Source organism: Macrotis lagotis, chromosome 2 (genome assembly GCF_037893015.1).
Source record: "Macrotis lagotis isolate mMagLag1 chromosome 2, bilby.v1.9.chrom.fasta, whole genome shotgun sequence".
NCBI classification, from domain to species: Eukaryota; Metazoa; Chordata; class Mammalia; order Peramelemorphia; family Peramelidae; genus Macrotis; species Macrotis lagotis.
In genome coordinates, this window is record NC_133659.1 from 104530905 (window position 1) to 104675083 (window position 144179).

Here is a 144179-nt window from a genome sequence, read left to right on the forward strand (position 1 = left end):
TATAGGTTTGACTCAGGGCTTTGGACCTCCTTTTTTCCTTAAAGAAGTGCAAGCACCAATAAATTTCCCCACTCTGGGGCAACTTCCCCAACTTCTTGTAATGCTCTCATTACCTTACTATAGTTCTGCTCTTATTCACTAATTACTGTCTTGGAATTCCAGGCCTACCGACGTTCCTAACCAGTCCTCATTCCTTAATGACCCCCCCCCCCTCCATCCAGTTTGTCTGCTGCTATTTCAGAACTGCTGAATATCAAAGGGAAAAAGTCAAGAAAAGTCAGCTATGAAACTGTGCTCACTACTGATTCATAGTATATAACCTCCATTGGACCCTTGATGACAACTGACAATCCTTCTCTGCCTTTATCAGCTTGCTATCTCATTGCTTACATCAACTGTTCCAAACTTTTTTATTCATCCTTTCAGCACTTGCTATCTTCCTATCCGTTATACTTGAAGCTGAAGTCCTGGTCTCCTAGCTCACAGATGGTCTGAGACCATCCTATAGGACATCTTTTAGCTCTCCTTCCCCACCATATCATACAGTTACAGAAGTTTTATCCCTCATCCTCACTGTGTCTAATCCCCCATCCTTTGTCCTCCATCCTTTACCCCTTAGTGTACAGAGACCAGCTCTCCACTTGCAAGCATGAAGTTCACAATTTTACAGTGAAAAATTCAATTAAATGGAGGAAAATGAAATATAAATCATAGAATGAACAACCAAAGCTCTGTGTAAAGGTCAGAATAACTCCTAATCCCAAGTATGAGGATTCTTCCCAGGTCCATATACTATATATTCAAATTTTCTGCTTGAAGGCTAAGATCTTTAATCTAACTCTAATTTTAATCTCAACAAATCTCCTAATCCCTCAGTTCCATCAATCAAATACAAGATGAAAATTTACAAAGAAATAAACAATTTACACTCATGCCTCCCAATCCCTCCCCCACCCCTAACCTCTATTTTCTCCTCAGGTGTCCCCCCTTCTCTCTCAATTCTGGAGTTTCTTCTCTATTCACCTGTTCAGTCTCACTCCTAGTTGCCAGCCCTGTTTATTAACATGCATAAATGACCCTTGAGGGAGATGGGGAGATATTTTATTTTCCCCAGTTATTCAAATGTCAAAGAATAGGAAAGAGGCTTAGGATCTCATCACAAGATCACAGTATTCAGTTATTTTTGTTTGTGTCACATTTCTTACTAAATTGGAAGCTTTATGAGAGATCTTTTTTTATCTGAATTTTCTTTCTTCCCTAGTGTTTACTATAGGGGTCTGCTCATGATAAATGCTTAATTAATATTTGTTGAATGAATGAATGAGTAAACAGATATTGCCAGGATGACTGATGAGAAAATGTGAATGTGGAGACATGGACAAGAAACCTTGAACTCACATCCTAGAGATGGGAATTCTGGTCCTGGATCAGTCCTCGACTTGGTATGTGAAGGGGAGAAGGTCACTTTGCTATTGCCTTAGACCTTAGTGCCTCCATCTATAACTTGAGGAGACCATTGAATGTCTCATCTCATTGTTCCTGGACATTGTGGGGAGAAAGGAAATAAAAGATGTACAAATTTTGTGGAAATAAAAGTGCTCTAGGAAAACAGTCTCTTATTAGTTGTAATAGGGAGAGGATGGCAATAACATTTCTTTCCTGCTTCCAGATGTCCCAAGCTAGCACGAAGGTGTCCTCTGTCAGTGGGCCTGTCCTTTCTGGATGGATCCTTCTCTCCCTTCCTCTCCATCCCAGAACAATCATTCTTCCTTTCAGAAAATCCTCAGACCAAGGAACTGCTGTTTATCAACCAGGAAAAAAGATGCTGTTGGGGAGATTTTTGTCTTGCTAAGTCATTCCGTGGGGAATGGCCAATTAGAGTCCAACTCACTGAGATGCATCACTGTCAGCCTTTCTAGGCCTACCTGGTTCCCCATCAAGCTTGCCTGTCTGCTTCATAGGGAAGTCTTCCTTTCCAGAATTAAACTAGTCTCCAGGAGAAGGGGAAAGTGGGAGGAGGTAAATGGAAAAGGTATGAAATGACCTTCAGGAAATGCATCTGTATTGAGGAATTTGGAGGGGAAAGGTAGAGAAGAAGGCCATTCTGGGTGAGCCCTAGGAACTCCTTATTATCTAGGGTCATGGGAACTGGGGATGTGGAACCTTGGTCATTGAAATCTACAAATCTAATATAATTTTTCTGTTAGTTAAAAAGAAGCAATTTAAGATTTTCCCTTTATTTTTTTTCTTTTCCTTGGATTCTACCACTTACTAATTGGGTTGTAGTAAGAACTGGATAGGTCACTTAATCTCCATGACTCTGTGTTCATATGTAAAATCGGGCTAATACTCAAATACTCACATGTGTGACACTTGGTAAGTCACTTAACCTATTTCAATGATGATAATTGCATCATACTCATAGGGTTGTTGTGAGGATATATGTACACATATTTATCTTTCTTTGTAAACCTTAAAATTCTATATAAACATTAGTTATTATCATTATCATTATTATTATTATATTATTATTTACCTGAGATTCCATTAGATGTATTTGGTGATTCCCCTCAATAACAGCACTAACAGTCCATCCATGGCATCTCTCAAAGGGGTGTCTACCCATTGCATTGTGTTTTTTTGATGTAGGAAAGACATCTCTCTCATTCAAGAATTGTCTATTTTCTTTTTTTTAATTAAACGTTTTCTTAATGACTTCCTTTACACTAGTTCTTCTTTTCTAATTTCCTACTTTCAATGAGGGATGTGTTAAATAGGGATGATGATATTCATAATACCCAGGGAGGCAAGTACTTGGTGGCACAAAGCAATGACTCTACGGTCAGTGAACATGGGTTAAAAATCCCACCTGTCCTTACACCTAGCATGTGGTTACAGGCTGGCCTTGAACATTTCACTTATCACCCTGGGTCTCCATTTCCTCAACTATAAAATGAGAGGTTTGGATTGTAGTGGATAGCATCTGAGGCTTCTTCTAGCCCTTTATCTATAATACCTCCTTGAGTTGTTGAGAAGAGATAAATTTGTAACGTTGAAAGCATTATACAAATATTGTTACAATAATACAAATTACTATCATCATCATCATCCTTTCTCTGGGAGATGCTATTGGAACCAATATCTCACACTTCTACATTGCTTTAAGATTTACAAGTTATTTTCTTATAACATTCTATAAAGTAGGTCAGTATTAAATTCTTGTTTTATAGATGAAGAGATAGAGGATCAGAGAAGTTAAGTTCCTTGTCCAGTGGTACATAGCTTTCAAGTCTCTGAGACTGATCTTTCTTCTGCCTCCAAGCCAGAGATTATTGTGCTATACCATGCTGCTGGACAGGAAAGTAACCATAAGTTTGATTAAAACCAAGATGCTTTGGATAACTGTACCAAGTATCCATCAGCTGCAGGCTACTAGAGAACTGTGACTTTTGAGGAGGTGATCAGGACCCCCAATAGGCCTACTTGCTGGCCCAAACATCTAGAAGGACAAGACTTCTTGATGGTGAATGCCAGTAAAACCTAAATCTCTCAGGAGGGTGAGTCTGCCTTCCCTATAGGTCAGTGGGTGTTTTCCTCCCTGACTCTCTCATCTTTCATCAGGGTTACTTAGTTATGAGTACTGGTGACCTCCTCCTCTTTGTAGGTAGAGGGTCTTGTGTAGGATTCTATCTTTTTCTTCCTTCTCTTCTCTGTGTGCCTCCCCTCCCCCTTTCTGCAAGCTGCTGATGACATCTATTTTTCCAGCAGCAGGAGCTATAATTTGGGGGCGGCCCTCCCCTGGCGTTTGTTTTACTCACTTCCTTGAAAACCCTAATTTTCACTGTTACCACCCAGGCCATCTGGAGGGCATGACTCATCCGGAGGTTGAATAAGTTCAAATTAGAAATGTAGACCTTGAGAAGGAAGCATCTGGGAGAAGAGAGACATAGGATCCTCTTAGTTGGGCTGGAAGTAGGTTCCATGTTGACCATTCCTCTGATGTCTTGGAGAAAGCTCTCATCCAAAAGGGGAACACTATTCACCCAATACTTTTTTTGGGGGAATTAGGGGATGGGAACAAACCAATTAGAGGGGCTCCCCCCCCCCACTTAGAGTATAGGAAATCATATCCCGTTCTTTGAGGATTGCTTTCCTACTGCCTTTCTATTCCCATCCCCTTGCTGGTGTATAGAAAGGCATCTTACCACATAAGTAGGGCCAGTCCAGAAGGAAGTAGATGGTGATCCAACTAAAAGCCTTAAGGCTCATACATGTGAGATGAATTTTAAATTCCCATTATCACAGGATAAAGTATGTGGATCTGATTCTCTCCTCCATCTTGGCTATATATTTTGTGCCATTTTCCTTCCAAGCCTTTGCCTTGATGTTCATCTTAACTTAGTTGCTTTTGAATTAAAATGCTGAAGAAGATCACAGTAAAATTTGTCTGGGCCTCATGCTCTGACCTGTCTTCCCTTACCCTAATACCACTGTTTTCCTCCCCCCAACTGAACCTCCCATCTAAAATCCATTCTGTTCATGGGAACTGTTGATAATCCCTGGGAAGTGGTGGGTCCTCGAGCCTCCTTCCCATTCTCCCATGTCAGTATATTATATATATGTATATATATATATATATATATATATATATATATATATATATATAATTTACTCACCTGTGAATTCATTTTCCCCTAGAATAGCATAAGCTTCTTGAGGACAGGGACTTATCTCATATTTGCATTTGCACCTTTGCCTAGCATAGTGTGTGACACAGAGTAGTCATCTAATAAATGATTGTTGTTGAATGTTCTTTTAATAGGAGATCTAATAGAAAAGATGACTCTTGCAGAAATTTCTCCATCCCACTCCTTCCTTTGTCCCTTATAATAACAATTGACTTTACATTGATCTTTGAAGATTGCCAAGCATTTTGGTATAATGGGATCCTTATCATGATGCTATGAAGGAAAAAAAAAAAACTGCATTTGAGGAAACAAAATCTAGAGGAGTTAAGTGACTTCTCCATGGTCACTAGAGAATGGATTTGAATGCAGGAATCATAGCAGCCTATCTATTAGTCCAATCAGCTTACTAATGAAGGGAGGAATCAATGAAGACTCTTCTCTCTAGGCAATAAGGGAAAAGGTCCCTTGCATTTTTCATTGCCCATGTGCACTTTATTTCTACACATATAGATTTCTCTCTCCTGACTACTCAGCTTCTCTCCAGACTGGGAAGCTGGGTTCTCTGGATCTGTGGTCCTGGAGTTCATGGGAAAGGAAGTCTTCTGAATCTCCTTAGACCTCCTGTAGCACTTTGTTTTCCCTAATTTTGATACTTATGAGGGATCATAGGACCATAGATCGAGAGCAATCCAAGAGACCATTTAGTCCAACCCTCTCATTTTATAATTGAGGAAACTGAGGTCCAGGGAGGTTAACCTACTAAACTTGTAAATAATAGGCCTCTGATTCAACACTAAGTCTTCTGATGTCAAACACAAGTGTTCTTTCTACTGTGCCATACCTATAGTTATCTATGTGTCCATGAAGTCAGGTACTAGGTTGTATCTATGCTCCTCCAGGAATAAAAAACAATTCCAATCTTAAAACTGTCCAAGACAATTTATAGGCTAATCAGATTAATATAGTAGAATGAGAACTCCTTAAATGTAGAAACTTTTATGTGGCTCTGTCCCCTCAGGGCTTAGTACTGTGCTTTGCAGAAAATAGCCACTGAAAAATTGTCATTTAAATTGAACTGAGTTTTTCTTCCTAGTATGATCTAGTCCGTGGGTGCTGAAGGAAATAAGTTCTCTGTCTTCAGAAGTTTTGAAGCAGATTTTGGAGGAACCGCTACTTGCCAGGGATTATACAGAAAGGAATCTTAAACAGGGTGGGAAGGGAACTTGAGTGGTAAGTGCTAACCTTTTTTCCCTTCCCCTGAGGTCAAGGACAATGTCTTATTCATTTTTCTGTTCTCCATACCACTTAGTACAGTATCTTGTACATAGAAGAAACCTAATAAATATTTATTGGATAAAGGGGGGGGGAGGAATGCTAAACACTTTGCATATATGATCTCATTTGGTGAGGGAGGTAGGTGTTATTATCATTTCCATCTTACAGTGGAGGAACCTAAGGAAAGCACAGATTAAGTGGCCTGCCCAAGATCCTACAGCTAGTGTCTTCCTGACTCTAGGTCCAGTGCTCCTCTTGTCCTAGCTCCTATATCACATAGTAGGAGTTCAATAAATGTTTTCTGGCTATGATTTCATTAAATCCTTCAATAAGCATTTAAAACACCTATGTCTCAGGCATTGAAAAAATAAAGATGGAATAGTTCCTGATTTTAAGGAACTTGTATTCTATTGATTAATGATATAATGTAGTTACATTGATGGATAGATGGCTATTAGAGATGAAATATCTTTTTTCTCTAATTGTGAGTTTTTGCTTATAACTTGATGCGTCTTCTCAAGTTCGTAAGAGTAATACATTTTAGTAAACCTTGCAAACTTCCGTTAGTCTTATACCAATAGCTCTGACATCATTGTATAGAGATGATCTTAGATTTTCTAAATAGTTTCAGTAGAGTTTAGGCTCTGATAAGTCCTATAAAGATAAAAAGGCTTTGAATATGGCATAAGGATAGAGGATAGCTCTGTTTGTTACCTAAGGATTAACCTAGTGAACCATTATCTGGAGTCATCTCTGGATGTGCACAAAGTTGCCTTTTCTACTTCTGGCTGACTCAACATGGAGGGGGCTTGGCGATTTGACAACTGGTCAATGAATGGGAAGAGTTGATGACTCAGTGAATATATAAAGGGAAGTAACCTTATCTTCCATGCTCTCTTCTCTTCTGATTTCATACCATGTCAGTATTTGGGGGAGGGGTGTGAGGCAATGGGGTTAAGTGACTTGCCACACAGTGACTTGTCACACAGCTAGTAAGTATCAAATGTCTGAGGCTAAATTTGAACTCAGATCCTCCTGACTGCAGGGTCAGTATTCTATCTACTATACTATCTAGCTGCCCCTCAAGTCAACATTCTTTCACATACTTTTCCATGGGCTAGGGAAGGATGGCTGGACCTACTCCTTCACTCTGGCTCCCATGAGTCTGAGAATATATGAAATCTAAAGCAAATGTCCTGCTTAGGCAAGTCTGAACCTGGATACTAGGTTGCCTCTTTTGAGTTTGTTCTTTCCTGATCTTAAGTAAACAAGTATCTATTTTAAGGTGAATTTATCTAGCCTTGGGATTGACCTTGTAAACGCAAGATATCTGGAGCCTTTTGGTTGAAGCTGACTGGTAGCAAAGTCCTGAGAAACTACTTCAGTGCTCTTGGAGAAGACTACCCACAAGAGGACTGGTTCAAGACTGGCCCATTTTGCCAAATGACCTAGCCAAGAGTTGTTTCACCAGTGAACAGCCAGGGTGAAATGTGGAATGTCTAATCAATAGGTCCACAAACTAATTTATGTCTTAATAAGTTTTTGATGAGATCAGGTAATTATAAGTTGTCACTGATTCCTGTTATATGCTGTTCTTTCAGTGTTTACCTCGAATTTTTTGTGCCTTTTAGCATTTCTTTTGTGTGTGGGGGGAAAAACTATCTTTCCCATAACAAAAATAGAGGATCTTTCTACTCCTCATTTTGGGGAGATCCTAGACATGAGCTACAAAACCATAACTTTAAATAATTTGCCTCTGGGCAACTGGGGTAGGAGTTTAACAAGTCAAATAGAATGAAAAAAGAGCCTTTTTCATTAAAGTTCACACTACTCCAAGATTGAACTCTGTTGGGTTGAATGCCTGTGTCTAAAGCAGAGGAGTCCATTAATGGAGAAAATGTGAGTGCAATGGTTAAGCAGAGGTTCTTATTGTTAAATACAATCACCAGGTTAATTATTAGCTGATTTTTTTTTTAGGGCAAGAAACTCATAAAAAAATTCTACAAAGTATAAAGGCATTGTCATTTTCCCTAGAGAGGGAAAATCAAGAAACTTTGTAGTATTACAGAATTTTAAAAAATTAGTATTGAAGCCCTGAATTAGGTTTTTGCAAGGCAAATGGGGTTAAGTGGCTTGCCCAAGGCCACACAGCTAGGTAATTATTAAGTGTTTAAGACCAGATTTGAACCCAGGTACTCCTGACTTCAGGGTCAGTGCTTTATCCACTGCACCACCTAGCCGCCCCGAAGCCCTGAATTAGGAAACAAAATAATGGGTTAACATTTTTCTAACTCATAGTTTTGTCCATGAGTGATTGAACTTGGTTAAGTCTGGATTTTGGATAGAAAGAGGAGAAAATGGAAGCCTTGGGATGAGAGGGTCTTGGAAGCTCTGGGAATGAACACCAGGTCTGTGTTTTCTGCCCTTTTATACATTTGATGATGTTATCCACAGCCAGAGTCAGAAGTTCAGGTCAAAGACTTATCTTTCTCTCTTCTTTTTTGGACTAGAGGGTATTTCCATCTTGGGCCCCAGTTGCTCTTGCCCTAAGGGGAATAAAGGGTGGCACACCCCAGGATTCATTCCCAAACAGTTTTATTAGGTGCTTAAAATAGATTCTGGCAGATGGTGTTTGGGAACTAAAGACCTTGAGGAAAAGATGAAGATGTCATTCACAATGCTGTGCACATGGCAAAGGGGGAGAGAAGTAACTGAAGATTCATCTCCTAGCAGCACACTCCCTGCAGTCGGACCAATAATCCACTAAAAACCAAAGATAGGATAGACAAGGAGTCTTCAAAAAATTCAGAGATCATGAGTTAAATTTCTTTTTTTTTCTGTTTATCTCTCTCTCTTTAGTTGAATATTATTTTAAGTACTCATCTTTCTATATACAATAAAGGAAAGTTGAACTATTTCTTTAATGCTTTTTTTTAAGTCAAAGATTTGCAAATGTGAAAAGGTCCACTAGAAACAGATAGGAACCCAACACCTAAGTAAAATTTATCAGGAAGTTTCATAAGAAAAAGACTTTTCAACTTCTTCTCTTTGTAATTCTTCTCTTTTGCAATTAGTCCAAGGTTGTGCACCAGTTGGTACTTGATATCAACTGGTTGAGTAGACTCTTATGTGGTCAGTGAGGGGTGTTGAGAAGGGAACCAATCAGGGTGGGGATTGGAAGAGACTAATGGGAAAATATTTTTAGGACTGACTAGGCATTAATATTGCAGATGAAAACTCTGAGATTGTTTTATTCCTCCTATCCTACCCCCTAGCTTTGGAAAAATTCTCTTTTAGATCCATCTCCAATATATCATTGTGGCATTGAAAGAACATTCAGATTCTCAGAAGCATTGCCAGCAAACTCAAGGATGTCCTTTCAAATTGGAAAGGTCTGAGGCTCACACTAGCTAAGTTCAAAGGATTCATTATTACAAGGCTGACCAATAGGTGATCAACATTTTGGCCATGGTAACTGATGATTAGTTACTAAAACATGGAGGGCTGCCATCTTCATTGGTAGAGGAATTATTTATAATTATTTTCTAAAAAGAGGCAGCTTGGCACAATGAAAAACATGCTGGTTTTGAAATCAGAGTACCTAGTTTGGTTTTGTTTCTTATTTGTGTGTCTTTTTTTTTTTTTGATTGATGTAACCTTTCTGGGCTTATTTCCTCATCTATAAGATGGAGGTTGGACAACTTAGATCCCATCCCACTCCAATCAAGTATTGGAAAAAAATGTATTGAATCTAGAGGCAATCAAAGATAGTGGTCCTTCATTAATCAATTCACTAATTTCAGAATGCCCAGGGCTTCAAAGAGATGTTGTTCTCTGAAGAGTCTTTGGTGCCTCCTGTCACCACAAATCAGTCAGAACTACTATTCTTTCCAAAATGCAGAGATGGGAACTGTGGTGTCCCCTTGATCTGGAAAATCTGTGTAAAAATTTTTAGCTCTTGCTTTACCATAGAAGAAGTCTGAATTTTTTTCTTTTATCGGATATTTATAGTATCTTATTGTAAAATGTAATTATATTGATGGCATTAAATGATAAAATATGTTGACATTATGCAATACTATACATGTGTTTTATGCATTTCTGAGCTTTTAAACTTTTTTTTTGTACTGCTTACTGGTCTTTGTGTGTGGTCTGCAACTTCCACAAAAGTCTCCCCAAACTCCATTTAATTTTTTTTTTTAGGTTTTTGCAAGGCAAATGGGGTTAAGTGGCTTGCCCAAGGCCACACAGCTAGGTAATTATTAAGTGTCTGAGACAGAATTTGAACCCAGGTACTCCTGACTCCAAGGCTGGTGCTTTATCCATTATGCCCCTCCCATTTAATGTCTTAAGCCAACCCATGCTATATTTAAGCTGTGATGGGGAAAGTTGTAATGTGGAAGGGTTCTTTGACCTGTTCTCTTGACTGGAGCCAGTCTACTGGGATGTCCTGCTTTTCCTTAATCCTAATTTCCTAATCCTAAATTGCCTCTCAATGATTCAAGGCCAAGATCTGAGAACTGGGAATGCCATTTAATCCAACACCTAACACATAGTAGGCACTCTAGAAATGCAGCCTTCCTTTCCTTTCCTCTCTTTCCCCTCTGCTTGTCTTGGTGTTTACTCCCTCATTCTTGAGGTCCTTTGTTGTTCCAAGCTCCATGATGATATTAAATGTTGAAACTCCATTTGGGGGTCTCTCTCCCTAGGTTCAAGTTGTCTCTTTCCTCCTCTCAAGTTTCTACTTATCTCTGACCCAGATGTGGTTAAGATCATTCTATGGCTGTGACCTCGGGGTTGGTGCTTCTCATTTCAGATTATGATAGACCAGATAACAGTCTCAAAACTGTGTGCTGGGAAGTGAAGCTTCAGTTCTTAGAAAACCATCCATTCTGAAGTGTAGTAGTTCTAATACACTGAAGACCAGGGAAGTCAGTGAGGAACTTCTGAGAATTGAAGTAAATAACTCCCTAGGATTCAGAAGCTCTAATCCTTCTACACATTTAATGTTCCCTTCAATAACTCATCCAGATGCTGAGATGGAAAAAAATGGCAAAGAGCATTAAAGAGTCAAAAGTCCTGATCTTGACCTTAATTGTGTGATTTTTGGTTACATCATTTAGCCTTAGTTTCTTCATCTGTAAAACAGGACTAATGTTAGTACTACCCACTTCACAATATTATTACAGAGATTTTGGCAGTGATGAGGTGAGAGGGGTTTCAAATGGGTCTGAAAATCTATAATGGGGCTGGAAGGTAGGGTTAGAAGGGGGTGATGGAGATGGAAAAGTAAGGAAACCTTTATCTGAACAGTACCCTTTCCCATCCCTCTCTAACTTCTAATCACAGTGAAGGGCTTTAACCAGAACTGCAGCATCATTTGAATTGTAAATCCCTGAGGGATGTGCTTTCTGTTCCTCCTTAGACCTCTAGCATGGATCTAGAGTGAGATTGGGCATTTTCCTTTCTTCTTATTGGTTGGTGGTTTCTCACTCTTTGGTTCCTGAGGACAGAGTGGCTAATAGGATAGCGGTAGTGAATTGAACCCAAAACTCCAATTAATGACCACTCCCCTAATGAGGAGGCAGCAGCCATTTTTGGAAAGATGCTTCTTCCAGAGCTCAAGCCTTTATATCAAATTAGGCTAAGATAGAGGGACGCCTCCAGTTCCTTTGGTTGGTGATAGAATAAAATGGAACCAAGAATCCTGGTTCTCAGTTCTACTGCTTCAGGAAGTTGGAAAGCAGGTGGAGGCAAGTTGATAAAATGAAAACAGTCAATAAGGCCTTAGCATATCCTCTTCAGGACCCTGAATATCCCACCCCTTCTCCCATAAACAAACAAAAAAGCCCCCCAGTATCCCAGCCCAAACTTTCCTTGCTGAACACTTTGGGAAAGTCAGCCTGTGGAAAAGGTTATTCCATCAATCATTCAAAGAACGAGGCAGACTATGAACAATGGGGCAAACCAATCTGGCTTTCACCCCTCTTTCCCAAATGGATGTGGCACCTTGGTTGGTGTTCTGAATTCTCATCTTACTATAAAAGATACACAGGATCTCCAGCCATAGTTACAACCACCTCAGCTCCCTTCTCCAAAGTAGAGGTTTATACATGGGCAATGGTTGAGAGAATGGTTGAATCACTTATAACTCTGTTTTGGGGGTGGATGGGTAATTTTAGAATGTTTATTTTTTAATATATTTTTTTAAATTTTTAGGGCTTTTTGTAAGGCAATGGGATTAAGTGGCTTGCCCAAGGTCACACAGCTAGGTAATTATTAAGTGTCTGAGGCTGGATTTGAGCTCAGATACTCCTGACTCCTTGGTTGGTGCTCTATCCACTGTGCACCTAGTCGCCCCTAGAATGTTTGTTAACCACATTTTCCCCTTTCCTCCCCCCTCCCCCCCCAAGTAGCAGGATGGAGGGAAAAAAGCCAGGGTCCTTAGGGACTAGAATGCCTCCATCTCCTATGATTAGATTCCCAGATCCTTTTCTTCAGTTGTTTATTGCTTTTCTTAGAATTCTTTTATCTGTATGTAGGTTTTAGACCTCAGGAAGGGGAGAATGGAGAGAAAACAGCAATGGAAGAAGTCAATGCTGGTTTGGGGAATCTTGCACTTCATGACCTTGTTCTAATGCTTGGTTCCCTGGTTCAACCAATGAGCAGACTAGTCTCATAAATCTTAGGTTCTCCAATTTGTAACTGATTGGCTTCTTCACCAATCCTAAACAGGAGAAGTGGTTTGGGGTTAGTGTTGGGGCTGTATGAATGGGTTTTAAGGACTCCATAGCTTCTTTCAGGGCATTTAAGACTCCTTTTCCCAGATTAATGGCTTATGGATTCTTCATACCATTTAATAATCATTTGGTTGGGAGAAAAGGGGGATGATGAAGCCTCTGGTTCTATCTCCTCATGTTGTGAGGAAATCTCTACTTTGTTCTTCTTCCTTCCCCCTCCTAGAAACAGGTGATTAGGCCTGATTCAATCTTCTCCCTAGCCCTAGATAGCTTTTGATTTCAGGATACATGCCTTTCTCTTCCGTGGAAAGTTTGCATGTGAAAAAAAATTTTTAAAAGAAAGGCTGATGTCTCAAGGAAGCAAGAAAGTTAATGCTCTGTGCACCTGGGCAAGGGTACAGGGACAGCCCCTCAAGTTCAGAGGGGTACCTTAAATATGTCAGTGCCTACTTGTCCCCAATTTTTCTCCTCTGCATTGATGGTCTTCAGCCTGCCAGTAGCAGAGATCACCAGGAGGGAAGAGAGAAGAGGACTCCTCCAGAGAAGTTTCAAGCTCAAAACATGAGTCTAGGGCTAAGGTAGGAGGAAAGGATAGTGGGAGGCCTAGGTTCCCATACAGGAGATTCAGTTTCAGTATATTTTCCTTTTAGGCTCAAGAATACCAGGGCTTCCCTTATCCCATCTGGAGAGAGAAGCCATTTTCACAACCACTTCCCACCCTGAGATGATCTTTTCACTGGGATCCACAGCTGCCCCCTTCCCCTGCTTTATTGGCACTGCTATTATAACAGTGGGTTATCAACAAATGTTCCTGTTTACATTTGGTCCTAAGAAGTCAATCAGATAAATAAAAATACCAAAAAGCAAGTTGGGCTCATTACAAACAATACAGAAACTGAACAGGGAGATAATTGCAGCAATTTCCTCATCCCACATCCTTCCCCTGGCCCAACCTTCCATCACATCAGCTACCCTTCTGCCCCTCCCAGAGTCAAACTGCTGTTTTATGGTTTGCAAGTCTCTTCTAGGTTCTCAGGTTGGTTTAAATAGAAACAGACTGGGAAGTGCTTCCCATGCAGTTGTTTGTGGCGCAATTTGTAATGTTACTTGCTTGTCAGAGAAGAAGGGGTGACAATATTAAATGATGGAAATTTCCTGTCTCCCTCTCTGTCTCATACCCCACCTCTGCATCTCAGCTTTGTTTTCTCTCCCCCTCTCTTCTTGGGTCATGCTCCCCCTCTCCCTGTACTATTCCTCAGGAACTAAAAGCATTTTGAACATTTTCAGGGATCCAGGGAGGTTTACTGATAGGTGAGAGGAGGTGTTCGGAGTATCAAATTTGGGAAAGTGAAATGAAAAACCAATCCTATCTCCAGGCCTTCCTCCCTGTCTTATCTCAGCCTTCTTTTTTTCTGGTTTTAAAGAGGTGATTTCTGAACAGGGAATTATCTAGCTATACACTGCAATACAAAGGATTTTCTCTCCCCTTTCTCCTACTCCCTCTCCTTTCTTTTTTCTTTTTTTCCCTCTCTTCTTTCTTCCTTTCTTTTCTCTTTTCTTTCTATTTTCCTTCCCTCCTATTCCTTCCTTCCTTCTTTCCTTCTTTCCTTCCTTTCCTTCCCTTTTCTTTACCTCTCTCCTTCCTTCCTTCCCCTTTCCAAATAAGGAGAAGAGAGTGAACTGGAGAAATGGGAGAAAGCGTCATATTTCTCCACAAAGATACAAAACTGTTTGTGAAGTCAGCTCCAAAGTGACCTAGTCCTGTGGGCATCTGGGTGAATAGGGTCCCCCATAGTGCAGGGGGTAGCTCCTTCCTCTCCATGTTCCCCAGATGCAAGGTATGCCTTTCTCCTTCAGAAAGAGCTCTTTTGGGGGGGGTAGAAGGAGATACTAGCCCTAGCTAGGGCTAGGAGGGGTAAGAGCAGGCAAGTGAAACTGTACAGAGGAGAAAAGAAAGGCTAGGATCCCTGTGGGATGTGGGGTAGGGCCAAGGGCCCAAGATCCAAGCTGAGTCAAAAGGGGCTCCCAGAGGGGCAGGGAACAGGCTAGGATGGGAATGGAGGGGCGAGGGTTAATAGCCAGAGCACTTCCTGCTCCTGGGAAGTGTCTTCATGAAGGCAGCAGGGAGGTCCCACAGAGGACCGGTGGCAGTGTTTGGAGGGGCAGGAGACTGAGGGGATCCAGGCCGTCCGTGTCCAGCTGCCGTGCCAAAAGGGTGTGGGCCTGTGTCACCTTTACAGTGGGATATCTGATCTGGCCCTCTTCCCTTTTGTAAAAAATAGTCTTAGTTATTCCCTTTACCCCCAAGAATAAGATGAGCTTCAGGAATCAAGGAGTATTCCTGGTGAAACCATCTCCCCTTCTGCAATTTTTGTGGGCTTCCTCCCTGGATTCCAATACTTGACAAAGGGGGGTGATACTACTCTGCAGGAAGGGGTGCTCCGACCCCAAGGAACCCAGGAGGGAAGCAGAGGTTTCTCTCCCACCCGCCCACGTGGTTTAGCAGGGCAAAGGCCACAGTGAATGGCCAGTCCAGCAGCTAGCAATAGGCCGGTGAGCCCCAAGGCAGCAAGAACCCCTAGATGGCTCCCCAGGGCCCCATGGTGGGGGCTGGCTTCCTTAGTCCTAGCCCAGATGCAGGCCACCTGGGAGTGGGCATCAGCAAAGGCCAACTGCAGGCAGGCCCAGTACTCGGTGGCTTGGAGGAGGCGGGTGATATTGTAACTGTGGGTTCCTCCAGGCAGGCGGGCAAGGGCGGTGGTTCCTGGCCCTCGTAGGGAAGAGGAGCTAGACCAGGTGAGGTTGGTGGAGACAGTATTGGGGAGGGGGTCCCAGTGCAGCAGGATGTGATATGGGTAGACTTCCTGAACTCTCAGTTCCAGTTCTCGGTCCTGGTTATTGCCTTCAGTGAGGGAGCTGCCAACAGCCAGGCTAACTGACTTGGTGTCAGCCCCCACCAGGTTTTGGGCCACACAGGTATAGAGCCCAGCCTCCCCTTCGGTCACTTCTCGGATCTCTAATGTTCCCTCTGGGTATACCCGGTACCTTCCGCCTGCCCTGGCAGCAGTCAGCCGGACCCCCGCTGGAGTCACCCAGTAGATCTCAGGTTCGGGCTCAGCCAGAGCCCGGCAGTGTAGGGCCAGGTCCCTTCCACTGGCCACCTGAAGGCTTGGGGGAAAGCTCCTGGGAGAGATGAGGGGCAGGCAATGGTTGGTCATCTCCCGGAAGGCCACATCCCGGACAGGGTAGTGCTGGAGGTCGGGTGGCTCGGCACACAGTGTGGATTGTGGTTCAATGAAGCGGACGTGAGTGGCCGTGGCGTTGGCCCAGCGGATGACACAGTCACAGCGGATGGGGTTGCCGTGGAGCCCGATTTCCTGTAGGTTGGGCAGCGACTCCACCGTCTGTTGGTGCAAGGCACTGAGGGCATTGTTGTTGAGCATGAGGGTCTCCATCTGGGGCAGGTGGCGGAAGGCGCGGGGGTGGACAAAGGAAAGCCGGGGATTGTTGGTGATGTCCAGCTTGGTCAGCTCTGGAAGGTTGACCAGGGCAAACTTGTCTATGGAGACCAGCTCCTCCATGTTGTTCAAGCCCAGCTCTTTGAGGTGCAACATGTTGGTGAAGTCCCCAGGCCCCACCCTCTGCAGCGGGTTCTTGTTCAGGTCCAGGAACTTGAGCCCGGGCACATGCTCCAGGGCCCTTTTAGGCACCCGGGCCAGTTTGTTGTCATAAAAAGAGAGGCTCTCTAGGCTCCGTAGACCCTCCAGAGCATAGTCGGAGATCTCCTGCAGGTTCATGCCTGCCAGCACCAGGCTGCGCAGGTTGGCCAGAGGCCGAAAATTCATGTCCAAGATAGCATCCACCTTGTTGCCCCCTATCATGAGGACCTCTAGGCTTGGAAGAACCTGGAACCATCGACTGTCCACAGCCTGTAGCAGGTTGGAGTTAAGGTGCAGCCGGAGGAGGTTGCCCAGGCCAGTGAAGGCCCCTGGGGAGATTCTGCGAAGCTGGTTGTGGTTGAGATAGAGCTCTTGAAGGTTTGCTAGCCCCACAAAGCTGTTGTCCTCTAGCTGGGTCAACTGGTTCTCCTCCAGGTGAAGGCTCAGTAGCTGGGGCAGGGCCCGAAGGCCAAAGTCATGGGCATCGGAGAAGCTGTTTTGGGACAAGTCAAGCTCCGTCAGGTTGGCCAGGTAGTCCAGTTCACTCTGCTCCACCCGAGCAATGTTGTTACTCTGTAGAAGTAGGGTCTGGGTGCCACTAGGGAGTCCTGGGGGCACAGAGGACAAGAACAGGTCATTGCAATCCACTGTGGTAGCCTCCCGGTACACCGAGCGGGGTGTGTACCAGGGTCGGATCTGGCAGGCGCACTGCGGAGGGCATGGTACCCTCCAGGGAACCACAGGCACAGCAGCAGCAGCCCCTGCCACCCAGGCCAGTAACAGGTAAACCAGAAGGAGCCACATGTTGGGACTTCAGTGAGGAAGCTTGCTTGGCTGCTACACGGATGCCCTTCCTCTTCTGTTTTCTGAGGGTCCCTAATGGCCTGATCAGCCAGGGGACTTTCCTCTAGGGGAGGTCATGCTATTCAGGAATAGGCAGTGTGGGTGGGATAGGAGTCTCGTCCTTCACCAAGAGGTTCCTTGTCTTCCTCTGACCCAGCTGTAGTTCATTCATCACTGCCCCCTGTCAAGGGGCCACCTGTGGCCATCCCTGAAAGAGAAGAACAGCATCATTAGAGAGGGGCCTGGAAGCAGGAGTTACTTGTTGTCACTATCGTTCTCCCCACTGGCCCAGGGCCCGAGCAGGGCTTGGAGGTTGGACTCCTAGCTGTGAATGCCCAGCTCACCAGGGCCCTGTGCCGGCTTTCCTTTCTTCTAGGGCTCTGGGCAGGATGGAAGCTGGAGGCTGAGTTTGTGAATTCTTTGAACTCCTCTGAGAGAAGTGATGAGGGGGAAGATGATGGGCTGTTGTTACTACTGCCGCTGTCATGATAATCATCTCCACGTTCCTGGAGAGCAGGAAAATGAAGACAAGTGGTTTCTCTCCCTCTCCTTCCTGCTAGACTTTTCTTGTCACACATCGAATTGTGTGGAGACCCTTGTGGTCTCAGTTCTCCAACTCGGAGAGCTCTACCCTCTTGGGGAGGGGCTGAATATCACACCGGTATAGGATCATGGAGATAGCTGGAAGGGACCTTTGAGATAATCCAGTTACCAGATCATAGATCTAGATGGAAAACAGTTCATCTAGGTCACATAGACAGAACCCCTTCATTTTGCTTAATAACAACGATAATCATTATAATTTATATTACACTTTAAGGCTTGTGGAATCTGTTACAAATATCTCATTTGATTCTCACAATAACCCTGGGAGGTAGGTCCTGTTATTATCCCCATTCCACAGATGAGGAAATTGAAGCAGACAATGATAAAGCGACCTGTCCAGGGTCACAAAGCTATTAAGTATCTAAGGTGAGACTTGAACTCCTCCATTATCTAGGCCTAATTATTTCCTGAGGACCATGCTGCTTCTAGTTTAACCTCTTCATTTTTACAGATGGAAAAAACTGAAGCCCTGGGCAATTAAAAACTAAACTCAAGATCATACAAGCAACAAGTTGCAAAGCCAGAATTCAAACCCTGACCCCAACTGCTTTTCATTGATACTTTAGAAGGACAGTCTCCTCCAGTGACCTCCAAGCCCATTCCATCCTTCCACAGGGAAGACCCCTGCCTAGGGGAGAGAGAGGAGATGCCCATTGAATGAGTCACTGTGCTCTGTCTATCCCTGTATTCATCATTTAAAGATTCATGGAACATTAGATCTGGAATCTTTTTAAAGCACAAATCTAACCATGTTACTACCTTACTTAAGAAATGCCCTTGTCTCCCTATTGCCCTTAGGGTAAAATCCAAATTCTTTAGCTGAACCCCCTACGTGATCTGGCTATGGATCATGGACCTATTGCCCAACATTCCCCTCCACATTCACATCTGTGGAATGAAACTGTTAGTGCTGACTCCTAATTAGAACCTGGTTGATGCCATTTGTATGAAAGTGTTAGCATGGAATGAGATTGGAGTGAGTCCAGCTTAGAGAAAGTAGGACTTCTAGCTTGAGATTCATAACTCTTTAATCATTTTGTACAGGCTAGCAAACTTTTCTCTTCCCTTGTAAATATTATTGCAAACTCACAGTTTTTGCTATGATTTGAGATGGGAGGAGTGATGGATAGGTGGAGATAACAGGCATCCATGATGGTAGTCATGATTTAGAAGACAGAAGTAGAGGGTGGTTATTTATCAGGACTTTAGGCCTTTCACAGGCAGGATCTATCAAACTGGGAGGATTTGGACACATTCCCAAGGTTGGGCTCTGAAAGTGGATCCAAGTGTTTTTAAAGTGGATTCAATAGGACCCCATATTCTTCCTCCAAAGTTCTCAGGTTGCAGAAGCAAGCATCCTTTGGGGGGATAGGGAGGGTGTCCCTTCTCCCTGAAGGAAACTCTGGGTCTTCTTTCTTTCTTTTTTTTTGCAAGGCAGTTGGGGTTAAGTGCCTTGCCCAAGGCCACACAGCCAGGTAATTATTAAGTGTCTGAGACCGGATTTGAACCCAGGTACTCCTGACTCCAGGGCCGGTGCTTTATCCACTGTGCCACCTAGCCGCCCCAACTCTGGGTGTTCTTGAGAAATTCTGAATCCATCTGTGAGTTCTAAGGCTATGCCCAAGATATGGCACTGCCCCTCCCTGTCCCCCCGCCCCACTGGAGCAGGTTGGACATATTCCCAGGAAGGGAAGTGCCTCAAGGACTTAGGTTACTCTACCCTGGCTTAGAGAAGTTGAAACAGTAGAGGTTTCCCCATGGTTCCCTAGACAGTGCCTTGTCCTCGGGGTGGGGAGCTGGGGGGAGGCTGGTTTGGAGCCAAGATTGAGCATGATCTCTGCTTCCCTGCTTGGGGTTTGGTCTGACAGCCTCATGACATGAATAAATTAGAGCAGACCCAGGCAAATAATCTTCATGTGTACCAAAGTTCTGATTTGCTTTGAAATCTTCCTTTGAGGATAGTATAATGGGGTTGAAAAAAGACTGGGTTTTGAGTCAGATGATATGAGTACATGGGTAAGTCAAGGCCCTCACTTCCTAATCAGTAAAATCTAAATATTTAAGGGCTTACTAAGTACTAAATGCTGAGGATTTTCAAGAAAAAGGAAAAACTGAGGCACCCTAATAACATGTACATAAAAAGCAAATATAGGGACAGCTAGGTGGTGCAGTGGATAGAGCACAGAACCTGGAGTCAGGAGGACTCGAGTTCAAATCCGGCCTCAGACACTTGGGTAAGTCACTTAACCCCATTGCCTTAAAAAAAAAAATTAAAAAGCAAAAAAAAAAAAAATATATATATATCTCACATGTAACATATATGATATAAAATATATACTATATAGTATACATGTGATATAAAAAGCACATATAACACAAATATAAAGCTGGAAGAGATCTTAGAAATCTTCTAGTTTAACTTATCTTCAGAAGAAGAAACTGAGATTCAAAGAGGGGAAATAACTTGCCCAAGGTCACAAAAGTTCTCAAGAGCCAATCTGGGTTTGGGGGGGTATTTTTCCTTGACATCATCTCCTTCCATTCTAGATTCAATTCTCTTGAGGGAGAGAGGGGCTGGTGACAGTCCTAAGGATCCAGGGTACAGGAAGAAGTGATTTGAACACCAAACACTGACGTAGGAGGAGGACCCAGATTCTAGTCTAGCTTGAGCTTCTTACTGAATCTGTGATCTTGGGCAAACTAGAAAATATTCTTCGGCTCTAGTTTCCTCCCCTTTAAAAGAACAGTTTCTTTTCAGCCCTTTCATACCAAGGACCTCATTTGTTGCTTACACAATCCCAAAGTACATTTTTTACAGGAAGACATTAGAAGATTAGATGAGATTCATTTACCAGCTGCATGAACCCAGACAGACCATTTGATCCTGTTTGCCTCAGTTTCCTCATCTGTAAAATGAGCTGGAGAAGGAGATGCTAAAATCACTCCAGTATCTTTGCCAAGAAAACCTCAAATGGGGTCCCCAAGAGTCAAACACAACAAATCAATTTCACAACAACAAAATTATAACAAACAATAAAGACAGAAAGATGAGAACAGTAAATTAAAATGACTCAACAGTAACAGATGAAGAAGCTTAGAGACCCTGCTTGTGCCTTCATCAATCTAGGGAACTCCTAATAAACAACTCCTTGCACCAATGGAGAACAGCAACTGTTCCATATCTCAAAGTCTTAAAGTTACTGGAATGAGAGGGGAAGTGACTCTCCCACTGTCACATCATCAATCAATCATTCAATCAAGTTTTACTAAGTGCCTTCTATATACTAGATATCAAGAATGATTCTTGTTCAAGAATCCCCTTCATACTTGCAAAAAGCTCCCATTACAAGTACATATATAAATATAGATGGCATAAATATGAAGTCAATAAATACAAATCTATACAAAACAGTTATATCAAGATGTTTGGGAGGGGGGCATTGGTCAGTATGTGTCAGAGGCAGAGCCAGTTCCCTATCCACAAACATCATCTTATTGCTTCTTTTCAGAGACTTTTCTTTGTTCTTCATTCTTGAAGAAGACTGTGACATCAGAGAGATGATGTCACAACTTGCACGTGAAATGGATTTGAATGGGGTGGGGTTGTGCTAAGGCCCAGCCTCACCTTCTCTTCTAGAGCCAACTGGGCCCAGTGGCCAGAAAGGTTCAGGAGGACTAGAAGTAGTCTTGGATGCAAGGCAATCAGGGTTAAGTGACTTGGTCAAGGTCACTCAGCTAATAAGTATCAAGTGTCTGACCTGAGGTCATATTTGAATTCCAGTCCTTGTGATTACAGGATCAATGCTCTATCTACTGTGTCAGCCAGCTGCTCTATCTGCTCTGCTAGCCTCACAAGTCCAGGCCCAATACCATTCCTCCTTCTGCCTACCCCCTGACTATCTAGAGACTTTAACTCTGATTCCTTCTGTCTTTCCTATCCCACTGCTCTCTAGTAAATCTAAATTCTAGGACCTGAGAGATCACATGCTACAATATGAGGTGATTTGGTTCCTATAGAGACATGTGGGCCACCTACCATCAAGATCCCATTGGAGGTAGGGAGTGCCCATCTTATAGCCTAGAACCCTCAGGAAGTCAACCCACCAGCCAGGCTGGTATCAGAGGTGGCTTTAGCAAGGAGGTGACTGCTTACTTTCATCACTATCATCATAGATATGGGGTATATTTTCTCAGGGTGACACCCTTCCCTCATTGCAACCTTCCACCTCCTTCTGCAGCTATTTCTGTAGGTGAGGAAAAAAACACAACCTCAACTTAAAATGAGCAAAGGTATTATGTGGGCTGGTGTATGCACACATTTGGGATGATAAACGTGAACCTGCATCCAGGCATTTCAGGAAATAGAGACTCTGGCACCTTCAATATCTTCCAGACTTAGAAGCTGAAGGGGGTATCTTTTCATAGAGGCAAAAATGTTGAATTTAGAATCAGAGGTTCTGAGTTTGAATCTTAATTCTGCAACCTCACTGGATCACACATGTAGAACTGAGAAGGACCCTGTTGACCTTGGTCTAAATCTTCAATTATGAAGATTAAGAAATGGACTGTAGGAGAATCTGAATGAACACTATGTTCATTTTTTAAAAAAAAAACTTTCTTTTCTGTTTTTCCTTTCTATCTCATGGTTTTCTTTCTTTTCCCTTTATCCTAATTCTTCATACAGAAAATTACTAACATGTAAACATGTTAAACACAAATATACATGTACAATGTTCACTAGGCTGTTCACCACTGGGGGGGTGGTAGGAAAGATGGGTGGAAGAAAATTGTGTAAGAAGACAATTGTGTGACTTATAGATATGCATGTGGATGAATGTTAAGAATTTTCATAATATGTAATTGGAAAAACAAAATAAAATGTCATTTAAAAAATGAAATGGGCTGTAGGAGGATAGTGATTTATCCAAGGCCACATAGTCTATATAGAGGCAGGATTTGAATCCAAGCTTTCTACCTCCAAATCTAGTGCTCCAGCTACTATGTCATATTGCTTCTGTACGGACTTGTGTCCATCCCTTGGAGGGGATCTGATTGGATTATATTTAAGGTTGTCTCCAGGTTGAAGTTCATTCTTAAATCTCACCATGAGTCACTGATTCTGTTTATCAATGAGAAACGGGGAAATTGGATAATATTTAAGGGTCCCCATGGACTGCATGTTGACTTAGAAAACCATATATTCTCATTATTCTGGGTTTTATTGTATTTTTATTTATTTTGTTAAATATTTCCCAATTCTATTTTAATCTGATTTGGTAGCACTTAGGAGAATAGTGGATTGCACATTTGATACTTCTGTTCTGATGTTTCTTCCAGCTCAAACAGCCTTGAATTTGTTTCTGTTAGGGAGAAGGTAAGGGGAATGCCAAAGCTTCCTGACAGGAAGGTTTTCAGATACCAGGACAGAGCTTCTGAAATGAGGAGAAGATGATGATGTTTGTCCTCTGTTCTTGAAGAAGACCATGACTTCAGGGAGGTGATGCCATGGCATTCAATGTGAACTGGATTTGAGTGAGGAAATGCTGTGCTAAGTCACTAGCCTCATTTTCTCCTCCAGAGTCCAGTGGCCAGATATGAATCAGGATGATGAGATGACCCTGAGTGTGAAGCAATTAGGGTTAAGTGACTTGCCCAAGGTCATATATCTGGTGCCAAGAGTCTGAGGCTGGATCCGAACTATTGTCCTCCATTCCAAAGTCAGTGGTCTATCCACTCTGTCACCTTGCTACTCCTTGGGGAGAAAACTTAAAAAAAAAACTAGAGGGGCAGCTAGGTGGCGCAGTGGATAAAGCACCGGCCCTGGAGTCAGGAGGACCTGAGTTCAAATCTGGTCTCAGACACTTAATAATTACATAGCTGTGTGGCCTTGGGCAAGCCACTTAACCCTCATTTGCCTTGCAAAAAACCCCAAAAAACCAAAAATGACTAGAGGTATAGATTATTGTATGATTTATAGAGGTTAAGGTTTACACATGTTTCCCAAATATTATCTCACTTGAAGGTGAGTAATACAGACTAAAGTAGCAAGAGAAGGTGGCAGCTAGACTTCGGTTTTGAATGCTAGATTAAGTTATTTGTATTTTATCCTTAGAGGTAATAGGGAGCCATCGAAGATTCTTGCTTCTAGCTCTAACATTCAGTGCTGTCCTCAAGGACAGCTTTAAGCAGTATGTAGAACCTGAGAAGAGAGATGAGAGATGAGGGGGAAAGCATTCCAGGCAAGAATCACTTCCACAGTGGCTTATAACATCCTACAGATAGCATTTCAGGTAGTAGGATGCTTCTCCTTGCATCCCTTCTCCACTCTTACCCAAGTCTGCTGGCTAAATGAAAAACGTGCTCCCCAACTCCGTGTAGCAGGAGGCTTCAGGGGCCCTGCAGACTTGCCATTGTGTCTGGACTTGAGAGACCATTGCTTTAAAGCTGATGACTCAGAATGTACATTGTTGTTTCCAGGCTGTGGGCTTGCAGCTGGCTTGTTGTACCAGGCTTATCTTGGTGTTAATGGGATGAGAAATGCAAAGTCCCCTAATGAGTATAGGAAGGGTAAGAATTAAGGGAGCTTGAGAGGAGAGGGCCAAGATTGGAACCAGGAACTGAACCAACCAAATAGAAGGCATCATGTGCTGTGTGTGTGTGTGTGTGTGTGTGTGTGTGTGTGTGCACGTGCGATACTCTTATATTTGTTCTGAATTCAAATTCCATTTTGAGTTACTAGGATAGGTCTACATTCCTCAAGAGGTCTGTGAACTTAAACAGGAAAAAATTACATCATTATTTTTGTTAACCTCTAATTGATATCTCCTTCGAGCAGGCAAAATATATAGGGGGCCCTGGATGTTATCATACAGCCAAAAAGAAATGACATAAAAACATTAAGAAACTTTGATCTACATGAACAAGGGTAAAAACATCACTTGCACAAAAATATTCATGGCAGCCCTGTTTGTGGTAGCAAAGAATTAGAAATTGAGTGAATGTCCTTCAATTGGGGAATGGCTGAACAAATTCTTGTATATGTACGTTATGAAATACTATTATTCTATTAGAAACCAGGAGGGATGGGAATTCAGAGAAGCCTGGAGGGATTTGCATGAACTCATGCTGAGCGAGATGAGTAGAACCAGAAGACCATTGCACACTATAACAACACTGGGTGATGATCAACCCTGATGGACTTGCTCATTCCATCAGTGCAACAATCAGGCACAATCTTGGGGTATCTGCAATGGAGAATACCATCTGTATCCAAAGAAAGAATTGTGTAGTTTAAACAAGGTAGCTTATGTAGTTTTGCTATCTCTTATAGTTTATTTTTTCCTTAACGATATGATTTCTTTCTCAACACATTCAATTTTGATCAATGGATAGCATGGAAACAATGTAAAGACAATCAGACTGCCTTCTGTGTGTGGGGGGTGAGATTGGGGGGAAATTGTAAAATTCAAAAAACAATTAAAAAAGAGAAACCTTGATTTAGCTAGATGAGGCCGTCAGTGGCCAGAGCACTGGACTTCAGATGCTGTCTCAGATGTTTACTAGCTATGTGATGCTGGGCAAGTCCCTTAACCTTTTTCAGCCTCAGTTTCTTCTCTTGTTAAATTGGAATATTGAAAGTAATTACCTAACAGGATTATGAGGACCAAATGAGATAATATTTATAAATATTACCAGCATTTTGTGGTATATAAAGATTAGCTATTATTATTTTTATTAATGATCTTACCTTAGGTCTTCTGGGTTCTCTGGGAAGTAAAAAAACAAAACAAAATGGAATTTTGTAGAGAAATTGGACCTTAGCCTATCCACCTGGATGAATTTGGATAATCAAACTATGGCAGCAGTGTGCTCAAAAACCCTGGTCTTAGGCTCTGTGTGCAGATACTCTGTGATCTTATATGTTATACCACCGCTTATCAAAGGGTTAAACATTATTGCCAAAAGAAGAGATGGCTTTCTGACCCTTAGCTTTGAATCTTTGAGCATAGCAACAATTCCCATTAATATTTAAATTTTATGATTAAAAAGCTTTATCCTTAGTATCTCATTGGATCCTCAATCGATCCATTATCCAAAAAGCATTAAGTATCTATGTACTTTGCTGGGTCCTGGGGATCAAAAGTCAAACTAGTCCCTGCCCTCAAGAAGTTTACATTCTAATTTACTGTTGCTTAATGATCTGATTTTTTCATGACCCCATTTGGAGGTTTTTCTTGGCAGATACTGGAGTGATTTACCATTTCCTTCTCCATCTCATGATAAGGAAACTGAGATCAACAGAATTAAATACTTTCTTAAGATCATGTACAGTTAGTAAGTGTCTAAGGTCAGATTTAATCTCAGGTCTTCCTGACTTCAGGCCTGGTGCTCTACCTACTGCCCCCACATATCAGCCCTTAAAGTCTATTGATTCTAACAACCAGCTGGTGAGGTAGTAGAATTTTGGCTCCTATTTTCATAGAATTGTGGAGTTGGAAAGACACTTAAACATCATCCATCTGACTCATGCCTGAAACCATGCATCCCTTAGTCTATAGCATGCTGGAGTAGTGGTCATCCAATATTTACTTAAAGTCTTCAAGATCAAGAGCCTCCCAAGTCATCCCATTCAATTTCAAAGCTTATTAGATGCCTTTCTGATTCTAGACCTCACAGGTCATCGAGTCCAAGGCCATCATTTTATAGATGAGGGGCCCTGGGAATGAAGTGACTTGCCCCAGATTATGTAGTTCACTCAAGAGTTGTCAAGTCTCATAAAATGGTCTTTCTCCCCAGCCTATTCCTCTGAGTCAGAGTGTTGTTTGGGTATCTAGAGGAAGCCTCTACCTTTCACAATATCTTATTGCCTATAGTTAACTAGATTTCCTAGACCCAGTAATAAACCTACAAAGTTTTGGACTGTATATAATTATCTTCTGTTCCTTTCTATGGGGCGGGGGGGAATAAAAGCTAGAAATCTGTCCTTAGAAAGGATCCAAGAGCCCAGGGTAGTAGACAGATTTTAGGAATAACAATGATTTTTATCTATTTAATGTCTGAAATGATAAGGCCTTTTTCATATGTCACATATATTCTTTGACCTTACAATAAGCTCAGGAAGTAGCTAGTACAGGCTTTATTTTATATTTACAGATTAAAGCAGCAAGGGTTAATTAAAGAGGATTATTTGATTTGTCAAAGATCATGCCTCTAGTCAACTGTGAAGACTGAGACTTCTGACTATAAGTGAGAAATGTTCTTTCCTTTATATTTTGATACCTCTCCTGTTTTGTTAACAAAAATAACTTCCCCTCCATGTGTCCTTGCCTTGTCCTACTCTCAGGATCATAGATTTAGAGCTGAAAGGACCTTAGAGATATCCAGTCCAACTCTGACAATCAATGAAGAATCAATTAATTAATTAGCTAATTAATCAACAAGTATTTATTGAGCAGCTACCCAGTGCTCACTTCAGTGAAAAGCTTCTGGCTTTAAAATCTTCCATATCCTCCCTCCCTGGAAGCTTCCTTCAATTAGCTCTTAAATGGAATTTGGACTAGCCTGGCAGTAGTAAAAGCAAAACGAAAGGAAACAAAACCCTGCAACATAAAGGAGGATGCAGGTTTCTCATCAGGGAGCCAGGGAAAGGGGAAGTGGACTTGGAAAAGCCTAGATGTGGGTAGTGATGGGGTATGGTCAGTAAAGTTCCTTTGTTAATTATTTAGGCCTCTTACTGACTTTTCTCTGAGATCCACAAAACAAACAGAGCAAGGAAGCCTTCGACAACCACATAATCAGAGTCCAGTTCTTTGCTGGTGTGTTTGGAGATTGACCTTTGGAGATCAAAGAAGAGGGATATGGATTGCCTTGTTCATTTAAAGCTACCTTTGGTGAGGTAGAGGGAACAAGCAAATAGCAATATCTCAAGGAAACCCAGTCTTTCAACTTCCCCTTCCCTGGTTCCCCCTTTTTCCCTCCTCAGTTTTCATTCTATGAACCCTACTTCTCTGAATCTCTTACTGCTCTCATTCTAATGGTCCCATTCCTAGCTCCATTGGAAGCTGGAAGGATGCCTAATCTAGGGGGAAAAAGAAGGAGAGGCAGGAAATATCTCTTCTACAGCTAGATTTCAGTGGATTTACTTCTTCCTCTGTTCCCTTGCTCCTTGGATTGATTGCATGAGCAAACACTTAAACTGTGAGCTACTGGAGGGCAGGGATTGTTTCTTTTTTTTTATTTCCTCAGAATTTAGTAGTGTTGTCAAATAGTAACTTTTTTTTGTTTAGGTTTTTGCAAGGCAAATGGGGTTAAGTGGCTTGCCCAAGGCCACACAGCTAGGTAATTATTAAGTGTCTGAGACTGGATTTGAACCCAGGTACTCCTTATCCACTGCGCCACCTAGCCGCCCCCAAATAGTAAATTCTTAATAAATAAAATTTCTCCGTCCATTGCACCACCTGGCCATACCCACAATTATTACTATTTTTTTAAATTTTAATTTTTTTCCTCTCCCCTTTACTTTATCGCTCAAGCGAGTCTATATTTATGGGGGGGAGGGGGTATTTTGTTTACTCTTAAACAAGAATATTTTATTAATGTATAAAAAACATTATTTGTACAAAATGAGAATAAATATTAAATAAAAAATAATTAACCAAGAATAATACCCACCCCTCAAAGACATAGAGGCCCATGGTAAGCAAACCCAAAGAGAATAAACAGTAGAGCTTGTAACTCTGCATATTGAGTCCTTTCCCCACCACCCCTAATCCCAAAACAGAAGTGCCCCTTCCCTTCTCTGAACTCTGAAGTATCAAGGATCATAGAGGTGGAAAATATTTTAGAGATCACCAAGTCAACCCCCTCCTATTACAGATACAGAAACTGAGGCATAATCAGGTTAAAGCCTGGTCTGAAATTTCATAGCTGCCAAGTGGCTGAGATGGTAGTTGAGCCCAGGTCTTTTGATGCCAACTTCAGGGTCCTTGTCTCTACTGTAGTGCATTTTTCTTCAAAAATTTCTTTCAAGAACAGATGTGATCACTGTTTATAATCAGCATCATCAATAAACAATAAACAAAAATAAACAAGGCAAAAGGCAATCCCTGCCTTCAAAAAGCTCACAATCTAATGGGGAGACAATAAATATATACAATATATCTTATATCAAATATATCCCATATGTAGGATAAATAGGACATAACAGAAAGAAGGCACTGGGATTAAGAGGGTATGGAGAAGGCTTTTTATAGGAGGTACAAGCCCCTTATTAGACCGTAAGATCCATGAGAGAAGGGGTCTGTCTTATTCACCTTTGATTTCCCTACAACATCTAGGACACAATAGGTCTCAATATTTATTACCTGGTTGAATCAATGATATTCATTAGGCCAGATGTCTTAAAGTTCAAGGGTAACTGTGAATCTGTATAATAAACTGGGCAAGGATAAGGTAGTAAGAATAAGAGGCAGTAAAAAGGTTCATTCAATGGATAGAACACCAGGTTGTATGACCATGGCATCTCCCTATTTGACAAACTCCAGTGGTTCCTTATCCCCTCCTTCATAACCCAGCCTCCTCTTATCTTTCCAAACTTCTTACTTCCACATACTCTTCCATCCTGGGTTACTGGCCTCCTTGCACAAGGAACTGCATCTCCAACTTCCATGGTTCACTACTGTTCCTGGCATTTTCTCCCTCCTCTTCTCTGCCTCCTGGCTTCCTTCAATTCTCAGATAAAATCCCATCTTCTTTAAGAATCCTCTCCCTTTCCCTCTTAATGTTAGTTAGATGATCTCCAGTTTGTTTTTCTTCTGTATAGATCTTGTTTATATATAGTTTTCTGCATGTTGTCTCTCCCATTCAAATGTGAGCTTCTTAATGGTAGGGACTGTCTTTTGCCTTTCTTTGTATACTGTCTGGCATATGGTAAGTGTTTAAGAAATGCTCATTGGCAATACAAGTAGGTGCTCAATAAATGTTTGTTAATGATGATGCTAAATGAATCTGCTCAAACCCTCTCTTTCCCTGCTATTAAACATGATAGCAAGATATACTTCTGGAGGCAAATCAAAGTTTAAAGGGATTTAAGAGGTCATTGAGTTCAATCTCCTATTTTATAAAGCAAACTGAGACCCAGAGAAAGGATTGTGATTTGTCTAAGGTCACACAACTGATGGGGCTGGAACCTAGATCTTCTGACTTCTGGTTTAGTATTCTTTCCATCAAGCACATGTAGCAAATTCTTGACAAGTTTTCCTCCAACTCCCATTACAATGGGAGCTCCTTAAGAGCTTTGTTCTTGTTCAGTCATTTTAGTCATGACCAATTCTTCATAATCCCATTTTGGGGGGGTTTTCTTGGCAGAGAGATATTGGAGTGGTTTGCCATTTCCTTCTCCAGTTCATTTTACAGATGAGGAAACTGAGGCAAACCGGGTTAAGTAACTTGTCCAGGGTCACCGAGCTAGTAAGTATCTGAGGTTGGATTTGAACTCAAGTTTTCCTTTTCCTTGCTCTGTCTCCTGTGCCATCTAATTGCCTTTCCTTAAGAGCAGGGATTATTTAAACCTTTCTTTGTATCTCCAGCACTTAGTGCAGTAAATAGATGATTTTTTTGCTTGCTTGATGTCATCTTTTTTTTTTTTTTTTTTTTTTTTTGCCAAAGGGTATCTGACTTTCCTTGTAGGTTTTGTTTATTTGTTGGCCTTTCTTTGAATCCTGAGTGTGTAGGATAGTGCCTGGCAAACAGGCAGTTAATAATGCCTCTTGATTAAGCCCCTATACTTTTCTCTGTTCTCACAACTAGCCACTATAGTGGTCCTATATAGCATGCCTTAGAAACTCATCTACAAATAAAGGGGGGGGGGGAATCCCTTAATTTATGAAAAGACTAATTAAAAATCTACAGATTTTAATTTTTTCCTTCCCTATTCTGGATAACAGAGCACTTCTATCCTTCCCTCTGTACGTTCCCCTTTTGTTCTTGGTAGACACAGCAGGTGAGATGGCCAGGGCCATTTGCAGTGTGCATTCAATATCTGGAGCTGCTACCTTTCCTGTGTCTGGGATCACAGGCTCATTCATCTGGTGGAAAAATGTCTCACCAATGCAACCACACCTTTGATATCTTAGACCAGGAAATGAATGTCCAGACAAACCCTCCCCTTCAATTCCTGGCTGCTACTGTTCCTTCTGGAGTTGTGCCCAGATCACCCCACTCATCCCAGATGCTTGCTTGGCATCTCGAAAATAGGCCCACTCACCCCACTAGCCTGGCTGAGCAGCTCAAGGATGCTGATATTACTTATCTAATTCCCTGGAAGTGGGGGAGGGGTTGGGACTATAGCTCTGTTTCACTATTTCTAAGTCTTGTCTCCTTCTCCGCTTAGAATGTTAATTCTTGGGGCAGAAGCAGTGCAGGAAGACAGAGAGGTAGCAGTGAATAGAAGACTGGACATAGAATTGAGAAAATCTAAATTCAAATCCTGCCTCAGACATTCTTTATTATCTGTATCACTCTGGGCAAATCACCAAAGCTCTCTCAATCTCAGAGTTTCCTTGTCTGTAAAATGGAGATAATAATAGCAACTACTTCACAAGGTCATTGCAAGGATATAGGAGATAACAGATGGGAAATACTTTGTAAACCTTAAAATATTGTATATATGCTAGTTATCAGTAAGAACAACAATAAGACTGAAATCAGGTGACCTGGCTTGGACTTTCTGCTCTGATACTTCATTTTCTCCATCTATAGAATGAGGGTACCAAACACTAATACTCTGGGGTGACTTGGCATAGCCCTCTGCCACTTAAATCCAATTCACTTGCATGTTATGGCATCACCTCCTTGATGTCACAGTCCTCTTCAAGAAAATGAAGGAAAAACAACAACTTTTGTTACTTTATCCCTCCAAGTTTTTAATAAAGAAAGTAGTCTGGAAAACTAAAAGTATTATAAAAATATAAATTGTTTTTTATTTTTATTTTTAATTTATGAAATAAAAGAGCATTTCTATAACAGTAGAAAAAAGATGATTGCACATGAAATTGCAAATCTACAAATACAAATTATTAAGAGACAGTGTGTTATATAGACGGAATGAGTGACTTAGAGTCAGGAAGGCCAGGGATCACAGTTCACTTCTCCCACTTGTTAAGGGAAATGGATGCTTACCTATCTCAAAAGGCTCTTGTTAGGATCCAATGAGATAATATGTGAAAAGTGTTTTGTAAAAAAAAAAATCAAAGTATTATATAAATTAATTATTAATAATAATTAATCATAAAGTCTCCTTTTATTATTGCTACTGTTAGTATTATTTCCTCCCTCAGACTGAAGCAACTTTCTTATTTTAAAATTTTTTAAATTTTATTTAAGGCAACGGGGTTAAGTGACTTGCCCAAGGCCACACAGCTAGGTAATTGTTAAGTGTCTGAGGCTGGATTTGAACTAAGGTCCTCCTGACTCCAGGGCTGGTGCTCTATCCATTGTACCACCTAGCTGTCCTCCTGAAGCAACTTTCTTGGAAAAACCTCCAAGAAGCTATGAAGAGCAGTACCTTTCACTCTCCCCCTTCACTGGTCAAAGACTGTCCTTTAATAAGGCATGAGAATGTGGCTCCTGGGGAGCATTTCCTGGTAGCTGCCTAGGTTTTGTGCTCCTCCCCTTGTTCCCTGTGGCCTCAGACTAGGCCTGGGGTGTACTGAGGGTCTGGTTTGGACAGGCAAAGCCTTGGGCAGTGATGGATCACTTGGCCGTTGCTGTGTCTGTGCCAGGTCCCTACGAGCTGTGGAGACAGATGGGCAGTATAATTGAGTGCAGCAATGATAAACTCCAGCTACTTTGCCAGCAGATAAAACTAAGTTGGAGAGGGGGTTATAGAGGGCAAGAGAAGAGGCCCCAATAGCAAAAGGGAATAGGACCACCCGCCCAATTCTATAGTTCTTGCTAAATTCATGTTAAGAAGGAAATCATTGCCCCCTTTTCCCCCTCCCCTCTGAGCTAGAGTGGAAAAATAGAGGATTGGGAACCAAGAGCCCTAAGTTCTAGGCTTTGACAATAACTCTGTGTGACTTTGGGGAAATCATTTCCTCCTGACTCCTTGTCAGTGAATTTGCAGAATTTAGTGTAGAAAGAGGTTCTAAAGATGAGTCCGATGCTTTCATTTTATTACTGAGGGAAGAAAAATCTGGCAATATTAACTGACTAGTTCAGTTATACATAAATATATAAGATTTTCAAAGGTTTCCAAATGATCTCATTTGATTTGTGAGAAAGATATTATTATCCCCATTTTACAGATAAAGTAAACAAAGGATAAGAGAGGCTAAAAGTACTTAGTGTCCCACAGCTTTGTTATTGTTCAGTGGTGTCCAATTCTTTGTGACCCCATTTGGATTTTTTTTTTGGCAGAGATACTGAAGTGGTTTGCCATTTCCTTCCCTAGCTCATTTTACAGATGAGGAAAATGAGGCAAACAGCATGAAGTGACTTGCCCAGAGGCACACAGATAGTATCTGAAGCCAAATTTGAATTCAGATCTTTATGACTTCAGACCGGCCATTGCATCACCTAGTTAATATGTATCCAAAGTATCATTTGAATCCACATCATTTTGACTCCAAGTCCAGTGGTTCTCCCTCTCTGGTTATTACTAAGATTTGAACCCAGAACCTCAGATAATGTTCAAGTTGGAGAAGAACAAACACCCACCATCAGACGTGAGCAGGTGACATTCAAGAGTGGAGTGATGTTAAGGCCAAATGCGAGAGAGAGAGAGAGAGAGAGAGAGAGAGAGAGAGAGAGAGAGAGAGAGAGAGAGAGAGAGATAATATCAGGGAGATTTCCGAGATTCTAAAATGAAATTTAAAAACCCCATTAAGGTGACTGAAGTGGAAGGTAGAAGAATATGGTCCTAGATCCAAGAAGGGCCATTTAAAGTACAAAAAGAAAAGACATTTCTATAGTTTTTTTTTAAGTTTGCAAAATGCTTTTCTAATAGGAACCCTGTGGGGGTAGTAATATAAGTATTATTATTCTCATTTTATAGATAAAATAAGGGAGCTGGATCAGGCTATAGCTCAGATCCTTTCCAATTTGGAAATGTTAAGATTTATGAATCCTTAACTTCTCACCCACAGTTTTTTCCCTTTTTCATTGCACCTTATAAACAAGGATATCTAGATGAAATCTTCCCATCCTAAACTGATGGACTCCCAGAATCTGGGGCTATACTTCCAGATTTTAAAGTCAATGAGTTCAGTAAGTCTCGAAACAGAATTATACCAATGCTGGGCTACATTAATGAGAATCTCTAACAACCCATCTTAGTGATTTTGGCTTTCTTAGTTCTAGTGACTTGTAGATGGGAAATTCCTCTGTGTACTTCAACACAGTCCTTTACTCCTGCCTTGGGTCTAGTTTTCAGGTGATTCTGAAGAAGTCAGCCCCATATTTGTCTTGGAGTAGGTAAGTACCCTTCTGCTTGCAGATATGCTATCCTTCTGGCAGCTGCTCAAATCTTGATGTCCTTTGATCTTTTTTAGACATTTGATCTCAAAGAGCCCTTTCTACAAAGTCTAATGGCTATTCTTGACAGCAATCCTTGGGGGAGTAGAGGAGCATTCAGGTCCTCTTCTTAAGTGGAATCCTTGGAAGCTTGGCTAAAGATGTATTCTGGGTACAGGGAAAGGGGACAAGAGCAGATTATAGGTGATATTTTTGTGGAAGCTGGTGTTTGTGGCATAGAGGGGTCCCCAGGAAGATTCTAAGAGCTTCATCAGACTTTGTTCTTTGAGAAATGTAAAAGATGTCTCTTGCTTTGGTACCATTCTCTCAGCTCACAAAGCCTCTATCCTAGCTGAAGCCCTCATTACTTCTAGCCTGAACTATTGCAATAGCCTTCTAATTGGTCTCCTGGTTCTGGTCTTTTTCCTTTTTTCAATTCATCTTCCACACAGCTGTCAAATGGATTATTCTAAAGCATAGATCTGACCATGTTATAACCCTGCTCAGAAATATTTAGCTGCCCCTTATTGCTTCTAGAATAAAATACAGAATCCTCAGCCTGGCAGTTAAAGCCTCCCATAATATGACTCTACCTACCTTTCTTATTTCTCAGTCCTCACCATTTTTGAACTCTGTTAGTCAAACATTTGACTTCCTATCTCTGATCTTTTGCATAGTCTGTCCAGCATGTCTAGAAAGCAACCCCCTTCACCTTTGTCTGGAGGGGGGGGATTCATTCTCAAAAGCATAGCTCAGCTGTTTCCTCCTATAGGAGGTATCCCTTGATTGCTTCAGAGTTGTTAGTTCTCTCTCCCTCCTGAAATACAACATATTCCTATATTTAGGTTTTCTATTTATATATATGCTCACATATTATATCCTCCCAAGAGAATGTAAGCTCCCTGAGGGTAGTGACTGTTTTGTTTTCATCTTTCATCCTAGAACCTGGTCTGAAGGTTTACGTCTAGTAGGCTCTTGGTAATTGAATTGTCAATGAATTGAAAAGACTCTCCCTGGGTATCCCAGAAGGGGAAAGAGGAGATCCCAGTGGGATCAATCTCTTGATTAAGAGACCTCTTTTCTCTTAGGTGGCGCACAAAGTCAAGTCCCAGGGACACCCAAAATCAATTCATCATTTAATGGTAGTAACATGGAAAGCAATGCTGAGAACTTTAAGATATAACAGAGGGAGCAAGACCCTTGGGAAAGTATTCAATTTCCCATTTCCTTCCTACCCTACTTCATTTAGGACTCCAGCACCAAAGGGTCCGGTGATTGCTAAGCATTGCCTCTAAACCAAGAGAGACTGAGCCTGGTACCGGGTGAGAGGGGGTGATAGAAATATCCCTGTGTAGGGGACCCTTGGCCTACTTGCATAGCGGTATGCTGCTCTGCTGTCTGGCACCAAACCTGCCTCATTATTTCTTAATTAGAAGCTGAAGATGCCTATAGGTAGCACACAAAGTCATTTTCTGTCTGATTACACTGCACCAATCGCAGGCTACAGGAATAGGGAAGCTTGCCTGCTAGATGTAGGGATGAGAGAAGGGAGAGCTATCCCAGATCCTGCTGCCTCTCCCTGTCAGTGTCATATTTAAGGAAAAGGGCAGAAAACACAGGCTTGGGTCTGGGCCAAGATTTCTTGTCAGAGAGGTCCATGGAGTGATCCAGGTCTTCCATTGCAGAAGAACTGGCCAGAAAAACAGGCAGTATAGTATAGTGGAAATTACACTGGGTTGTAAGTGGAGGACCTTAAAACTGTGAACTTCCTGAGGGCAGGGACTGTCCTTTGCTTTATATCTTTAGCACAGTGTCTAAATGGTAGGAACTTAATAAATGATTGCTGACTGTCTTACTGCCTGACATGGACTTGAATCAATTGTTACTTAAGTGACCTTGAGTGTGATCTCACTTTTATGGACCTCATCCCTAAAATGAAGTAACTGGGTGAGATCTCCAAAGCTGCTATCTCCTTTAGGTAAAAAATAAAAAGGTTTAGATTTCTACTCACTTATTGACCCTTGGAGGAACTTCACTTTGATGTTAGGAATTTCTCTAAGCCTACACCTTGTTCAACTATGCTATAGAAAAATCAATAGAAGTCCTAGTTGGCTGGATATCCAGTATGTCATCTTGGAATTCAGAGGGGGGAAGACACCTGAGAGCAGAGTCCTTAACAATTTTTGTAACATGAAAATCTTTGGCAGTCTACTGAAGCCCAAGGAACTCATTCCGAGAATGTCTTTGAATGAATAAAGTAAAATGCAAAAGTTTACAAAAGAAACCAGTTATGCTGAAATACAATCATCAAAAAAAATTTTTTTTTAGGTTTTTGCAAGGCAATGGGGTTAAGTGGCTTGCTCAAGGCCACACAGCTAGGTAGGTATTAAGTGTCTGAGGTCGGATTTGAACTCAGGTACTCCTGACTCCAGGGCTGGTGCTCTATCCACTGCACCACCTAGCCATCCCCAAAACATTTTTTAAACCTAAATTCCTGACCCCATGATTAAGAATCTTAGAATTTGAGTTCAACCCTCTTACTTTATAGAGAGATTGAGGCAAAAAGAGGTAAAGCAATTTGCTAAGGTTGACACAGGTAAATAACAGACCTGAGATCTGAATCCAGATTCTCTGACTCCCAAGTTCAATGCCAATAAATTCTTAGTTGTGATGATAAAGGAACTGACTACTCTATGTTTAGCTGTGGCTTCTTTGATGATGCTGGAAAAAGAGAAGGAAGAAGTTGGGACACCTGATGATTGAGGCACACTGTGGCAATGACACTTTTCACCTCTTATCCTCACCATGGTTCCCTCCACCGTCACTTTAACCACTTAAGCTCTACATGTCTAGAAGGCAATATCCAAATTTTCTCTCTTTCTTTTTTTCCTCTTGCTCCTCCGTCTTTTCCTCTCTTGTCCCCTTCCTCCTTTTTTTCCTCTTCCTCCTCCTCTTTCCTTCCCCTCTTCTTCCTCCTTCTCCTCTCTCCCCCCTCCTCTTTTCCTTTTCCTTCTCTTTTCCCTTCCTTCTCTTTTTCTCCTCCTCCTCCTCCAATTTCATCCCTTTTCTCCATGGATCCAAAAGCTTAGAGTTTTTAAATGGTAGGCAGCTAGAGGGTTCAAAGTTGTTTACCCATTAAACAGAGGCACCCACAAAAAAGCGGAGACTAAGGAGCCTGAGGCAAGGAGGACAACCTAAGGAGGATTGGGTTTCCTGGAGCAATGAAGGTGGATTAGCTACAGGACCAAAGAGAAGCCAGGGAGGCAGAGCAGTTAAACAAGGAGAAAGGCAAAAACCTCTCCTAACGGAAAGGGAAAATGAAATCAGAATGAAAATTGATGAGGCGGAGAGAAAAGAAGACTCATTTCATCAGCAGGTTTGCCAGATGAAGCCCAGAGATAAATCACGAGGCGGGAGGCGGAAGAAGGCTCTGTCTCCCGTGCCTAGCTCGTTGCCTTCTCCCTCTGTCAGCTGTCTCCAGGGCTGGGAGAGATAAATGGTTGCAGCTGAGGCCTGTGGGTGCCCCCTCCCCCGTTACTGCAGTGAGCATAGTCTGTCAGCCCAGGCCGGGCCAGGCCAGCCCAGGCCAGCCCAGCCCAGCCCAGTGTTGGCCACATGTGCTCAACCCATCTCTAGAACCCAGTCCAATCTCCTTCCTCCTAGTCCTTTCCTGATCAGTCTTTGCCAGCTCCTACTCTACCCCAGCCCTTGGTCTAGTCCTCAGGTATTTTCAGGACCTCCAAGACCACTTCCCTCTCTTCCCTCACCCCACCACAGCCTTTCTTCCCTTAGGAGATTTGCCATTTAAAGAAAACTTTTGAGATAAGTGGAAAGGAAATGGAAACCCAATGATCCTAAAGAGGAAGAGTGAGGGAGAGATACAGAGGATAGGGAAGAGAGAGGCACCTGTGTTTGAAAGTCTGACTCTACCCCTTCCTACCTGGGTGAGGTTTCAGGGGCATTACACTGTGGGGCCTCACATTCATCATATACAAAATGAGAAGGTTGGACTCTATACCATGTGAGGTACCTTTCAGCCCTAAATTCATGCTCTTAAAGGGTACGGGGTGAGATATGGAAGATGGGGATGATGTGGAAAGAGCAGTGAGTAGAGGTCTGGAGAACTAATTTGAGACTCCGCTATACTAACTATTGGATGATGCTGAACATTTCATATCCTTTTTCTTGAGCCTTAGTTTCCTTCTCTGTAAAATAGGGTTGAATTAGATGATCTCTAATGGCCTGTCCAACCTGAATTTGAAGATTTCAGGGTAGAGGGCCCACCTCAGTCATTTACTATGGTTTAAACATTTTTTTTTAAAAAATTATCTTTTGGTTTTGATCACTTAACATTTCTGAATATATTGCTCTCCCCCACTCTCATGTCAACCTATGTACCAAAAAAAATCAAGGTGGAGGAAACACTGGCATAACTACTGTATCTGAATGTTCCCATACCTATAGTCTCCCCACCTCTGCAAAGAAGGGAAGAGGAGAAGTAGAGGAACAGTGGTTGATGTTCAGGTTCCAGTTAATGCCACTTTTGTAAAATGAGAGGGTTGATTTGATCCAGCAATACCACTACTGGGTCTATACCTTGAAGAGATGATGAAAAAGGGTAAAAACATCACTTGTATAAAAATATTCATAGCAGCCCTGTTTGTGGTGGCAAAGAATTGGAAATCAAGTAAATGTCCTTCAATTGGGGAATGGCTTAGCAAACTGTGGTATATGTATGTCGTGGAACACTATTGTTCTATTAGAAACCAGGAGGGAAGGGAATTCAGGGAAACCTGGAGGGATTTGCATGAACTGATTCTGAGTGAGATGAGCAGAACCAGAAAAACACTGTACACCCTAACAGCAACATGGGGGCAATGATCAACCTTGATGGACTTGCTCATTCCATCAGTGCAACAATCAGGGACAATTTGGGGCTGTCTGTGATGGAGAATACCATCTGTATCCAGATAAAGAGCTGTGGAGTTTGAATCAAGACCAAAGACTATTACCTTAAATATAGGAAAAAAACCTGATATCTTATTGTCTGATCCTGCTATCTCTTATACTTTATGTTTCTTTCTTAAGGATTTGATTTCTCTCTCATCACTGAATCAACATATACCATGGAAACAATATAAAGACTGACAAATTGCCTTCTGTGGGGGGGGGGGAGTAAGATTAGGGGGAAAATTGTAAAACTCAAAATAAATAAAATCTTTTAAAAAATGAGAGGGTTGAACTGGATGATCTCTGAAGGTTCTTTCCAGCACTTTTTAGGATAAACCATTAATAACAGATCCCTGCAAAGTTTATGCTTACTATTCCCTCAGAAAATCTAGTTAGAGAGAGGTTTTTCAAGGGCTATTATCCAAATCTCAAATCCGGGTTAGGTCAAATCCTTACTTCTGGTTGGACATGGAGCATGGATCTGTCAGGGATTTTCTCCTCTTCCCAGCAGGGTTTGAGTTTACTGAGTAAACATCCTCTGATCTCCCTTCCTACCTCCTCAGTGCTGGTCCTCTCTTCCCACAGATCAACAACCTCTTACCTTATGTAGCAGCATCTTTCAAAACTAAAAGGGATTCTGAGCAGGTGGGATCACTGGATCCTGACTAAACTTGTCTAAATCTTACAGAACTCAATCCCAATCCCCATCTCCCACCCCAATCCCCATCTCCTGCCCCAAACACCCAGCAGAATGAATGCCCTGGAACTAGCCCTGCTGAGTAAGGATGGAAATATTTCCATTTGTAATCAATAAGAGGCAAACAGCATAATTCAGTGGCTACAGTGAGTACAAAGGAGTGTAGGTTAAATCAATATTTAGAAGTCTCAAAATTAAACTAATTAAGAACCAACTTTAATGATTCTCACTGTCTGGGAATAAGATGACAAAAACTCAACTATCTTTCTTGATTCTGGGCCAATAGTTGTAACCATTTGGGAAAAACAATCCCATATGAATCTTCCATGGTCTCTATACTTAGGGACCAAATTAATTAAAGTATGTAATGTACTTTGCAAACTTTAAAGTTCTATATAAATGTTGGCTACTACTATTATTGTTATTATTGTTACTAGAGTCCTCTCCTCTACTCTGAACAAAAGGAAATGGTATCATATTCCTGGGTCACATCTAGGAGCAGAATCCAACAAAAGTGAAATCAATTTACAGAGCAGGAAATGGGCTAGAGGAGCCAGTGATTGAAAGAGAGAACCCAGAAACATAGGTCATAGTTCTAACCCTGAAAATTCCTTGTGTAACTTTAGGCAAGTCACTTCACCTTGTCATGCCCTTATCTAATATATGGGAATGATGATAATACTTGTTTTGCCTCCCTTGCCATAAAGAGAAAAGAATGTGTAACAGGTATGTTCAATTAGATAAGTCCTGGGGGGAACTAGGTAGGTCCCTTCCTTTGGTCTGTCCTTGATAAGGTAGAAGTTCTAGGCCAATGTATGAACTTGCTTTGACCTGCATCCTTGCTGCCCCCTTGATGTGGTCCTTTATTCTGGCACTGACTCAAGTTTCCAGCTCTGGAACTACAGCAGCAAAAAAGAATCGATATATTGATTGGAGATGTCAAAGGGTTATACACAGACAGGCCTCCTTTCCCTAAAAAAGCATCCTGTGAAGTCATTCACCTACTCCAGGTAATTAAGCATCCCCCAGGGAATCATGTATATTAAGGAGTCAGTGCCAGATGGAAACAGATGAGGAGGAAAGAGGACAGATCTTTTTCTTGGGGAAGAAGACACTGTCAACTTCAGGAAAGAAACTACAGAGAGAGGGAGGGAGGGAGAGAGAGAGAGAGACAGGGAGGGAGGGAGAGAGAGAGAGAGACAGGGAGGGAGGGAGAGAGAGAGAGAGACAGGGAGGGAGAGAGAGACAGACAGAGAGAGACAGGGAGGGAGAGAGAGACAGACAGAGAGAGACAGAGAGAGAGAGAGAGAGATCATCAGATGGAGATACAGAAAAAGAAAGCTATTGCCAGATGGAGACAGGAAAGGGAAGGAGGATCAGCACAGCAGGGAGTCAAGATGTAGAGGGATAACCTGGAACCATATCTTTGTAGAGAAAAGGTATCATGAGTGCTGTATAGATCTCTATGGAAGCTGGAATCTACAAGAACCTACAAGAAGAGGGTAAGGTTCATTTTCTCTTAGTAAAAATCTGAGGGATAATATAGGTACCTAGGAAGGGCAAAGACCTGTTAGAGAGGCAAAGGAATTATCTTTAATTCATTATGGGCTCAAGAGCAGAATAAATAAGACCTATCCTATATTTAATTAGCTTGCATGATTACATAGGAAGGGCCTTCGTTGTTTAGTTGTATCTGATTCTTCATGACCCTGTATGGGGCTTTCTAGGCAAAGAAACTGAGTGGTTTGCTATTTTTTTCTTCAAAGAATAAAGACAAATAGTGGTTAAGTGACTTGCCCAAGGTCTCACAGCTGGTGAGTGAGACTGATTTTGAATTTGGATCTTCCTAACTGCAGGTCCAGAACTCTACCCACTGAGCCAGCCATCTGTTTCCAAAAAGGGTTCTTAGAAAGACACATATTTTGATATTCTTGGGGGAAACAGTGGGTGAGACATGAGTCAAAGAAATTTGTCAGAGGCCTTCTGATGATTCTGGTTCATGTTAATTTAGGATTTTGATTCTAGGATATAGATGACAAATATGATATATGTGAAATTTAGGAAAACTCAAACAAATTCTTTTCAAACCAGATCCCTATCAAAGTAGATGAGTAGCCACTCTTCACTTTATAATCTCTGTAGCTGCCTGGTGCACTGTTGGTGATTTGTTCAGAATAATGAAGTCAGTATGTTTTGAAGATGGGACTTAAATCCAGATGATCCTGATTTTGAAGTCCTTTCTCTACCTACTATGCAAGCTGTTAGTTGGTTAAACAAATTCTGGCCATTCTTATTATCAATAGTTATTTTGTTTGTGGCTCATCTGTCCTTTTCCCTTGATCCTTAGGGCTCCCCAGAGAAAGAAAAAGGAATATTGAAATTGTATTTTCCATTTTAGGTTGTATAACAGTAACTCACATTTACATCCTGTTTGTACTGTTTGCATTTCAGGCAGCCTATGTCATTCTATTCTTATAAACTCCCTTGAATCATCATTGATATGCAAGTATTGATAAGGATGTACTATGTGTCAGACACTATCCTAAGCTAAATGACAAAGAATGAAACAATACCAGCTCTTTGAGAAATTTGCATTCTAGTGGAAGGGACAATAAATATATGCAGTATATTACTTCATCTTTGACAAATGAGGAAACTGAGGCTTAGAGTCTCACAAAGCAAATAAGACATAGAGCTAAGACATTATTCTATACCATGTGAATCTGTTTATGTGTGTGTATACGCACATCCATATATACACATATACATGGAATTACTTCAATATAATTAGTTTCCTTTTCTGCATTTTAAAAGCATTATTCTGAGCAGGGGTCAGTCAGTAGGCTTCATCAGAATGCCCAAGATATGCACAAAAATAACCAAGAACACTTCTTCCTTTCCTAACTCTGTTTTACTTGTTATTATTGTCCAGTTGTCTGACTCTTCCTGTCCCTTGGATCACACTGTCCAAGGGGTTTTCTTGGTTGGAGGGTTTTACCATTTCCTTCTTCAACTCATTTTACAGAAGAGGAAATTGAGGCAAACAGAAGTGGCTTGTTCAGGTGTCCTGGTGCATTGTTAATTTAGGATTTTGATTCTGGGCTATGGATTACAGCTAGTCAGTATCTGAAGCCAGATTTGAATTTATGCCCTCCTGACTCTAGACTTAGCACTCTACCGAGCCACCTAACTGCCTCCTAAAGCAAAAATTAAAAAAATAAAAATACAAAACACCTCCTGTTTTACTCAGACTCCAGTTAAAACAAGTTTGGGTTTCTTCAAGTTGCCCTTTTCAGCTTTCAAAGCACTTTCACACATTTTAAAGATCACCACACATTTAGTGGTAAGAAGGCTATTCAGCCTCATAGCTGAACTTTAGACTTACTCTCTAATAAGCACACACTGCATTTCTACAAAGATGGGACCCTTCTATGAGCTACTGTCATCTTTACATGTAAAGAAACAACCCCAGTTGGGAAAGGTGACTGACTAGGCTCAGCTTTGAAGTAGAAAAGAAAAGCAGAATGGGATTGGAAGCCCAGGCAAGGATTCTTAGATGTTGAGTCCTTGCTTGAGGAACACACAGCAACTGTTTACATGCAGAGACCAGACCTGGACAGCAATTGCAATTAAAATTGATTGAAATGAAGAGCCCTAGGGGCAGCTAGGTGGTGTAGTGGATAAAACACCCACCTTGGAGTCAGGAGTACCTGAGTTCAAATCCGGTCTCAGACACTTAATAATTACCTAGTTGTATGGCCTTGGGCAAGCTACTTAACCCCATTTGCCTTGCAAAAAAAAAAAAGTAAAAAAAAAAGAAATGAAGAGCCCTAGTTTGTATATAGTTGTCTATTTAGTATTAATATATCAATTATATTAATAATCAGCATATAAATAAGACTTCTATTCACATAAAAACCTATAATTGGTATTTTTTGGGAGTCTGGTGCTCTCTCTCCCCTCCCCATCTCTTCCCCCTTTATCCTCATTTATTTATTCCTTTTAAAGAGATCTCCCATCATTAATAGGAGTGGCCATATTAGAAGGCAGAACTAAAGAATTGGGGTATCTTGGTGCAGTGGGAATTACATTGAACTTTTGGTTGTGATCTTGGGTAGGTTGTGTAACTTCCCTGAGTCTTGGTTTCCTTTTTTTTTTTTAAATACAACTGGGCTGGAAGATTTCTAAGATCTCTTCTAACTCCACAACTACAATACTTTGACCCTATGAAGCAGGGCTAGAGAATACAGAATTCAGTTCCATTCACATTAAGCACACACTCAGGAAACACTTAGAATACACAAAGTACTGTGCCAGAGGTACAAAGATTAATATAAAACTGTAGCTGCTTTCCCAAAATAGATTTCCTTGATGGATAACATCAGTTAAGTGTCAGGAATTTTATTTCTCAGCTTCCCCTTAGTAGCTAGTAAGGTACTTTTTTAGTATTAGGATAAGGTAGAAGCCACTCCATCCCATTTTATTCTTAATTAGTTGAGAACATTTCTAGAGATAAATCAATCATGGGCTTTAATTGAAGTACTTAAAACCATTGTGGGAGAAAGTGTTATAGACTGGGGGGGCATACTTTGTGCCAACCATTATTTTGCCAACCATTCTTACTGTATTATCTTAATAAATACTCTTTTCTAAAAGCTACTTTAGGTTGACTGACTAAATTGATTCTCAACTAACAATGTTGAGGGGGAAGCACACCAGTGGGGGCTCAATCCAATGACACTAGAGAAAGATAGCCCTTACTCCTCATGGAGCTCTTGAGCCTTTAGAAGATGTAGCTTTGCTTTGGGATCAGAGTCTCATCTGAAAGTGTGGGAATTAGGACACAGATTCTTGGAGTTTACATGGACTACATGGGGAAAAATCCAACCTCTGACTCTGGTTCATTAAAAGATGTATGAGATGTGAGTTCTGAATCTTTTTTTGCCTCAGCTGCTTCTTCCTTTAAATACATCCCTATGAGTTACATCTTAAAGAGTTAAAGCCCTAAATGCTTCTCTCTTTTTTAGCTCTGAGATTTCAATGGATCTTCAGATCCCCAATAGGAGTGACTATGATTGGAAGCCCAAGGGCCAGCACCAGGTTTCTGTAAAAGGGATAGCCTTTTCTTATTCCTGAACCTGATCAGAGCACAGGAGAAGATAATGTGATGCCCCAAAGTCTCCTTCCTAGCAAGTATCCCACCTCAAGTTACTGCTACCTTCCATCATTCCAATTCAGAGGGTAGGAGATGGAGGTTCTGCTACCTACTGAATGTAGTGGAACTTTTCAACTGAAAACTGTCTAGGATCAGGGAAGGGTGGAGAGCCAGGGATCTTTCCTCTATCTTCTTTTTCTTAGTCCTGGATACAAAGGGAATAGAACAGAAAGTAGACAGCAAATAAAATCGCCATCGATCGAGAGATTGCTGGCTTCTCAGGCCCAGCCTGTTCCCAGAGCTGTTCATCGTAAATAAATGTTCCTAATGATCCACTTGTACTTAATACACAAGCTCTGTCTTGTGAAATTGAAATGGAGTAGGGCAGTTGAGCACATTACAACTAGGCACAAGATGAGAAAGAAAATTTCACAATATTTCCTGGGGGTCCAGATTTAGGTACTAACCACAGTGGTAATTCCAGGCAGAGAGTACCCCTGCTTCTTGCCTCACAGGTACCACTATTTAGGATTATAATCTTTCCAGAGCCATACTAACATTGGTCAAATGGCATGCCAGTGCTCACCTGCCCATCTTCACTCTTACCACCACCACCATGTCTATTACTGTGACTTCCAGGGTCACCATCACTAACAGCCCCATCATCATGGCCACCACCATCATGACATATCATCATCACCACTGTCAGTGACAAGATATTATATACCCTTCCAGATGACTCAGAACTTTCCACCTAGTCTCTTCATTTTCCATCAGCTGATTTGCTTGATTTCAACTCCATGAATATCATATTTCCCCAAGATTAAGTTATCACCTGAAATTTCATTGTTATGGAGATTGATCCAGTTTTGGCACTCAACACCTTCTTAGCACCCTTAGCTGCCTCTTTTCTCTGAATGGAGGGCTAAAAGGTAGATCAATCAATTCCTCCCAAAGTCATCTTTAATAAAGAACTCTGAATTTTCCAGGTAACTTTCCATTTTTCAACAGTAGTTCTCTTTGGTTTCAACTCTACAAATATAAAACATGTTCTCTTCAAGTGCACCTTCCTCCCTCTTTTGGTATAATAAATTCCTTGAGGGCAGGGACTGTCATTCTTTTTCTTATTTGTATTCCCAGCACTTATCACAGTACTTAGAACATAGTAAGAAATGTTTATCTACTACTGACCTTACCATCACCACTACTGGTATCACTTCTACTATCACTGTCATCATTACCATAATTATCATCATCAATATTGCTATAACTTTGACCATCACTATGGTCACCATTATTGCTTATACTCAACATATCAATACCATCATTATGATCCATATTCATTATCATCATTGTTACTATATAGTTACTATATTATTCTTTATTAGTACTATAAAAATACCATATTACTATTTATACTATATTACTATTAATTATTGTGATTACTACTATTATAATCTATATATATCATTATTATCATTAGTATTGCTGTCACCAATGCTATCATTTTCACTGTTATCATAATGATCACAAATGAAGACATGGAAGGGACCTGGTCCCAACCTCTCATTTTACAGATGAGGAATCTGGGACACTGAAAGAAATGAAGGGGTTTACCCAAGGCTTCACAGAGACCATGGAGAGGAGAGGAAAGAGTCAGGTTTTGAATCTTGATCTTCTGACTCTAAATCTAGTCTTTATCCACTATACCACATTAGGTGGCACAGGGGATAGAGTACAGGCTTGAGTTCAAACTCAGCCTCAGTCATTCACTAGTTGTGTGACCATGGCTAAGTCCCTCCACCCAATTTTCTTGGTTTCTTCATCTGTAAAATGAACTAGAGAAGGAAATGTCAAACCATTCCAGTATCTCTACCAAGCAAACCCCAAATGGGACCATACAGAGTCAGAAAGAACTGAGCAACAACCACCATATCCCTGTTGCAGTAACAATATAACTATCATCACTTTCATCACTGTCACTAAGACCATAATGTCTAACATTATCCTTCTACGTTTACTAATTTCCTCCTGGGGTTGGGTAATAGAGTTCAAAGTATCTCCCCACAAGGAATTTAAAAGAAGAGATGATATTAATTCTCCTATAGACCCCAAAGGAGAAAAAAACACTTGGACATCTAAACAGAGAAATGCATAATCACACACATAAAGATGCAATTCCTAGATGCAATAGGAAAGGGGAGAGTTAAAGATGGTAACATGGCGGCTAGTCGTAGGACTCGATGGAACTACCTCTTTGTTCTCCTCTGGTGAGAAAGGAGTTAACAAATGACTTTGTTTCCTAGATATGAACTAAAAGTTTTTAGACAACAGAGATTCATCTCTGTCCCATCTGAGACCATCAAAAAGTCCCAGTGTTAGCAGATGTTAAGGCTTAGAAATGTTAAAATGAACCAACCCCTATTTTGGGTGGTACATGTGTCCTCGTTCTCCCCAAACCATTTTGCTCCGTAGTCAAAAGCTAAGGTCAATAACATCCATCTAGCCAGGGGGACAGGACGCTTGTAGCTTACTCTGTCTCTAATCAGGAGAAATAAAGTCCAGTAGCAATTCTCACCAGTGCTCCAGCTGGTATCTCCAGGATCCTGGGGCTCTTGAAATGGAGAAGACCTAGGGAGGGGAGGAACTGGTGGAACCAAACAAAAGACAGGGCTCTGGCCCTGCCCTCCCCTATGCTTCCCTTTCATACCTTCACCCTCATCTGTATGCTCTGTCACATCAAAGCTCAACCCACCCAAGGGGAAGTGCCATGGTAACGATGTGGTCTTTAAACACAGGAGTTTGTGCAGCCATCAAAAAGCAGCATTAGGCAATTTAATTAAGGAGCTGGCAGCAGACAAACTTTGTGAGTTAAAGGCATTTTATTAAATTCCACTGTATTATGCAGCTTGAGCCCACCAGGAATTGCTTTGGTGGGGGGTGAACACAGAAGTTGATGTTGGGGCTTTTGCTCTCCTTCATTTTCCTTACTTGGTCTACCTCCCACTCTCAGAGGAAAGAGTAGGGATGTGGTAGGGGAACAATCCTCTGCCATAGACTATCCCCAGATCAGGGCACAGCCTATCGGAATAGGCTCCCCAAGAAGAATGTGAGTCTTTGGATGCAGGCTAGTTTCAGCAGCTCAGGTGGAAGAATGATTCTTCTCTAAAGCTAGAGTGGATATTGTTCTCAAGTGAGTTCTCTCTCTGAGGCCTGATCACACAAGACCCCTGGTTTTGGGTTCCAACAGGGCATTTTCTCTAATGACCCCAGAAATCAAAGAAATGCCCTCCCTGATAGATTAACCGCCCCTCCAAAGATTATGAATACAGAGGAGCTAAGTGGAATTGAGCCAGTAAGCATTTATTAAGCACCTACACAGAAAGAAAGAAGAAATATAACCTTAGCTTTCAAAGTGTTCACAATCAAACGGAGAAGGGGAGAGCAGGGACGAAAGACCTTTCCTAATTACCTTCCTTTTTTTAACCCCCTCTTCTTTTCTGCCTTTGCCAGATGCGGGAAGTGAAGCCCAGATTAAGCACATTCCGGAGATCACACAGGTGAGAAAGTAGCGGAGCTGATATTCAAAACCTGGCTGTGCTTCCAAGCCCTCAAGTGGCCAAGCCTTGTTAATTCTACCTTCACAGTATCTCTTATATTTGCCCCCTTTTCTGGACTCCCACAGCAAATACTTAAATCACACTGTGCACTCACTGATTCTCCCTTGGGCTACAGCATTTACTTGGATAGAACATGAAGAAAGAAAGAAGGAGGGGGAAAAAGAAAGAATGAAGAAAAGAAGCAGGGAGAGGAGAAATGAATAATAAAAAGAACCTAATTTGATCTCCCTTGTTTCCAGGCTTTCACTTCCCTGATCCATCTCCTAAACAGCTGCCAAAATAATTTTCCTAATGAAGAGGTCTGAATGACCATGTTGTGCTTTCCCTCTATTGATTATCTTCCATTCATCTCATCTGTATCTTGTCTGTGCATAGTTTGCATGTTGTCTCTTCCATTAGACTATGAGATCCTTGGAGAGCAGGGACTGTCTGGATTTTTTTGGTAACCCCTAAACTAAGCACAGCACCTTTCAGTCAATATGGAATTAGTACTTATCGACCAGCTGCTCAAATGTTTCCAGGGATTCCCTACTGTCTTTAATGTAGGACTCCTCAGTCTCTTATGTGAGGGATCAAGTCTACCTTTAAGACATCTCACATGACTCCCAACCACAGGCTCCATTCAAGTAAATGTGCCTATTAGCATCGTCCAAGGCTCATTTCAGATGTCACCTTCTTCAGAGACCTTTCTTAGTGTTCATAATTGCTTATATTCTCTCCTTCCTCAAATGATCTCTATTTATTTGTCTCTCAGTAGACTGTAAAATCCTTGAGAGTAGGTTCTACAGCAATCCCTTCCACATCACTGGGGTTAGGAGCATGGTGCCTTGAGAGATGGGAAATCTGAATAAGTTTTGGCCTTTCTTTAATACCAGAGATGTCTGAATTATTATGGTGTTAACAGATAAAATGTTGATATTATGCAACACTATACATATATTTTTTTGCATTGCTGAGATTCTAAACTTTTTCCTGTGTCTTCTGCAGCTTCTGCAAAACTCCCCCAAATTCCCATTTTTTATGCTGACTAAACCATGATGAGGAAAGTCATAATGAGGAAGGGATAACTGCATTTTTGATTATTTGCACCTCTCTTCTACAACCACAATAATAATATTAATATTCTAGCATTTAGGTTGTGCTTCAAGGTTTATAAAGTGTTTCATAGATGTTATCTCACTTGATCCTGATAACCACTCTAGGAGGTAGGAGCTATTTATTATTTTCATTTTACAAATGAAGAAACTGAGGCAGCTAGAAGTTGTCACTTGTGCAGTGTCACACAGGGAGGCCATTTGGGAATTCATTTCTTCCTGACAAAAATTCTATTGCTTCTATGTGCTAAGTGCTTTGGGATTAAAAAAAGAGGCAAAAGACAGTCCTGCCTTCAAGGAGTTTATAATCTAATGGGAGAGAGACAACATGCAAACAAATATATACAAAGCATATACATATATATATATATATATATATATATATATATACATACACACACATAGGAGATAATCAACAGAGGGAAGACAATGGAATTAAGAGGGGTTGAAATTAAGATACTGGAATTAAATTAAACATTACATGTTTTCTCATTTATTTATTCTATCATAGATATTTGTTTATGATCTCTCATCTCCCCCACCAAATGAAAAATGCCTTAACATAAGTGAGAGTGCCTTATTCAGTTTTTTTGCATTCCCCCAAAAGAGCTAAGTCCCTGCCTAATACAAGCAGATGTAAACCAAATTTGGAGGCTGAAGATGTGAGTTTGAGACTCAGCTCTGTTATTTATTAGTTGTGTGACCCTGGTCAAGTTGCTTCCCTCCTCTGGTCTCATTTTTTCCCCAGGAGAATAAGGGGACTGAAGGAAATGCACGCTGCATCTAAGATTCCTTTTCTACTATTCATTTCTTCTTTTCCTGTTTCCTTTCTCCCTTCTTTTCTTATCCCCTCCTTCTTTCCTTCTTCTTGTCCTACCTTCCATTCATGGTCAGACTTTTCTTGTTATTCTCCTTTTCTTTCCTCCCAATTTCTTCCTTTCATTTCTTCACACACCCTCCCTCCACACACCCTGTCACCGCCTCCACCATCCCCAGACCCCCTCCCCCATGGTTTCTTCCTTCTTCTGCCACAGACTTCTGGCTCTTAGTCTCCCCAAAGACTCTGTCTGCTGTAGCCATGGCAACAACCCAGTTTACCTTCATGGGGAAGGGGTTTGACAGGGGTTACTCTGCTAGGCAGGGGCAGAGCTGAGTGCAGGATAAATGGATTAGTGCCAGTTGCTGGGGGAGGAGGCTTCTGAGAGGGTGGGGGAATGGGAAGGCAAAGGAATGAACTCAGGGTGCTCCTGGACTCTCCCCTAACGAGCCTTTCAGGATTTCCAGAGGGGAGTCAAAGAGAATGAAGATGGGTTGGGTGGGCAAAGATGTTTAACCCCTTTTCCTTTCCACAACTCTCTTGTGCCTTAGTTCTAGTCTCATAAGATAGGAACCAGCACCCCAAAACAGTGCTCAAGGTAGCTGTCCACCCCTTCTATAAAAGAGCAATACAGTGAAAACAGCAGGGAGGTGAAAGGGGTGTTCCTGGGTCTTAGTCACCCAATTGATCATTTCATCAACCAGTTAGGGAGGAGCACAGCCCCCTGGGGGAGGCTGTATGGAATGGGGAGGGTAGAAGAATCTCCTTGGCTGGGTGCAACAGTTTTAAAGAAGAAAGAGCTCAGAGATTGTACTTTGCCAACAGTTATTCCTCTGGGTGCACAGCCTGGATGATGCCAACTCATTTCCATAGCCGTATTCACAGAGAATCATCATGGGGAACATTCTCCCATCTAATAACTGTAAAAATAATAATAGTGAACACTCCCATAGCTTGCATGCCTCTGGTACTTCCTTCTCTCAAGCTCTCAAGGTCCTGGAGACCACAGGTTCTCTAGCTTCAATCAATCAGTCAACAATAAATATTAATATACACGTCTACTCTAGGGGCAGGCACTGTGCTAATTCTGGTAATATAAAAAAGAAACAAAAGAAAGTTCTTGCCCTCTAGAAGTATATAATGGAGGAGACAATATGAAAAAATTATATAAGCAAATATAACAAGCAGATAAATATAAAGCAAACCATGTACAGGATAAATGGGAAATAATTAACAGAGAGAAGGCACTGGAATTAAGAGGAGATATGGAAGGCTTTCTCAATGTAAGATAGGATTTTAGTTGAGATATGGAGAAAGTCAGGGAATTCAGTAGGAGGAAAGAGGCCATTCCAGGCAAGGGGAGATCAGGAGGCACTGAAGATGGCAGGGTCATAAATTTAGGGCTGGAAGGGACCTTTGGAGCTCATCGTGTCCAATCCTTTCATTTGACAGATAAGGAAACTGGAGGCACAGAGAGGCTAAGCAATTTGTCAAAGGTCACACAGCTAGTGGCATCTGAGGTGGAATTTGAATCCAGGTCTTCCCATTTCCAAGTCCACCAGACCAAGCTGCCTCTCAATTGTCTGGACTTTTTAAGGTGCAGAATGAGCACACATTTTTGGAACACTGTCAATGTTTGAATTCCTTTTTCCATGCTTGACTGTGCCTATTTGTTACAAGAGTCTTCTTTTTCTTTTTCAATTTTTTTGAGGCAACAGGGAAAAAGAGAATTGAATAATGTTGCAAAAAAAAAAAGAAAGGTGTGTCATTGAAGCATTTTTTTTTCTTATGTACAGAAGTGAACAGAAGGAATTACAGACAATCAGGACAATTCTGAAACTTACACGTTGAATTCATTCTATACTTAAAAGGAAAAGCAAGCCATATATATTAGAGAGATTTATAGTTTCATGGATGATCTACTTTTTCTGTTCTGTTTAGAATATGGGAAATGCTCCTTTTATTTGGTGTTTAAGTTCAGAATAAAAAAATGTAAAAGTAAAGAGGTTAAAAAAAATCAATTGTATGGATTTCTCCCAGCTGGGGAGACTGCAGCCCTAAGGCCTCCTTTCCCTTTTTCACTGAGATGGGGAACTATGCATGTGGAAAAATGAATAAAATAATGGACTAGGTTGATGTGCTTGCCAGTTGGGCTGAACTATTTCATTCTTTCTCCCTTTTTTGTTCTTTGTTCAGGGATGGCTTTCTGGGAGTGGGATAGGAAAGGGCTATTTTCGGAAATGAAAGTAATGTAAAAATGAAAAGATACCAATAGAAATTTAAAAGAGAAAAAGAAATACTTGGTGTAAGACTGACAGGTCTCACTGCAGTCAAGGCCAAAGTTGGGTGGAGAGAGAACCCTGCCATGTTGAAACTCCCTTGCCTTGGGCTTCAGCTCCATCTTTCCCTTCCTGCTTATCCTACCCTATCTACTGTGGGCTCTATAGCTGGGAGTGGTCATTGGAGCTGCTCAGGAGGCATGTTCCCAACACATCAATTCTCAGCTGCTCTTTCCAACACCTCAAGGGATTACCCCCTCTCCTGCCAGAGCCAGCAGGGACAGGGTCAAGCCAGGCTGGTTCTCCTGCAGTCAGTGGCTTTCTCTTCTCACAGCCAGGAGTCATTACACACCAGATGTCTAGTTTAAACAAGTAATTAGGCAGTTCTATTAGGAAAAGCACATGCTTCTCACCAAAGAGGAGCCCAGATTTCAGAAGGTGTTGGAGAAAGATTAGCTCTTAAGGGACCCTGGCTCAGCACTGCAGCTGAGCTTCAGGGGACCCCCTTACCCTATATGCCTCCATGTTACCTCTGTCCCCAAGAAATTAGAAGAAAAACATACAACAGTTTCTAACGAAGCAGAATTATTTCAATCCAACCAGTTCCCAATTATCCACCATCACCAGATCACTGAAATCCACGTACCATATTAAAAATCTACAGACTGAATTTTAGCCTCAGGCCTCAACTTTCTCTCTAACATAGAAATGCTTTTAAAAGAACAGTGTGGATGGATGTGAGTTATATTTCCTTTGCTTGATTTCTCCAGGTGCTACAAGCAATCCAATAGAGAAGACAGGCCATGAACTTACAACTCGTTATTCTGTCCTTCCCCCAGGTTCTCCAGAGAGGAAATGCAGAAACCTTTATGCTTTCTTTCTTCCGTACAAATGACTATAGTTGAAAACTTCCTACAAGGCTGGCTTAATCTTTTTCATTTTATTGATAAATTTTGCTCTTACATCATCCTGATATATTCTCTCACCCCAATAAGCATTCTTTAGTAAGGAAGAAAAACCAAACAACTCAGTGACATGATGGAATGTATAACATTCCATACACCCCTTATTCCCTCACCAGTCCTTTTTTCTCTCTAGCCTGTTCTATTCTGATCATTATCATTACACTGTGTTCAAGTTGGTTTACTCTTTTTTTTTTTTTTTGCTGGGGTGACCTGTAGAACCTGAAGCGCTGCCTGATCAAGGGAATGATAGGAGATCTATTTGGGGAGCCCAACAGCAGAGATAGGAGGCTACAGGAAAACCTTGCACCAGAAGGAGTCATTTCAACCCAGAAACAGTGATGAATCACCAGCCCAATCCTAATATCACTGCCTCAACTGCTCCCTGCCAATCATTCTAGCAAGGTCTGAAGGCTCTATGCATTTGATCTTAGTTGATAAATATTTATTAAGCATTTATTATGTACCAGGCTGACTGCTAAGCTCTGGGGATACAAAGAATGGCAAAAGGCAGTCCCTGCTTTCAAGGAGCTTACATTCTAAAGGAGATAAGGTGCAAACAACAATGTACAAACAAGCCACAAGAGAGTAGTATTAGCTTACTGGGGATCAGAAAAGATTTATTGAGGGGGAGATTTTTAGCTGACCCTGGAAGGAAGCTTAGCCAGCATTCAAGACAAGACTGTTTAAAATATAGCTCCTTTTCCACCTTACCTGGTAATATCCTTCATTTACATTCTAACCAAACTGATCCAATCTCTGCCCCAACCCTCTCCTCCCTTCTCATCCAAATTTTGCCTTCATCCTTGCCCTTGCTCTCAATGTCTGATTTGCTTGGAATCTCCATTCATTTGAGATTCTTTTTTATAGTAGTCAACTCAGATTCTGTCTCCTCCAATGGTACTCCTCTTTTACCCTCCTCCATCCTCCAGTGAAAATGATATCTCATCAAATTTCTCACAGAATTTTGTCTGATCTTGTCCTTTGCATTTATTGAACATTTCTCATACCATAGTTATTTGTTTATCATCTCCATTAGATTGTAAGCCTTTTCAGAGAAAAAACACTTCTCCATGTGTGTTTGTGTGTGTGTGTGTGTGTGTGTGTGTGTGTGTACATAGAATCAGAAAGTCAGCCAAGGTCCTTAGAATCTTTGGGGTTATCATGGCACATGGGGAAGTGTGGAGTACAATTTACATATATGTATGTGGAATGTGACATATATATTTGAAATGTGTGTGTATTAGTGTATCCTTAGTGTCTATGACAGTGTCTTATATATATTGTAGATATTTAACAGAACTGGATTTTGGATTTTTGAATTTAATTATTCACATAAACTCCAGAACATTCTCTACACTTTAAGGGAGTCACACTTTGGCTCGTGCTATACTGTCCCTATTTCTAGAATGTTCTCCTCATCTCGGCCTCTCTTTCATTGACTTTTCCCAGATCCACCAGCTGAGATGTTGAAATTGATCTCTTGTCTCTGAATTCTCATAGCAGCTGATCGGTGCTTCTTTTAAGGCAATATAATACTCTGTATTATATTTATCGATGGACTTGTCTTATCTCCCCTGCTGTACTACAGATTACTGGGTGGTTGATGCTGTGTCTTATTTATTTCTGTACACTTCTTGGGCTGAGCACAGGTCTTATATGTAGAAGACCTCACTGTCTAGTCAAATGAATGAATTCCTCTAAGACCCTGGAGGTTCAAAAGAAATCAAATAGGAGTTTTTCCTATGTGATGGAGAATGCAAGAGAGGAGGTAGGCAGGGAAAATAATGAGGTCGATAGAAATCTGAATTTGTTGTCAGTCCCCTGACTTTGTCTTCACTATCTGTTTGATTTTGGGTAAATCACTTAATCTTTGTTGGTCTCAGTTTTCTCATCTCTAAAATGAGGATTTTGGACAATTGCTGTAGTGTAAGTCACACTCCAAGCTTCAAGCTCCAAGGAGAAAAGATTCTGAGGACCTTGACTAACTTGAGAAATAGCCAGAGTTTGTCCATTCCTATACTGCCTTTCCAAATTCTATTCTTCTGTCAAGCCTTATCTGAAATTTTATCTTCACCTTGAAGCCAGTCCAGGTGACTTCAGTCCACACTTAGCTCTGCTCTCCTGTTCCTCCAATAATATTTTCCATCTAAACTATGCTGGTATGACTACTTTTCCAACAAGCTCTGCTATTCTTCATTGGTGAACAAAGTCCCAGTGGGTGCAAATTGCCTTTGTTACATCTGGTGGTTCCTTCCTCCCTACACAAAATCAGTTTACATCAATTAAGCTAAGATTGCTCCCATTGAGGGAAATTTTTTTAAATTTTTGTTTATAGCAGTGAGGTTACTTGCCTAAGATCACACAGTTGGGAAATTAAGTTTCTGAGGTGGACTTGAACTCAAGACCTTCTCACCACATAGCTGCCCCTCATTGAGGTCAATCTTAACTCCTTAAACTTGTGGAGCCAAAGACAAATGAAAAACAGTCTTTGCTCTCTCTGAGTCTCTATATTTTACATTTTAGGTAGGTGTAGCCATGGGATTAGAACTATGATTTCATTGGCTCAGGGCACCAGGCAAGGAACACCCTCTACTGATACAGGTCAGCAGTCTTTCTACAATGTATAGTCTTAAAAAAGTTGCCTAGAACATTGAGAAATTAATTAACATTCTCAGGGTCTCACAGTGGTGGAATTTGAACTCAGGTATTCCTGAGTCTTAGACCAGTTCATTATCCATTAAATCAGACTGCCTCTCATTATTAGTATGATTCCCTCAAGTCATAATCATTTTAAAAGGTAAACATTTATTGAATATACAATCAAAATGTTTATTGTTTTTATTCATGCAACTAAAACCCCAAAAACTTTTCTAAGTACAAAGAGAAAATTTATCTATTCCCTTTTGTTGATGTCAAAGTAGCTTACTTAGAAAACCCTAGGTATTCAGATCGCTATCTTATGCTATATTCTACAGTAAATTTAAATGGATATATGATCTAAACATTAAAGAACATATTACAAAACAGAAGAAAGCATATCATTTACCTTTCACAGCAAAAGGTATAGGATCCTTTAACCAAAAGGTATAAAAGTTCTTTAAACAAAAAAGGGATAGACAATTAAAAATGATAAAAAAAAAAAACCCAGGTGGTTTTGATAACATAACTGAGACAAATAACAGTTTCAGCAGAGTTTCAGGCTACATAAACTCAGAAAAAACAAAAGCATTTCTGTATAATAATAACAAAATCCAAGAGGCATTAAAATCCGTTTAAAATTACTACAACATAATATATTTGAAGACCAATCTACCAAAGCAAAAGATTCAATTGCAAAGTGCTCTTTAATTAAAAAAAAAAGACCAACTTCAGTACTGGAATATATATTCAGTGCTCTAGTCTAGGCTATTTCAATACAGTAAAAATGGCAATACTACCAAAGATAATTTATGGTTTTAATACTATATCAATCAAACTATTACAGCAGTACTTTGCAGAACTTGATACATTTATACAAAATTCATTTAGAGCAAGAAAAGATCTAGAATATCAAGGGAAATGATGAAAAAATACTTCCAGACCTCAAATTATATTTTAAGGCAGCAGTCATCAAAATCATTTGATATTGATTTTAAAAAATTGAGGAGATCAGTGAAACAGTCTAGAGAGATCAGAAATAATGGAACTCAATGCCAGTGTTTGATAAAACTCAAAATAAAAATTACTTAGGAAAGAACTCCCTATTTGATAAGATCTGCTGGGAAAACTATTAAGTTGTCTGGCAGAAATTATGCTTAGACTGATATCTTATACCATATTCTACAATAAATTCAAAATGGATAAGTGATCTGAATGTTAAAGATCATACCACAAAATGGACAAAAGCATATCACATACTTTTCACAACAAAAATTGTGATCCCTTAACCAAAAGGCATAAAGGTCCTTTAAGCAAAAAAAAAAAAAAAGGGATTAAAAACAACTAAAAACTGGTTTTGATACACAAAATTGAAAAACTTCTACAAACAATAAAAGGCACCAAAGATAAGAAGGGGAGTGGTCAAATGGGGGAAAATCTTTTTTTTTTAAATCAAATTTCTTCAGTAAGGGATTGATTTCTCCAGTAAGGGATTGATATCTAATATGTATATGAATACACAAGTATCCATACCTGTTATAATATATGTTATGCATAAACACCTATCTATTATACATAGCTGTTCTTTATACATAAATATCTGTTAGTTGTCTGTATGTATATACATATCTCTCTCAACCTTCCCTCCTCTCTCCCCTGCTCTTTCACTCTGCCTGTCTCATATATCTGTTAGTTATCTGAACATACATCTCTCTTTTCCTCTCTCCCTTTCCCTTTCTCCCTCCTCTGCTCTCTCTGGCTCTTTTTGTCTCATATATGCATATATTATATACATATATATCTGTTATATATGTATACGTATCTTAGTTGCCTGTATTTCCTTCTCTCTACACACACACCTACACATAAAAGACATTCCCTAATAGGTAAGTGGCCAAAAGATATCAATAAACAAATTATTGCAAACTATTAACAATATAAAAGAATGCTCCAGATCACTAATAAGAAAGATGTGAATCAAAATAACCTTGATGTTTTACTTCACAAGCAGCAAAATGACCTAGATGAAAATAGTCAATGTTGGAAAATCATTAACTATTTGGAAAGCAATTTGGAATCACGTAAAGAAAATGAGTAAAATGTCCAGAGATTTCACTGGTAGGCATATCCCCCAAAGAGGCCATTGGAGATAAAAAAAATCATGAATATCCACCAAATATAAGCAATGCTTTTTTTTTGAATAGCAAAGAACTGGAAATAAAGTGGATGGTCTTCAACTAGGTAAATGACTAAATAAAAGAGAGTTGGATTTGAATCCTGGCTCTGTTACTACCTATGTGTCCTTGAGCAGGTCATTTAAGTTTATGGGATAATTTTATGACATTCCTTTTAATGCTAAATCATATGATTCTAGTATTTCCACATGATCCCCTTAGGAGTACTATGAAGTCCTTTGAGTTAAAATATATTGAGAGAAGCACCAGAGTTGGGGTGGGGAGGTTAGTAGAAGCATTATTCTGAAAGTAAAGATGTTAGTAGGGGAGGGAAGAAGGTTGTATTAAGGATGCATGCAGGAAGGATAGATAGATGCCAGAGGGTGGGTGGATTCAGTTAAGAGATAAAAGGTTTGGACAATGACCTAAAGGGATAACTCAGCGCTGAAGTCACTCTCATCCTAGGAAAACTGATTTTTCCCTCCCCTAGTCTGAGAGAGCACAGTGTGGTCAAACCACATTGTAAATCACTGCCATGGCCTCTGAGAATTGCCTTGGTCACAGTCGAGATGTTGGGAAGAAAACAATGTGGCCGGAGAGCCAGAAATAACAAATAAAAATTGTGTGAGGACAAAGCCTAATGAAGGACTGAAGATACCTCAAGAGATTTGATTGTCTGGCCCTCTTTCTAGGGGAAAACTATCATACTAGCTTTTATGTCTTTTCTTAAAAAAAATCTTCAGGAAAGGAAAGTCTAGAACCTGATTGCTATCTATTTAATGAACACCCACAAAGTCTCCAAAGTTTCTAGGTCACCACAAACTATTTTTAAGAATAGACAGGGGAACTTGGAAAGAAGACTGGAAAGACTAAAGATAGACTCAGAAAAGGGTTTCTCCTTTTAATCTACTCAGTTAGCCAAAGCTCTATAGTTTGAATGCCAACTTGGAAACTGGATCAGAAACCAAGGAAATGATTAAATACAGATCCAACCCTGTGGTAGAGATTGCACAAGGAGCCTTGGCCACCTGGAAGAATTGGAAGTGTGTTGCAAATACCTCTACCTGGGAGCAGAAGGAAGGGAGAAGGGAGGCCAGGTGAGAAGACTGAGAAGTACCAGGCTGCTAAGTGATAGTGGGTCATAGGACTACAGTAAGCGGCTGGATGGGGAGACTAGAATATTAGATAAAGAGATAATAATGAAAGAACTTAAGGAAGAATTCAGAAGTAGGACAGCTAAGAAGGCCGGTCTGAGGGTGTATCCAGATAAATCAAAGCAAGGCAGTGGTTTAAAGTCATATGTTGTCTGATTGAAGTCAGGAGATACACACTCAAATTGGCAGGGTCAGGGCAAGCATCCATCCTAGGGCCCAGTTGGTCAGGTAATGCTTGAGGGATCATTCAAGTATCAAAGATCAGAGCAGACAATAGCTCCAGAATCTAAATCTAAAGAGACCAACTGGACAGCAGTGATTAGATATATAGAGAATGACACAGGGGCAGCCAGTTCAGTGGCACATTGAATAGAGTGAAAGACCTGAATTCAAACCTAACTTTGTCTTACTAGCAAGTTTACTTCTCTCAGCCTTAGCTTCTCATCTGTAAAATGTGGATAACAATAGCATATACCTCCTAGGGTCTTGAGGATCAAATGAGATAACATTTATAAAGTGCCTTGCAAATCTTAAAGCACTGTATAAATATCATCTATTTTTATTATCATAACAATGGATAAAAGATAAGAGTCCAAATGGTTCTTCTATTTTGCTAGATAGAGATTGAAATGTGATCATTAAAAAAACATAGTATGGTAGAAAGAGATCAGACCTGTGATGGTTCCCTGGCTTTGACACTTCCTACCTATGTGAGTGTAATTCTGAACCTCAGCATCTCCAGCAACTGTAAACTGGGGATGTTTTCACCATTTGTCTCATGGAACTCTTAGGAGGAAAGGAATTTGTAAATCTTAAAAGTCTTTCAGGAATGGGAGTTATGACTATTGTTTCTCCAGGACAGGGCATTAGCCTTTAACAGTCCAGTTCTACTTCTAGTTGGGTCACCTAAGTCTTGAGGCCAGAACTACACCTCAAGTGCTCTTATTGGGGTGATAAGTTGGTGGTCTTGGTGGTGGTAGTGCTATATGTTTGGGGACGGACACCCATAGGTTGAAAAAGAAACCTGCGGGTGGGGTTGGCTGCAGAAGCAGGGACTGGAGGACTTATGATTAGTTTGTTTAAAGCAGAAAGCTTTAGAACTCATTCCAGAATAATATGTTTAATTTATTTTCTAGACTATCCTTAAAGGTTGGCATGTTCAGAAACTCTAATTTGTTGACTGAGGCCCACCCAGGGTTATAGGGCTAGTGAGTGGCTAAGCAGGGATCAGGGGTCATTTCTAGGTCTCTCCGCTAGTTTTTTAAAAATTTAATTTAATTTATTTATTTTGGGTTTGCAAGGCAATGGAGTTAATTAAATTGCCCAAGTCACATAGCTGGCAATTATTAAGTTTCCGAGGATGGATTTGAACTCAGTTCCTCCTGAATCCAGGGCCAGTGCTCCAATCCCTGCAGTACCTAGCTGCCCTGTATTTATTTATTTTTTAAGTAAAAATTCTTTTGAAAAAAAATTCCTGTTTTGTACTGATCAAAATTTAGAAAAAAAGTTCCCCCTTCCAATGCTTCAGCACTGTAACGTAGCTGTGTCTATAACTTTGCCAGCTCCAAGGCCAGGGAAGAACAGAAAAAAGAAAAATCAGAAGGTTTGGGGTCAGAGCCATCAGTGGAAACTGAAGTCCCTTCCAGTCAAGATTCATCATAGAAGTCCAGGCAAAGATGCTAAGCATTAGAAATTCAGAATCCAGGAAAGGAATCTGACCACAGGCATGGGACACTGAACTGACCCCAAACCTCAGCCTAGCATCTCATTTATTTATTTATTTGTTTGTTTGTTTATTTGTTTGTTTATTTATTTATTCATTCATTCATTCATTTAGATTTTTGGCAAGGCAAATGGGGTTAAGTGGCTTGACCAAGGCCACACAGCTAGGTAATTATTAAGTGTCTGAGACCGGATTTGAACCCAGGTACTCCTGACTCCAGGGCCGGTGCTTTATCCATTGCATCATCTAGCTGCCCTCAACCTAGGATCTTATATACGCTTCCAGAGAGGGCAGGAGCCAAGCCACAAGATCGACTTGCCCCAGGTCCTTTAACACAGGAAATGAGAAAGTCTGGAGAGGGCCATGGGCTAATCCAGCCAGACTCTGACCCAAGGGAGGAGAGGAGAAACCATGTGCTAATCCAAAAAAGCCTCGACCAACCTAGCCTGGTGGGACTAACATTCCACTTCCTTCAGGGAAGATTTCATGCCACATTGAATAAGTAAAATACTTCTCAATTGCAAAAGACTCACTCCACAGTATATTAGATACCACCATGTTGTTCTGGGCGTCTGTCAGCCCAGATCAGAGTGACGGATGACTTATCAAAAGCCAACCTGACATTTCCAAATGAGATGTTTTGATAGAAATGCCATTCCTAAAGGCCTAAAAAACCCACTAGTACGGGAATGTAAATGAGGAGCATTTGTCACCTTTGTCTCACCTATTTAAAGGGTTCCTGTCTGACAACGTGGCCTTTTCTGGGAGAGAGAGAGAGAGAGAGAGAGAGAGAGAGAGAGAGAGAGAGAGAGAGAGAGAGAGAGAGAGAGAGAGAAAGGGAGAGAAGCTAAGTAAAAGGAATGGGGAAAGCCCTGGTCAATTCCTAAATATCTTGGAATCTTCAGAGATTGGAAATAAAAGGATAATTTTCTTGGGCTGAACAGGCTCAACAGAAGAAGTCAAATGGCCAGGCTTGGGTTTTGACTTGATTTCCCTTTTTGTCCATGGTCACAATACCTCACTCTAGTGTGGGTTTTGAGATAAGGCTATTGTGTTTTCCTAGAAAATGAATTAGTCTGGGTGCTCCTGTCACTAATTAGTTTAAGCAAATCACTTCACTTTCTTAAGACCTCCAGTGTTGCATTTTCAACTACCTGATGGACATTTTAAAGTAGATATCTTATAGATATGTTAAACACAAAACCACTGATCATCCTAAAGTGCAGTTCTGACCATGGCATCCCCCCACCCCCTGCCCAATCAATCAATCTGCTCCCTGTTGCCTCTATGATCAAATATATAATTCTCTGTTTGGCTTTTAAAGCCCTCCATAACCTGGACCCTTTCTACAATTCCAGTCTTCTTCCATCTTAAAACTCCTATCCTAGGGACTCCCTAGCCCTCCCCAAGGACTCTTCAATTTGGTAATACAAACTTCCCTGCTATTCCTTCCACATGACCCTCCATCTCCAGACTGGGAGCATTTTCTCTGTCAGTCTGAGATACCTAGAATATCTCCCTCCTCATCTCTGCCTTCTGGCTTCCCTGGCTTTCTTTAGGTCTCAACTGGGCCATTAGATGGTACAGGGGAGAGAGCACCAACCCAGGAGTCAGGAGAACCTAAGTTCAGATCCGGCTTCAGACACTTGACACTACTAGTTGTGTGACCTTGGGCAAGTCATTTAACCTTGACCTTGTATCCAGGGCCATCTCCAGTCGTCCTGATTCATTTCTGGCTACTGGACCCAGATGGCTCTGGAGGAGAAAAATGAGGCTGGTGACTTAGCACAGTTCCATCTCACTCAAATCCAATTCATGTGTTTGTCAAGGCATTGCCTCCCCTGATATCATTGTCTTCTTTAAAAACAAAGGACAAACATCATCCCCAGGTCTCAACTAAAATCTCATCTTCTATGAGAAGACTTTTCAAAACTCTAGAGACTTCTCTTGGTTGATGATTTCCAAAGTGTTCTAGATATATCATGTTCATATAAATTTGTTTACATGTTCTTTCCCTCATTAGATTGTAAACACCTTAAGAGCAGGAACTTTTCCTTTTTTTTCCTTCTCTTCCCTTCCTTCCTTCCATCTTTCCTTTCCTTTCCCTTCTTTTTCCTTCTTTTTTCCTTTCTTCCTTCCCCCTTCCTTTTTCTTGTTCCTTCCCTCCTTCCCCCTTTCTCCTCTCACCTCCCCTCCTCCATTCCCCTATCCCTCCATCCCTCCCTTCATTCCTTCCTACCTTCCTTCCTTCCTTCCTTCCTTCCTTCCTTCCTTCCTTCCTTCCTTCCTTCCTTCCTTCCTTCCTTCCTTCCACCTACCTACCTTTCTAACTTCCTTCCTTTTCTTTATATTCCAGTGCTTAGGATAGTGTTGAACACTTTTTGCCCCAACCCTGTACAACAGGGAGAATATAACACTTGCCTCATTACCTCACAAAACTTTACTATGGGCAGGATGCTATACTGTACTTTGCAGATAGAAACAGCAAAATTAATACTGAGGGGTGGCTAGGTGGCGTAGTGGATAAAGCACCGGCCCTGGAGTCAGGAGGACCTGGGTTCAAATCCAGTCTCAGACACTTAATAATTACCTAGCTGTGTGGCCTTGGGCAAGCCACTTAACCCCATTTGCCTTGCAAAAACCTAAAAAAATAAAAAATAAATACTGACCTGTCATCATTAGGCTACCCATCTGATAATTTTCCAGTAGTAAGAATAAAGGTTATACTGGGCAGCCCTTTCACATTCACTTGGGTACTCTCTCGTTTTAAATTTTTTTTTATTTATGGCAATGGGCAAGTGACTTGCCCAAGGTCACACAGCTAGGCAATTACAGGCCTGAGTCTGGATTTGAACTCAGGTCCTCCTGACTCCAGGGCCAGTGTTCTATCCACTGCACTACCCAGCTACCCTGAAACCCACTACTTTTTTTTTAGTTTTTTTTTTTTTGCAAGGCAAATAGGGTTAAGTGGCTTGCCCAAGGCCACACAGGTAATTATTAAGTGTCTGAGGCCAGATTTGAACTCAGGTACTCCTGACTCCAGGGCCGGTGCTCTATCCACTGCCCCAATCCACTACTTCTTAAAGGAATCTAACACCTCTATGACCCTGGGCAAGTCACTTCACCCTGTTTGCCTCAGTTTCCTCATCTTTCAATAGAACAAGGGATGGAAAGGGCAAACCTCTCCAGATAGAGGCATGATGAGCCAGATGCTGAACGACAACAAAATATGATGTTTTGGAGGTTTGCAAAAGCTTTGCATGTATTATCTCATTTAATTCTCACAACACTCCTCAGGTAGATGCCATTCCTTATTTTACAAATGAGGAAACTGAGGCAGACTGAGGTTTAGTGACTTGTCCTGGAATCACACAGCTAATAAATGTCTGAGGCCAGTTTCGAATTCAAGACAAGTGTTTATTAAGCACAATTCTGTGCAATCAATGGAAGAAGAGGGAACAGAACTGCATCAAAAAGAAGCTAGACTAGCTCATACCTTACCCTAAGCTGGGAACTAGCTGGGAAAGAACACACAGTTTGAACAGAGGATTGTGTCCATGACCACAGCAAGGGAATAGAAAGGGGGAAAGCATGTCAGAGATATCCAACTATATCTCTTACCACCTGCTGGAGAGTGAAGGGCATGGGCAGGACAAAGATCAAGGAGGACCACACCGAACTGGAGAGGAAAGGGCTCAGGGAGGCACCCTGGGGCCCTGGCACATCATCTTACATCACTGGGTAAATAGCAGTTAAAGGTTGCCTAGAAATATGACTGGCAAAGAGCCCAGGGTGGGACCCAGAGAAGACCTAAATACCAACAACCTATTCCAACAAGATGTTGGATGCTCACACCCTTCAAAAATCAACAGAGCAACTAAGCTAGGAATACTAGCATCAAATGAATACATGTATGTAATAGATTGTGCATATATGTATAGAGACCCATAGGTGTATGTGTATACACACATAACTAGGAGGACAGCTAGGTGGCCCAGTGCAAAGAGTCCTGAGCCTACAATGGGAAAGATCTGAGTTCAAAACTAACTCAGACACTCACTAGTTGTGTGAAGGAAGAAATGTGTGTAAGTCATTTCACCTGTTTTCCTCAGTTTCCTTCCTCTGAGGGTGGTTGTGAAGATCAAATTAGATAATAATTGTAAAGTGTATAACACAGAGTGGAAAATCTATATCTATATACACACAGCTATATATGATGTGCATTGTTTGTGCATAAATACATATAAGCATCATATATAGTCACATATATGAATAAAATTTTCATTTTGTTGTGATGCTAGTCTCTAAGGCAGGCAGGGAAGGGATGCCTGTCTTCATTTTACAGATGAGGAACCTGACATCCAGAAAGTTCACCAGTGCCTAAAAACATAAAGCTAAGGGACAAGAAATCTGGGACTAGACCCTAGTGAGTTGGGTGCCCTTGCTATAGCATCATGATGCCTCCCCTATTCAGCAGGTCCAAGGCTTCTATTACACCCCTGCCTCCCACCCTGTGTTTTCAAAGCAGAGTCCACAGTACTGGTGAGTAGCTTGGAGGATTCTCTCGCCTCCATCTCTGCCTCCTGACTTTTGGGAATTGATTCTGTCTGTCTGTTTCTCACTCAGCTTTTTCCAAGGCAAGGGGGCTAGAGGACTTGCCCAAGGTGACACAGCTAGGTAATTATCAAGCGTCTGAGACCAGATTTGAACTCAGGTGCTCCTGACTCCAGGGCCGGTGCTCTATCTGTGCCACCTAGCTGCCCCAGCTAATTTTCAGGGAATAAAATGAACTTGCTTGGTAGTGGGAGGAAGCTGGTTTGGAAAAGGATGTCCAAATGATGCTCAATCTTAAACTAAATCCTATTCCTTACTGAAAACAAACATGATGTAAAGGAAGAAAGATATTTAAATGCATAAGCTGATTACGCCTCTAGAGTAGAGAGGAACACCAGAAGTTATCTATCCTGACCCTCCTTATTTTAAAGATGAAACTTGAGTCCCAGATAGGTTACTAACTTGCCCAAGGTAGTTTAAGAGGTGGGATTTGAACTTTGGTCCTAATAGTCTTTCTCCAGGACTATATGCTGTCTTCTTTGGGGGGTTACAAGATTTTGGCACTTTCTAGTTATGTGACTATGGACAGATCACTTAACTTCACCCAGCTTCAGTTTCCTTAGCTATAAAATGGGGTAATAATGGAGATACTACTATCTTACTATATTTTTGGGAGAAAACAAATAGTGGTGCTGACCTTGGAGTCAGGAAGATTTTAGTTTAAATCCTGCTTCAGACACTAGCTGTGGGACCCTGGGCCAATCATTTATCCTTGCTCAGCTTCAGTTTTCTCATCTTGGGGATACTAATAGATAGCCCTGACCTTAAAAGGATTGCTGTGAGGACCCAATGAGATAATATTTGCAAAGTACTTTGAAAATCTTAAGTTCTTAGCCTAGAAAGGAAGAGGAGCAAATTGTCCTCGGTTGCTTTTTCCCCTTCCCCCAGGAAGTCCCAGGACCCCACTGGGAAGGTCTAGGCTCCCCTTCCTACCTGGGAAGCCCTCTCCTCTCCTCTGCCTGCTCTGCCCAGACTACTTGACTGCTCCCACAGCTGGGAAGAGATGGGAGTCAAACAGCTCTATTCCTTCCAGTGAGATGGAGAACCCCCATCTGCCTTTCCCATCTGGCCATGCCGCTTTACCTTCCTAGATCCTCCAGGCCTTTCCATCTGCCCTGCCTGTCATCTGACCCAGAGACTCCTGGGTCTTACCATCTGTCTTACTATAGCACCCTTAGCATTTTCAGGTCTTTCTGTATGTTCGACTGTTGAATTTCCCTTGACATGTTATCTCCCTCAATTAGAATGTAAAGCTCCTTGAGGGCAGGGGCTGTCTCACCTTTCTCTGTTTCTATCTCCAGTGCTTAGCACATTAATTAATACATACATCCAAATTCATTTTATTATTATTATTAATAAACTTTGAGGTACCATATTTGTGTGATGTTATTACCAAGTTCAATCAAAAACAAACAAAAAGTGTATTGGCAAAAATGAGAGAATTGGACTAGAGTATCTTCAAGGTCCCCTTTAGCTCTACACTTCTATTTTTCCCTCTCCAGAACACAAGGAAAAATATCCTTACTAAAAGAAGGGGGTGTAGGGAGAAAGTAGGGAAGAATGGATAGCAATCTGAAGAGTGAACGGAGGAGGAAGGGAGGAAGCAGAGATACAAGATCCTTGGAATGAAGGAGACAGACTGTACTACAGACTCCAGCCCCTGCCCCCAGAGACTGAGCAGGGAGAGGTAACCGGCTGTGACAGAGGATAGAGCTGGCAGTCAATTCCATTCAATAAAACTTTGATTGCATATAAGCCTTGCAAATGGGCAGCTCCCCAGCGGGACTAGAACTCTCCATCTCCCACCTGCCCAGCCTGGGGCGGTGAGCCAACTCTCCCCACTCCTAGCTCCGGGTCAAAGAAGGCCAAGTCCCTGCCTGACCCCGTGGCGGCAAAAGGCAGGCACCCCTGGGCAGGTGAATGCTGCAGGGCAGGGAAGGGGGAGGAGGAGAGAGATGGAATCACTTAGCCCTCATTAGTCCAAATTAAAATCAGTAGCGAGATGACAATTACAATTTGCAGTGGGCTAATTGTTTTCCCTCTGAAGCTGATCTGCTTCGCAGATTGGGGAAATTAATTGTTGACAGCCCCAGGTGGGTTGGCTTTGAACCTGGCGGAGGAAAGGCAGCTTCTGCCCGACCCCCACCTTCCCTGCCTCTGACTTCCTTAGCCCTCTTCTCTACCTGAATCCTCCCTCTTCCCAGACTGGGTACCACTGGGTGGGAACTCGAGAGCACATGAAAGGTCGGGTGTATTCTAGGGAGAAATGGGAGAAACTGAGCTTGGGGTCTTGGAATCTGGGTCAAAATTAGCAGTAGGGTGGGAACTATTATTAAAAATAGTAAAGATTGGAGGGGGAGCTACCAACTTAATCGCTTCTCGGGGTCTCTGGGTTGAGAAATTAGCTGGGTAAACCATCTTTGGATGATAGACTGTGTGGGCTCAGCACACACAACTTCAGTGTCTAGGAACAGGGACCAATACTAGGTAGCATCTGAGACCTCTTCATGATGCAGGGTCATCTCTAGTCATCCTGATCCATATCTGGCCACTGGATCCAGATGTCTCTGGAGGAGAAAGTGAGGCTGGTGATTTAGCACAGCACCCCCTCATTTAAATCCAATTTACTTGCAAGTTAAGACATCACCTCCCTGATGGCATGGTCTTCGTCAAGAATGAAGGACAATCATCATCATCATCATCATCATCATCATCACGTTTTAAAAGATGGCAGAACCAAAGTTGACCAATCACGGATCCCAAGGATGAGATGATGCTCCCAGGGTCAGGGTTAGAGCTTTCTACCATAAGTGTGAGAGAAACATGAGACCCCTTCCATACTTTGCTTCATCACCCAGTGTGCTCCACTACCCCCCCCTCTCCCCATTCCCATTCAGGACTGGGATAGGAACAAACTATGGTACAACATAGGAGGAGTGACAGACCCTGGGGTGGCTGATGTCCTGTTTGAGAGCTCTTCAAAATTACACCAAGTTTTAATCTGGCTGAAAAGGTACAGTCCTTCCCAGAGGCAGAATGGGTGAAAGAATAATAACCAACATTGCTACTGCATTTTAAGGTTTACAAAGCATTTTTCTCCTGAGGATTCTATGAAGTAGGCTGTGCAAGTTTTATTATCCCTATTTTATAGATGAAGAAACTGAGGTGCAGAAGAGTCAGCTGCTCGATTAATAGTAAATTGTCCATCAGAATGTCAACTCAGGTCTCCTGACCCCAAGTTTGGTCTTTGTTATACTTAACACCTGTGTTCTCAGTGTTCCTATTTGCTCTCAAATTAGGATCTTTTTCACTTTCCTCTCCCTTCCTTGCCTTATCCTACCATCAACATCCCTTTCTCTCTCCCCTTCTCAGTCTCAGCTGCTCTCTGTTTGAGTACAGATATACCTCAAGTGGTGGGGTGCCAGGTGACACCCCATCTCACAGGTGTCTATTGTTGGGGCTGCCTCTCTCCACCATGGGATATTGGCAACTTCCCAAGCAGCTCACAGTAGGGAAAATTGTTCATGACATCTTTATTTAGTGAGACAATGGAAAAAGAGGAAAGGGTAGGATTACTGAGGCAATGGTTTGCAGATCTCTTTGAAGGCTGGGTAAAGGGGGATAAATAGAAAAAGGCAAAGATCTCTTTTTAAATACCTGATTGTTAAATGCTTTCTAATCTTTGTGGCATGGGCTATTAAGGAAATGGGAAAGGTTCAGTCCATAGACCAGAGGAAGGATGCTCCTGTCTCAGCTTTATGAAGTAAAATAATTCTCTCTGAATGAAAAGAACTGGCAGAGGGTGATTTTGGCATATAGCAAGGGGAATAGTTTGCCATACTATACTGGCTTGGAGACCCATGGTGATCCCTAGAGACTAGGCTCCCACCCTGGAGGGTCAGAAGTGATGCTCACTTCTAAAACAAAAGGTAGTTGCATCATTTAAAAAAGGTACAGAGTTATAAGACATCAAGGGAGTCAAATGGGAAATTGTGGGAGCCTAGCTTGTAGGGAACCCCAAGGCTGAGCCAGCTGAGTTGATGCCCAGCTCCTCAGGATGCCATTTCCCTCTGGTGCCTCTGCTCAATTGATTCTAACCATCTGCTTTGACTATAAGGTAGAACAGGGTAGGTTAAGCATAAAAGGGGTTCGAGGCTCAGGAGGGGTTAATTCCTGAGTCCATCCTTGGGAATAGGAATTACAAGTAATTTTGAGAGGCATCAAAACTTCCTCCCTGGTTGCAGCAAAGGAGAGGCCCTCTAGGCGCCTGGAAAAAGAGAATGCTCAAAGGAAGTAAGGCAGGATGGTAGGGATAGAGGCCAATGTTGTAGGCAGATGCTGGGAATGTTTATCAACTCTTCCTTTCTCTAGTAAGATAGAAGATTGGACTCATTACCAACCCAACAGGGGTTAAATGTGATAGGAACGGTGGGAGGGAGGCTGGTGGAACAAAAGAGCTTCATTTGCACCAACTAGAGGCCACAGGGGATAATGAGAGGCAGCGGTGGGGACATTATAGTTGTGGGCTAGCCAGCTCTAGAGCTAGCCCTATACTATGTCAGCCAGGGCATCATGGAGGTTTTACTGCTGTGGGCTAGCCCGCCTCCAGAGCCAACCTGCACTGTTTCATCCAGGGCATCATGGAGGCATCGCGGCTGTGGGCTAGCCCACCTCTAGAGCCAACCTACACCGTTTCATCCAGGGCATCATGGAGGCATCGCTGCTGTGGGCTAGCCCGCCTCTAGAGCCAACCTGCACCGTTTCATCCAGGGCATCATGGAGGCATCACGGCTGTGAGCTAGCCCGCCTCTAGAGCCAACCTGCACTGTTTCATCCAGGGCATCATGGAGGCATCGCGGCTGTGGGCTAGCCCGCCTCTAGAGCCAACCTGCACTGTTTCATCCAGGGCATCATGGAGGCATCACGGCTGTGGGCTAGCCCGCCTCTAGAGCCAACCTGCACTGTTTCATCCAGGGCATCATGGAGGCATCGCGGCTGTGAGCTAGCCCGCCTCTAGAGCCAACCTACACCATTTCATCCAGGGCATCATGGAGGCATCGCGGCTGTGGGCTAGCCCGCCTCTAGAGCCAACCTACACCGTTTCATCCAGGGCATCTTGGAGGCATCGCTGCTGTGGGCTAGCCCGCCTCTAGAGCCAACCTACACCGTTTCATCCAGGGCATCTTGGAGGCATCACTGCTGTGGGCTAGCCTGCCTCCGGAGTCAACCCTGCACTGTTTCAGGCAGGGCAACAACAATTCCACATTTCACTCACTTCCAGTCATTCTGATTGAAAGGCATAAACCAACCAAAAAAACCCTCCCCAACTTGCAGCAAACATACTTTCTGCAGAACCTAATGAGCCTCCAACAAACCTCTAGCAAACTGCTAATGAACCTCTGGGCAAACCTGCAAGACTCTCCAGGAAAAATTGTGGACAGGCTGATCCAAATAATCTCCCAAAGAGGGCACATGGATATTTTAGCACCTCAAAAGCCAGGGTCCTGGATATGCATATGGATGATAGTGGGGGCTGTAGGATGAGTTAGTATCTAAATCTTAAGAATTCCTACCCTGTCTGATTCTCAGTGACTAGAGGAGGAAAAGGGGGGAAAGGAGAGGAGGGGAAGAATCCTTTCATACTGTCCTCTTTAGCTGACTATAAATCTGATCCATTCTTTTAGTAATGATAATTAATTGCTAAGTAATTTTGGTTGATAAAGAGATTTTCATAATCTTTCTCTTGACCATAGTATCATCTGATTTCCCTGGATGATAAAAACCACATTTTTGGAGCCCAGAGTCAATGACCCCCAAGCATTGAGCATCCCCGAGAAAGAAGAAACCTTGCAAAAAAGATAGATCCAGATAACAAGGACCTTGCTTTCATCCTCATCTTTATTAGAGTCCCCTTGATTCTTTCTGCTTTCCTTTAGCTATTTAAAGTACAATTTGAGGTAGAGGGGAGGGGGGATATTTCCTTTTAATCAAATACAATAGAGAAGGTGGAAATTCAGAATTGTAAGAAATAGCAGGAGTCTAATCCCAATCCCCTCTCTATATACCCTGATTTATAAGACATCCAACATTTCCTTGAATATTTCTGGTGATGAGAAACTCTACTTTTTGTTTCATTGTTGGACAATCCTAATTAATAGAAAAATGCTTCTTTATATTAAGGCAGTCTAGGGGACAGCTGGGTGGCTCAGTGAATAGAAGACTGGCCCTGGAGACAGAAGGATCTGAGTTCAAATCTGTCTCAGACAGTTGATACTAGCTGTGCAACCTTGGGCAAGTCACTTAACCCCAGTGCTCCATCAAAAAAAAAAGACAGAAAGAAAAGAAAGAAAAAGAAAGAAGGCAGCATGGAACAATGAATATGTATGCTGGACATAGGATCAGGAAGACCTCTGACACTTAAGCCAAGCATCCATCTCTATGACTGAGTTATAGCAGCTTGTGACTTTCTTGCCTCTTGATGAAATTCTCACTCAGGTAAAAATCACAGACTTGTGATATAGTGAGCCCCATAAATTCCACTCATCTGTCCTAGTGCATCACTGTGGAATAACATGGAAAAAACCTGCTCTCTCTTTATACATGGCAGTTCTTTATATACTTGAAGAGATCTGTTATTGCCATTTCTGATCCTTAATTTTTAAAATCCTTTCCAGCTCTAAATTTTTATGATTCTATCTTTCTCCCTTGGATGTGGCTTCTCCAAGACATGGTAGGTGTTTAATACCTAATGCTAATTGATTAAGAAATTTTCATTGTTATCAGACATGGTTTTATTTTTTAACCATTCTTCGTATTGCCAGTTATTAACATAGTTTATGGCATACAGTAAGTACTTAATAAATATTTTCTGCCTGATGGACTGACCCTAATCCATCCTGGTTGCTCTTCTCTGAATGCACTCTGGCTTGTCAATGTCCTCATAAAAATGAAGTGTCCAAAACAGAATACAATACTATAGATGACCTCTATCCTGATCCTGGTTCTGCTAATAACTGGCTATGTACTCTCAGATCAATACTCCTTTTCAGAGACTCAATTTCCTTTTGAGCAAAATGGGAAAGTCAGTCTAGAAAAGTTCTAAGGGTTCTATGGAAGAGATTCTTTATGGTTTTCTGTGACTTTTGGACTGCCTTCTTCCCTTTTGGGTCATCCGTCCACATTACAGCTTAACTCAACTGGCACAACTAATTAAGAGTGGCCGACATTTCCTACTGGGTTGGACAGCGCCATGGCTCTGACCACTATTCTTTCGTGAGCATCTTTTGGAGACCTGACTTGGTCCTTTCGAAGGACTAAGAATCTCTCCCTCAAGATAACTGGAAAGAGAAACCCAATACAGCCATTCTGCTAATTATGACAGGGCGTATTAGAATAGTTGCATTGTAACTTTAGACTCACATTCTCCATGACTGTTGACCCATTTACCTTTAACAATAACTTATGAACCCTGCAGAGTACAGGATGATAGAATATTCTCATAGAGACCTTGGACAGAAGCTGCATAGTAAAGAGCCATATATATATTTTGAGAGGCCAAGTCTAAATATCAGACCTCTTGTACTGTAATGTGGGTGAGTGGTACTTGCCTACTTCTATCAGAGACTCCCAGGACTCATCAGCTATGCCAGAGGTTGTTGGCTATGATAAAGTTTTTACAGGTGGAGCTGAGCAATGCTCACCAATGACTGGTAGCCCCAAATAAATGATTGTAAAATCTTTATTATGCCAGTTCTCATTTACTTTATGGTGCTCATTTGTTGGTATGGATACCTTTCTTCCTTTCCATCTTCTGCTCTGTTTCTGAATCTTCCTCCATCCTCCATATACTGTTTTTTTTTTGCAAGGTAAATGGGGTTAAGTGGCTTGCCCAAAGCCACACAGCTAGGTAATTATTAAGTGTCTGAGACCGGATTTGAACCCAGGTACTCCTGACTCCAAGGCCGGTGCTTTATCCACTATGCCACCTAGCCACCCCCCCCCATCCTCCATATACTGTTGCCAAAATAATCTGTATGCATAGATCCTATCATATTGCTCACTCCTCTACTCAAAATCACACGTTGTCTCCCAACTAAAGTTCAAATTCCTCAGCCTGGCATTCAAGGCCCTCCAAGATCTGATGTTTCCTTCCTTTTCTCCCCTTACTGCCCTTCATTTACATAATATTTCAACCCAAGTGGGTCACCTCTTATCCTTCTGTTCTTGGCAAGGGATGCCTCTCCTTTTGACTTTTGGCCTACGCTACCCTGTATGCTTCCTTAACTCCTTTCCCACCGAGTTTCTTTCCATTTTTGAAAGCCAAACTCAAATTTTCCCCCTTTCATTCCTTTCCCCCTCCATCTGTAAGCTCATTTTGAGTTAAAAATAGCTCATGTTTGTAGGACACTATAAGGTTTGCAAAACACTTTAGATGATCTTATTTAATAATAATGATAATAATAATAATAAACATTTATATAGTACCTACTAATGAGTCAGACACTGCGTGCTTTACAAATCTCTTATTCGATCTTCACAACCCTGGGAGTCGTTGCTGTTATAATTCCTATTTCAACAATATGATATTGCAGCCATCAAAACTAGGGACTGTGTAATGACAGGTATGAGCTTCAAACCAAAGAAGAGAGAAAGGTTTGTACCTATAGCTGGTACTACAACATATATATCTGAAGATCAGTTTGTATGTTCTGGTCTGAAGGTAGCTGGAGTGGAAGACTACTCCTTTCTGAGGGTCACATTTAGGACATAGGTGGTGGAGTGGATAAGAGTTCTGAGACTAGAGCTGAGAAGACGAGTTCAAATATGACCTCTGACACTAGTTGTGTGACCTGGGGCAAGTTATTGAACCTCTGTTTGCCTCAGTTATCTCATCTGTAAATAAGTATAAAAATAGTAACTACCTCCAGAGTTGTGAGGATCCAATGAGTAACATTTATAATGCACTTAGCACAGTACCTGTACAGAATACACATTATATAAATACCAGCTGTTCTTAATCATTATCATTATTATCTGTTGACCCTACATACATCACTTAATTTTTTCCTGCCTCAGTCCTCATAAATAGTAATACTTACAAGTCTTATGTTATTTATTCAATAATAGTATCTATCTCTCAGGATTATTATGAGGATTAAATGAAGTAATATTTATAAAGTGCTTAGTACAGTAGGCACTACATAAATACTAGCTATCATTAATAATATTATTTGTTGCTATTAATAAACATAATTTTACAATCACAAATAATTATAAATAATTAATAGTAATAATAATAATAATAACAATAATAATAATAACATCCCTTGTGATCCCTGGCATTTCACTTAAACTCTTTCCACCTTAGTTTCCTCATAAATGGAAATAATTATATATCATATATTATGTATATTCATCTAATAATTTAAATACCTATTCTCAAGATTATTATGAGGATCAAATGAAGTATGTATAAGGCATTTCACACAGTGTCTGATACATAGTTGGCACTATTTAAGTGCTAGCTTATATTATTATTATTTTTTTTAAGGTTTTTGCAAGGCAATGGGGTTAAGTGGCTTGCCCAAGGCCACACACTAGGTAATTATTAAGTGTCTGAGACCAGATTTGAACCCAGGTACTCCTGACTCTATGGCTGGTGCTTTATCTACTACGCCACCTAGCCTCCCCTATTACTACTACTACTACTACTATTACTACTACCACTACTACTACTACTACCACTACTACTACTACTACTACTACTACTATCTTGTGACCTTAGGTGCATATATGTGATATATATGATATAATTATATATATATATATATATATATATATATATGTATGTATTAGGTTTTGCAAGGCAATGAGGTTAAGTGGCTTGCCCAAGGCCACACAGCTAGGTAATTATTATGTGTCTCAGACTGGATTTGAACTCAGGTACTCCTGACTCCAGGGCTGGTGCTCTATCCACTGTACCACCCAGCTACCCCAATATAATTATATTATTATAGCACCTATCTTTCAGAATTATCGTGAGGATTAGTTGTTGGAATATTTATACAACCCTTAGCACTTATTGTCAGGTTCATGAGAAACATTAAAGAAATGCTAGTTATTATTATTATGAAGAATTATCATTACTGTGTTACCCTAGGCACATCTCTTAATTTTTTCTGTCTTAGTTTTCTCAGAAACAATAATAATTGTTTATTATATTATTTGCCTAATAAGATCCCCATATTTCAGGGTGGTTTTGGGGATCCAATGAGATAATATTGGTAAATGGCGCTTTGCAAAACTTCAAAGTGCTCTATAAATAAATGTGGACAAAGGATCAGATTTATTCTTCTTGACTCTGAAGGACAAAATTAGGGGCAAGAGGCAGAAATTGCTAAGAAATAAATTTAGCTTGAGGTAAAGAAAAGTCTAGGAATGATCTGAACAGTTGAATGGTGCTTTGCATAGTGGCTCTCTCTCCTTGGAGGGTCTGCAAGTACAGGCTGGATGACCACCTCTCGCAGATGCTGTTGAGGCATGGTATTGACTGAATATGTATAGGCTGGACTAGATGATGTCCTTGGAGGTTTCTTCCAGCTCTGAGATGCTGTTATTTTAGGGTGATAACTTTTCCCTAGCTCCTTGAGAGTAGGATTGGTATTTTCCTGGCACACATAAGGCACTAAATTTTTACTGACACAATTTTCTTCCACCTTTTTGTACTTATTAGATATTATTTTACATATTTTTTGTGAATTTTATTTCCCATTCCTAGATATATATACATATAAGCTTCTCATGACCCATGTGGCCCACATTTCACCTAAACTTTGCATCTTCCTCAGGTCCCTGGGGAAGTTACTTTATCCTATTTGCCTCTGTTTCCTCATCTATGAAATGAGCTGGAGAAGGAAATGGCAAACCACTCCAATATATTCCAATCTCTGCCAAAGAAACACCCCAAATGGAAACTGGAAAATTACTAATCAATAGCAAAACAGCATAATGCTATGTAAAAGCTAGGTGCTCAATAAATACTTATTTAATTTTTCTATCTTTTCAATCCATTGCCTCTGAATTTCTTGTCTTTTTGTCTCTCATCTCTAGTTTTTTTTCTTCCTTTCATTGTATTCTGTCTCTCTCTCTCTCCCCTTTGTGTTTCCTTTTTACTAAATCCCTTAATCCAATTAATACACCTATTAACTGCCTACTAAATACAAAATACCTATTCTCTAGGAGACATAAAAAATAATAAGTTACAGTCATTAAATTCAAGTGTACTATCTAGCAAGAGGGAGATGCCATAAATCATAAATGCAAATATTTCCATATTTTAGACTATGGTTAAAATCATAAGAAATCCAAATGTAATACCCAAGCAGAAAAAAGTTCTGTATTTCCTTCCCATTCTCTTCTTCTTCCTTTTTAAATATCTCTTTGCCACTCTACCTCTGACCCTTTCTTTATGGCTGGTCTGCCTTTCTTGTTTTCTTTCCTCTCTGTTTTTATTCTCATTCTCTCTCTCTCTCTCTCTCTCTCTCTCTCTCTCTCTCTCTCTCTCTCTCTCTCTTTCTCCCCCCTCTCCCCGCTACTCCCTTTGCTGTACATTTTCTTCTTTCTCAATGCTTCCCTTCTCTGCTTTTTCTATATCTTATTTCTGTTTCTCTCTTTTTCTACATTTCTTTCCCTTCCCATTCCTTTTAAAAAATCTTTCTCCTCTCTACCTGTCTCTTTATATTTCTCCACTATCTCTTCTCCAAACATCTTTCCTTCTCATATGCCTTTTTTCCTATTTCCCTTTCACTGTATCTTTCCTTTTCTTTTTGGTCTCTGACATTTTTCTATCTCTGTTCTGTTTTCCCTGTATCTCTCTCCTCCTCTAATGTGTTCTTTCCTTTTCCATCTATTTCTTTTTCTCGATCTCTACCTTTCTCTATCTTTCCACCCTCTCCATAGCTCTCATCATTCAAGTCACTCCTTGCCTTTTGCCCTTTGAAGTATCTCTGTCACTATGGAAACCAGCTCCCTGGTTGAAATCAGGCTCTGCGACATCGACAATTGCTCCATCAAAGTTGATTCAGACTCTGGTAATAGGCAGTGAGAGGTCCTAGGGGAGGGCAACCTTAACTCTATTTGTAGCAAAAATACAATCAGCAGCACATCCTGCTGTAAACCCTTATAACTTGAATTCATGTCCTGCCTTCCCAGCTATCTAGGTAATCCAGGGCAAGTCATATAACTTTGCTGAGACTCAATTTCTGTATCTAAAAAATGGGGACAATGCTTGTATACACCATTATATCTCTCTCTGTGTATTTATATATATATATATATATATATATATATATATATACATACACATATATATATATGAGTGTGTGTATGTAGATGGTGGTGATGATGATGAAGATGATGATGACAACGGTGGCTCTTCCTTCATGACATCAGGGAGGTGATACCATGACAAGCACAGGAACTGGATTTCAGTGAGGGGGCACTGTGTTAAGTCACCAGATTCACTTTTTCCTCCAGAGACATCTGAATCCAGTGACCAGATATGGATAAGGACAACTGGAGATGACCCTGGATGCAAGGCAATCAGGGTAAAGTGACTTGCCCAAGGTTACACAACTAGTTAGTGTAAAAAGGTCATATTTGAACTCAGGTCCTCCTAACTCTAGGGCTGGTGCTCTAACCAGTATACCATCTAGCTGCTCCATAAAACAATTATAATTATATATGCCATATTATATATCAATACTTACATTATATATTATATTATATTATATTATATTATATTATATTATATTATATTATATTATATTATATTATATTATATTATATTATATTATATTATATTATATTATATCATATTATATTATATTATACTATGATAAATTGTACCCTAATAGGGGTAAAAGATATAAAGGGGGAAGCCTTCTGTGGTCAATTTATAGCAAGATCCAGGCAAGAGTGGAACTAGAGAGGCAAGATGGGTCAGCTATAATATGTATCTTTAGGAAGGTATACCCATGTCAATATTATAATCATTGTCATTATTTATGAAGAACAGCTCTTATGGGTGGGAGGAGAAGCCATACATGCCAGGATCTGTCTCAAGACACCCATAAAAATTCCCTGGTATCCCTGGGAAAGGGCAGAGTGGAAAAGAACTCTTGAGCCAATAAAATGTCAACTCTCATTGGAGCAGATAATCCCAAACAATGGATAATCCAAAAGTCATTTATATTTGGCTTTGGAAATGCATCATGGGATTATTTTTACAGCATACTTACCTTCCTAATCCTATTTAGTTCAGGTTGACATTAAATCAACTGTATTTACTGATTTAAGTATTAGCAAGGCTGTTAGAGAAGTGGTATGGGTCTGTTTGACTCAAATACTTCCAGTTTCAAGGAGAACTTGAATTTGGACATCCAGAGCTACTGGGTGGTATAGAGGGCTAGATCTGGAATCAGGAAGACTTGGGTTTGATTCCTGAATCAGACATTTACTATTTGTGTGATCCTAAGCAAAGTCATTTAACCTCCCTTAAACTCAGCTTCCTCATCTGCAAAATGAGCACAATAATAGCACCCACCTCCCAAAGTGGTTGGGATTAAGTGAGATAAAATTTGTAAAGTACTTTGCACACCTTAAAGAGTTAATTAAATAAATGCTAGTTAACATTCTTTATTAGCCCCAGCTATAATTGCCCCCCAAACCCTGAATAAATTAAATAAATAACGTAAAAACCTTGGCTGCAGATGGCAGTTTGTAGAAAGGATAGAGAAGTTCCAACTATTTGACTGTGAGCCATCTCTCTTTCACTGTATAGTTTTTTTTTTAGGGTTTTTTTTGCAAGGCAAATGGGGTTAAGTGGCTTGCCCAAGGCCACACAGCTAGGTAATTATTAAGTGTCTGAGACAGGGATTTGAACTCAGGTACTCCTGACTCCAGGGTTGGTGCTCTAGCCACTACACCACCTATCTGCCCCCACTATATAGTTTTTACTGAGTTCAGCTTCTAACCTAACCGTTGTGTTCTCTCTCTTCATCCCAGCTTCTCTATGATCTAGCCCTTTTGTCTTCTTAACTGCTTCTTTCTTTCTTTCTTTCTTTCTTTCTTTCTTTCTTTCTTTCTTTCTTTCTTTCTTTCTTTCTTTCTTTCTTTCTTTCTTTTCTTCTTCCTTCCTTCCTTCCTTCCTTCCTTCCTTCCTTCCTTCCTTCTCTCTCTCTCTCTCTCTCTCTCTCTCTCTCTCTCTCTCTTCTTTCTTTCTTTCTCTCTTTCTTTCTTTCTTTCTGGTTTTTGCAAGGCAAACGGAGTTACATGGCTTGCCCAAGGTTAACCACCTCTTTAACAATGACCATCTTTGGCTCTTGTTTCTCCTCTGCCTTTTCCTGTCTTCCTGCCTCATTCTGTAACTTCATGTCTCTCTAGATCTCTGACTTTGATCTCTTTACCTGGTTTGGTCTCTTTCTTCTCTTTCCTATCACTCATCTTCTAGACCTATTTCTTTCCTTTTCTGTTTTCCCTCTCATCATTTATATCATTTATCTTTCTTGTAGTTTTCTTTCAAACTCTTTCACCTCTTTTATTTCATCTATGTCTGTTAATTTTTCTTTTTTTATCTTTCTCTTTCTGGCTCTTTTTTTTTCACCTTCCCTTCTCTCTCTTCCATGATTACTATCTATGTAGAGAAGAGGTTTTATGGTTAGAATGCAGGACTAAAAGTCAGAACCCAAGTTCAAAACCAGTCTCAGATATTTCTTAGTCACTTGACAGTTCTCAGTCTCAGTTTGTCCCTTCATAAAATGGGGATGATAATAATAATAACATAACCTAATTCCCAGAGCTACCATAAGGATAAAACAAGACAAGATTTGTAAAGCATTTTGCAAACCTTAAAACACTATATGGGGGCGGCTAGGTGGCTCAGTGGATAAAGCACCGGCCCTGGAGTCAGGAGTACCTGGGTTCAAATCCGGTCTCAGACATTTAATAATTACCTAGCTGTGTGGCCTTGGGCAAGCCACTTAACCCCATTTGCTTTGCAAAAAAACTAACCCCCCCCACTATATGAATGATTATTTTATATAGCCATCTAACACTATCTAATATATAATATAATATATAATTATATAATGTTGTTATTCAGTCTCTTTTTCAGTTGTATCTGATTCTTCGTGACCTCATTTAGGGTTTTCTTGGTGAAGAAACTAGAGTGATTTGCCATTTCCTTCTTCAGTTCATTTTACAGATGAGAAAATGGAGGTAAATAAGGTTAAGGGACTTGCCCAGGGTCACATAGCTAACAAGTGACTGAGGCCAGATTTTAACTTGGGAAGATTAGTTTCTTCTGACTCCAGGTACTCTATCCACTATGCCTCTTGGCTACTCTATACAATATATGTAATATACATATTAGATGGTTCAATGGGTAAAATTCTGGCCCTGGAATTAGGAGGACCTGAATTCAAATGTGACCTCAGACACTTATTAGCTGTGTAACTTCGGGAAAATCACTTCTGACCTTGGGAAAATTATTTCACCTGATTACCTCTCATTCAGGGCCATCTCCAAGTGTCCTGATTCATATCTGAACCCAGATGGCTGGCTCTGAAGGAGATAATGAGACTGATGGCTTAGCACAGCATCCCCTTACTCAAACCCAATTCACATGCAAATCATGACCCCACTTCCATGATGTCATTGTTTTCTTTAAGAAGCAAGGACAAGGGGTGGCTAGGTGGTGCAGTTCTTAGAGCATCGGCCCTGGAGTCAGGAGTACCTGAGTTTAAATCTGGCCTCAGACACTTAATAATTACCTAGCTGTGTGGCCTTGGGCAAGCCACTTAACCCCACTTGCCTTGCAAAAACCTAAAACAAAAAAACAAAAAAAAATGAAGGAAGGACAAGCATCATCATCACCATCATCATGTAATATACATAATACATATATACATATTATAACAAAATATCTTATATGTATATTATCTAAACATGATATACAAATAATATAATACATGGTATATTCATATAGCTATTTAATACCAATTATTATTTTTATATGCATGTACATAAACAGATACATATATAAATATAGATTCTAGCCCCTTCAGTTCCACTGGCTCTGCAGGTTCTTCTACTACCCTTTAGGCTGGGTTAGATTGGGGTGGTGTTTGCCTCTCACAAGATTATTTTCAACTTCAGGCCAGAGGCAAGAGCCAGACCCAAATGAGCAAGCTGGCTGTGGTAAAACTTGGTACTGGCTTTGACAAATACCAATGTGGTATAGTGTATATAAGCTTGTCAGTCATGATTTTCTTCTCTTTTGTTGTTCTGTGATTTAAATTGGACTCCTTAGTATAGACAAGCCTTGGATTCATGAGCAATCCACAAATAGATCATAGGATCCAGAGCCTGAAGGAACCTTAGAGTCCATTTAGTTTTATCAAATCTTCCTGTGAAAATCAGGAAACTTAAGGTCAAGGTTACACAGGTAGGAAATAGCACAGATGGACTAGACCCCCCAAGATACTGCTTACTATTGCCCACATGAGTAATTCAGAAAGGGATGACTATGAATTTCTTGAGGATAGTTATTGACATAGTCCATTTTGGTGATGTGCCCACCCTGTTCCCCACCCCTCTGGGTATAAAGAAGAGGAAATAGTTGTTAATTGTTCTTATGTGAATTCATGAGCAGAATATCAAAGTATGTCATAAGTGAAGGGTTTTTTGATTTATTCACATTAGTGTATGTATGTGTGTGTGTGCATTTTTAAATGGAAAAATGGACCACCAGTAGGTTATTCCCAGAGGGCCAGGAGTAAAGCCAACCCAACCAACAGCATCCTTGAATAAAGAAGTAATATTCCCAGCTAAGAAGTATATATGGAGGAGTACTTTCAGCCACACCTCTTCTAGTCCAAGGTGACAAATTGATTACATCAGCAAGTTTAAAGGTGGCTAGCTCTGAATAGCGGGGAAGATTTTTCACAGTAAAATCCTTTGAACTTTGTTATTTTTCAATGTGATCTATAAATAAACCCGGGGGTACACCCTTGAGTTTGAGATGTGGAATCAAGAGACAGAGAAGAAAAGGGTGGTGAATCCCAGAGCAGTGTAAAATATTGTTCTTCAGAGGGCCCAAAGCAGTTGTGAAGAAGCAGCTTTGGAGAAGGTCCACACCCTTTCAGAATAGATCTGGTCCATCCATGTCTAGATAAAGTTCTGTAGACTTCCAGAGAAGTCAACATAGACCATCTAATACAACACTTTATATTAGAGGTAGTTTGGTAATGCAGAAGATTGAGTTCTAGGAAGTCAGAAGAACTGATTTCCAATCCAGCTACAGATATTTACTGGCTGTGTGATCCTGGGCAAGTGTGATCCTATTTGCCTCATTTTCTTCAACTGTAAAATGGAGATAAAAACAGAAGCTACCTCCCAGGGTTGTTGTAATGATTAAATGAGATATTTGTAAAAGGTGTCTGGCACATAGTAGGCACTTCATAATGTTTATTCACTTCCTAGGCAATACATAATACTTTTAGGTGAAACTTCTGATTTCATCAGTAGAGGGAGCTCCCTATTGGAACTTGCTCCCAAGTCTGGGTGTCATTTTCTTGAATAATTTATAATCCTAGAGAATTGCCCTAGGGCATTGGGTGATTGAGAGACTTGTGACTGGTTATAGTTATGTCAGAGATAATACCTGACTATTCAGGAAGGGAAGAGTATATAGGCAGCAGGGATGGGGAGGAATTTCTGAAGTCTTAAAGAGTTGCTGTCTACACAGACATGGTTGACAATGCCATCCTGACTGGAATGAGAAGGTAAAAGATTCAAGCACAAGACCTTCTACTAGAGACAGACTACTCAGGTCATCGATACTTTGGAATGGATATTTTGGAGCCAGTGATGCTAAGGGGTTAAAACATCAGCAGCCGGGTGAGCAGCAGAGCTTCTCATCAACAGAGAGAAATTCAGCAACTCACTAATTAAGGATCACTCGCTCTCTCTGATTCTCACCTCCAGTCCTTGCTTCATAGCCTGGACTTCAGTCAGGGTTGTGGAAACCTCCTGCTGTTCCAGAAGCTGCCAGAGCCATTCCCCAGCAGAGGCAGAATTAGAGATAAGAGACTAATGACTCCAGTGGGAGCCGAAGACTAGATTGTCCGGCACCACTCATTGGGCACCTGCTGTTTTAAAGAGGGAGCCAGAGGTGGCAGTCTTAGATTGAGGGTGTGGCTGATCTGGCTTGAGGCAGGATGCTTTAGAAAATACAAATAAATTTTTTTTTTTTTTTTTTTTGGATCCAGCCTTCCATGACTCCAGTGAAATTTGGTTCAAAGTACTCTCATCCTCCCCCATATGACTCCCCTTGAGGTGGAAAATAGACTCATAGCAAATCAGAGATCTAACCCTCCAGGTTATAGGGGGAGAAAATAGATCTGGAGAGCTGTCTTAGGTCACACAACAATCAAAGACAGAATGAAACAATTGGGAAAGGAGAAATGATTTGGGGAACAACCATTAAAAATCAGCCCAGAGGTTGAGCTGGGCAAATGGTCATTAGATGGAGGAAAAATGGAGGCTGACAGAGGGGGTAAGTGATTTGATTGAGATAATAAATAACTCTTATAATGGAGCTTTGGAGTTTCCTAGGTTCTCCATAGTTCTCTTCATGGTTCTCTCCAAGTGTTCTCATTTGACCTTCAAAACAGTTCTGGGCACTGGCACTGGAGTCAGGAGGACCTGAGTTCAAATCTGACCTCAGACATCTAATGATTACCTAGCTGTGGACCTTGGGGAGGGACAATGACATTTAACCCCATTGCCTTGCAAAAAAAGAAAGAAAGAAAGAAAGCGAAAAAGAAAAAAACGAAAAAAGAATGAAATAAATTGAGTTGCATTTATTAAAAAAAACAGTTCTGGGATCAAAGGAATGATGATTATTCCCTTTTCAGAGGAGGAAGGAGAAAGTGAGATTGAAAGGGGTTAAGTGATTTACCCAGTGCCACACAATAAGTATCTGGGACTGGATTCTAACCCAGGTCTTTCTGACCTATACAATCAAGTCAATGAGCATTTATTAAGGCTTACAAAAAGTCAGTCCCTTGTTCTCTGAGTTTTATATTCTTTTTCTCATTTAAAAATTTCAAAACATTTTCAATTATCAAGCACATATTTTTCTTCTTCCCACTCCCCACACCCTCAAGGCAAAAAAAAGAAGAAAAACAAAACCTTGTAACAAATTCCCATATTGACTATGTCCAAAAATGTGTCCAGGAGTTTATATACTAATGGGGCAGAAAATGTAAATAACTAGGTAATTATAAGAAATATACATATATTTACACATATTTACATGTTCAGTTGTTTCAGTCATATCAGACTCTTTGTACTCCTATTTGGCATTTTCTTGGCAAAGATAATGGAGTAGTTTGCCATTTCCTTCTCCAGCTCAATTTACAGATAAAGAAACTGACCCTGATAGGGTAAAGGATCTTCAGCTAGTATCTGAGGGTGGATTTGAACTCAGGTCTTCCTGATTCCTGGCCAGGCACTTTCATTTGAACTACTTAGCTGCCCTATATGCATATATACATATATGCAATATGCATATAACACATAGATATAATTTATTATATTATGCTTAAACATACACATGTGTATATGTACAAGATATAGGTAAACCTGAAAGGGGATGTTGATGATTATCATTATCATCATCAGGTAAATCTGAAAGGAGAAGAAGATAATGACAGCTGGGGTAGTATGAGCTGGGGTGAACATAGAAGAAATCTTGAAAAGGACCTCCCTCAAAAGATGGGCTTTGAGCTAAGTCTTAAAGGAAACCAGGGAAAATAAGGGGAGAGGGCAAAATATTTCCATGTTAGGGGAAATACCACCAGTATAAAAACAGGCAGTAGAAAAATGGAACATTACTTTTGAGGCTTGTGCCTCAATAGTAGGTCAATGCCCATGAATCTTAGCATGTGTGGAGGAGACTAAAATATAATATTATTGGACAGCTAGGAAAGAGCTTAATTATGAAGAACTTTGAATGGCCCAAAAAGGACTATATTTTGATGTGGAGGTAATAGGGAGCCACTGGAGGTTTCTGATTGGGGTTGTGACAAGGTCAGATTTCTACTTTAGAAAAATAACCCTGATAAACTGAATAAAGGAGAGATTGGATTGGGGAGGGACAAAGAAAACAGCAAAGGTGGGCTTTGCGTTTTGTAATCCTTAGGTAAGTGAACAAAGGAATTGTAGATACAGGAGTGGTCTTGGAGACCTGGGTTCAAGGTATACCTCTGATACAAAGTGCCTGTGTGGTCTGGAGAAAGTCATTTAACACCCTCATTGTTCTAGGCACCTTCCTAAGATTATAAAATGTGAAGATACTGGTCTAGACCAGGGGAGAGAGTTCTCTAAATTAAAAGCCAGAGGGCTAACCCTCTTCTTCTCTTGGCTTCCTTTCCCAGATGGGAAGCAGACCCTTTCATTTCAACCAACCCTCGTCCTAGTTAGGCCCTATTAGATGTCTCTAGGATAACCACTAGGATTAATTGAGGTTTTGGGAAAGAGGTGTTACCCAAGTCACAAAAGAGATCCCCTAAAGGTCACCTCCCTACTTCAGGGTTCTTTGTCAGCAAGGTGGGTTATCTGCCCGGAGATACATTTTTGGAGATACTGTAGGTCTAGTACAGAGGTTTCCAAGCTTTTTGTGGTGCCCCTTCCCCCAAAACTTGGTCTCATTATCTTTCCTATTCAATAGGAAAGAAATAAATTCTACAATTTACCATGCATATGCACAAAATAAATAAAATAAAAAGATTAACTGGATTCCCTTTTAAGAACTCATGGAAGCATTGGGCTATATAAATCAATTTAGGCAAAGTTTTATAACTTTGTGAACTGTAAATCAATTTTTAAAAACTAAATCAAAATCATTTTCACGCTAAGCTTCTTTTGGGGGAAGGGGGTGTAATGTACTCTTCAGCCTGGGAATAGCTGGTCTAGTTCTCCCATTTTGTTCTACCTTCCCTGAACTCTGCCTTTCTGCACATGGTCCTCCACAAGCATGGAATGGACGATGCCCAATGAAAATGTGTTGAAAGGATCCAGTGGAAGGAATCCTGGCTTTGGAGTTGGAGATGCCCAGTTCAAATTCAATCACTGTCCCTTACCTCCTGGGGTCTTTCTAGACCTCAGTCTCTTCACAGTAAAATGAGAAGGCTGGACTCGTTGATCTAGAAGGTCCTCAGCTCTGAACCTTTGATCCTGTGAAATCTTTACATTCTTCAAGGCCCTGCTCAGATGCCATGACCTTCCCTGATTTTCCCAATTGAATCTGTAATCCCTCTCTCTTGGACCTTATCACACTCTACTAGCCCATCTTTCAGATATTTACATATAATGATTTATTCCCTTCCTAGTTAGACTGTAAGCAATAGGAGTTTATTGATTAACTGACTTAAAACTGCACAAAGGGCAGGATTCCCCAGGACAGGAGTTATGTGAACAAATGACTTCTGGGAGTCCCATCACAGGCCCTCTTTCTGTCCCCACTGGTGCCATCGCTGGCTGACTCACTGGTAATTTTTTTACTATTTTCTCTCCCTTTTCCACTGAAATGACAGGTCCTTTCCCTATCCCTTGTCCCCCCTTTCTTTCAATTCAATCAGTTGGATGTCATAATAGAGTAGTGTAAAGTTATGAAAATTGGAGTTCAAATACTGCTTTGGATATTTATGAACCAAGTGTGATTTGGGGCAAGTCTATTAATCTTTGTTGTCCTCAATATTCTTCATTTGTAAAAAGAGGATAATAATATTTTACTCACATATTGTTCTGAGGCTCAAATGAAGTAATACACATAAACACACACCACACACATTATCATAAATAACACAAAACACATACATACATCTATGGCATTTTGTAAACCTATAGACATCTTTGCTATTATTATTAATATTACTAATAATATTATTTTACCTCCACAACATTCCCACATCCATCCACTCTTCTTCCTTTCCCTCCCACCAACCCAATTCCAGTCTGCATCACCTCTTATCTGGACTTCCTAATGGTCTAGTTTCTCTCTTTTCCAGGTTGTCCTTTACACAGATATGAAGATAATCCTTCTAGGGCTAATGTTTTCAAGGTTTGATCAGATCACTTCCCTGATTAAAATCCTACAATAGCTCCTTATTAACAGTTATAGAGCAGGACTGTCCAAAACAGGACCACAGTGTGATTTTTATGAAGCCCACCTGTGGGTTTCAATTTCCACGAGTGAAAAAATCAATAATTTGCATGGAATGTGCATTAGATTTTTAAATTCCATCACTAATAAATAATCTCATTGATGTTAGTTTTCTTTGATTTTTTTTAAGTTTTTTTTTTTTTTTTTTTTTTTTGCAAGGCAAATGCAGTTAAGTGGCTTGCCCAAGGCCACACAGCTAGGTAATTATTAAATGTCTGAGGCTGAATTTGAACTCAGGTCCTCCTGACGCCAGGGCTAGTGCTCTATCCACTGCGCCACCTAGCCACCCCTTCTTTGATCTTTTTAAGCAGTATTACAAATGGAATATATAACACAGGATTTTCATTAGAAATGTGGGATGGTGGGGTGACTTGAATAATTATTTTATTTTATTGCAGCCCTAAGATAATCTAAGGTTGGACAACCCTGTCTTAGAGCATGGGTGTCCACCCTTTTAGTTCTAGGCTGTACTGTCCAAAAAATACTTATCAAAGGCTGCATACAGAATTTAATATTTATTTAAGACTACAATGTAACCATATTACCAATGAGTATTATAATAAACTGTAATAATGTAGTAAAGAATAACAAAATATAATAAAGTATAATGATAAAAATGAGCATAATAAAACATTTACTTCTTAAACAAAAAATAAGAACATGCCATTTTTAATGTGAACACAGCTTGCTTTTTTGATATCACTGTGTTTATATATGCCTTGATGGAGGTTGCAGTAATGCAAAGAATATTTTCAAGATGCTTGACTAAAATTTGTGTTCTATATTTACTTTTTGATTGCTTCCACAGGAAAAAAAAAAGCTGCTCAAAACTCTACTTATTCCTCAAAAGAGAGATCATAAAATACTAGATGGTTTTCTTTAGGCATATACAACTTATAAAAGTCTAATAACGACATTTGAATGAATTGTTCTTTAAGTTGCATATCTGATTGCAACTCTATACATTCTATGTGCTAGTTTGCAGGCAAAGTGTTGATGTCAATTGAAAATGGAGTAGCAAGTATATTAAAATTCAATTGATGTTTTCTAAAACCTTGAAATCTAATCTCAAAGTCCTTTGACAAAATAAAAATTAATGCTGTATACAATAAAGTTGTCTGCTGTAATTTTGTCATATGTTTTAAAATACAGATCCTAATTTTCACATGCATATCTTTTGTAAAACAAACAAACAAATACAAAAACTCCAGAGATCTGTGAGACCACACAGTGTTAGTTATGTGAAAAAGTCGAGCTGTGTTAGTTAAGGGTTAAGCTGGTCTGTGATATTGCAACATTAATTAGCACATACACTCACTTGTTCCTGCATTTTCTGGTTATGTGAAGCAGGTCATGTGAACCCACATGAATGGGCTTTGAGGGTCTCATGCAGCCTGTGGGCTGAAGGTTGCATATACCTGTTCTAGAGGATAAATTACAGATTCCTTATCTGGACATCCTAGTGCCTCCTAGTGACCTTTCAAACATTATTTCCCACAATATCTCTGCATGGAGTCCAGCCAAACTGAATACTAGTTATTCCCACTTTTGCGTGTTCATTATATATCCTGGATGCTTCCCTTCTCATCACCGTCTACTGGAATTCTTCTTTTCTTCCAACTCCTAGTCCATGTGCCATCTCTTTTTGTGAAGTCTTCCCCTATCTTCTCCATTAGACTGAACTCTCCCTTTTCAAACCTTCTTTGTAGTATCTTGTTTCTAAACTTCTACACTGGTTTTTTTAAAATCACATTTTACTTTATATCATATCTTACATCCTCATTATATTGTAAGTACCTGGCGAATAGAGACTGTATTATCATAGGATTAGGAAACTTAAATGCCATCAAATCCAGTATCTTAATTTTGCAGATGAAGAAACTGAGGCAGCCAGAAATTAAGTGATTTGCCTAGTGCCATACAACTAATAAGTGTTTGAGGTAGAATTTGAACCCAAATCTTCCTAACTCTAAATCCCAGCATGATACATATTGTTTCTCTAATGTTTTTGGTCTTTGAATTGCCAGATGAATATAATAGATGCCTCATAATTGTTTATTGAATCTAATTGTTCATCTGGAAGTTCAAGGTCAGGACCTTGATTAACTTTTTCTGCAGGTATCTGCATTTTTTTCAGTAGTGCTAGGAGAGAGTTCAAACAACGGGCCGCTTCCAATAACTTCATCTCATCTGGCTCTCAGCACCATTAGTGGGAGAACTTCCAACAGTTCTACCCATGTCCCTTAATGAAGCCTCCTGAGAGTCTCCCTTCTTCCATCCCACCCAGAGGTAATGGATCCACATCTGATCTCTCATAGTTGGACCGATGCAATCTGGGATGGTGTTTGGAAAGAAAAAATGAAAGTCTGGAAAGGATTCTGTTGTATATTTTGACAAAATAACTCATGCAAATTAAATGTAAATGATATTCAAATAAGTATCTAACAATTTGGAATCAATTGCTTTGGGCATTTTGGATAATAAGACTGCAGTACTGACAAGTTATCAAAGTGAATTCAATTCAAAGATTTATTAAATTCTTTCTACATATAGTTGTTAAAGATACAAAGATGAAACCAGATGTAGTTTCTGCCCTTGAGGGATTTACAATCTAGTATGCAGCATGCTGAAGCATATAGACAGAAGACTTGGAATCAAGAAGATCTGGGTTCAAATTCTAACTGAGCTAATTGCTAGTTAGACAAGTTAATTAAATTCTTTGGGTCTCAGCTTCTTCATCTGAAATTGAGGGGGTAGGACTTGAAGGCTTACAATGTCCCTTCCACCTCTAAATTGTGACAGCCCAATACATATAACAATGATTACAGCACAAATTTTCATCTAAGTATAGAATAGGTTGTGGGGTAGTGGTGATAGTGGTATGTGATTGGTTGAGAAGGAAAAAGAGGCTTCATGGAGGATACAACACGGGCTTTGAAGGAAACATGTATTTCTACTTCTAACTTTTGTCTGAGGCAGAGGAGTTAAATGACTGGTCCAGAGTTACACAACCAGAAAGTGTCTGAGACAAAATTTAAACCCAGATCTTTCTAACTCCAAGTTGCAGTTTAATGCTATTGCTTCTCTTTTGTTTTTGATCTTTGCATTCCCAGTACCTCCTGGTCTCAGGAGGTTTTATTGGGGAGGGTTGTAGAGCTCTTGGAAGATCTCCCACTAAACATGTTGAGAGCCAAGTGAGATTCTGTAATTGGAAGGAAACCATTATTTGGACGCTCTCCTAGGCACTTCCCAATTCTCTAGACAAAATTGGAGACACAGATAATAGAAGAATTATTTTGGATGTGGAATATTCCTGTTTCCAATTAGGTTGTATGATTACAAGCCAATACTGACATAAGGGTAATTGTGGTTTGGTAAATACAATAAACAGAAAAGTTAATGAATAACAAAGTGCTAGTAAAACTTAAAAATGTTCTGTAAATGTGAATTATCATTATTAATAATAATATTACTAATATTAAAGGACAAAGACTGGACCTATGATTTTATTGATATAGAGAAATCCCCAAAGAGGAAACTCTTCATCAATGCACCTTCTCTGCAATTAATAATCTTCAACTTATAAAATTAAGTTTACACTGGGACAAAAAGTGACTTGACCAGGATCACAGGGCTAGTATGTCAGAGATGGGATGTGAACCCAGGTCTTACCACTCTGAGGCCAATTATATACATCAATACAAAAATATTTACTTTAGTCAGACCCCTGAGATTCCATCACCGGGTATTTACTAACCCAGATGCCCAAAATTAATGTCTCTTTCTCCCTCAATGTTTGAGAGAAAACTCACTGAAACTTCCATTTTTTTGTCATCCAAGGACCCTTAAGAATCAAAGGATATCTTACATCCAATGATACGTAAACCTCCTAATCCCTATGTTTCTGGATTGCCCTATGCCTAGAAGAAAATTCCTCCCCCCTGATACTATGCTCTCATTTATCCATTTCAATCAGTCCCTTTTAGTCTTCCTTTTTTCACTATGCCATCTGATATCTCAGTTGTTTTCATTAATGGACTCCCCTTCATCCTATTCTTATTACTTACTTCCACTTTGGAAAGCCTGGCTTCTCCAGGGAGACCCTGAATTCCAACTACCTTCTCTAATACTAAGTGTATCTTTTCTTATTCTCTTCATGACCCCCCTATCCACCACCACCACACACAACATTAGACAAGGGAGAGGTGCCAATTCTAGAACCTCCATTTATCTACCTATCTCACTTTATCCAGAGCCTTATTATAGATGTCTACAATCCTAACCCCTTAAATTCAGCTGCTCTCCTTTCTCGGTGAGTTTGGTAACTAATTAGCTCACAGTCTTCCCGTATAGTCCAACTCTGCTCTCATTCTTGGTATCTTGAATATGATATTGAAGGTCTCTCAAAAGCCTGGCATTCTAATTCATTCACTTCATCAACTCCCATTATCTGCACCTTCAATCTAAGCTAGTCACCCATAGTAATAGCCATTCCCATGCTTTCACCATCAGTCTTCAGTACTCTATTTTCATGATCAAGAATTCTGAAATCCCTCTAATTACAATCACCTATCCTCTTCCTTCTGCCCTACTCCTTTCAAGCTATTCTTTATCCTCTAGAGATCCCAGTTCTTACTTTCCCAGTCTATCCTCATCCTTTTCCCCCCTTACCTTTCTCTTTACAGTTTTGATCCTGTGGTTAACTAGCTCAGTTATACACTGTCCCTTGCTCTCTAAGGCTTCTCGTCCTTTGTTAAACTCCAACCAGGCGCTCTAACATTTGCCTTCCTTGCTCCTACTTGCCTAACTGAACACTGATAACTGAGTCTACCTCAAATGTTATCTAAATCTCAACTAGACCCTGCTTGCCTTCCTACCATACTCCTCACAGATGTTCTAAACCTTCTGTCTCTCCCTAAGCCTCCTATAACAAACAGCTCCTCTCTCTCCTCAGCAGCAGTATTCACCCAGACTTTATTGAGAAAATAGAGGCTACCTATTGGTGCAGTTTATTCCTCAACATCTCTCAACACATCTATTTTCTCCTCCTTTCCTTCAGGAAAAGGTTGTATCAACTTCAACAAGGTCAATCCAATTCCCTGTGCCTTTGTTTCAATCCTTTCTCATTTCCTCCAAGAGATTCTTTTGATCATTCTTTATTTCTTATCTTAATTCTTTTTATCTACCGATTCACTCCCAGTTATGTATAAACAGTCTAGATTATCTCTTATCCTTAAAGAACCTCTTCTTGACTCTGCTATTCTCTTGAGCTATTAGCCTATTTTTTTCTCTTTTTCATAGCCAAACTCATTATCCATGTGCCAGTCTTAACCAAGGGTAGCACCCAAGACTCTTCTCTTTATGTACTTTCACCTAGGTGATCTCTTCAACTCCCATGGGTTCTATGATCTCTAGACAGATAACTCTTAAACTACAAATCTACCAATCTTCCATGAGCTCCAATTGTTCAACCCCACTTGACTATTCAGCATCTTCATCTAGAAGTTCTATTGGCATCTCAAACTGAAATTAGCCAAAAATGGAAATCATTATATTTCCCCTTAAAGTTGCTTTTCCTGGAAACTGAGGACAGGATCTATTGTATTTTTTATCTTTGTAAATCCAGTCCCTAGCATTCAGTAGGTATATAATAAATACATGGTATATAGCAGACATTTAATAAATGTTTCATTGATGTCAACTGAAGGCTCAGGACAGAGGATCTTCCTATAGGAAGTCCTTTTAACTCCCTAGTTGTCAGTATTCTCTAATGTCCTCTTTCTTTCTTCTTAGATTCTTTCATGTGGTTTCCCCAGTAGAATGTAAACTCCTTGACAGCTGAACATATTTTTCCATTTTTGTCCTTGAATCCTGAGTACTTAGCACAGTGATTTTTTACATAGGAAATGCTTAATAAATTCCTGTTGAATTGAATTGAATTATAAGCCCCAGTGCTGGCTTTTGGGGAAATGGAGAAGTACAAGACACACTCAAAGAGTTTAGTTTTAGTTGGGTAAACAGGACAAATACATAGAAAGATAACCAAGCAAGGTTAGTTCCATTATAGAAGTGATGTGCTTAATAAGGGCTACAAGAATTCAGAAATAATAGTGATTACTGAGTTGGGGAACTCTCAAAAAACCTTTGAAGAAGCAGGAACTGATTAGGATGTTATTGTTGTTTGTCCTTCATCTTCAAAGAGGACCATTGGATTTTAAAGAAAAGGTAGAACTTAAGGGAAGTGAAGAGAAAGGAAGACTGGATGCTAGTCAAGGAACGAACAAAAGCACTTGATGGGGAACATGGCAGCTTAGCAGTAATGAAAGGTTTTGTAGGAGAATGTGTAGGAAGGAGGAAGATAAGGATGGAAGATCATGTTGATCATGTTGGCCCTCAAGGACTGACTGACTTCTAGACCTTCATGTATATTTGGTACTTCCCCAGGCACCTCAAACTCAATAGATCCAAAATCAAGCTTGTTATGTCCCCCTATACCTGTTTCTCCTCCTTGAATTTACTAGGTGGTGTGTCAAATAAAATACTGGACCTCAATTCACAAAGACTTGAATTAAAATCAGGTGTCAGATACTTACTAGTTGTGTGACCTTGGAAGTCACTTAACCTTTCTGTCTCAGTTTTCTCATCTATAAAAAATAAGAATAATATTAGAACTTATCTACCAGAGTGGTTGTTACAATAAAATGGGAACACTTTGTGAACTACAAATTTCTACGTAAATGATATCATCACGATTGTTGCTATTGTCCATGATACTGCCGTTCGCCCAATTTCCTGTGTTCAAAGCCTTGGGATTTTAGCTTCTGCCCTTTGCTGCAAATCTCATGCCCTGCTAGTTAACACTACCTACTGATTCCTAACCCAGCAACATCCCTCATATTCATTCTTGCTCCCACTTTTTTCTACCACCATCTGCCTGCACTAGTAGAGAATGATTGCTGAACTTTTTACAGGTCTTCTTATAAATGTTCATTGACACAGTCAGATTTTAATGATTGAGCTTGACTACAAAGAAGAGATGTGACTTTCTTGCACAAGTGGGGAGCAGGATGCTATAAATGTATAACACTAGATATAATGTTAAACTTTCTCAGTATGTTCCTCAGTTTTGTCATTTTTTTGGTCTTTTTTTATTCTTCATTATTAAAGATGGCTCCCTGGGAGGATTGGGAGGAGAGAAACATTTGAAAATATAGGTGATATAAAAAAAGGCATAAAAATGTTATTTAAAAAGGCAAAAATATTTTTTCAATTAAATTAATGTTTGTTGAATTGAATTCCTATCTTTATTTTCTCATTTTCCAATCTGTTCCTTGAATAATTATGAAAAGAAATAGGTCATAGAAAGGACAGTGATCAATGTTGGAAGGGATGTGGGAAATCTGGGACACTGATGCATTGTTGGTGGAGCTATGAACTCATCCAACCTTTCTGGAGAGTAATTTGAAACTACTCCCAAAGGGCAATAAAAATGTGTGTGCCCTTTGATCCAGCAATATCACTACTGGGTCTATACCCTGAAGAGATCATGAAAAAGGGTAAAAACATCACTTGTGCAAAAATATCATAGCACACCTGTTTGTGGTGGCAAAGTATTGGAAATTGAATGAATGTCCATCAATTGGGGAATGGCTGAACAAATTGTGGTATATGTTTGTTATGGAACACTATTGTTCTATTAGAAACCAGGAGGGATGGGAATTTAGAGAAGCCTGGAGGGATTTCCATGAACTGATGCTGAGCAAGATGAGCAGAACCAGAAAAACACTGTACACCCTGACAGCAACATGGGGTTGATGATCAACCTTAATGGACTTGCTCATTTCATCAGTTCAACAATCAGGGACAATTTTGGGAAGTCTGTGATAGAGAATACCATCTATATCCAAAGAAAGAATTGTACGGTTTAAACAAAGACCAAAGACTATTACCTTTAATTTGAATTTTTTGAAAAGGCATCTTATTATGTAATTTTTCTATCTCTTATATTTTTTCCTTAATGATGTGATTTCTCTCTCAACACATTCAATTTTGATCAATGTGTACCATGGAAAGAATGTAAAGACTATCAGACTGCCTTCTGTGGGGGGGCGGAGGGGGGAGGGTAGCAAGACTGAGGGAAAAATTGTAAAATTCAAAAAACAATTAAAAAATTAACACTAAAAAAAAGAAAAAAGAAAGTAATCAGGTCATGCCTTGCTCAAAAATTTTCACTGGTTTGGTTTTCTACTGAGTAAAGGTCTAACTCCAGTGGCTAGAACTCAAGGCTCCATCCAATTTGGCACTACCTTGACTTCCTTTCCTGGTTCCTCACATATCACTTCTTCCACACATTCTATGCTTCTGCCAAAATGAGTAACTGCCCCTAAAATCACTGCTGTATGATTACATGTCATGTCTATTTCCTGCCTAATTATAATGCCTGGAATCAATCAATAATCCATTAACAAATTGTTATTAAATGCCCAAAAGACAGGGAAAGACAAAGAAGGAAATAGTCATTACTCTCAAGAAACTTACAGGAGGAGATAGGTATATACATACATACATATATATATATATATATATATATATATATATATATATACAAAATAGATATAATAGGAGGGCAAATTACTTTAACCCTGTTTGTCTCAATTTCCTTGCTTGTAAAATGAGATGGAGAAGGGAATATCAAACTACTCCAATATCTGCCAAGAAAACACCAAATGAGGTCATAAAGTGTCTGACAGGACTGAAATAACTGAATAAAAAATTTTCAGAGAAGGCACCAGCAGTTGGGAGAATAATCAGGAAAGGCCTCATAAGGAAGATGGTATTTGAGTTGAATTTTGAAAATCTGGACTCTAAGAAGTGATAATGAGGAGGGAGTACATTTCAGGCATAGAGGATAGCTAATACAAAAGACTAATAGAGGTAGAACAGTACACATGAATAATATTAAGACGGCCAGTTTGGCTGAACCATCATTTATGGGAAGGAGAGTTGTGTGTGAAAAAAGACTAGAAAGTTAGGTTGAGGCCAGATTGTCAAGGGTTTTCAATATCAAATGGAGAAATGTATATTTGATGCTAAGGTAATAGCAATAAATTGGAGTTTATTGATGAACATGGAGAAACATGGTCAGATCTGAGCTTTAGGAATATCACTTTTGAAGTTCTATGGAGAATGGATTACAAAGGGTGGGAGGACCTATTAGGAGGAAATTATAATAGGGAAGAATTAATGGATATCCCCAGTGGCTGTGTGAGTGAGGTAGGAAGATGAATAGGAGAGGTCTTGTGCAAGTAGAAATGATAAGATTTGGCAAGTGATTAGATACAGAGGATGAGGGAGCATGAGGATTAACCAAAATTGTAAACTTTGGTGACAAAGAATAATGGTCCCCTCAAAAGAATTGGAGGAACTGGAAAAGGGATAGATTTTTAAATTTGCTTTGAGCATGATAAGTTTGAAATGCAAACAGAACATCTAGTTTGAGATGTGTAATAGAAATGTAAGAAGCAATAAAACTTGGACCCAATTGCAGATGCAATTCCAAAGTTCTAGAGAAAGACAAGGAAACTGAGGCTGAGAAAGGTTGACTAAATAAATCCAGAGTGAGACAATCAGAGGGTATTTAAACTTAGACATATGTTATGCCAAGTCACAAGGTCTCTCCCCACAGGGGTGGTGAACCAGAGAGTTCTTCCAGATCCAAATAGATCTCACTTATGTTTGGGAATAAATAAGACCTGGCTAGAATCTGACTCAGTGAGGATGAATATACAGATTTGTGTCATCTTTGATGATTCTTATTTTCTTCCTCAGATTCTTTGCAGCTGTTTTAAAATTGTAAAGCACTTGCCCTGTCACCTGGAATCACCTGGGCTTGTAGAGAAGTTCAGTGTATCCATCAAAAAAGAATCATTGAACATTTATTTTGTGCCCAGGCCTGAGGAGGATCCAGAAGGAGCAGTATTCTTGCCTCAGGAAATGCTGACTCAAACCAACTGAGGCAGGCAAACTCACCACATACCAAATCCCCAAACAGTAGGGCTTCCAGGGCCCAAATTAAAATGGTTTTTGATTATCCATTCCTTTGGATTTTCTTTTCCACAGTCCCCCCCCCCCCCCCCCCCCCCGCCTCCACCATTGTACACATTCACCAGCTCTCAGTATCTCTTCTTCATAATCATGGGCTGCTATTCTTGAATGAAATCTACCTTGAGCAGCAGAACCATAATCAGTAGTTGGGCTAAGGAGAGGGTGGGTGGATAACTCACCTAGGTTTTGGTCAGGGGTTAGGATGAGAAGCACAAGCTAAGACACTAAGATAAGGAGGAAGCATACTCATGAGGAAGAGATTAATGCCACCAAAGGAAAGGGATAGGCTGGGAAGGAAGTGTCCTTCAGTATGGGGCTCTTGGAACCATCTCAATCCTTATCCTGGGGCAAATGTCTGATTGACCCACCCCTGTTACATCTCTGTGGAGGAGTCATAATCCCTTTTATCTGCTTGAATGAATAGCTAGACTTTTCCCTTAGAAATATCTGGGGGGGGGGGGTGACTGGGTGGCATAGGGGCAGCTAGGTGGTGCAGTGGATAGAATACCCACCTTGGAGCCAGGAGTACCTGAGTTCAAATCCAGCCTCAGACACTTAATAATTACCTAGCTGTGTGGCCTTGGGCAAGCCACTTAACCCTATTTGCCTTGCAAAAACCTTTAAAAAAAGCTAGAAATATCTAGGGGATCAGGAGGAAATATAGGAATGGGAGAAGAGGAAACAGGATGAGAGAGTATTGTGTTAGATCATTATCATAGTCAAGTAATAATCCAGTTTTTCAGGTCTTTCCCCTTTTTTAGATAGATAGATGGATAGATAGATGAATGGATATCTATCCATCTATCTATATATTTTTTTCAAGTTTTTTTTTTTGCAAGGCAAATGGGGTTAAGTGGCTTGCCCAAGGCCACACAGCTAGGTAATTATCATTAAGTGTCTGAGACTGGATTTGAACCCAGGTACTCCTGACTCCAAGGCCAGTGATCCACTATGCCACCTAGCCACCCTTCATCTATCTATATATTTAACATTTTAGCCTTACAAATTATTTATTATCCCATCTGCCTCCCAACCCCTGAAACACAGCTATCTCCACTTTCTCCAGTTGACAGATGATATTATACAAAGAAGGTAGAAGGTGGCTAGAATCTTTGTGATGCTGTCTTGGGAAAGGGCAGAGGGAGGGGGTACCCAGGGTAATGCTAGAATAAACATACTAGGCTGGCAGCCTGGTGGTCTCCACTTTTTCTCTTCTGTGCAAGGCAATATAGCTGCCTTTTGCTCCAGGGCATGTCTGTCTGATGGCAGGAATGACTAGCCAGGTCTGTCTTTGCCCCTTCACTGCTTCCCCCTCTTTCTCCCTCCTCTCAGTCCTCAGGTGGGTGTTCCAGGAAGTCCTCACTTGTCTTATTCCTTTCCTGAGCATCAGGTGGTAGGTAACCAGTGCTTAAGGCTAAGCACCTGTCCAGAGGGTACTGCATCTTATGGATGATGGCATTGGTCACACACCTTAGCAAAACTCCTCCCTTATGACACCTGCCCTTGGCCTCTATTGCCTTTCCTGGGGGCACTGTTGGCACTGCTTTCCCAGACCTGATGCATTCTAATCTGGCCTCTAGCCTGGGGAATAAAAGATGGAATGTGGAAAACCTGGGTGGGGGTGGGGTTTGGAATTCCCACAGTGACATCCCTAGCCAGGATGGAATGTCTAATTACCTGCTCCCTTCTCCCTTGGGAACCCCCAACTTCCCCCTTTAGCTCCAGTCTGAGGGAGACAAAGAAGCAGCTTGTGGAAGGAGTAGAGGTAATAGAAAGGAATACCTGCTGAGTTTTTGGTCTACACTTCCACCCTCCTTCCCAATAAGCAAAGACGAGATTCTCCCTCTCCCCCTCACGCACACAAATCTCCCTAGGAAGATTTTCTGACAGTTTGGGATTGGAAATATTTCCTCAACTGTCAGCTCTCAATTATCAATGAATGGATAAAGCACAGCAAACATTTAATCTGGAGCCATCTTCCCCCCCCCCCCTTCCATGCCATCATCCAGCCTCCTTCTGGGTCACCTGATCCACCATCAGCTGCTGTGTGTTCAAGAATGCACCACCATTTCAATTCCAGCCAATTCTGACATTCTGATGAAGGCCAAAGCACCTAACACACTGCCTTAAGCATTGATCAATTCTTGACCAATGAATAAGAAAATCCCTCAATGGCTTCTGAGGCTGATAGCTCTTTCTCCTTGGCATCATCCATTATTTGGTGATGATCCCTGCCTCTTGATAGAGCACTGAATTGAGTTCAAATGCTATTTCTGACATTCAGCCCTGGATGAGACATTTAATATCTCTCAGTCTTGCCTGTTTTTTCCCTTAACTGGGTTGATAATGATGATTATGATGATGATGGTAGTCCTGACCTCTAAAGGTGAATATAGGAATTAAATGAGATAAAACATGTAAAGCACTTTATAAATCTATTCTGGTTATCTATTTGAATAACAAAGTGTTAACCTATATATGAAGAGGAATAAAGACAGAGGAAGGCAGTGAGGACGATGAAGGGAAGTTTATATAAGAAGACTAGCATGCTACTGATGATTTCCATGCTCCCCGCTGCTCTAGGAGAAAAGAGTGCAGGGGTTGGGTATCTATCAAAGAAAGGTGTCCCTTAGATACCTGCTATCCTCTCCTTCCTTACCTTTCTCCAAGATCCAGCCTCCACTTTCCTCCCATCACTATTATACAGCCCAGATAATTTACAGGCTTTATCCAATTCTCCATTTTCACAGTACCCACCCTGCCCAGTTTCTTGAGCCTGGTAGATGTTAATGAGTATGTGGTTGTTTGAGTGAAGTGAATGCCCTCTGGGTGTCTCAGAAGGCAGATTGAGATTAGAGACATCCCCTCCTCTGAGGATTCAGGAATTAGAGGAGGGGGCTTCAGGTAGCTAGAGGTCAAGAATCAGCCAAACTAAAAGCCTTTTTATGATTCTGCCCACCTAGATCCAATTTTCTGAAGTATCCTCACTATGCCCCTACCCTAGGGAATCTTCCTGATCCCCTGCTTTTCAGCACTTCTTTCCATATTACCTTCTCCCTTTAGAATGTATGCTCCTTGAAAGTAGGGACTGTCTTGTTTCCTCATATGCTCATTCCCAGAATCTAACACAGTGCTGGCACATAAAAAAACCAATAAATGGTCAATCTCTCTCTCTCTCTCTCTGTATGTATGTATCTATATATCTAAGTATCTATAACTGTATTGATCTATGTATCTATCTAGGTATCTATATATTTACGGATCTATAAATTGATCTCTGAATCTAGGTATCTTGTATCTATGGATATATCTATGTTTGCATCTATATGTATCTATATATCTTTCTATATATCTGTCTAGGAACCATCTATGTATCTGTGTATGTGGTATCTGAGTATCTATCGATTTATCTAAGTATCAATGTATCTATCCATGTATCTATGTATCTGTCTAGGTATCTATATATGTATCTCTGTATATATGCATGCATCTATATATCATATATATGTATGTATGTATATGTGCGTGTGTATCTCTCTAGCTCTATCTCTCTATCTCTCTGTCTGTCTATCTATCCCTTCCAGATGCTACTCCAAGGGAAGGCATGACCAAGGTGGAGAAGAGTTGCTTTTCTTTAGGAGGTAATGAGAAGATGGATGAGGGGGTGGGAAGGAACTAGCAAGCTCCCTCTACCCTTGCCCCTCTCCTAAAAACCTCAATACTATTCCCACCCCCTGCCATCCGCCCTGATTCCCCAGCTCTGCCTGCCAAGCTCTGCAAATCACCACACATGCCAATAAGTCATTAGAAACCGGAGCTGCAAATGTAGGGTTGCTATGGAGACCGACACTGGGAGCTGGCAAGCCCCAGCAGGCTGGGCCGGCGGGCTCAGGTGTGCAGTACCTAGAGCTGAGGAAGGCTACGGTGCCTTGCAAGGGAGAGATAAAGTGGAGACCACCAGCCCGCCAGTCTTATCTGTGGGCTGGCGCCAGGCAGAGTGGGCGCAGGGGACTCTGCCACCCCCTCCTCTTCTGCGTTGTTCCTCCTTCCCCGCCTCTGCCCATCATCGGCTTGTTAGACTTGATAAATGTCAGCTCAGGCTCTGGGAGCCAGCGGGGGATGGGTAGGTGGCATAAAGCCCAAAGCCACTGTGCCAGTTTCTCTCCTGTCGCAGGGGCCTCAGAGGAGGCTGCTTCCATAATGTCAGTCTATGCAATCCTTTCTTTACCTTAATGCAGAAGGAAGACTTGACTCCTAGTCTGGCTGCCCACACTTGGGGCAGGGGAGAGAGAATGGGACTGGACTCCAGTGGCATCTTAGACCCAGGATAATGGGCCTTGGAGAGATAAGCGATTAGACAGAGCACTAGACTAGAAGTCAATGATTCTGGGTTCTGCTTCCTCTTCTGATACTAACTGGCCACATGACCTTGGACAAGTAACTTGACCTCACTTTATCTATCTGTTAAATAATAGGGTCAGAAGAGAAGATCTTTAAGGTTTCTCCAGGTATTACCACTTGACTTTTCTTCTTTTCCTCCTAAAGCTGACCCAGAGGTCTAGAGTCTCAACTGGGAGGGTTGACAATAAAAAAAAAAAAAAGATGAAAATGCAGACTTAGGTTGTTCTGGTTGGGATGGAGAAGTGAGATAGGAACTTTATATGATCCAGAAAAGGATAGTAGAGAGGGCAGGGCTAGACTTAGAGAAAGGAAGACCTGGATTCAAATCTTACCTTGGGCAAATACTAACAAGGTGATTCTGGCAAGTCACAATATCTCTAGGTCCCTGAGGAAGACTTAGAAGATCCCTGCCAGTTCTTAATCTATGATCTCATGACCTTGTTTCTCTGATTCTCTGTGCTTCATCATGTGTGTATCTGTGGGTTTGTATGTGTGTGTATGAGAGAGAGAGAGAGAGAGAGAGAGAGAGAGAGAGAGAGAGAGAGAGAGGAAGGAGAAGTGAGAGATAAATAAGGGAAAGAGGAGAGATGAAAGGGGAGATAGGAAGTCAGAAAGGCAGGGAAAGAGAGCCAGAGACAGAGCAGAGTCCTGTCTCTCTGTCAGACCAAGAATGCCCCCAATGTAAAGACCATGTTTCTTTCTTTTGGATCTTTTTTCCCTCCAAACACATTCTAAGAATGACTGACAGAAAAAACTGAGTTTGATAAATGCAGCAGAGATTCTGCCTTTTCTTCCCATGCTATGGCTCCCTTCCTCTGTACTCTCCTTAGAGTTATCTAAAGGAGACCCTAGATTATTTAAAACATATCCTGAAATACAAACTGCCAGAGATAATAATAACCATAAATAGCTAACATTTACATGACTCCTTAAAAGGTTTTCAAGGACTTTATATACATATTCATTTTTATGTGTATACATATATGTGTTTGTGTATGTGTGTGTGCATAAACACACATAGCACAGAAAAGGAGGGAGTGGCAGACTCCCCTGTGAGCACTCTGCCTGGTGCCAGCTCACAAATAAGACTAGAGGTTTTTTCTTTCTGTCTCTCTCCCTCTCCCTGTCTCTCCCTTTCTCTCCTCTCTTCTTCTCTCTCCCTGTCTTACTCTCTCTTCCTCTCTCTCCTCTCTTTCCCTTTCTCTTTCTTTCTTTCTCTCTCTCTCTCTTTCCCTCTCTCCTCTCTTTTTCTCATTTACTCTCTCTTTGTATATCTATACATATGTATACATATATCATATAGATATACATATATATGTAAATATAAAATTTAATTTAATTTTCACATTCTTACAAAGTAGGTTCTATTATTATCTCCATTTTTACAGATGAAGCAACAGAGAAGTTAAATGCCTTGTTTGGGGTCAAACAGTTAGTGTAAGAGGCAGGATTTGAACCCAGGATTTCCTGGTTCCACTATGCCATATCCCAAATTTACAGAAAGTTTTTCATTACTAATTTGGGTTTTGAGGAAAGATACCCTTAAATTTATTTGATTGCAATTTGGAGATAGTATCTTTTCACATCGTTTCCCTGCATAATGACATTCCCTTGCAATAATGTTGCTTCTCTATCCTCCTTTTCTTCCAAATGGGACCACTTTAGCAACCACCCTGGGATCCTGTACTCATTATTTGTGAGCCTCAATTCTTTTTTTATTAATAAAAGAAATTATTGAAAGTTGGTTATGTGCCAGGCAGATTGCTAAGTGATATGGATACAAAGACAAAACAATAAACGCAATCTTTGCTCATAAGGACCTTACATTTTATAACAAATAATATGAACAACATATACATATAAGTATACACAAAATAACTATATTATAAATTTATGCCAGGGTAGTTTCAAGTCATAATCAACTCCCTTATATACTCCAAATGGCTATGAAGTCTTAGGAATTGGCCTGTACTCTAATGTAGGCTTGAAAAATCTCTTCATCTGAGGATACTGAATAACATATATATCACAGTTGAAAAACTACACAAATCAAACCCATCACCAATGCTCTACTGGCTGGATTTCAAACACTTTCTAGTGTTTCTAAGTGGTACACCAGCCTTGGAGTCAAGAGGACCGACCTGACTTCAAATCTGACCTCAGATACTTGACACTTACTAGCTATATGCCTTTGGGGAAGTCTCTTTATCCTGATTACTTAACATTTAGGTTCATATCTGGCCTTGTTCAAATTGGCAGATTTGGACCCAGATGGCTCTAGAAGAGAAAGTGAGACTGGTAACTTAGCACAGCAATCCCTCACTCAAATTCAATTCATATGCATATCATGGCATTCATAGCCTTCAAGAATGAAGGACCAAAGAACTCATATCAACTTCAGGGGGCATCAGAACTGTGAGCCTTAATTCTAAGCATCCCAAAGAATCAACATAAAGCACCCTAGTCATCTCCTTAATATCCCAACCTCCCAATTTCTACTTCTTACTCTGAGAACAATAATCAAATTAATACTACTAGTCCTGGAAAGATCATACCTACTTATTTGTATATATATGTTTTGTGCTGTTTCCCCCATTAGATTGTGAGCTCAACAAGGGCAGGAACTGTCTTTGGCCTCTTTTTATATCCCCCAGAGTTTAGCATTGTGTCTGGAACATAGTGTGCACTTGATAAATGTTTATTGATTGATTGACATGTGTCTCAATCATCTTTTGACTTTAGTTACATATCTGTGATTTTCCTGCCCAAGGTTCCTCTCTCTGGCCTCCACTCTTCCAAACATGCTGTCTTTGTCAAGTTCTAATTATTCTAATATGAATATGAGCTCCTTGAGGGCAGGAATTGTCTCAATTTTATATTTGAATCTCCAGAGCTTAGCATAGTAAGAACTTTGTAGGTTCTCATTTCATTCATTCATTCATTCAGAGTCATCAATTCATTTAGGAAACAACTAGTCTTGAATTTAAAAGATGTACTTAGCACCATTTTCCTGGAAAGCAGGAGGACTGAATGAGAAAAGACAGAAGATTTAGGTTCTATCCTCAGCTCCAGTTATATGAACTGAGGCAAAGTAACTTCCCTTCTATGGACTTTCTCTGATCCATAATGGATCAGCTGAAATAAATGGAGATATTCAGCCTGGAGAATGGAAGGCTTATATGAGGCACAACTGTTCTTTTCAAATATGTGAAGGGGTGTTACATGGAAGAGAAAGTAGGGAGCAGAATGAAAAACAATAGATGGATTGACTGATTAATTACCACAAGGAAACACATTTTCAACTCCATACAAGAAAAACCTCCTAACAACAGAATTAATAATTCAAGGACCTACTATGTCTAAATGTCCAGGATACAAAAAGAAGCAAAAGAAAGTCCCTGCCCTCAAGGAACTCACAATCTACTGGAACTGACCAAAAGTAGAAGTGACCACTTCATCAGATCATAGGATTAGAGATATGGAAGTGGAAGGGACCTCAGAGGTCATATGGTCTAACCTTTTCATTTACAGTTGAGGAAACTGAGGCACAGAGATGTCCATAGACTGATTTGCCCAAAATTACACAGATATGAAACAGCAGATTCAGGATATAAATCTCGATAATTTGTTTCCAAATTCTCATTCTTGGATAATACCCTGCTAGTGACTTAAGGTCTTTAAGAAAGGACAGGATTAGATGAGACCTCTGTTCAGGTTTGCCTCTATGTTTTTTTCCCAATCCTGCCTTCTCTATAAGAAGTAAAATGAGGGGGAAAAAAGACATAATTTTTTCCCCTGTACACTAGGAAAAGCTATGGGGATAATAAGCCCCTTTACTTCCTGTCTGCTCCATCCTCTGCTTGATGCCTATGACATTCTCCAGATGTCCCAAGAGACCCATGCTATGATGTGCCCTCAGCTCAGCACCTGTCTGAGTCCAGTGGGAAGGAAAATGAGTATCTTTGTGGGTCTGGGCTCAGACTTAGAGCCCAAGGAGGTAAAATCAGCCTTGCTTCTGAATGAGATACCAACCCCACTCCCCCACCCTCAGCCCAACCCCTGGACAGCCCAAGTTCATGGGTTAAGAGTGGTTAGTCCTGATCTTGCCCCAAGGGAAGGGAGGGGCTTGCCCTTCATGGGTGACGGGGGTCTATTAATTTCAGTGAATTCATTTCTAGTTCATTTTAAATCTAACTGGCCATGAGACTTAATGGCCAAGGAGGAGCCCTGGGGAAGTGACAGGAAAGGAGAGGGTATTTGCCATTAGAATGTTTCCCAGGGGAGCTCTGGAGGTCTGGAGCCTGAAGAGGTGAGCTTTGACTCAAGGGGAAGAGAGGGGAATAGCAGACAACAACCCATTAAGCAAGCAATAGAGATGGTCCTAAAGGAGAATTATGGAAATGATTAGAGTGCTGGAAAATGGGACTGGGGAAGAAAGGTTAAAAGAACAGTGATCATTTGATCTGGCAAAGAAACACATGGAAGGGGGCTTAATAAACTCTTCAGGTCTCTGAAGGCTTATTTTACAAAGGGTGATAGCTGGTTCTCCAACTCCAGTGGAGAGCAGAACAAGATATCTCACCTTTCTGTGATCCAGTCCCACCCCGTCTATCCAGCCTTAATCATTAAAAATAATGAAAACGACCAGCTGCCACTCGCTCATATGCTGCTTTAGGGCTGACAGAGTACTTTAACATACATTATCTCATTTGATCCTTAATTCCCTGGTTCTCCAACATGGACTGTCTGCTCTATTGAACTCAGTTCCTCACTGTTCCCCATGCAGATCATATCCATATTTGCCTCCCAGCCTTTGTTCCTGCTCTTCCCACCTTGGCTACTCTCCCAACTCTTCTTTGACAACCCCAAATCCTCCTTCCAGGTCCACTCCTTCATGATGCTTCCTCTGATCTCTCCCTTCTCTTAACTCAAATCATGTGTAGACTCTAAACCATACAGGTTCAGCATGTGATCACACACACACACACACACACACACACACACACACACACACACAATTTTTTTTTTTTTTGGCTGCAGCCTCTCATTTCTGGTTCCTGTTTTCTTTTTTCTTATTCCTTCATAAATCCCTTGAGGAAATGACCTATGACTTCTACATTTCTGTAGCCCCCTAACCATCCACAACACTGTCAAAAGAAGTCAAAGCTTTATCAATTTGAAGAATATAGAATATTTCCAGGTTGGATTTTTCCTCCTTGTGCAGATTGTAGATTTCAGAAGAATGTGAGTTTTTTGAGGACAGGACTGATTGCCCTGCATTTGTCTTTGTAGCCTCAACTTAAACCAAATTGAGGAAATAGTCTCAATTCAAAGAAAATTTCAAGGTCAGAGTGCTTTTTTTTTAACATGGACAATGTAGCAATTTGTTTGTTCATAATAGGTATTTTGTTATTCATTCTGATTGTGGGAGGTAGGAGAAAGAGGACAGGTGGGAGAGAGAGAAGACAGACTTTTGTTTATTTAAAAAAATTTAATTAAAATTAAAACAACATTTTAAAAGAGGGTTTCAAAGATCTTGAGGAACAAGAGAGTCCTCAGTCTACATACCACATCTGAGATGAAAGAGGGGGTAGTCCTATTTAGAGACAATGGAATGAGCACTTATTAAGCACCTACTATTTACTAGATACAATGCTTTACAAATTTTTTTTGATCCTCATGACAACTCTGAGATGTTAAGTATTATTATTATCTTTATTGTACAACTGAGGAAAGGAGAGTAAGGAGAAAATAAATAGCTACGCCCAGGTCATTGGGCAAGAAAGCATCTGAGGCTAAATGTGAAATCATTTGGGAGTCCTGAGTTCAGGACTGGTACTCTTGCCACTGTACCACTTAGTTGTCTCAGGTCACATTCAGTTTTAGGTATCTAGTTTTTTATCCTTGGTGATATTGGGTAAGATCCCCACAAGATTTTGTGAAGACTCAAACCCAGAGTGCCTTCTGATTATTAGGGTCTATGTACAGAAGCCAGAAGGGCCAAGGAACTCCTGATAGAAAGAGCAAGAGCCCATACTCTAGCCCGACTCCAGAACCCCCAACACCAGTTCCCCTTCTGCAAGCATTCTCACCTCCTGGGCCTTACAGCCTTCTCTTTTAGACCAAAATTTTTTGCTTTTATCACTCCCCTCTGAAGGCTCATTTTGAGAACCACTTTAAAGAAACATAACCTTTCCTGTTGGCTGCCTTTCTTCCCTCTTCCTTCTCCCCCCTCCTCTTTTTTTTCCCGGAAAGCATCAGATTAGACAGACCTACTGTTCCTGTGGGACCTAAGGAAAAGCGAGATGCCTAACAATTTCTGCCCTTTTCTCTCTATAATTTTCTTTCTGAAGGATCTGACTTCTGAGAAACATGTAAAAATGAAAAAATTCTATTTCTTTGCCCCAAGACAATAGGTATGGTGTTTTTGTTCAGCCTGGAAACCAAAGTGACCTCCAACTCTTAACAAATTTGTCCCTAAGTCATTTGGGTTCTTCCTATATTTGGTCTCATGTTCTGAGAATGTAGTAACAGAAGCCTTTGTAACTTTCCCTCTTGGCCTCAGTTTCCTCATCTGTAAAAGGAAGGAATTAGATGAGAAGGTCTCTAGTTCTAAGTTTCCATGACTCAGTGATCTCTCAGGGTGACTTGGGTAAGACTGGCAGAAAACTTCTCTTACCTAAACTTATTATAAACTCCTGGACTTAGTGAAAGAGGGGAAATTACAGCATCTTCCACTCCAAAGTCCTCAAAGAAGGAGAAAAACAGTCATTTGCCTGCTAGGAGTAAGCTTCATCCCAAAGGAAGGGAGAATAGAGGCAATGACCTTCAGATGGCCCTAAATGTGTCAAGAACTATAAGGCAGCATAGGAGCATAGGAGGGAGACCGGGGAGATTCACAGACTCAGATTTGGTGTCTTAATTCCTATGGTATTGGAGAGTCAGGGCTTGAGAAATATTTGTTGTTGTTCAGTTGTTTCAGCCATGTCCAACTGTTCATTACTCCATTTGGAGTCCTCTTGGCAAAGATACTAGAGTGGTGTGTCATTTCCTTCTCTAGCTAATTTTACAGATGAAGAAACTGAGGCAAACAGAGTAAAGTGACTTGCCCAGGGTCACACAGCTAGTAGGTATGTGAGGATAGATTTGAACTTGGATCTTCCTGACTCCACTCTGTCCACCACCTAGCTCTTCACTAATGTCAATCTGTCCTTGCACCAAGAAATTGCTTCAAGTCTATCAAACTGGGGAGAAAGAAGAAACCTCAAAGTCTAAATTCAACTTCTTTGATAAGAGTAAGCTTCTAAATGGTTACTTCTATGTTAAAACTTCTTGGACTGTCAGCAGCCAGTGGACAGGGGCCATGGTACATCTCAGTTTGGTATCATGCCCAGTTGCTTTGTAAGCCAGTTAGAACACAATGCTAATGAGGCCAAGGTCACAACTTCCATCCCTATAGGGATCAGTTATTTTACACAGAGAAAAAATTGTTTCAAGACCAAAGATCATGCTCCCAACCAGTCTATTAGTGTATGAATGGTTCAGGCCAACCCATCACTGCCATGGGGGAAAACAGCTCAAAGTTTACATCCTTCTGTTGGGAAATGGGAGGAGGGAAAGATGTGTTAATAATATTATCAACTATATACAAAAGAAAATAGCTACACTACACAGTGGGGCATGATGTGAGCCTCAGTTAATATTCCACAACCTTATTAAGCTGTAAGAATGAAGGACTTTTGGGGCAGCAACACAGAATCAATCAAGGAAGCAAGAATTTATTAATCACTTGCTTTGTAACAGTTGCTGAGTTTGGTGCTGGGAAGATAAAGTCAAAACTGGAAGCATCCCTGTTCTCAGAAGGACTGCTTACCTATTTTATTTGTTGTCTATTATAATCTATATTCCTGTATGGACTGTCTTTTATCCTCTCTCTCTGTCCCTTCTCCCCCCCCCCATTTTTTGTACTTTTTTGACTTTTTGCTAAACATAATTTTCTTATTTGCATTATTTACCCCCTTAATCCCCACCCACTTCAGTTTTGATCTGTCAATCTCTTCTTCAGAGGTAGGTGAAGTGGTGGTGTAAAGGAGAGAGCACTGGGCCTGAAGTCAGGAAGACCCAAGTCACTAGTTCTCTGAACCTGAGTAAGTCACTTAACCTCCATCTGCCTCAGTTTCCTCATCAATAAAATGGGGGAAAAATAACATCTGCCTCATAGAGTTGTTGTGAGTACAAAAGAAGACAATATTCATAAATCGCTTCACATAGTACATGCTTAATAAGGGCATATTTGCTTCCTTCCTCTTCCCCTATCATTTTTCTTTATCTCTGCTTCCCTAGCCTCTATTTCTTTATCTATTTTTTCTCTCTAAGAACAAAGGAAATCATAGATTCTTAGAGATGAAAAGTCATTTAGTATAACCTGTACATGAGCAAGGATATCTTCTGCACAATGAATAGAGCAACAGACCTGAAGTCAGAAGACCTGAATTCAAATCCAGCCTCTGACATTTACACCTGTGTGACCCTGGGTAAATCATTTAACCTCTGCTTGCCATCAGTTTTCTTATCTTTAAAATGAGAATAATAATAATAATAATAATAATAATAACACCTACCTCCTAGGGATGTTGCAAAGATAAAATGAGATAATATTTGTAACTTTGCAAATGTTAAGGCATTATACAAATGATAGCAATTATTAACTATTGGGTAGCTGGGTGGCACTGTAGATAGAATGTCAGACCTAGAGTCAGGAAGACCTGAGTTCCAATCCAGCCTCAGACATATATTAGTTGTGTGACCCTGAGCAAGTCACTTTTATCTGTTTCCTTAGTTTCCTCACCTGTAAAATGAGCTGAAGAAGGAAATGGCAAACTATTCCAGTATCTTTACCAAGAAAACCCTAAATGGGGTCCTGAAGAGTCAGATGTGATTAAACAGTAAAAATGGACACTATAATAATAGTGTCCCTAACAAATAGATATCCAGCTTCCAACTTAAGATTTCTAGCAATGGGGAGCCATTCTACTTATACAGTTCTACCTTTTGAGGAGTTTTTTTTTCTTTAAATTAAATTTTCCTCTCTGTACCATCCACTCCAAAATTCTTATGCCTGGGACCAAACCAAACAATGATCAGGATGGTAAAGGGTCTTTGCTATGTCAGAACAGGTGAAGAAGCTAGGGATGTTTAGCCAGGAGAAGACTCAGAGGAGGATGTGATGTAGCTGTCTGTCTTCAGGTAAGGGTCATTACAAAGCAAGAAGGATTAGCCCAGAAAGCCAAATGAGGAGCAATGAAGCATATTTAGACTTGATGTCAGGAAAAACAATTAACACTGTCCAAAAATGGCATGGACTGTTGCCTCTGGAGATTAGTTTTCTCATCCTTAGAATTCTTCAGGCCAAAACTGATGACCACTTGTTAGGCAGGTTATAGTAGAAATTCCTTTCAGATCTGGGCTGGACCAGGCGGAGATAGGTGGTGTCTTTTACCATCATTATCCTTACTAATTTGTTTCTTGGGGTCCTGTGTCAGATTCAACCTCTCCTTTTACCTTCCTGACAGAGAAGCTTTGGGACAAAGTACCCTCTCCTTTCCTTGAGCTAGTAGGCAGAGGTCTCTTCCCATGGGTCCCTCTGGAACTTAATGTCCATTTGGAGGAAGAGGTTGAATGCAAGGTATGCCTAGGGGCAGTACTGAGTCTGTCCTAAGAAAAGTCACAGATGAGTAATCTGACCAGCTTTTATGCCCAGGAGCTTGGTTAGTGAAAAGATGAAGGTAGAAGAACAGAACCAAGTATACAAGCCTTAATCCATACCCACTGTAGTAGCCTTTTCAAGTGATCTCTACTTCTAGAATGTCTCACAACAATTCTTAAATTCTCTGATTCTGTTTGTACCTCTTCTATCCCATTTATCCCATTTTCAATTGTATTCAGTTATCCATTTATCCTTGTCTTCCCTACTAGACTCCAGGAGGGCAGAGATCATACCTTACTTAACTTTATATTATTGATATTATTGATATTACTATCATCATCATCATCATCATCATCATTATATTATTCACCAGGACCATCTTGCATGCAGTAGGTGCTTGTCGTGATTCACTAAAGGAATGAAAGGTGCATGTTACCTACATAGCATTCATTTGCTGGACTGGGCAAACACTGGCTTCTATTATTTTCCCTACTTTGCCTATTGGGACTCATAAGGCCTCAGGTGTCAACCCCTCTAGGAACCTTCTCTGATTCCTAGGCAGCTTAGAGAACTTAGTCACTCAAATAAATATTTATTGAGTTCCTACAGTGCTCTATTACTATCCTGGATGTTCTGGAAGCCACAGAATAGAACAGCAAATAGACTTTGACCTTGAAGAGTTATGTCTGGGTGGCAAAACACATACATGAAGAGGTAAATAATAAAACAAGTTAACTAATGACAGAAAGCAGTGATCTTAACAAGGCAGCAAATTCCTTAGGAGGCAAATGATAGCACATGTTATGAATTCAGAGGGGAAAAAATAGCTAAGAACTGGAGGGGTCAAGAGTAGTTTGAGATAGAAGGTATAGCTGGGTGGGTTACTAGCTCTGGGGCTTATATAGTTATTATACTATTATACCTTATATGTAAGTTATAATATATACTCTGGTTCCATACACTTATATATAGGCTCCATCCACATCTGGGTATGTCAACTGTGGACAAACCCTCCTACTGCTACCTAAACAGCTCCCACTTGCAACTCACCCCTGTCTCTTCAGTTCTATGTCAGAAAGCTCTTAGTTGATCCTAAATTTTAAAGAATTTTAGAATGAAAGGATCATCAATCCTACCCTTCCCACCCACTCCCGATTTTATAGATGAGAAAACTGAGGGAAAGAAGCAAAAACCTGGCTGATGGTCATACAGTATCAAAGCTTCTAGAGGGGACAGTTTTTCTGGGGTCTCTTTAGGTTGTGACTAGTCCAATGTAAAAAAAAAAACAGATGCTGTAATGAAGACTATTCTCCATCTTTTTCCAACTCTCTCTCCCTCTGCTGGGAGTCTTAAGAGCTTTTATGGGCACAACTGGAGTTGTCCAGAAGCCCAGATACTGGCATGGAACTCCCTGGGAAAAAAAGCAGATGGAAACTGGGGCAAAAATGAATTTTAAAAATTAATGAACTGTTTTTGTTTGTTTTTCAAGTGAAGAAAGTTGCAGAGGCTGGGGGTAAGCCACAGAGATGGGATGGGAAGAGTTCAGGGAAATGCAGCTCTCAGGTGAGACTTTCTAACAAAGAGGAGATGGCAAGCCTGAACAGTCAGGATGTTTGGAGAAGCATCATCTTCATGGCTGGCATTTGATTCCAACAGCAGTTTGCAGAAGAGAAAGGATAAAGGAGAACTGGAGCAGAGATGGAGATAGAGATAAAGGGGGTAGAGCTTCAGAGAGAAAGAAAGAGATATGAACCAGTGAAGTGGCAGAAAGAAGGGGAGAAAGAGAAGAGGCAAAAGGAAATGGGAGAAAGAAAAGAGATTAAGAAATTGAGAAATGGGAGCTACTGTTACCAATCTTAATGAACTTTACCTAAACTATAATCTGAGGGTCCTTAATTCATTTAGTGTCCTCTTCAGTCCATGGAATAGAAATGGTGCTGAGGGAGGTTTTCAGGGGCCCAAGCCCAGCTGTTCTCAATACTTAATATGCAGAGATCCAAAGTCCCATTTTTTGTTCCCAGAAAGATTCAAAGAACTAGACGCCTACCTCACTTGGCACCCTAACCTAGGCTAAAGTCTCCTCCTCCAAGCCAGGAAAGAAAGGTCCTTTCCCCTTCAGCGGTTGGCAATTATCTTCCAGGGGTTGACAAGCCTGAGGTTTGCAAATATTCAGAACCTAATGGTAGATGATCTGATGCCACCACCTCACTCTCAGATCCTGCCAATTAAGGCTTGCATACTCAGTTCTGTTCCTCTCCATCTTTTTACTGATCAAGTCTCCTGGGCATGAAAAGAGGTCAAATTACTCATCTGTGACTTTTCCTGGTACAGGCACACTACTGCTCAGAAGCAAAGGGGAACCCCAATGTCCTGCTGGCATTAACTTCTAGAGTGATCTATGGGGAGGAGACGCGCTGCCCATTAGCTCAGGAAAAGGGGAAGCAACAAGATGGCAACAAGGTAAATGGGGAGACCGAGTCTGGCACAGGACCTCAGGAACCTGGAGAGGCCTTTGTGTATGCAGATTAGCAAGGAGGAGAATGGTGAGACACTGCCCAGGTCCACACTGGGAAGAGGTGGTTGCCCTCTGCTAAACTAACCTTCACCTCTTGGAGTTCTCAGATGGGTCGGTGTGCCCAACCTTGGAAGGGACACATTCATCTCTGGGAAATGAGAGCCGTGCTCAGGGCCCCTTCCCCCTCCTCCTCACTCCTTCCCGACCCTGCCAGCCACCCAATTAGAAGCTGCGTTGGCTCCAACAGATGGGAGCTGCTGCGGCAGCCAGCCCGAGGAGCAGAGCATAAAGCCCAGCTGACAGTCTCCTTGCTTATTTTCGTCCAGGGAGGATGGGTAGAAGCAGAAGCAGAAGGAGGAATCGGGGTCCCAATGTCCCCAGGCCCCCTCCCTCGGACTTTCTAAGCCCCTGGTACTTCTCTCCCTCTCAGCCCAGCCCAAACCTGGATTCTGGCTCCTCCCAACAGAGCCAGCTCCTTTCCCTCCAAGTGAGGAAGTCAGAAGACGCCCTCTCTCACAGGGCAGATGGACCACCTGTAGCTGGCTGCTTCCCATATCCCTCGTGTCGAAGTGCAAGAAGACCCCGCTCTGGAGCGCCCTGCTTCGCTCTGGAGGGCGGTGCTTTGCTGCTTGGCATCTGGCCCCTCTGGCCTTCTCCAGAGGATGGGCCCCTGGACTGACAAGGCGGCCCTCTCTCAGTCCGTACACACAACTCCCCAGCCCCATCTCCCACCTCGGGCTGCCCCCATGCCCCTCTGCAGGCGGACGGGGCGGACGGGCGGGCGCCAGTCCGGGTCAGTGTGCCCCTTGCCCCGGGCGCTGGAGAAGCAGGAGAGGGGAAAGCCCAGAAGCCGCCTCCCCGGCTAACCCGCCTCCGTGCGGTTCCGAGCTCTCCCCTCATGCCCCAGGGTCCCTTTAACGCCTTCCAAGGTCCAGATGGCCCTTTCCAACCCAGCAACAGTTTGGGGAGGCTTCAGACTCCAGGGGGTTAATTCATCCAAGAGAACAGGAGACCCCCGCCCCCCAGGCGCAATCTCCTCGCCAAGCTCCCAGGCAGTGTCTGTGCAGCCTGCTTTTTATTCCTCTCCTGCCACCAGCCTCTCTGTTCCCTCTCCCCCTCCCCCTCCGTCCTTCCCTCCTCCAAGCATCACCCTCAGAGGCCCATCGGGGCCCGGGGCCGCAGGGGCCCTCCCGGCTCCCCTTCCCCCCAAGGTCTCGGCCGCCTCTCGGCCCCCGCCACCCCAGCTCCCGGCGGCGCTTCCCCGCAGCTGCCCCCCGCCGGAGCTGCCCCCCGCCGGAGCTGCCCCCCGCCGGAGCTGCCCCCCCCGCCGCAGCTGCCCCCCGCCGGAGCTGCCCCCCGGCCGCCCCCCGCCCCGGCCCCGGCCCTGGCCGCGGCGGCCGCGCAGCGCCCCGGCCCGGGCGGACTCACCCTGGGAACGCCGCCGCGCCGGCCCGGGCCAGCGCCGTCATCCGCCCGTCCGCCGGCCGGCCGCCGCGGGCACGCACGCACATCGGCCGCAGCCCGCAGCTCCGGGCTGGGGAGCGGGCTCCGCTCGGCGCCCCCGCCCGCAGCCGCTGGGCATCCAGCCGCCGGGACGCGGGCTGCTGGCCCCGGGCCCGGCTCGGGGGCCCGGCTGGCCCGGGGGGAGGGGAGGGGGCGAGGGCAGAAGCCCAGCCCCCGCCGGTGCCGGCCGCCCGCCGCCCGCGCCCTCCTCGGGGCTGCCCGCTCGGCCCGGAGCCCCCCGACCCGAGGGCTGCGCTCCTGCTCGGCGCTCCTGGTCCGGAGGCAGGGGACGGCGACTGTGGCTCGCTCGTTCTGCTCGCGGCTCATTTGTAATCGCAAGCGGCAGGCCCTCTGCGCGCCCCGCGCGCCCCCCGCCCCCCACTTCCCCACCTCGTTCTCAACCTCCTCAGCCCGCTTGTCTCCCCTCCTCCCAGCCTGCGTGCTTCACCACCCACCGCCCGCACCGCCGCTGTCAGTTTAACTCCTCGGGTGCCAGAACTCCCCCTCCCCCCAGACACACACACACACACGCACACACACACATACACGCATACACACACACACATGCACATGCACACTCACATGCACACGCACACACACGGAGATGGGTCTTGGAACTGCCAGTCAATAGCTCAACAATCATTTATTAGGTGCCTGCCCTGCGCTTGGAGCTGGAGATGCAAAGACCAGAGGAAAATAGATTCTGCCCTCAAGGAGCTTGCCTTGTCCTGTGAAAGTAAAGGCGATGGCCCACTACTGGTGTGAGGCTTTGGGAGGTGGGGTAATAATTAAACTCTAGAAGACTCTTGGAAATTCTCAAAACACTTTCCCCGATAATCTTCTGAGGTAGGTAGCTGCAAGTGAGATTATTCTCATTTTACAGTTTTACAGTCCAGGAAACTAAGGTTCAGAGAGGGACAGACAGACACACACAGAAGGACAGAAAATGGGTTTCCCAAATACTGGTAATATGGAGGCTAGGACTGAATTCCAAACTCTAACTTCAGAGTTCTTTTGGCTACTTTTGATGATGATGAAAGGTAACTCCCCCCAGTGAAGGAGCTTGTCTGGATGAGATGCCTAGAACCAAAAATGCAATGGTGCTTCAAAGTCATCTAGTCCACAACCCAGTATTTCACAAATGAGGTCACCGAGGCCAAGAAAAGTTAAGTAACTTGTCCAAGATCACACAGTTAATATGTAGCCAGAATCCAAATTCTGTTGCTTTACCAGCCTGAAAGCAAGTCATCTTCCTTAGGCAAATCACTAATGTCTTTTCAGTTATGTCTGACTTTTTAGTGAGCCCATTTGGGATTTTCTTGGCAGAAATCCTGGAATGGTTCACCATTTCCTTCTCCAGTTCATTTTACAGATGAGGAAACTGAGGCCAACTGGGAGAAGGGAATTAATTGCCTATGGTCACAGAGCTAATAAGTTTCTGAGGTCAGATTTGAATTTAGGGAGATGTCTTCCTGACTCCAGGTCTGACGCTCTATCCACTCTGCCACCTAGCTGGCTTAAAACTCGAATCTTAACCTCTGTTTGCCTTAATTCATTGAAGAAGGAAATGGAAAACTACTCCAAAATCTTTGCCAAGAAAATCCCATATGGATTCAGGAAGAGTCTGATGGAACTGAACGATAACAATTGTTTGGTTAGTTACATTGAAGTCTGTCCTTACTTTGAGCCCAATTGTGTTTCTGCCATGTCCACCCATTATTCCCAGATGAGTCTTTCTGACTCCAGACTCAGTGATCTATCCACTGTACCACATAGCTACCCCAGTAAATCACTTAACCTCACTCAATTCCCTCCTTTGAAAAAATGTGAGGTTTGGATTAAATGACCTCTAAAGTCCCTTCTAGACCATTCATCTGGCCAGGTTATTGCACTTGGGTAGTAACCTTTCTTCCATACCAGATATTAAGTAGCAGAGCCAGGATGAATCTTTTTGTCTCTAAATCTATCCCTTCTTCCTGTTCCACTGGACCATTCTACTAATTCTCATATTTACTAGCAAATTCATCTAGTCTTAAAACTGAAAGGTAACTCAGAGACCATCTCATCCAATTTCCAATCTCTTCAGGCCTGAGCCACAGGTAGAAATGGGCAAAGCAAAGGAGCCATTTCAGAGATATAAACATCCCTCTCTGTGTTATTGTTCATTTTTCAGTCGTGTCTAACTCTTTTAAGCCCATTTGGGGTTTTCTTTGGCAGAGACACTGGAGTAATTTGCCATTTCCTTCTCCAGCTCATTTTTTTTTCCAGATGAGGAAACTGAGGCAAACAAGGATATTCCCACTTACTAAGTATCTGAGATCATATTTGAACTCAGGAAGGTAATCTTCCTGACTTGCACTGCACACTTTGCAATCCCTTTCTGTGAACTGTCAGCAAATCTCAGGAGAAACTCTAATACACTGGGACCTCTAGAGTCAGGAGAGGGCCAAGCTGGTCAATGGAAGTCCTGTGACCCAACAGAGGAAGTCCAGGGCCCTATGTTATAATTGCTATTTGCAGTTACATATCATAATAACTCCTTTGTTCTACCTCCACTTTACCCCTTTCTCTTACCCCCTTGGCCATTCACATCACTGTCAGAATAGCCTTCCTTTTGGGTAGATCTAGAGGGCAGCTAGAAGGCACAGTAGGTAAAGTGCTGACCCTGAAATGAGGAGAAACTAAGTTCAAATCTGGCCTCAGACTCTTACTAGTTGTGTGACCTTGAACAAGTCATTTGACCCTGAATGCCTCAAATCCAGGACCATCTCCAGTTTCCTGATTCATATCTGGCTACTCAACCTAGATGGCTCTGGAGGAAAAAGTGAGGCTGGTGACTTAGCACAGCACCCTCTCATTCAAATCCAATTCATGTAGATGTCATTGTTTTACCTCCCTATGTCTTGGTCTTCTTCAAGACGGAAGAATTAAACTGTAGCAGCAGCAGCCATCCCACTCCTCTATTCAAAAATTGTCAGTGCTTCCTTCCTTCTTGCCTACCTAGTAGGCATTCTCTCTCCTTGATATTCTATGCCTTCCTTAATCTGGCAACATGCCACTTTCCAGCCTTATTTCATATGATGTTCCTATGCACATAGCATGCCTCTGTCCAACTAAACTTCATCCTGGCCTCTTAAAAGGTCTTTTGTTCAGACTATTCTTAGCAAAGGCATGAAGGTACACCTTCCCTATTCTTCAACTGTGAATCCTTTAAATACACTAAATAAAATCCTTTGAAATACAACTCAAGTGTATTTTTCTTTCATGAAGCTCTTCCTTATTTTTCAAGCTGATAACTTCTCATAGCACCATGCTTCATATCATATGTACTGTTTCTTATTAAAATAAATTAATGTAAATGGTCATAAGGGCAGCTAGGTGGCACAGTAGATATAGTGTTGAGGTTGGAGTTAGGAAGACCTGAGTTCCAGTCCAGGATCAGATGCTTACTATCTTTGTGACCCTGGGCAAGTCACTTAACCCTGTCTTACTCAGTTTCTTTATCTGTAAAATAAACTGGAGAAGCAAATGGCAAACCAATCCAGTATCTTTGCAAAAGAAAAACCCAAATGGGGTCAGGAAGAGTTGGCCACAACTAAAATGACTAAACAACAACAACAGAATCAACTTCCTTACTAGGCTGTCAATTCCATAAAGTCAGGGGTCATATCTTTTCTAGCCTTTGTCTCACCCTCCCCACCTCTTTACTGCTTAACCCTGTCTAGCACTTAACAAATTATTGTAATATTTATTGATTTTATAGTAATCCAGATGGGCAGATGGGAGGTAATGAGGATGGTGGTCATAGAAATGAGAAGGAAGGGATGAATTAATGAACTTATATATTGTCTGGTATTGCAATTGTTTAGTTATGTGTCAACTCTTCAACTAGTCTATAAAACCCCGTGGAATGAAATGAAATAGTACTAGGAATGGAGTAGTTCTGCATTAATGTTTAATGAGTGAGTGAATTAATGAATGAATTAATGAAATAAGTGTGAATCATTTTCTAAGTCCCTTCCTCATCCCTCAAATCCCACAGGAAGATATTGAATGATGGTGAAGGACCAGTAGAGAAAGGGGAATATTCTACATGCATATTCACAAATAGCCTGAAATTCTGGAAAACCTTTCAGAGTCACATCCCTCTCCTGGGGGGGGGGGGGGAAGCAGACTCTATTGACCATATTCTTCTAAGCTCTCAGGTAATTAGGTCGAGGATTTGATGACCTTGCTATTGACTTGTCTGCCCCAAAGATCAAAGTCCAGGCTCAGCAATGCAGAACTGAGAGTATCTCTATAGGCCAACTCTTCTACCAGGAAAACAAGGAAGCTCTGGTATTTGTGCCCCTCACCTGAGTCTCAGAAAAGTAATACTGAGAGTACATATCCAAGCTATGGAAATGGTCCTTGGTTCAATCTCCAGATTAACCCTGGATGTATGGATCAAGTCTTAGGATCACAGGACCATAGATTTAGAGACAAGATTTGAACCCAAATCTTCCTCCCTCCAGGTACATCAAACTGTGTAACCTCTTGGCATCCATTTCTGCTCTTAAGACTCCTCCTGAGTTAAATGGGACTAATAATACTTGCACTACCTCACTCAGGGGCTGAAGCCAGGAAAGTGTTTTCTAATTCTTAAGTTGCTTAATAAATGTGAGTTATTATTATTGTGCACTGAAGCAAGTCAGACTAGGCGGTATAGTTTGTGCCTTGCCTGCTATTAGTTCTATAGGAAATAATATGAATGTGACCTGAAGAATGTTCTAAGTGCTCCATCTGACCGCAAACATTTACTAGTTATTGTAACCCCTGGAAAATGTCCATCAGTCTCAGTTTCTTCATCTATAAAATGGGAATAATCATAATCATAATAATAATAGTAGTAGTAGAAATCCTTGTTGTTGTGAGAATAAAAGTGAAATAAAATTTATAAAGTGTTTTGCAAATCTTAAGACATTTTATAAATATTAACATATCATCATCAATAGAGTTTGCCTGTGCATTATGTATCACTTAGTTACTTGGGTGATGCTTCAGTTCTTAGGGAAAAGTTAGAGTGAAGAGAATCAAGCAAGCAAGCAACAAGAATTTATTAAAGATTACATCTTACAATGCCAAGCACTAGTAGAAAACAGAGACAAAAATGGTTCCTGCCTCCAGAAAGCTTATATTCTGATGGGGGGGCACTACGCCTATAAATAGGTACACATGAACTACATACAGAGCAAATGGAGTCAGAGAGATGCTAATCAGGGAAGGCTTTCTGGAATGACAAGTGGGTCATTCTCCTTACTAGGCTGTAAGCTTCATAAAATAAGGGACCTTAGCATATCTAACCTTTGTCTCATTCCCTGCACCGACCTTGCACTTAATAAATGATTGTCAAGTTTGTCGATTTTATAATAATCCAGATAGGAGACAATAAGAATGGTAGTCAGAGAAATGGGAAGAGGTTTCATATGAATTTTGAAAGAGGGGAGAGGAAGAATGTTGGCTTGGACCCCACCCTTAATAAGTTGTAGGTTCCTAAAGGGACTCTACACCTGACCATGTCACCTGATTGTTGTCATTCTTAAGGTGGCTATAAAGGCCTTTTATTTTCAATAGAGCTCAAAGGACTTTTCCCCTAACCTCATTAATTCTCACAGATTGTCTACTAAAATGATATATATCCCTGAAATCTCTCTGTCTCTCTCTGTCTCTGTCTGTCTGTTTGTCTGTCTGTCTGTCTGTCTGTCTCTCTCTCTCTCTCTCTCTGTCTCTCTCTCTCTCTCTCTCTCAATTTTTTTGGCTGTTTTTTTGCAAGGCAATGGGTTAAATGACTTGACCAAGATCACACAGATAAATAATTATTAAGTGTCTGAGGTCAGATTTGTCTTACTCATGACAGGGCTACTGTCTCTATCTCTCTTTCTCTGTCCCTGTCTCTCTTTGTCTCTTGTCTCTGTCTCTCAGTCTATTTCTCTTTTCCCTCTCTGTCTCTCTCTCTCTCTCTCTCTCTCTCTCTCTCTCTCTCACACACACACACACACACACACACACACGCACACACATGTCTCCCAACTTCAGACTGACAAATCCATTCTTCCCACTCCACATTACCACTCTATTGACCATCTTCTCCTCCAATCAGATTCTATTCATTTCTATATATCCCATTTAAGAAATTGCTCATATGACAAAGAAGCTGGGAATCCAAACATCCTAATATTGTCACATCTTATTTTGCATTGTCTCAGTTCCCCACTTTCCCTCCTCCCCATTGTGATCCTCATCACCATCACCACCATTATTACAGCTCATATTTATACAATTCTTCACAGCTTTGCTTTCATCCTTTGGATTCACAGAAACAGATTTTTAGCTGGAAGGGACCTCAGGAGACCCTGTGATTCATCCCCTCTAAGGCAGAGAAGATAGTAACAATAATAATAATCAGTGATATTTACTTAGCTTTAAAGTTTACAAAACATTTTACATATTTTATTTGCTATGACCTTCATGACAGTCTTGTGAGGTCAGTACTATCAGCACTGGCAGACCAATTAATTATCATTATTTTAAAAATCCAACCCAGAATCCATTTGACCCAGTTAGAGTATATCTTTGTTATATTCCCAGATTTCCTTCTGGTGTCTTTGTTTTGTTAACATTATTACTGAATACAGAGCATCAGGAATTTATTATTCTACATCTACAGATAGAGAAACTGGAGTCACAAACTGTTAAGTGACTTGGCTAAGGTAAAGAAACCAGCAAATAACTGGTCATAACAATAGCTAGCATTTAGACAGGGTTTTAAAGTTTGCAAAGCACTTTACAAATATTATCTCACTGTATTCTTACAATAGCCTGGAAGAGGTACTATGATTATTCCCATTTTACAGATTAGGAAACTGAGGCAGATAGTGATAAGTGACTTGTCCAGGGTCACAGGCTAAATTTTCCCCCAACTCTTCCTGTTTCCTGGTCCAACATCCAGATCTATCCACTGCACTAGTTTTCTTAATACTTTTTGTAATTCTCTTCCAATGCTATATCATCACTAGAGAACAGGAGGGGACTGGAATACAGCAGAGTGGCATTGATATCAATGGAATGAACACTGAATTTAAAATCCAAAGACCTGAATTTGAGTAGTGACATTTCCTTGCTACAAGGCCCTGAATAGATTATTTAGCTGCTTAGAGGATCAGTGAAATTTTACCCCATCAGTAAAATGCAGTTAATAATCTATATTCAATCTGACAGGGTTATTGTGAGGAAAGTACCAGTTGAAAGTGAGCTATTATTATGATCCTTCCCATATTTTAGATTAAGGAAATGGAGACCCAAAAGAACTTCAATTTTTTTCTTTTAGGCAACATAGTACTAGAGCCAGAATGAAGAACAAAATTTTCTGTCTCTTAGCTTTGGCCCCCCCCCCATGCCAAATTTTCTAACAAGGTTAACCATAATAATAACAACAATAATAATTATAGGATTTATGTAGCATAAAAGCTTGAAGAGTGTTTTACAATTATCTCACAATTCTAAGAGGTAGATTTTATCCTTATTCCATTTTATGCATGAGGAAACTGAGACTGATAATATTTAAGTGGTTTGCCCAGGTCACCCATCTAGTGTCCAATGTAAGATTAGAACTCAGCTCATTGAACTAACTCAGCTATAGCAATCTTGGTCACAATTCACCTCCTTCAACTAAATTGATCCTGACCGATTTCTTCCCATTCCAATTTCTCCTCTCTATTTCCTCTGTAAAAATGATGTCATTTATATATCATGAGACACTTTTATGAAACACTTTTCTTACAATCCTGTGCAAATATTTTTATTTCCATTTTACAGATGAGAAAAGCAAGGTATTCTGGAAAAAATCCCCAACTAGTTTTGGTATTATAGGCCCTGGATTCAAACCTACCACTGTCGCTTACATCTGACTAGACAAATTACTTAACTTCCCTGGACCTCACTTTCCTCAGTTGTAAGAAAAGGTGATCAGATCATAATGGCCTCTGGCATAATTTGCCATTTCCTTCTAAAGCTCATTTTTCAGATGAGGAAACTGAGTTAAATGAACATCCCAGAATCACACAGCTATTAAGTGTCTGAGGTGAGATTTGAACTCAGAATGTCTGATTTCTAGACCATTCCTTCATCCACTGTACCACCCAGCTGGTCCAGGAATGGGTGATTCAAAAAGAAGGAACTAGGTTCTACTTCTTCACCTTTCTCCCTCAGACTCTTTCAGTATGGTTCTTATTTCAGATTTCATCTAAAGGACTTCTTCACCTTGCCTGGGTTTCCTATTTGCTCTGTCCCTAGAAAGGGAGAGTGTGATAAATATTGACAAAGTTGGAGCCCCAGGGAGGTCACCTGAGTTCAATTGTTTTCACTGAATCCTCCCTGCAACTCTCCCTTCTCCAACCTACAGAATGAGAGCAAAGCCTATGACAAGGTCAGACAGAGCCAGAGGACCCCAATCAATATGTCTATTTGAACCAAGGGAGGTCTTTAGACTATCTTGAACTATTCCATGTGGAATGTTGTGCCCTGGACAATTTGGGGAGGGGGAGAGAAAGAAACTTACAGAAGAAGAAAGATTGGATTTAATTCAAATCCGATTTATTCAGTGTAGGACATTCTGCTAGGCTGGGGGATTCAAAGATATATAAGACAAGGTCATTACCCCTGGGGAACCTCTTGTCTAAGCACCTACAGATGAAATGAATTCAGAGTGATTCTCATGCAATCTTACGTGTAAAATAAGAATTATGGTTATTGAAAATTAATATAGAATGGCACAGAATTCAGAGCATCAAAGAGGCAGCGTGGTTTAATGGAAAGAAGACTAGATTAGGAATCATGAGGCCCAGGCTCAGAGGGTTGGTCTGATATTTCCTTCCTGCAACAACTTGGGTAAATTTGTGGCTCAAAGCTCTAGAAATGGAAGGGACCTCAGAGATCATATGATCAAACCATCTCTTCTTACAACTGAGGAAACTGAGGCCCAGAGAAGTTAAGTGACTTGTCTAAGGCTAGCCAGGTAGTAAGTGTGGTGCACATCTCTATAATTCCTGCTGACAAGAAGACTGAGGTGGGGGCAGCTAAGTGGGGCAGCGGATACATCACCAACCCTAGAGTCTGAATTTGACCCTGAGGTCAAATCTAGCCTCAGACATTTAATAATTACCTAGCTGTGTAACCTTGGGCAAGTCACTTAACCTGATTGTCTTGCAAAAACCAAGAAGAAGAAGAAGAAAAAACAAACAAATAAACAATAGAAAATCATCTCCCAACCAGTTGGAGGAAGCATCTTAGAATGGAAAAAGCAAAGATCTGGGTTGAAGTGTGAGTTCAATTCTAGTGATGTGAACTTTTGGACAAATTATTTGCCCTCTCTGGATCTCTGTTTATTCATTTGTCAATTGAAGGGTTTAGACTTGATGGTCTTATAGGGAAAAAAATTTCGTCACCACCCTTAGATATTAATTCAAGGAATGAAAAACTCCAGAAGTGCATCCTCATATGTCATCTATGTCATCTAAAGCTATTTCCTCACATTATTTATTCTCAGGAGAAAATGGAAACCATCTGGTCACTATGGTGTGTATGTTGTTGAGTCTTTTCAGTTGTGTCTGATTCTTCATGAGTCATTTTGAGGTTTTCTTTTTTCCCAGTTTCTTTTTAGGGTTTTTTGTTTTTTGCAAGGCAATGGGGTTAAGTGGCTTGCCCAAGGCAACACAGCTAGGTAATTATTGTCTGAGGTCGGATTTGAACTCAGGTACTCCTGACTTCGGGTCCTGTGCTCTATCCACTGTGCCACCTAGCTGCCCCTTGAGGTTTTCTTGCAAAGATACTGGAGTGGTTTGCCACTTGCTTTTTCAATTCATTTTACAGATGAGGAAAGTGAGGCAAACAGAGTGAAGCGATTTGCACAAGGTAACACAGTAAGTGTCTGAGGTCAGATTTGAACTCAGAAAGATGAGTCTTCCTGATTCCAGGTCCAATTCCAGCTAGGTGCCCCCTAGCTGCCCTTATGTTTTGCATATGTTTCTCAATTATTAAATACCCTTTGAGAAGATAGATTGGATGGAGCTCTCAGCCTTGAATCAGAAGTTCAAATCCAGCCTCAGATAGTTCTTGCTGTGTGACCCTGGGTAAGTCATTTAGCTTCTGTTTGCCTCAGTTTCCTTACCTGCAAAATAGAGATATTAATAACCTCTGCCTTGCAGGATTGTTGTGAAGACCAAATGAGATCATATTTGGAGGGGTTTTTTTTGGATTTTTGCAAATTATGTGGGATTATATGACTTGCTCAAGGTCACACAGTATTAAGGATTAAGTGTCTAAAACCAGATTTGAACTCAAGTCCTCCTGACTCCAGGGATGGTGCCCTATCCATTGTACCATCTAACTACTCCATGAGATCATATTTGTAAAACTGATTGGCACAGTCCAAAGTACATAGTAGATATTATATAAATGTTTATTCCCTTCCTCTTTTAATCTCCTTTTCTCCCAGTTCAATAAATATCATACAATTCAATATAATTTAACTAACATTTATGAAGCTCCCACTATTATAAATTACTATTGTAAACCATGGGATGCCTAGAGGTTGCAATGGAGTCAGGAAGACTCATCTCCTCCCTAAGTTCAAATCTGACCTCAAGAAACTTACTGGCTCTATGATCCTGGGCAAGTCACTTCAGTATTTTTGCCTCAATTTTCTCATCTGCAAAATGAGTTGGAGAAGTAAATGGCAAAACCACTCCAGTATCTCTGCCAAGAAAACTCCCAAGAGGGATCATAGAGTCAGACACTGAAATGACTGAGCAGCAGCAACAACGATAACAACTTGTAAGCTTCTCAAGGGCAGGGACTGTCTTGGTTCTTTTTGCTCCCATAGTACTTACTATAGTATCTGGCACACAGGATACGTTTAATAAATGATTGTTCATCAATTGATTGATAATCATAATTATTGTCATAGGTATAATGCTGAGGATATAAATACCAAAGTGAGACAGTTCCTGCCCTCTAGGAACTTACCTTCTATCAGGGGAAACACAGATTAGTAAATAGATCTATACAAAGTAAATACGGAGTGATTTGGAAAAAGTTGCTTGGGAGAATATCTACCAACCAGGCCTCCTGTGGGAGACAATATTTGAACTGAATTCTGAAAGAAGCTCAGACTTCTATGATGTGATCATGAGAATGGAAGGCATTACAGGCATGAGAAACTGCTAGTGCAAAGGCATGGAGATGAAAATAGAACTGCATCTGCAAGGATTAGCACATGGAAACAATTAGACTGAAGTTCAGAATTCATAAAGGAATATAATATGCAAAAAACCCAGAAAGCCAAGTTAAAGACAAATTTTGAACTAACTTATTTGATTTTTTAATTGAAATTTTATTTTTTATAATTGCATACATAGGTAGTTTTCAACATTCATCCACTTGCAAATTCTTGAGTTCCACATTTTTCTATTTTCCTTCCCCCTCCCCACAGTGGTGAACAGCCTGGTAAAAGTTATATATGTACAATTGTGTTTAACATATGTCCATGTTAGTTATGTTGTGAAAGAGTAATTAGAACTAAGGGGAAAGAAAAAAAAACACGAGAAAGAAAGGAAAAACATAGAAGATGTTTATTTTTTTAATGATCATAGTATGCCTTGCTCTGCATTCAGACTCCATAGTTTTTTCTCTGGATGGCTTTGTCCATAACAGGTCTCTCAGGGTTGTCCTTGATCTCTGAACTGCTGAAAGGAGTTGCATCCATCTTAGTTGGTCATCTCACAATGTTGTTACTAACATGTCCAATGTTCTCTTGGTTCTGATCACTTCACTCAGCAACACTTGATACAAGTCTTTCCATACTTCTCTAAAATCCAACCATTCACATTTCTTACAGAGCAATAGTACCATATGCCATAACTTGTTCAGCCATTCCCCAATTGATATGCATCTCCTCAATTTCCATGAATTTGATGCTAGAGGCAAGAAGAGGTCCCTAGACTTACTCCCACCAGAGTGCACTATGATCTAAGTTTTAGGAATATTACTTTGGCAGCTATGGGGAAGATGGATTCAAGTAAAAAGAAACAGTTGCTGCCCTCAAAGTGCTTATGTTCTTTTTTTTTTTAGACTTTTTTTCAAGGCAATGGGGTTAAGTGGCTTACCCAAGGCCACACAACTAGGTAATTATTAAATGTCTTATGCCGGATTTGAGCTCAGGTACTCCTGACTCCAAGGCCAGTGCTCTATCCACTGCGCCACCTAGCTGCCCCCAAGTGCTTATATTCTAATGGGGGAAGACAATACCTAAAATGAAGGTAAGGGAGGCGAGAAGAGGGGAAAAGAATAACTCTGCCAGGGCATGGTAAAGTCCAAGGAATTAGGGAACAGAGAGCTAGGCACTTCCTCAAGTAGCGGTTCTGGGAGAAACCCATCAATGGGAGAAAGGGGCCATATAGTGATGAGATGACTTTTGATTATCTCAGGATTGAATAATTGAACCGAGTGAAATTCACTCAAGCCAAGATCAGCTGGTTAGGTGGCGAGGAGGAAAGACCACTGCGAGATAGGACACCTGGGTTCTAATTCCAACTCTTCTGCTTAATAGAGAGGGTCCCTTGAGTTCTCTGGGTCTTGATTTAGTTAGACACTGTGATGGCTAATATCCGTTCCAGCTCCATGAGACTATGGTCCTTTGATTCAATGGCCTGACTTGCCAGGGAGATGAATTCCAAGCTGGGTACCCTGGGTCAGAAGCTGAGCCTCCCTCTCATCGCCCCCGCCTTCCCACCTCCCATTTCAGAGATGATCTCTCTGCACATTAAGCAGGGTGGCTGAAGCAGATGACTAATGTATGTCATTTCCAAGATGCTATCTCTGCACAGGAAAGTACATTCAGATCCAGGTTTTAATTGTATGTGATTTTAGCTGAGATGGCGTTAATTTATTTCCTCTGCTATTTCAGCGGTTCTTCCTCTTTCATCATGGTGAAATTATCTGGAATGTATCTTTTTTTCCCCCTTGAGGACAAAGCTGATGTTGCTCCTTTCCTCCTGCTTAGGCTTTTAACATTTGGGGGGTTGGCAGATGCCCTAACAATGGAAGTGTCTGGAGCCCATCATCTACCCTCCCAATCCCCTTTTCTTTCACTCCCAAAACCAGATTTGACAAAGATGAGGAGGGGGAGGGAGAGAATATATATTTTGTCCTCTCATGCTTTTGCTTTTCTTTTTGCTTCCTCTTCCTGCCTCTTCTTTTTGATTCCATGGTTCACTACCATCCAGTCAGCAGCACCTTATCTCAAAGGACAGTAAGCATTTGCCCCAACAAGGATTCATACTGACCAAATTTAGGGAGAGGGAGGTAATTCTTCCTTCCTATCTCTCCCAAGAAGTGGAAGAAATAACAAAAATTTCTAGTATTTATACATCTTTTTAAGATTTGCAAAGCACTTTTTTATATATCATCTCATTTGAGTCTCTCAACAATCCTAGGAGGTAGGTGCTTTTATTATATCTATTTTATAAAGGAAGAAACTGAGGTTGAGAGAAATTAAATGACACATCTGAGTCATAGAGCTGCCTAGGACAGGATTTGAACTTGAGTCTTCCTGACTCTTAATTTTATTCACCTAACTGCCCTAAATAATGTTATCAGAAAAATGGCTTCTTAGGGACTGTAGGATAAATTGTTAAAGAAAGAAAAATATTCTTAAAATTAGGAATGGCTAAACAGTGGTGAAGCCTCTTCTTTAAAAATGTCATTTCTGTTGATAAAATCATATCAGTTTCTCATGGTAAACCATTTGACAGGGTCAAAGACTTTGGCAACAAGAAGTGAAGATTCAGAAAAGAAAGTTCTTCCTATCAGAGTCTTTGGCTCACCATCAGAAACTGATGATTTTATCAACAAAAATGACATTAAAGAAAATATATTATCATTTGCTTTGCCATTGAACCCTAAGGACCATCGCCTTTTCCATCTGTCTTGTATCTGAGACCTCTGTGTGTTTGTTTCCCCCATTAGAATATAAGCTCTTTGAAGGCAAGGACTGTCTTACTTTTCTCTTTGTATCCCCAGGCTTAGCACAGTGCCTTTGTACATTCATTCAGCCATTTGAATATTTGTAGGCTTCTTAAATGTTTAATCTTAACCCCTCATTTGAATGAAAGTAATGGAAACGTGCTCCATTTCATATAGCTATTTATTGCTTCTGCAAAGAAAATCTTTCTTCCCAGCTAACCCCTATGTGTCATTGATGTTTAGCTTACAATTTAGATGACTTAGGATAACAATTTAGCCATAGAGGTTCCCTTGGAAGTAATCGAGATTAAAAAAATCCCTCTTTTGAAGAAACTGAGGCCAGAACTAGAATTTGATTCACATTCTCTGATTTCAAAGCTACTGCTTTTCCTACTATTGCCCAGATCCTGGCTCCCTTGACCTCTTCCTGCCTGGTCAGAAAACTTGGTCCCGTGCAATGTTCAGCACATTGTAGGTCTGAATAAATATTTGTAGAAGAAAAGCTGGAATGATTGAAGGCTTGGATGTCCATTAGAATGTCCCCTAGCCAGGTGAGGTCAAGGCCATATGAGCAGGACCTGATGGCTGAAACTCCTTGGTGGACAATTTTGTGTATTTGATTGTATTCTTCATACACAGGACTTTGATTTACCAGCAGGTTATTACAGTTTAGAAATCATTCTCGGCAGCCCATTTTTCCAGCAGTGGTTAGTAGTTTATTGGAGGCTGGCATCGCTCTGCTGATTAAAATTTGCTTCCAAGCTCTCCTCAGATTGCTTTGACTGGCTTTGGGGTGTTGGTTGCTTTTTCTTCCAATTGACACTGGCCAATTCCCAGCTGTGCCAGCTGCAGGATCTGTCTCTGAGACAGCCACAAGCTTTTTATTTTTTTTTTTAAATTTAATGACTTCCTCCCTGGATCAGGACCCAACTTACTCTGATTTAGCTTCAACCAGGGTTCAGGATCGGAGCTCTTCATCTAGGGTCTGCAAGTTAACCCCTTCAACTAGGCAATGACTACTCCAAGGAACCCATCCATAGCTATATGTCCAGGGACCTACAGAAGTCTGTGGGTGGGAAGGGAAAAGGTTGAGGGGAAAGTAGCTGCTTTCAACTCCTTGAAGGGCTGTCATGCAGAAGAGGGGATAGTTTTAATCTGTTTGGAATGGAAGGGAAGAACTAGGAGTAGTGATTGGATATTATAGAGAGACAAATTTGCCTTTGGGGTAAAGACTTCAATATAGCCATCCAAACAATTGTTGTTCAGTCTAGTCAGACTCTTCCTGATTCCATTTGGGATTTTCTTGGCAAAGATCCTGGAGTGTTTTGCCATTTCCTTCTCCAGATTATGTTACAGGTGAGGGGAACTGAGACACATGCGGTTAAGTGACTTGCCTAGGGTCACCCAGCTAGTGAATGTCTAAAGGCTGGGTTTGAACTGAAGTCTCCCTGACTTCAGACCTGGTGCTTTATACACTGTAGTCACATAAATAGAAGATAAGTGTGTCACAAAATAAAATGAGATAAAAGCAAAGAAAAGGTACAAAGTGTCATAAGAAAATCTGATGAAGCAGAGAAAGGATCAAGATAAATTTCTTCAAGGAGACATTGACTGGGCTGGACCTTCATGGAAAAAAGGAGAATTTCCAGTCTGAGAAGAGGAAAGAGTGAATTCTAGATATGTGATGGCCTGTGTGAATGCAAATAAGCAGAGGAGAGAAGGGTGAGAAGAGGGAATAATTATTAGTCCAGTTCATCTGAAACAGAGTGTGTGAAGGGGAGGATAAATTTGGATAAAGCTGGAAAAGTAGGTTGGAGGTATATTGTGGAGGGCCTTAAATGCCAGGCAAAGGAAGTTATAATTTATCCTATGGGCAATGGAAAGCCACCAGGGGTTTAGATAAATTAACGCAGGCCTCATGAATTTATCTGAACATTCCTACTTATATTTTCAGCTTGTACCACCCCTTGGGTCATCGATTTTTGTAAACTCCCCATGTGCTGTGTAAAATAGGACTGTATTCCTTTTTATTTGTACTAAATCTGCCTCTCTTAAACTTCAAGATATTTTTCCTATTGAAATCCTACCCAGCCTTCCAACTTAAGTTCTGTTCTACTTCTCCCATGAAGCCTCTTCCAGATTCCTCCTATTTGCCCAGGTCCAAACCTGGATGTGATCTCCCCCTGCCCCTCTACCCTGCTGATGCTTTGTTTATACATTTCTTATTTAATTTCATTTAATAAACATTTGCATGTACGTTGAAAAGACACCACACAAGAAGTCAGGGTTCCAAAGAAGAGTAAGACATGTTTCTTCCCCTTTGTGGCCTTACCAACTAGGAGATACTCTCTCATACATGACTATAGCATAAAGTCAGATGTGATACATGAGACAGAATCAATCTACCATCAAGGATTTATCAAGCACCTGACTATAAAAACAAAAATGAAATTGTTCCTGTGTTGAAAGTCATACTGACTCAGTTACCCATTGTTCCTAGCCCTGCTTATCCAACAGTGTTGGGAGGAGACTCTGGTAGGGAAGCTTGCATTTTGTCTATCACCTGCTCCTTGTCTTGTAGCTCTACCTGCAAATTTTCAAATTCTTGCTATTTTGGGGAGGAATTAAGATTCAAGGAGCACCCCCCCCAAATGATCTGGATTATCTAAAAGGCTTTCTATCCCCACCTTTAAGCCATTGTGGATCTTCAGGGACCAACCTTTACTACATTGACTTACTTATAATAAATCCCTTTAATTCTCTTTGTCCTGAGTTTTACCTTGTTAAACAGAGTGAAAGCCAAATAAGAATTTTCCTTTCAATGCCTGACTTCAGGGAACTTATATTCTATCTTGAGAAACAAGTCCACATATACCTACACACAAGGAAATTTTCTAGGGGGTGGAAAGAGGCACTAGTAACTGGGGAGTCAGGAAAGGTCTTATGAGGGAGTGGTGTTTAAGTTGTGTTTGGAAGGAAATTGTGGATTCTAGTAATGATAACATTACTGTTAATAATAATATTCATAATAATAACAATAATTCACAATAATAACAGCAATAACTCCAATAGCTAATATTTATATTGCGGCAACTAGGTGGCACAGTGGATAGAGTGCTGGGCTTAGAGTTAGGAAGACCTGAGTTCACTTACTGTGTAACATCACTTCAGTTTTGTTTGCTTCAGTTTTCTCAGTGATAAAATGGTAATAATAATAATAGTACTTACCTCATAAGGATCAGATGAGATAATAGCATTTAATACAACATGTGTATTTCTTTCCTTGCTAGAAAATTGTAGAGTTTAATAAGAAGAGTGGCCTGTCCTTCAGAATATCATTTTGGCAGCCATGTAGAGGATGAATTGGAGAAGGGGAGAAAATCTGAGAAAGGGAGAACAATCAGAAAACTTGTTTTCATCTGGAGGCAACATTGCCTCCATCTTTTGAGTGGAGAGAGAAGGCTGCAGGAGAGAAATGTGAAGGTAGAATCCACAAGACTTCTCAACTGATTGAATGGGAGGCAGCTAAGTTGGACAGTGTGTCTTCAGCACACTTTCAATTCAGGCTCAATTTTGGGAGGAAATGAAACATTGATGAGTCAGTGAGCATTTAACAAAGAATTACTTTGCCCAAATACAGGAAGAATACACTGGTACTTTATCGTAAACTTTGATAAACTCATCCTTCCTGCCTCCTTATGAAAACAAGTCTGACAAACTCTGAGATCTCCCTCCTCCCTCCACCCCCAGTAGCCAGAAAAACTCCTTAGTGGAAACTGGACCAGATTAAAATGTAACTGGGAAACATTTAACAAAATAAATTAAAATGCAGCAATGTAAATAATATTAATGTTTAGCTTTCTGAGTCAGTATATATCCCCCAAAGCATCTGTTTCTATTTGACTTGGACTGGGCCTTTTTAAGGCTTTGGATCTGGAAGCTGCCTCAGGAAAGATAAGACGAAAGGAAGTTGAATCAGTTAAAAAGCTGGTCCTATCACAGAAGTGCTGAGTTTAAAGTCATGAAGACCTACTTAATCTAGCCTCAGATACTAGTCATCATTTTCAGACTTAGTTTTCTCTTCTGTAAACTGGGAATAATGAGAGTATCCATCTCACAGATTTATTGTAAGGATTGACTGAGAATAAACTTAAAGCATTTTGCAAACTTTAAAGGGATGGCTAGATATTTGATAGCAATAAAGACTTTAGGGAAAAGGGAAGGATTAAAGTGGAAAGATAATGAGCATTAGTTTGAGCAGTGAGATGGCTGGAAGTGGATAGAGCACTGTTTTTTTTTTTAATGAGTTCAAATCCAGCCTCAGACACTTACTATGGGCAAGTCACTTAGTCACTTAATAATGTTTGCCTCAGTTTCCTCATCAATAAAATGAGCTGGAGAAGGAAATGGCAAAACCCATATCTCTGACAAGAAAACCTCAAATTGTTTTACAAAAAGTTGTTCATGACTGAACAACAACAAGAATTTTGGACAGGTTTTAGGCATGATGATTTGAAGATTTCCAATTCATGATGTCCAATAGGCATTTGTAGGTGGAATATTTGGAGCTCAAGAGACAGAGTAGGGTTGGTTCTATAGATCTAAGAGTAGAGATGATAATTAACCCCATGGGAGCTGATGAGGTCTCTGAGAGAGTGTGTTGCCAGAAAAGAAAGTCCAGCGGAATAGAGGAAAGACCATCAGATTTAGCAATTAAGAAATCACTGGTAACTGCAAGCAGCCAATTCGGTTGAAGTTAGATCTAAGAGATGAAAAGGATTACATTTCTTGCTGGAGGAAGATGGATGTTTATAAGTAAAATACCTTAAATTCAACAAGTTGTTAAGCATCGATTGCATGCTAAACAGTAATAAGGCTCTCAAGTATAAAACCAAAACAAACAAATATCTACCTTCAGGAAGCTTGTGATCTAATTTAGGGAGAAAGGATACAGAGAAAAGTGAATGCAAGATAATTTGAGGAAAGCATTGCCAACTTGGGGATCAGGAAATTATAATTATTTGCATATTTTTCTTATCTCCTCTCTACTAAGGCTATGTCCTATTATTCTCTTCACCAGTGCTCTGCACGTAAAAGGTGTTTAATAAGCATTTATTGAATAGAATTCAATACTCAATTATAGCTTCTTGAAGCAGAGATCATGTTCTTATTCATCTTCAAGCTCCCACAATACTTCACCCAATGTTTTGTATACAGTACGTCCTTAATAAATATTTCTTGAATGAATGAACAATACTAATTCTAGTGGCCCAGGATATAGCATACAAGTCTGTGTTTACACTGTCCACATTACTCATCTAAGTTTGGATGGTAGACTTTTATTTGGGATTAACATTGTTGGCACAGTGGATAGAATGCCAGAATTAGAGTCAGGAAGACTCATCAAATCTGACCTCAGACACTTACTGTGTGACAGTGAGCAAGTCACTTCACCCTGTTTGCCTCAGTTTCCTAGTCTATAAAATGAACTGGAGAAAACTGTGAATCAGTCCAACATCTTTTCCAAGAGAATCCCAAATGACATCATGAAGAGTTGGACATGACTGAAAAAAATAACTGAACAATAATTGATCAGGTACTGCTTGCCCTAGAGAAAGTTAAAGATCGGACAGGAGTTAAAGAGGAAAGGAGGCATCTCTTTGCCACGTTCCTTATTGGAGGAAATAATTGAGATTTGGGTCTGCATCCATGTAGGTGACATTGACCCATATGAATTGAAATGTGGTAGTTTATAGGATCATAAATTTAGAACTGAAAGGGATCTGAGAAATCATTTAATCTAACCTCTTCATTTTACAACTGAGAATTGAGACTCAGAGAGGCATTAAGTGACTTGTCCCAGGTCACACTGCATAAGATTAATGGATGGCTAGGTGGTGCAGTGGATAGAGCACCGGCCCTGGAGTCAGGACTACCTGAGTTCAAATCCAGCCTCAGATACTTAATGATTACCTAGCTGGGCAGCCTTGGGCAAGCCACTTAACCCATTTGCCTTGCAAAATCCTAAAACAAAAAAATTAATAAACAACAGAATTTGGTTACTCTAGAATTAGAAACATATATTCAGACTGTACCCCTTCTGTCCAGCATCACCATCTGCCTGTTGAATGTTTCCCAAGTAGTTGTCCAAGAGATAATTTCAAACTCAACATGTCCAAAACAGAATAAATTCTTTTTCCTCCAAAACTTAGCTATTTCTATTAAAGGTATCACTATTCTTCCAGTCACCCAGGTTCATAAACTACTCACTATCCTTTTATTCTCATTCTCCTTCACCCAATTATAAGCTCCTTAAGAGCAGACATCATATTCTTATTCATCTTCATACCCCTACAATACTTCACCCAATGTTTAAAATATAGTAGGTGCTCAGTGAATATTTCTTCCCCCCCCCCCTTTTTTGTCTAGGCATTCAGGGTTAAGTTGATTTGTCCAGGATCACACAGCCAGTATCAAGCATCTGAGGTCAGATTTGAACCCGAGTCCTGTTGACTCCAGGTGCTCTATCCACTGCATTACCTAGTTGCCCCCAAATATCTCTTGAATAAATGAGCAAGTGAATGATAGTACTAATTCTAGTGTTCCAGGATATAGTAGACAAGGCTACTTCCAGAGAGAATTAGGGTGATGACTTTGTGCAACTCTGTCTCTCTTAAATCCAATTGATGTACTAGATAAGACACCACCCATGACGTCATTGGTGTTCTTCAAAAACAAAGAATAAACAACAATAAACATGGGCAACAAACACACCTCATATACTTGTTCTTTACACTCCAACTCTAGGTGTATGTCTTTCCTTTGTTCCCTCCTGCCCCTGATTTTCTTTGGTGGTTCTTGCCCACCCCATTTACAAAGTGCTTAATATATATATTATGCTCCTTCAATAATTCCCCTTTTATTAGTGAATCAAGGTACCCTACATTAATTGAGTCTGCTTCGCCCCCTCTCCCCACCCCATCCACTCAGTTGATGGAAACATAGATGGAGGCAGGTGATAAGACAATAAGGTGTTAATATGTTAAAGAAGTGCAAAGATATATTTGTACTCTGCTATCCCTTTATGAAGTGTGAAGAAATTCTCCTTGATAAAATAAAAGAACAGCTAGCTCTTAGCTGTCTGAGGATAAGCCACACCCCAAACCTTAAAAAAGTAGAACACATTCTCTAGTAAGAGAGTCAAGGCAGAAGAATTTTGTTTAGCAGAATCTCTGGCACCAAAGAAGAGAGCTAGTAATGGAGGAAATGTCCATCTCCTGAGAGGGCATAGCTCTTTGTTTTTCTTCTAATGCTTCTACCAAAAAAATGACATGGGTGCTAGGTGGTGTAGTGGATAGAGCACTGACCTTGGAGTCAGAAGGAAGGGAGTTCAAATCTGACCTCAGACATTTGACTTTACTACATGACCTTAGGCAAGTCACTTAACCCTGATTGCCTTGCAACCAGGGCCGTATTCAGTCGTCCCGGTCCATATCTGGCCATTGGACCCAGTTGGCTCTGGAGGAGAAAGTAAGGCTGGTGACTTAGCACATCTCCCCCCACCCCAATCCAATTCACGTGCCTGTCATGGCATGACCTCCCTGCTGCCATAGTCTTCGAAAATGAAGGACAAACATTATTAGCATAGGGTGGAAGATTTCTCTATTTTCCTTCATCCCAATGACTTTGACCAGTAGGAGACACTGCACTCAGTAAGAAAAAGATAATCAAGGCATGTGAATAGTGACAACTGAGGAGAGGGTCAGCTATGGATTAAAGAGAGAAATATCCCTAGTCTTAGGGTCTACCTGAATGATCTGTATAATAAAAATCGTTCAACTAACAGAAAAACAGTATGAGAAGACCCTAAATAGAGAAGGGACATCAGGGTCCATGAGTGTTTGAAGTGCCTTTGATACCTGTGTTCCCTATGTGTATTCTTCATCATCAATGTAGTCCTATGTATGGGGGTTCTCTTCCCACTTATGCCATGTGTATTGGTAGGAGAATGTACCCCAAGTTTATGGGGATGATGTTCTGTCACTGTTACTATCTCTACAAATACCTTTGCTTTGAGCTAATTGAGTCTAATGACTACTTATTAATCGTTGACACTTGATAGGGGTCATTCCAGGAAAGTGAAACCACACAAAATGGGTTATGAATGGCAATCAGTGACCTTTTCTTATGAATCCATGAGCTGGAGGCCCATATGATGTAGGAGGAAAAAGAAGGAGCTTCTAGTTTGTGCAGTCATGAAGAACATCAACCAGCAGTAGAGGTGGCAGGGCCAGTGGAAATGCCTTACAGGCAAGCCCAGATAAATTCTTAGGACAAGCTTGATTGCTACAGGAGCCAGGACAATTATTGTAAGATCATGCCGAGATGGCAACAGCAGTGGCTAGGAGCCAGGATAAAGAAAGTGAAAACTGGAGCACGGAAACATCCCAAGAGAAAATCTGGTGAGTGTAAGAGTGCAGACCACAGGGCAGCTGACATTGTACTTGCCCATGAGAACAGTAAGTATGAGGTAGACATTTGGCTAGTTGGTGCCATGAGTTTGGGGGAAACTGGATGACTGAATCTCTAGGCAGAGGAAAAGGCATTCACCAGCAGGTATACTATATCTATTTCCTAACTAACCAGACTTGGATGTGAGTCTTTCTTTGTTTTCTAGGAATTTTTCAAAAAACTGGTCGAATGTTTAAATGCTTTTGTTAGTCTAAAGTGTTTTCAGATGACTGGAAGATGGAAGTGGTAAAGATGCGTTGACTGAAGAGAAAGACAAAAGACAATTCAGATGTTCCTAGGACTAAATCATAATTTATTACTGAGAGGTCTTCAAGATTGAATCTGGCATTCTGGATTGTGAGAGTTGTAGTTCCAAGCCATGGTTACATTTTGAGGGCCAAGTTAGGAAAACACCAAGGCTGGGTATGAGCCCCAGAAAGTACTGAACAGTTTATGTTAGAGATGAATAGACAACATGGCTGGTACACAGTAGTAGATAAGGACTCTTACCAGACTATGTTTCACATACTATCTAATTGTCCATCCTGATCATCTTCTTGCCCTCTTCTGTTTTACCCATATATATGACCTATGTCCTCAAATTTTCCTGAAGAAATATATTAACCAAAATCAAATCAGTGCTACCATTGCTTCTGGAAAGGAAATGTCAATCAATCCACTTGCCATCCATATGACTTCCCAGGCCAAAACACCCTTCTCTGGTTACCACTCCCCCAAATGTGTTGCTTGCTCTTATTTTTATAATAGGCCATGCGAATTTGTGTTGTTCACAGATAAAGATATCGGTTACATTAGCCTCTTTCCTAAATACCTTACCTAGCACATTGCATCTCACTTCCCAAAGAATCCATAGTAGTGGGTAAAATATTTTCAGACTTAGTGTAGTCTGTAAGCACTTCCAAAATCAATAACACCTGGTGAGATTCCACTATGCTAAGTACTGGGAATAAAATACAAAATTGAAACAATCTTTGCCCACAAAGTATTGACATTTTAATAAGAACAGACTACACATATGAGGGAGTGGTAGCCAATGAAGGCTGTTTTGGGAAGTACGGGGATGGTGGATAGAGCTGCAGGGGAATTGATTGACATTTCCTTTCCAGAAGCAAAGATGGTACTGATTTGATTACAGTTATAGGGATCGTCTCAATTTTGTATTTATATTCCCAATTCTTAATACAGTGATTGGCACATACTTATTAAATTTGTATTTCAATCATTCATAGATATCCCAAGAAACCCCAAAAAACTTAGTCAATGGTATCATCGTGGTGTCTCAAAGTCTGTGTGATATAATGGTTCTAGAGAAGAATACTGCAAAGATTAGGTTGCTTTTGAACAAGAGAGCTTTGACTGATCATACCCTTTGAGTCAGTAATAACAACATTATATATCCAGAAGAAATCATAAAAAATAGGAAAAGTCCTACACATTTCAAAATATTCATGGCAACTCTTTTTATGGTGGCAAAGAATTGGAAATTGAGGGAATGCCCATCAATTGAGGAATGACTGAATGTTATAATATATATGAAGGTTATGGAATACTATTGTTCTAAAAGAAAGAATGAATGGTCAGATCTAGAGAAGCATGAAATGAATTACAGGAACTGATACTAAGTGAAGGGAACAGAACCAAGAGAACATTGTACACATTAACAATAACATTGTGAATCAATTAACTTTGATGTATGCAACTCCTCTCAGTAGTTCAGTAGGAAAATTTTAGGAGACCTGCTGTGGACAATGCTATACATATCCAGAGTAATAAAAACAAAACAAAACAAAACAAAACAAAACAAAACAAAACAAAACAAAAAACCCCTATAGAGTCTGAATGAATGTTACATTCACTTTTTTTTAAATTAAAGATTTTATTTTGAGTTTTACAATTTTTCCCCTAATCTTACTTCCCTCCCCCCACTCCCACAGAAGGCAATTTGTCAGTCTTTACATTGTTTCCATGATATACATACAGAGATCCAAATTGAGTGTGATGAGAGAGAAATCATATCCTTAAGGAAGGAACATAAAGTATAAGAGATAGCAAGATCAGACAACAAGATAGCAGTTTTCCCCCCCTAAATTTAAGGTAATAGTCCTTGGTCTTTGTTCAAATTCCGCAGTTGTTTCTCTGGATACAGATGATATTCTCCATTGCAGAGAGCCCCAAATCGTCCCTGATTGTTGCACTGATGGAATGAGCGAGTCCATTAAGGTTGATCATCACCCCCATGTTGCTGTTAGGGTGTACAGTGTTTTTCTGGTTCTGCTCATCTCACTCAGCATCAGTTCATCCAAATCCCTCCAAGCTTCCCTGAATTCCCTGAAAACCCCACTGGTTTCCTATAGAACAATAGTGTTCCATCACACACACACACACACACACACACACACACACACACACACACATACACACATATATATATACATATATATGTATATATATACATATATATATGTATATCACAGTTTGCTAAGCCATTCCCCAATTGAAGGCCATTTACTTGATTTCCAATTCTTTGCCACCACAAACAGGGCTGCTATGAATATTTTTGTACAAGTGATGTTTTTACCCTTTCTCATCATCTCATCATATAGACCCAGTAGTGGTATTGCTGGATCAAAGGGTATGCACATTTTTGTTGCCCTTTGGGCATAGTTCCAAATTTCTCTCCAGAAAGACTGGATGAATTCACAGCTCCACCAACATACATTCACTTTTTAGAATTTTTCTCTTATGTTTTTCTTTTGTATCTAATGGTTTTCTTTTGTTTCCTTTAGTCCTAATTCCTCATACAGAAAATGACTAATCTGTAAACATATTAAACACAAATGTGTATGTACAATATTCACCAAAATGTTTGCCACTGAGGGGAAGGAGGTGGGAAAGTAGGGTGGAAGGAAATTATCTAACTTAAAAATATGCGTATGTGTATGGACAAATGTGAAAAATGTGAAAAAACTTTCATAACATGCAATTGGAAAAATGAAATAAAACATCAACTTAAAAAAAGAGAGAGAGCTTTGAGTAAAAGAACTAAGGAAGACCAATTAATCATGCAACAAATTCAATATTCCCTGAATGGCTTTTGAAGAATCAGTGGTTCTTGGGGCTTTATCTAAAGTGTATTTATTTTCACTTAGGTTTTTGCAAGGCAATGGGGTTAAGTGGCTTGCCCAAGGCCACATAGCTAGGGAATTGGTAAGTGTCTGAGGCTGGATTTGAATTTAAGTCTTTCTGACTCCAGGGCTGGTGCTCTATCCAGTGGGCCATCTAGCTGCCTTGGGGCTTTATCTAAATAGCATGTACTAACAGATTCCATGACAGTAGAGGATAAGAAAAGACAGCTTTCATTTGTTCACTGGGTTTTTTTTTTTTTTTTTTTGCATACATCTTCAGGAGATTTCTGGTACCTCTCCCATTTATAAGCAGTTTATGAAAAGGGCAATTGTTTTGGAGATATTTGATTAATATGGATGATCTCATAGTGTTTGGGAAGATCTCAGTAATTCAAATATATACGAACACAGGCTATTTCCCCATAGATAAATTGTCAAAGGTCCTAACTAGGAAATATGAAGAAGAATCACAAATGATGAAAAACCCTATGAAACAAATGCTTTAAATCACTAATAATAAGAGAAATGAGAATTAAATGGACTACACTTTCACTTCACAGTCTTTAGATCATCAAAAATGGCCAAAGATAAAAATGTTAAATGAATGTGGGACTAAGGAAAGAAAGGCACACAAATATAAAGCTATGACTTGCTCCATTATTTTGGCAAACAATTTAAAACTATTCTAGAAAATTCTAGAAAAACTATATTTCCAAAGGGATGCAGCTACTAGTTATATGCCCTACAGAGGCCAAAGAGAAAGGGGAAAGTGCTGTTTTTACAAAAATATCCATAAAACACTTTTTGAAAGAGTCAAAATATGGAAACATAGTAGGTGCCTATTTATTTGGGAAAAGCTGAGCAAATTATATATGAATGTAACAAAATATTACACTGTGAGAATTGACAAATATGAAGACTTCAGAGAAACTTAGGAGGAAAAACCAGAACCAAGAGAGCAATGTATTTGATGACAATAACATAAAGAAAAATTACATCAAAAGACCTTAGAAATCTGATCAATGCAGTATCTAATTATAACTTCAGAGACTTGGTGGTGAAATATATCTCCCTCCTGAAGTACTGTAGCTTCAGAATGAGATATACATTGTTAAACACAGTCAATGTATTGGAGCTCTCTCCTTTCATCTCTGCCTCGCGGCTTCTCTAGCTTCCTTGAAGTCTTTGCTAATGCATCACCTTCTACAAGATATCTTTCCCAGATCCCCTGAATCTTAGTGTCTTCTCGCTATCTATATTTGTCCTGTATAGATCATGTTTATAAATAATTATTAACAAGTCCCCTCCATTAAACTTTGAGCAAGGGCTGTTTTCTGCCTTTATATGTTCATCACTTAGTACACTACCTAGCTTATGGTAGATTAAGAAACGTTATTGTTGACTCATTATCAGGGAGGGTTTTCTTTGGGGTAGGAGAAGAACCTAGGATGTGATAACAACATATATTTTTTAAAGCAAACTGTTGCTTTTAAAAGGAGACATTGAAATAACATCCATCCATAAACATTTATTAAGCACCTACTAGTGTCAACTACTGTGTCAAGTGCTAGCTTAGCAAGAAGCTATTGGCCTCCAACTATCAATTGGCAAGTGGCGGTACTGCAGAGCCTCTGTCAAGAATGTAGCTCACATAGTATCTCAGCAGGGAACACGTAATGGGAAAATAGAAGTGCCTATCCCCTAGCTGTGTTTTCTGTAGCACAAGATGCTTCTCTGGTTTAGTG

At 40.8% G+C, this 144179-nt stretch overlaps 1 protein-coding gene across 1 annotated transcript; it reads right to left on the bottom strand.

The window, feature by feature from the left end:
- Window positions 1-4683: 4683 nt before the first annotated feature.
- On the bottom strand, window positions 4684-116751 carry LRRN2 (leucine rich repeat neuronal 2). Its single transcript, XM_074222457.1, has 2 exons — window positions 116645-116751; window positions 4684-17413 (listed from the first exon to the last, which is right to left on the bottom strand). Exon 2 carries the CDS (start codon window positions 17164-17166, stop codon window positions 15025-15027), a length of 2142 nt encoding a protein of 713 aa, XP_074078558.1. The 5' UTR covers window positions 17167-17413; window positions 116645-116751; the 3' UTR covers window positions 4684-15024.
- Window positions 116752-144179: the final 27428 nt, after the last annotated feature.

Excerpts from the sequence above, each read along its gene's own strand:
- LRRN2 (XM_074222457.1), bottom strand. The coding sequence starts at position 17,166 with ATGTGGCTCCTTCTGGTTTACCTGTTACTGGCCTGGGTGGCAGGGGCT.